The 116,948-nt window shown below is 37.8% G+C and overlaps 1 protein-coding gene and 1 long non-coding RNA gene across 3 annotated transcripts; one reads left to right on the top strand and one right to left on the bottom strand.

Annotated features, from left to right (window-relative positions):
- The first annotated feature begins 2,036 nt into the window (after positions 1 to 2,036).
- Positions 2,037 to 21,476, top strand: TRA2B (transformer 2 beta homolog). Of its 2 annotated transcripts, XM_059163226.1 has the most exons (9): positions 2,037 to 2,281; positions 14,364 to 14,497; positions 15,535 to 15,697; positions 16,956 to 17,144; positions 17,376 to 17,491; positions 18,398 to 18,481; positions 19,886 to 19,945; positions 20,499 to 20,572; positions 21,067 to 21,476. In XM_059163226.1, the coding sequence occupies exons 1-9, from the start codon at positions 2,246 to 2,248 to the stop codon at positions 21,075 to 21,077; spliced, it is 867 nt and encodes a 288-aa protein (XP_059019209.1). In that variant the 5' UTR covers positions 2,037 to 2,245; the 3' UTR covers positions 21,078 to 21,476. The 2 variants fall into 2 exon arrangements, with proteins under 2 accessions (XP_059019209.1, XP_059019210.1); XM_059163227.1 differs by lacking the exon at positions 14,364 to 14,497 and having other exon boundaries at positions 2,063 to 2,281.
- Positions 18,042 to 70,709, bottom strand: LOC131824770 (uncharacterized). Its single transcript, XR_009350978.1, has 5 exons — positions 70,460 to 70,709; positions 67,008 to 67,114; positions 32,158 to 32,318; positions 23,318 to 23,418; positions 18,042 to 18,293 (listed from the first exon to the last, which is right to left on the bottom strand). It is a non-coding gene; the product is annotated as an uncharacterized LOC131824770 (long non-coding RNA).
- Positions 70,710 to 116,948: the final 46,239 nt, after the last annotated feature.

Raw genomic sequence — 116,948 nt, forward strand, 5'->3', positions numbered from 1 at the left:
GCATACAGGTCACCAATTGAAACCATGAAAACAGTTGAGGATGGCTCTAGAGAGTATGTAAAAAAAAAAAGGACAATTGTCACCTTGAGTTATCACCAAACTTCTGGGTCTCAAGTGCCTTAAATACTGATGCTATACCAAGTAAGAATCAAATTGCCAGTTCTTACAACTCAGTAATAAAAATTTTTTAATAATAAAAAGATTGATAACCCAACTAAAAAATGGGCAAGGTATCTGAATAGACATCTCTCCAGAGAAGAGCTATACATGATTGATAAACACATGAAAAGATGCTCAACACCATTACTAGGAAAAATACAAATCAAAACCACAATGAGATACCATTTCACACTCATTAGGGTAGCTAGAATTAAATTGCAGTTCCTTAAAAAGTTAAAAATAGAGTTACCATACGACCCAGCAATTCCACCCCCCGGTATATTCCCAAAATAATTAAAAATGTATGTTCAGACAAAAATTTGTACCTGAATACTCACAGCAGCAGCTATCATTATTCCTAATAGCTAAAAAGTGGTGAAGTGCACTTTTGGGTGCAAAAGTCTATCAACTGGTGAATGAATAAATAAAATGGATATATCTCTATAATAGAATATTATTCACTAATAAAAAAGAATGAAATACTGATATATGATACAACATGGATGAACCTTTAAGACATCACATTAAGGAAGCCAATCACAACGGACTTCATATTATAGGATTCCATTTATATGAAATGTCCAAAATAAGCAAAACTATAGAGACAATGTAGATTTCAGATTCCTCAGAGCTGGGAGTGTTGTAGAAGGAGGGTGGAGAGGGTGATGTACAATGACAGGTTTCTTTTTAGGGGTGATGAAACTATTCTAAAATTGTGGTAATGCTTACACAGTTGTGCAAATACAACAAAAAACATTTGTTCACTTTAAATGGGAGCATTGCATGGTAAGTTATATATATATATACATATATATATGTATATATATATATATATATATATATTTGTTTGTTTTAATTTATTTGACAGACAGAGATCACAAGCAGGCAGAGAGGCAGGCAGAGAGAGAGGAAGGGAAGCAGGCTCCCTGCTGAACAGAGAGCCCGATGCGGGGCTCGATTCCAGGACCCTGGGATCATGACCTGAGCCAAAAGCAGAGGCTTTAACCCACTGAGCCACCCAGGCGCCCCAGTATATTTTAATAAAGCTGTTTTTAAAAAATCAAATGGCCCTTTACAGGTACCAAAGTACCTCACCACCCGGGTACTATACTTCTTTTTTAATCGGTGGGGAAATGACAAGTGCTGAGGATAAGGTCTGTACTTATCAAAGTACTGTATTTATCAAAAAACAAAACAACAAAAAATAAGTGAATCAGAACAGTTCAAACCCATGTTGTTCAAGAGCCCACTGTATACCATGTGGTTGGGTGATAAATGAATTAATCATCCACCTGTGATATCATTAGACACCTCTAGCACTTAAAATCAAATACTTGTGTTTAATGGTTCTCCCTTACAAGACCACTAACTTTTTCAGAGTAAAGATTGCGTCTAATTTCAGCACAGCAAGAGCTGACAAGAGTGCTTGGACACTTTATAGGTGCTCAAACGGTTTTTTTCAGGAAGCAAGCATCCAGAATTGAAGTTAAATAAGCGCAACGTGGAGCATGGGACCCAGTATAGGATATCCGCCCACTCCAACCAAAAAGGCACAAAAAAGACAAAAATTAATAAAGCAGAAGAAAGGAAACACGGAAGGGAGAAAAGGGCATCTCTTCCCTCCCACCGCCAGGACGGTTTCTCTGAAAAGTTCCAGAACTGATTCGCGTGTTGCCGGTGACATCACTACACCCCTTGGCGACCACCAACCACAAAGGAAGGCCGATCCAGCACGCTGACTTTCCCGCCTCACTGAGCTCCAGAGATGGTGGGTAGGGCCCAGCGAGTTGCGGGCCTTACGTCACGTCCGTTTCCGGAAGCGCCCCTGCTAGAAAGGGAAGGCCAAGCGCGGAGGGGCGGGGCCAAGAAAGCGCGCGTTCTGAAAGGGGGAGGGGCCAGGTTAAGGAGCGCCGCGTCACGTCCGGCCGACTTAGAGCCCGTGCGGAGGCGGTGCGGAGCGCTTCGGTCCTCAGCGGCTCGGGAACGTGTGCGTTCTGAGAGGCTGCGGCGGAGCCTCCCTATAGAAGGCGCAAGAGGTTGGCAGCTTCGATTGAAGCACGTCGAGCGGCGACAGCAGTTAGGAGTCATGAGCGACAGCGGCGAGCAGAACTACGGCGAGCGGGTACGTAGAGGTGGTGCAGGGGGCGGCTGTGTGGTTCCAGCTTGCATCTCTTCCCAGGCCCGTCGGCCTCAGACCAGGAGACAGGAGCGAGTTAGGCTCCGAACTCTGAATCTGGAAAGCATGGAGGGGGTTGGCTTAAAAAGCCTTCGCGGAGAGTGATTTCGGTCGTTAAGTAGGACACCGGCGGGTTTTGTGGCCCTCCACCCGAGACGTCGGTTTTTTTCCGTTAGAAGACGGGGAAAATTAAAAATGGCCGCTGCGTCCCCTTGGTGTTGGGGGAGGGGAGCGGTATCTCTTTTCGCCGTTGCTCTCCTGCGAAGCCTCGCTGCCGCCATCTTGGGCTGGCGGACCGGGCGCTCTGCCAGAGGCACAAAATGGCGGAGGAGCCGCGCGTCAAGGCGGGCCCGCGCCTCACAGGGCCGCGTGGGGGTGGAGAAAGAAAGGCAGCCTTCTCTGGGGGGTTCTGTCCGGCGTTTAGTTTAAGAAAGGATCGTTTTATAGACCCCGGAAAGGCGGAATCTGAGGTGTTCTTGGGGCCTCTTTTAGGCTGGGGGAAACTAATCCGAGGTAGACAAGTTCTGGGCGGCTAGAGGGGGTTGGCGCGGGCTTTGTTGTAGGCCTAAATGGAGTGCTTTTCTTCCATACCGACAGCGCTTTCAAAATAAAAATAGTTATCGGAGCATCCAGTGGACTAGACCCCAGGCCTCAGAGGTTTTCTTGTTTTATGGAGTGGATATTTTCCACGGGACTGTTGAAGAAACTGGCGGGCAACAGTTCATGGCGCCGATATTTCCTTTGTTTTGAGGCATTCTGATTCTGTGAACCACAGCTTGTGCCACCCAGATACGGAGTTCGGTGGGGGGTAATTAAGTTGCAGAAACAAGACAGTTTCGGACTTAAAAAGCGTAATGCAAAGCTGGTTGCAAGCCTGTGGGTATTAATGAAGATGCAAAAATACAAAGCTTGTCAGAATCTTGCACCTTTCGGAGGTTATGAAGAATTTCTTAGGAGGTTAACAAAAAGCATCATAGAACTCTTATCTTTAAACTTGATAGGTATGAGTAGGGTTCTTTTACAGTTGACCTGTTAGGTTTTCCCTTTCTCCTACTGCCCATCCTAAGATTTCAGAAGCGGTCCTCAGGTAAATCTGTTAAAATGTATTAGCAAGTAGACTCATATAAAACAGATGTGGGGCCCTTAATTAGGAAGGTATTTTTAAAAAGAAATTCTTATTTTCTGGCATGTTGTTGAACTTACTGTGTAACTGGAGCCAAATCTCACTGATAATAGATTGAAATAACCCGGCTTCTTCACCTGTTCAGAGGAATATTGGCTTTTTACACTTAAAGGAAACGCGATTGATGATACTGTCACGGGTGGATGTACCTACCATTATTTTTAAGCCCTTGGCTTTCTTACGGTAAGAAAGTTTGGACTGAGCCCACAAATTGTTAAAGATGTGATTTCTGATTCTGCCAGTAGACTATGCCGTTGAAACGAATCATTGGTGTTTGTACCAGACAGCAAAGGATAAATTAAAGTCTCCATTTTCTGAACAACTACTGAGTGCTTTTTGGACTGTTGAGAGAATGCAAAATGGCTGGTTTCTGAGTGGAAGAGCTCTGGGTTGCATATACGTGAATAAGGTACTTGTAATGGTGTGCTTGTGCAGTCAGATGCTGTACCACTGAGTATATACCCCCAGTGGTGTGCTTGTGAAGACAAAAATTGCCCAAAAATAAACTGGCATATTTTACATAAGGGAGGAAGTAATTGTTGGAAGTATTTTCCTGGCTTGAGACCATTCAAGGGACATCATCCCAATTATTTGACATTCTCGTATTGTTTGTGGGTTTTGTTTTGTTTTGTTTTTCCTAGTGAACCATGCTTCCTAGTTTTTTCCACAATCTTGTTTACATAGGTATTCACTGATGTCTTACGGAAGGAAACTCAATAAAATATTTTCAGCCTGTATGTTAAAAATTAACTTTTTTCTTGCATACGAGTCTTGAATCCTGGAAGTGTTTCTTCTTCCTTTTTTTTTTTTTTTTTTTTTAATAAGATTTTATTTATTTTATTTGACAGAGATCGCAAGTAGGCAGAGAGAGAGGGAGGAGGAAGCAGGCTCCCCGATGAGCAGAGAGCCCGATGCGGGGCTCGATCCCAGGACCCTGGGATCATGACCTGAGCTAATGGCAGAGGCTTCAGGGCCCCCCCCCCTTTTTTTTTAAGATTTTATTCATTTTATTTGACAGAGATCACAAGTAGGCAGAGAGAGAGGGAGGAGGCCTGGAAGTGTTTCTAAACTTCGAAGTAGAGGAATACTTAACAGGTTGTTTAGAAGTTTTGTTTTGTATGTGGATTGCTTTCCAATTGGTGTATTGAAGCCTGAAGAGGTTAGAAGAGACCTTTTAAAAGGGGGTGGGATTATGGACATTGGGGAGGGTATGTGATTTGGTGAGTGCTGTGAAGTGTGTAAACCTGGTGATTCACAGACCTGGGGATAAAAATATATGTATATAAAAAATATATGTTTATAAAAAATAAAAAATTAAAAAAAAAAAAAAAAAAGCATGTTGAGGTTCCTGAAGAACGTCTGGCAAAACCTTAAAGCTTAATAGAGCAGTTTAGATATAAGGCGGTTAAAAAAGACTAGGTGTGGGTGACAGGCAGGTCTGATTGGCTAAATTGCTTTTGAAAATGCCTAGAAGCAGTGAAAAAGTTACATTCGGGCTAATAATCTTGGACATGTCTGTTATGAATAGCTTCTCTGGAGCCTGAAAAATTACTGTAAATCCACTCCAGGCATTCAAACACTTCAGACTATTAATGTGAATCATTAGTAAAAGCCATATCGGTACTGGTAATGTAACCACGTGTAATACAAATATCCTCATTTTGGTTGGAATCCCAACTACTTGCAAACCTACCCCATCTCCCACTTAATATAGCTGTCCAGGATCCAGATATTCCAGTATCTGCAGCCCCAGGATAGTTCTAGAGGTATTTTTTCCTTATTTGTACTTTAGAAGTTCATTTCCTAAACAGATTGGTAGTTTGTGTGCAGTAAATTGTTCTCAGTTTGATCATCCTGATAGAGTGAATTATTGACTCTTAGAACTGTGGTTAAGTGTGTCCCGTTATCTCCTTTTGAATGCACACTTGGGGTATATTATAGAATTTTTGTCGTTCACGTAATTGAGTTACGGTAGAGTAGCTTTTACCTTTGTGGGTTTTTTCCTGTGAAAGTTGATAGATTTAAATTAAAATTTGTCTTTAGAGTCGACTTTCTTGATGTAGCCAAACCGGTGCTGCAAAGATACTTTTGATCTCCAAATTCACTTAATCTTCCAGTATTGTCCAAAAATTGCTGACAGTTTTTGGGAAAAGGTTGACCAGCGCTTTTGCAAAAAGTAGTATTAGCAGCTATGTCACAATTTGAATGGAGTAAGAATATGATAAAAGTAGCAAGTTTGGAGATCCATAGTACTGTTGAGGGGTAATAAATCTTTAAGGCCCAGTAGCAGTCATAATATTTAGAGTATGCGGTGTTTGTGTGAGTTTGGTCTCGGCACCTGTTTAATGTTCTACTTTCCTAATTGATTGTAATTTCTTTAAGATTGTGCAAATGCATCTATATTTAGAGAATCCAGAAACTAAGGAAACATTACTGTGTGAACCAGATGGTTTTAATTTCTGTCCTGTAGTTAGGATTATAATAGCAAGCAGTTAAAGAAAATTTTCTGGTAGAATATGGGCTATAGTTTTTGTAGAAATATTTGCAATATAGATATATTATCTTTAGTCTTATTCTTTATGGAGATGAATAGCATCCAGATACCATCCCATCAAACTGCTTTTCAGATTTCTGCAGTTTTTCTCTTCTGCTTAATCTTGGGTTGTCTTTCTGTATTCATTGTTTTTAGCCCTTAACTCCGGGTTCTGATTTTCAAAAACTGAAACATCTCAATCTATTTCTTTCTAAAGAATTACAGCTATTGTACCAATTCCTTTAATACAGGATTGAATTAATGTCCATTGGGAGGAAATAGTTTGCACTGTTTCACTGAGTCTGGTTAGGTACAAGTCTCTTGAAGAAACCAGGTTGAAGAATATTTTTCTTGATTTTAACTAAGAATGTTTTAATGTTGATGTTGTCTGGAACTAGAAGGTGGCATTTTCAAACTGAAATTACAAGTGATAACAAGGTAAGTACTCCGGTTTTGTCAAAAGATTAAAGAGGAATTCAGGTGGTGAGAGATGTTAATGTTGATAGCATTTACCTTTTCCCCACTTTATCTCCAATAAAGCCCAAAACCTAAGTGATAAATATTAACTTTTTCATATTTCATATTTACCCAAGAGAAGGACAGAACTACAGTTCTGTATTTTGAGCCTTAGCATTCTGTCTTACGTTGATCTGTTTTCATTCGTAATTATTTTCTGAAAAGGGATGGTGATTGAAGTTTAGGAAATTATGAGTTTTTACCCAATTTAGTTTTGGGTATGGGTTACATCAAATTTTAGGTATTGTCACTTCATCTTGTTTTTAAGAAAGGACCCCCCAAATGTTTCACTATAGCAATTGGACTTTTCAAATTCCCCAAAATCTTTTTGAATTAGGTACGTTGTGGAGGTTATTTTCACATTGCTACTTTAATCAATGCAGGATTGCCTGATAGTTCAGCATGTGTTAGGCCCCTTATCAGAGTCTGCAAGAGATGGTGTTACCACTGATTGAGGCAAGTCAGATGAAGGGGCACTGCCCCATCCCCAGACATTTTTCTTAAGTCTTTTGAAGATCTTTTCTCCACCCAGTCATCCAGTAGACTTTGACTACGGAAAAATAAAAAAGTCCGTTGATGGTAGCATTAACCTTTATATTTCTAGCAGTATCAACAGATTTTCTTTGCCCTGTTTCAGTTTTTAAGATACTACCTTGTCAGCAGCCGGTGGAGTTTGTACATGTTTTTAATGTTATTTGAATTCCAGCTGTAATCCCTAGAATCGGGTTTTGTTTTGTTTTGTTTTTAAACAGAAATTGTGTTGATGGTGGGAGAAGTTTTTTGCTTATTTCTAATAGGATCTCTTAACCAAATGGACAATAACATTAGCCCAATAGTTGGTCATCTGGTTTTATTAAAGTGGCCACTTGAGCTTAGTAGTTGAGTTGAAGTAAACCTTATATTTACATTATGTAGCAATAATGTTTTGATCTTCGAATATGAAAGGAGAAAGATGGTTGGGAATGGGTAATAAAAGAAAGGCAGGAAGGCATCCATATTGAAAAGTTCTGATACCTAGAGCTTTGGCCTCCTCCACTCAAGTATCTTCTGCATCTAAGCCCTGTATCTGTATGTTATCTTTAGGAGGCAGTAAAGAGGAAACCTGCTTGGGCATTCTGATTCCACGATTACATTTGTGCTGCCAGCAAACCTTCCCATTACATTTTAGTGATGGATATTAAAAGAAAATCAATTACTGTGACTCCCTTAAAAAACTATGTAAAATTTTTCCTGAATTAAATAAACAATTGACTTTCAAAAAAAAAAAAACTAGACTGAAAATTGTGCTTTCTTAGGAAAGACATCATAACACTTCCACGATAGCCATGGTTGTCTTTATACCCAGTTAGAGTTACAAGGACTTATTTTTTTTCCTTTTTTTAAAAACTATTTAACCCAGTCACCCCAAAAGAAAATAAAACTAATAGGAAATTGTTGACTTGACAAAATGAAAGATCATAAGGTGAAGTACAGGATAACCAGGAGAACAAGGCTGTTTTGTGAGGACTATTATGTTCAGGGTGTTTAACAGACACTATTATACTTTATTGATCTGTTAAGTGATATGAGTTTTGTTTTTTTTGTTGTTGTTTTTTAATAATTTCAGGAGGTGAGCTATAATTTTCTCCCAATATTGCCACCTTAAAAAGTCAGATTTCTCCTTTGGACTGAGGAAGATTTTAATACTTTGTTCATTGAGGGGGAATTTTAAAGATTCTTTGAAAATACCACTGTTGGATTCAGATTTGTTCTGCTTTCCTTCATAGCTACTTGGATATAGTAGTTGGTTGACCTGATTTTGTCTTTTTATTATGTTAGTGCTAAATTAGTAGTTGAACCATTCATAATTCTAAAATGTCACTAGAGCAGCTTTCTTAGGGGGTGGGTTTTGAGCACTTTAGCCCAAATTTTCTGATTTCCCTGACACTGTTTTCTCAGAGCTCTTTAAATATGCAGTACAAAAATGTGTGACATTAACTACATTTCTTCACTGTGACATTAAATATATTTCTTTACTTTATAATGTAGAAAAGTCACAAGTTGTAAGCCTCTCCAACCCTGAGCCTTGTCATCATTGTACAAATGAATTGTCCGTGCTTTCCTTTCTTGCACTTTTGTATTAATGTGTCACTTTTTGACTAGAGATGTGCTTTTGACACTTAACATTTTCTCTTGATGAATACAATAAGTAAGAAGTGTGAAATGTAATTAAAGTTTTTTAATGTTAGATGAACAGCAAATGTTCAGTTGCGCACTTCGCATTTAACTTAAGCATGATAAATCTATTTGAAGTAGACAGTTGAGGTTGATTACCTTATGTATTTTAAAACCAACAGGAAGCTAGTTTCAGTTTTTTGAGCTGCATATTGTAGGTTTTTTGTTTTTTTATGTTTTTTTTTTTTTTTTTTTAAGTCCAAAAAAAGGGATTTTTTTTTTCTAGTTTCAGTTTTGGCACTGGATATTATCCTGGAGTTTTAAAATATCTTCATCCTGTTCTTTTTCTATTAAGGTTAATGTTGAAGAAGGAAAATGCGGAAGTCGTCATTTGACAAGTTTTATAAATGAGTATTTGAAGCTCAGGAATAAGTGAAGCTGAAATTTGAAAAAATAAAAGAAAGAATGCATGCTAATTATCAGACCAGAAGTCCCACTTGTAGAATATTGAGCAATTTGTGTGAAGTGGGGAAGATGAAAGAAGTCAGAATTTGAAACGGAAGAATGAAGAAAAGAAATAAAAATGAAGTTAAGATAAGAAGTAATCTGGAATCAGAAAGCACTACGCTAAGTAATTACTAGTCTGTTTATGTGTCCCTGTATATTTTGCTAAACATGCATGCATTATTTGTTTAATAGAAGAAAATATATACAGGGCAAAGAAGTGCCTTCCAGGGGAAACGTTTAAATTAGGTAATTCTAATTTTAACTTCTTAGTCAAATGATTGAAATGCAATTTAAAAAAATAATAACCCTTTGTAGTCAAATATGAGGCAGGAATGAGCTCTCCAGCATGGGTAACAGTTGACTTAATGTTGTCCCTCTAGATTTTTTTCATCTAACTCTGCTGGTCCTGGGGTATGAGGGAGTCCTCCAGAGTTGGAATTGGTGGTTTGTGCCACCTCCGTGGACTCTTAAAATGCACTGACCCCTGTTCTTCAATACTGAAAAATGTATAATGCAATGTTTTCTGTGTTTGTCATAGTTTTCCTAAAGAATGTCTTCGGGATAGTTATAGAACCGAACCCTCAAAATTGAAGCAAACCAGTGAGCCGGATAGTTAGCTCCTTTTGGCCTTTATGAAAACACTCTTTTTTTCCAGATGGCATAGTGGAAAGCTATGACCAATTAGGCCCTACCTTTTAGGATGCAGGTTCTAAATTCACAAGTGGTACTTAATTCATTTCTGTTCAATGCCTTTTCCAGCTGAATGACTAGGATCATTGTTTTTTGTTTTTTGTTTTTTTTTTTAAATAGCAGCTTGCCTTAGAACGAGGTGGGTCATATAAGTGAACAGGATCTCTGACTCAAAGTGGCAGTAGTGGTAGATGCTTTATTCAGAAAACAGCTTTATTCCCTTTTCTCATTTTCTGCTATTAACACTTAACTGTTAGAGTGATGTGAGAGGTATAGATTATAAAGAGGCTTTATTCTGGTTCCCCACTCCCAGTACTTACTGGGGGTAAAAAAAAAAAACCCTGAAAATTGTTCTTTCCCCATCTGTGTGTTTTGTTTTAGTCGAATAAAAGAATCAGATGATCGATGTAATGTTGCTTTCAGTTGGATGGGACAAGGACACGGGTCAGAATAATAATATCCAGTGGTAGCTAACCAACAGTTGTCCTCTGGCAGGAAAGCCAAAGGTACCACTTCTTCCTGAAATGAAGACAACCTAAAAAAAACTTTTCTCTGAGAGTTGTTAGATTGTCTAGCTCTTGGAAAAAGTGGCTTAAATGACATTTCTAGAAGGATCTGTTCTCTGGGGTTTTAGGGCCAACTGTCAATGTGAGATTTGTGCTTTTTATAATTATTTCTGTGTTTCGCAAGGAGAAGAAAATTACTGCCGTTTATAGTGGTTTCCAGCTTTTGCTTTGTCCCAGTTACTGGTTTGTAAATTTTTTTGCCGTGTATAAACTAATAACATCAAGTTAATGTTAATTTTGCATTCTGAATTACTTACAGATTAGGCAGAGAGCTGAGGTAAGAGAGATGTGAATGGATATTCTATTTCTCATCAAGTCCGTGGATTCTTCTATCAGGAGACCTGAAAGGTCCTTGGGGTCCAAAAGCGGAAAGACCTGTTAAGCCTCTTAAGTGGAAGTAAAGCATTATGGAATATGATTATATGGTCTAACTGGATAGATGTGTGGTGAAACTAAACACTGATTCTGGTGGACCATCCCATCCTTCAGGGTCCGTGTCCCCCCACCCCCCCATCACCTGTTGGCCACAGTATCTTTGAGTCTGACAGTGCCTCCTCTCTCACCCCTACCCTGGCTGTTGGGGAGGTAAGAGGGAGATAGTCCTCTTGTCCTGGGGCAGGTGGAAATGAAAATGAGAGAAACAAGGTTCCAAGGAGATGCTTTTGCCAAAAAAAAAAAAAAAAGGCAGGTAGCATAAAACTCTAAAATCGAGTAAATCAGTGAGACTTAATTGGCATCATAAATATGTATGGTGCTTCTAAGAAATGTAGAAGACCAACACCAGAATTACTAATAGTAAAAAAGCTCTAGTTTGGGGACTTGTATTATGTAGGTTACTGCATACCTGTGGTTAAGAGCCACTGTTCAAAATCTAGTTGCTAAAAATAATACAGGAAAAACCTAGCAATTTAATGGTTCCAGATGATTTCCATTTCCTTTATCTGTTTCAGAAAGCTATTTTTTAAGATAGTGCCGTTCTCGGAATAGGGGGAGATGAAGGTTATTTTGTTGAAAGTCTTGAGTGTTTTTTTTTCTGACCTCCTTTTAAGATGTATATTGTTAATATTATAACTAAGCTCAATCTACAAAAACTTGATACTTTGAGCAAAAACTCAGGGAATTTCTTGGCTTTGATACTTATATTAACTTTAAGTTCATGGTTCTTTGAGGTATTGTAGGTCCAGAATAGTGTTTCTGGTAGGGTTTTAAGACATTGACACAAAATTTTTTAGTCCTGAGAGTGGACTGAGTTTTCTTTGTGTTGTGGAGGTTTTCCCAGCTCGTTTTATAGATTTGCTGGTAGATTAATGTTTAAAGTTAACTTTGTATTTAGATTTGGCTAATAATTTTAGGTCTCATTTCTTCTGGACAGGCTAAATTTCCTTGAATATGTATTTGCCAAAATACCTGCAAAAAGTTTAACTTCTTTAGAGGAAACATCCTTGACGAGTAGTGGAGACATTGTTTAGGTATTAGCCTAAGCCTGACCGAACAACCGTGTAAAAGGGAAAGTCTTTGCATTCTGGCTGGTGTTTCCTCTATTCTTGGCCTAAGAAGTGATTACTCACAAAATGTATATGCATACAGCCAGTTAGTTTTAGAGGCTGAAAGGAAAGTCATAGATAAATTTCACAGATACTATATCTTTTACCCTTAATCTGCTAGGCTAAAAAGCAGTCTCTTACCAGTGGGGAGACTGGTGAAGCAGCTTAGAAAAAGGTTTTTCTGTTCTATGAAGCAAGAGACACGTTGACTTTCTACACTTTGTTCCTTTATATTCCGATCCCTAGACTGACTGATTTGTTAACTATAATACTTTATTGCTAATCTTTTAACTCTGTTGTGAGTTGTTATTGTGAGAGTATTTAGCTCTCCTTTTCAGAGTAAATTGTTTTCTTTGGTTTTCATTAAAAGCTGTAATCATTCCATGAAGTAATCTTTTCTAGCATTGGAATAAATGAAGGCAGTTAACTTTTGGGGTTGCTTTTTCTGTTGTCTCCTTCTAGGTTAGCTTTTGCCTGTGGTAAAAAGGAAACCGTGCCCCTGTTTTTTGAGAACTTCTTTGTCCAAGGAGAGGGAAGTGGATTGTGTTTTTAAATGTCAATGTGCAGAATATTTGCCAGAGGATGCCAGGAGATTAATTGGGGTCCCCAAAACTGAAGTACATCCTTTAACCCTTCTTTGTTAAAGGTAGCTGTTCTCACTAATAAAGATGTTATCTTTTTCTTTGAACCTTTTTACAGTCAGCCCATGGGATGGAGAGGAGGCTATCATATCTCATGTCCCTTTACACCATGTTTTATAACAACTGAAATCTTAATTGGAAGTTTCTAGAGTTCTTTCAGGCTTAGAGACCAGAACTCATTTTACTGGCTGAGTAACTCTCCTTTCCTAAACTTAAAACTTGAGTTTCTTCTGTATTGCATATACATTTTTTTCCTGAGCATCATAGAAATGATCTTCCAGATTATCTCCCATTATGCTGTAGATTACAGAACATAATCTAAAAAGGCTTCCACTATAATTTAAAATCCTATTCTACCAAGAATGGCCAGAACATTCTGAAAGTGTATCACACAGGGAGGTCTCCAGTGGCAATTTTATCCAGTAGCTTTTAACTTTAGGTCTTTAGGGTAATATGTTGCTTCCTTTTGGGTCTGGCTGGTTCTCCTCTACCTTGGGTGGAAAGACTCACTAGACTTGATGCCTTTTAATTTGCCTTAAGTTGGAACCTAAAATAAGGTGGTCTTGCTTGATGATACACATTTGCTGTCGGACTGAGTGGGTTTGTTCTCTTAATCCACTGTTTCTGTTTTTGGTGTCTTGGCAGAACATTTCTTTGTTCCATTACTTTATATGTATGTCTTTTTTGCTGATGAGCTGACTGGAAGTTTTGACTCCCTGATGAGCCAGTTACCATTTCCCCATTCTTTTGCTGGTTTCTTCATAGATTTTCCTTTCTGTGTCACTTAATCAGGTAGTCTAGTTTTGATTGGGAAAGCCATGGCTATATAGTGTGTACCAAGACTTTGGCTTTTCATACAATTCTGCGTTCCCTCCTTTCACGGACCTTGGTAGGAGCGCTTGATTTAATCTCTTCTGGTTTTAATAGGTCCTTTATGTAACTTACCTGGCTTCTTATTCCTAGATCCCCATCAGTTTGCCTTGGTTCATCTCCATTTAGCCCAGGAAGCTGTAGATCTCTGGCACTCTCTCAGCTCCTCCTTCTGCATAGTTCACTGCCTTTCTGCTGTGGTTCCATCTGGTTGCTTTGAGATTCTTAGGGCCTCCCACCATGGTTAGATGGAATAGGGTTTTGTGTCCTTCAGACTGGTCCTTGCTTTCCACTAGGTTTCTGTCTTTTTCTAAGACTTGAAACAGATTGTCCTTGCCTCTTTTCCCACTCAAAAATAAATAAAACTTGAGAAGTTGAGGTCTTATGGGGGGAAAAGCATTTTAAAAGTTTTATGACTTTGATAGGGTTTTATTTTGTTGATGCAGCTTGATTGATACATAGGTATAAGATATAGGTGTCATAGTTAATAAGATTCTTTCTCACCCTAGTCTTTATGGAGTAACAGTTCCAAAACACAATCCTTGGACAGTTCCCTTAACTGCTTGGCTTTGGCACCCCTTTCTGAAGAGTGTGGGATCAGTTAACTCTTATCCCAGCTCCAGAAAAGGTGGAAGTTCAAGTTAATTGGCTTATGTCAGTTGGAGCAATGTAAATATACCAGGTATATTCAGTTCCTGCCCTTACCTATGTTTTCTTATCTTGGAAGGGGATTGCTTTCCCTCACCATTTACCTCACAGCAGCTTATTTGTTTTTAAAGTTGCCCAGAAAGTATACAAATTAAACTTTTGACATCTACGTGTAGGAATCCCGTTCTGCTTCCAGAAGTGGAAGTGCTCATGGATCTGGGAAATCTGCAAGGCATACCCCAGCAAGGTCTCGCTCCAAGGAAGATTCCAGGCGTTCCAGATCAAAGTCCAGGTCCAGATCTGAATCTAGGTAAGAAAGACTGTCTTGGGATTTTCTTCTGTACTCTTAGCCTGTACTCTTAGCTTTGAAATTGGTGTGTGCTTTGTAAATTAGGTAGATAGAGAGGGTTAGATCATTAGTTGGCTTATTTAAAATTGGTACTAGTAATGTACTTACATAAGTTCTGGGACGGAAGACTAAGTGATTAAGAGCCTGGGCTTTTGGCATTAGGGTTCAAATCTTACCTCTGTTTTTTCTGGCTTGGGCAGATTACCTAACCTTTTTCTACCTTAGCTTCCTTATCTTTAAAAGGCGGTTTAGTAATAGTACTAGTTCTTCAGAATTGTGAGGATTCGCTATGAGTTTAAGTATGACAGATAGACTGCAGAACATTGGCTTTCATAACTGCAATTCTTGATAAATAGGTGTAGCCTAATATATACATGTGTGTATAAATCATATAATACCTTAACGCAGTGCTTTTTTTTTTTTTTTTTTTTAAATGTTGGTCAGAAGTAGGGTATATGTCCTTGTATGCCCAGGACAGCCCCAGTTTATGCCTATTGTCAGGCATAATTAACTGCACCTCTTTTCTCTCTTCCAACGTGTCCTGTCTGGTTTAGATGACAACTCCTGTCACTCTAGTTAAGAGCGATTGATTGGTTTTAAAACACTGTTGGAGAAAATTATGATGATGGTGATTTTATCTTAAGTGAATGGTGGGCATAATGGGAGAGACCGAAAAATTAGAGGGTGGTACACTGGTGGGCACAAATCCAGCTAGTATGAAGTACTGCATGTTTTATATTTACCAGATTTTTGAGTGTGTTACCGATCTTGAGTACGTTAATTTTGATCTTTATTTAAAGAAATGGAAGAGAGCTGATAGTCGTTTGGAGCTCTTCTAGCAGGGTTCAGATGACTGTAGATACAGAAGAAAAATCTCAATCTCATGTTAATATATGTCTGAATTGTGTTCTGTCTTTTGGAGTTTAACTCCAGATGATTAAAAGAATTGAAAGCTGTATTCATCAGTTAGTTATAACCCCAAACCCTTTGTCTTACAGGTCTAGATCCAGAAGAAGTTCTCGAAGGCATTACACAAGATCAAGATCTCGGTCTCGCTCCCATAGACGATCCCGTAGCAGGTCTTACAGTCGAGATTATCGAAGACGGCATAGCCACAGTCATTCTCCCATGTCCACTCGCAGGCGTCATGTTGGGAATCGGGTAAGAAAAAAAAATTGTTTTAAGAATTATGTCTCTCTCTTGTTTTGAAATTAGAACTGATACATTTGACAGTAGACTTTAGCAGTATGCACATGAGTTCTTTAGAGACATTTTAGTGTTTTGAGGTAAGTCTCTTTAAGAGGTATTAATGTAATGGTCTACATTTGGGCTATCAATCACATATAAGCAAAATACTGTGACAGTGGTGTATCAGCTCATCCAAAAAAAAATCCCCATTGTACATTACCATTTATTACCATATTATTACTGAAGTTTTCTGGATTAGCTTTAATACTCTTTAGAATGCTTCTTGGCTTTTCCGTTTAATTTTAAGTGAGTTTATTTTGGGTATTAAGGCTTATCTTCCCTGAGACAGTTTTTCCCTCTGGCTTACAGAGGTAATGCTACTCTCATTATTCTTATGTATAGAATAAATTCCTAAGAGGTGAATACCTTGGGCAAACTGCTCTCCAGTATCTTCCCACCAAAATACCAGTTTTGATATTCACTAGCATGAGTCCTTATTTCCCCCCTACATACACACACAATTCTGAGGTTGAAATCCTCTTTCCAGTATTTTCTTTGGTGGGGGGTGGAGGCTGTTACAGCGGGAGAAAATTTTGGGCAGGCTGCATGATCAGTGTGGAGCTGGATGTTGGGCTTGATCTCAACCCTGACATCATGACCTGAGTCAAAATCAAGTCTGATGTTTAACTGAGTCATCTAGGTGCCCCTTCTCTGCCCATTTTTAATGCTTGCAGCTATTGCCATAACATAACGGATTTTAGGGCACCTGGGTGGCTCAGTCGTTAAGCGGCTGCCTTCAACTCAGGTCATGATCCCAGCGTCCTGGGATCAAGGCCCACATTGAGCTGTCTGCTTCTCCCTCTCCTGCTCCCCCCGCTTGTGTTCCCTCTCTCTGTCTCTATCAAATAAATAAAATCTTTTTTTTTTTTTTAAGATTTTTTATTTGTTTATTTGACAGAGATCACAAGTAGGCAGAGAGGAAGGGAAGCAGGCTCTCCGCTGAGCAGAGAGCCCCATGTGAGGTTCGATAGCAGGATCCTGGGATCATGACCCGAGCCGAAGGCAGAGGCTTTAACCCACTGAGCCACCCAGGCGCCCCAGTAAAATCTTTTTTATAAATTAGTGACATTTTGGGTGATACAAGTTTTTTGGGGTTTTTTGTTGTTGTTGTTGTTGTTTTTAAACTGATTTATGATGTTTTAAGGTTTAAAATTTATTTTTCCATTTCTAGGCAAATCCTGATCCCAACTGCTGTCTTGGAGTATTTGGATTGAGCTTGTACACTACAGAAAGAGATCTAAGAGAAGTATTCTCTAAATATGGCCCCATTGCTGATGTGTCCATTGTATATGACCAGCAGTCTAGACGTTCAAGAGGATTTGCCTTTGTATATTTTGAAAATGTAGATGATGCCAAGGAAGTAAGTAAAAGTGTACCTGTATTTTTTTTTGTAATAGTCCTATTGTTGGCTCCCGAGTACTAATGAACTTGGATAAGGAGTTTTTGTTTTATTGTACTGTAAATAGGATATATTTATAGTTAAAACTATCTTATTTGTAAATATTTATAAAAATATTTATACCTTATTTATATTGCATAGTTTGTGGCTTTGTCACAAGTGTATATAATAACACCATATTATCTTTCAAAGGCAAAAGAGCGTGCCAATGGAATGGAACTTGATGGACGTAGGATTAGAGTTGATTTCTCTATAACAAAAAGACCACATACCCCGACACCAGGGATTTACATGGGGAGACCCACCTAGTAAGTTTATCTTTTAAAGATTGGTGGCTGAATGCTTTTTCTCTAAGAACTACCATGTACAAGGGGAGAATCTTTGATATTTCACCCAGTCTTGCCACAGTGCAAATCATTCTTCTCTTGTGGGTTTTTTTTTTAAACTGGGTAAGGCTAGTCAAAAGAATATATTCAATGAAAACCATTTATTATGTGCTGCACACTGATGAAATCCCAGCATATCCTATAGAACATCTATCTGGCTTTGCTTGGTAATTAATGTTCTTAATTAGACCATTTTTATCATAATGGAATTTTAACCATTATAGGTTTAAAGGTTTAATACAAACTCTGCATTTTTTTAAATTTTTTTTTCATTAAGCAGAGTGGAAAACAGTTTTTGCATTGAACTATGATAACATGGGTACCTCTCTCCTTTGTTGTCATTCTCATCACTGTTTGTATGGATCAAAAGCTCTGCGTTCATGTCTTTTAAATTTTCCCACTCCTGAAACCACCTTCTTCCAAATATTTAATTTTCCCTTCTTCTAGGAAAATATGTGGGTTTTCTGGGAGCAGAAAAAGGGCGTTTATCCCAAATTAGTGAAATCTTAAATAATAATCCTTTTCTGGTTAACTTTTCTGTTGGAAAATAATATGGAGTTAATAATTACGGAGTTATTAGTAGATATTGTTTTTGCCCAACAGAAGAGGGTAAAGAGATGCTTGAGGCAGTTGCCTAGTCATGTTCTTAGAATTCCGTTCCCAGGATCCAAATGAGCCATGCTTCTGCTGTTGTCTGAACAGCTTTAAACAGTAACAGTTGTACCTAGGAAGATAGGAGAGGAAGGCCATGTGGTAATTAATGAAGAAACTCTGAATATATATTTCACTGGATGAAATATATTTATGAAGATGTAATACTGTTCATAGTGGCAGCTCACGCCGTCGGGATTACTATGACAGAGGATATGATCGAGGCTATGATGATCGAGACTACTACAGCAGATCGTACAGGTAAGTTAACCATTGTATGAGATAATAAGTAGCCAAAAAATGGAAGGCAGGGTATCCCCTCTTCTGAATCACTTGCAACATAATTTAAGGCAGGTGCCTTAAAAACACTAAGTTTTAGTGCTTAATAAAGTCTTTCATACTAAGAAATAAATGTAGGGCTAGAGTTTAGATTTTAAGGTTCAGTGTCTGTTTAATATGAATCTTTTTTTTTTTTTTTTTTTTTTAAACATCAAGCTGTAAACCAACTGGAATCCCTGGTTTTGAGCATGGCAGTGGAACCAAAATTACATAGACCATACTTAAGTTTTTTCACTTCTTTGTTGCTTGGGTTTTTTTTTTTTTTGTTGGTTTTTTTTTTTGTTGTTGTTGGTTTTTTTTTTTTTTTTTTTTTTTTAAGATTTTATTTATTTATTTATTTGACAGAGATCACAAGTAGGCAGAGAAGCAGGAAGAGAGAGAGAGAGAGAGGAGGAAGCCGACTCCCTGCAGAGCAGAGAGCCCGATGCGGGACTCGATCCCAGAACCCTGAGATCATGACCTGAGCCGAAGGCAGCGGCTTAACCCACTGAGCCACCCAGGCGCCCTGTTGCTTGTTTTTTAAGAAAAGTTCCATGAGCTGTATTTTTAAAGTAATTGCTTTATAAAGCATTTTTGGTGTCTCAAATGCATAATGCACTGGATATATAGGGAAGAGTCCAACGAAATAATTGCTGAAGGGTAGTAATTTGGTATCAGGATGGCTAGAGGTTTTTTTTAATACAGAAAAATCCCTTTTTTCCTTAGAGATTAGTAGTAGGGAAATAACTATCATACTGAGAAATCCTGTGAAGATAAAATGAAAATTCTTTATTTTAGCTGCAGCAGGTAATTTAGACCCTGTCTTATGAAAATGTAAATCATGTGATAATAAATATTGGCCACACAGTTATCTTTGGTGCCTTATTGAGATGTGAGTATCTATTTTTGTGTACACTGTTTGAATGTTTAAAGAAGTTTATGATTGTCAGCTATTACCTGTGGAAGTGAGTCCTTAAAGCTTGCTTCTGACACTGTGGTCCAGGATTTTATCCCCAACAAAAACCTTGTTTGAAAGAACATTTGTGTGTTAATTGCCACTTTAAAGGGATTAATCTGTGGAGGCTGGGAAGATTAAACTTACAGGTTTTATTTTAATTCAGTTGAGCATTTACTTTAGAAGTATGATTTGTTCTGTTACTCATTTTAGCCACCAGAGAGAGCTCTATGTCAGTGTGTAAAAAAAAGGGTGACAAAAGTTAGCACTTCAATTACTTTACTTTAAAAAATGACCTTAAATTTCTCTGTGGGAGTTCTGATTTTAATTAATAAATAATACGGTGTTTTTAAAACTTAAAAAATACATGTGTTGCTTTTCTGCCTTCACAGAGGAGGAGGTGGAGGAGGAGGAGGATGGAGAGCTGCTCAAGACAGGGATCAGATTTACAGGTATGGCAGGAGAGGATTTTAAAATCTGCACAGTACACAGTAGAATGACTCACCTAAAGACACTTGGTTACTAGTATTTTGTTAAGTTGCATCACACAATTGGATTGCACGAAATCCATCAAATAACAAACCAATGATAGTGTATACATCGCTTCATTTGTGTGTTTACAGAAATAAATTGGGCTTATACTAGGTAATTACTCAGTGGCCCCCTTTGTACCTTAATACGCAACAATGGTATAAGTTAAGGTTGCTGATTAAGCGTCCATAATATTTTAGTCTTTATTCCTTACAGCTATTTTTTTGTGTTACTGCATTTTTGTTAGCTTTTAATGAGGATCTAAATAAGCAAGTGAATATTCAAGTCAGTCTTATAAAACCTCCTTGAAGTACTAGTAAAATTTGTTTTGGGTGTTAGTTTATGAAGGTGTGCTTGGGATTCGTGGTTTTGTTACTCTAAAACAGACTTGAAATACCGTGACTATTGCAGTCTTTATATGTCAGTCTTGTTTCAATCTGTGGAGTCTTAGATGGTCTTGGCATTTGTTTACAGAAGGCGGTCACCTTCTCCTTACTATAGTCGCGGAGGATACAGATCACGTTCTAGATCTCGATCATACTCACCTCGTAAGTTTTTAACTTGACATGATTTTATATATTAGTATAGTTTGAAGTTAACAAACTACGGTAGTGGGATAATTCAGGTAGTTTTATATGTATTAAAATCCACCCACCCATCCTCAGTTTTTGTGTGTAGGGTTCAAGGTAGTATATGAAAACAATCCTTGGGATGTTATTCTTAATGCTAATTAAAATAGTAAATGTGTACTGCATTCTGGTCCCCATTTGTAGCCCTTTTTTTTCAGGAGGGGTTGTAATTTTTATACAGCCTGGAAACATTTGGGTGACTTTAAAACCTTAGTTATTTGGGGGTGGAGTTATACATCCTAGCTATTTCTATTCAGTGTTGGTTCTTTGATTTCTAGTGTAGCCCTTTTCAGGAGAGAATCTGGTGCATAGAATTTTCTAATGGTGGAATAGTCTATAAAAAAATCTCAACATTAAATTGTTCTTGATAAATATGCTTTAATACTGAAAGACTGATTATTATTTCTTCCTAGGTCGCTATTAAAGCATGAAGTTGAAGACTTTCTGAAGCCTACCCTAGAGTTGGGATATTGTTTGTGGACAATATTTTTTATTGTCTCCTGTTTAAAAAGTGAACAGTGCCTAGTGAAGTTAGGTGACTTTTACACCTTTTATGATGACTACTTTTGGTGGAGTTGAAATGCTGTTTTCATTCTGCATTTGTGTAGTTCGGTGCTTTGTTCAAAGTTAAGTGTTTTCAGAAAAGTATGTTTTGCATGTATTTTTTTACAGTCTAAATTTTGACTGCTGAGAAGTTTCTATTGTACAAAACTTCATTTAAAAGGTTTTTCTACTGAATCCAGGGTATTCTGAAGATCGAAGCCTGTGTGTAAAATGCTACCAAATGGTAAAAAGCAACAATAAAGTTTGGTTTTTACTTTTCTTTCTAACATCAATGCTTAGCAAAACAGTTCAGATTAGGTTGTCAGTAGTAAATTTCGAGACAAAAATACCCATTTTCCTCCAATCCATGAGACATACTATACTTAATATACCTGCAACTAAGTGTTAAAAGTTATGCTCTGTAACCCTGTACTGCTAGTATTAGAACTAAAGAACTTTCAATACAGCCAATGCTTAATGCTTATATAAATGTGGATTTGTCAGCCTTTATGTAATCTGTATCATATAAAGCAGGGAATAAGAAAAGAGGTACACAATGTATGCCTTTAAAAGGCTATTTCTTAAAGCTGTTACAAGGGGATAATGGTATTTCAACTAGTTATCAGCAAACGACAATACATTCCACCACAAATGTACTCTTGTTCTAGCTTTTTAGACTATGGAAAAAAAATGAGTGCTTCAGAGTTCGGGAAAAGAGAAGGGAACACTACACCTGTATTGTGGATGAACTGAAGACTTGCCTGTTCATTTTTTAAATATTATTTTCAGGTCCTTTGCTTACCAAAGGAAGCCCAATTTCACTCAAATGTTTTGAGAACTGTGTTTAAATAAATGCAAATGAAAAGAGTAAAAGGCTGGTACAACTCAGTTGACCTAGAAGATTTTGTTTTAACCTTGTTAACTTAAAGGGTTGTTTAAAATAGTTTTTAGTCCCTTGTATGGTAACCCTTGGGCTGAAATGTATTCTCTTTGCTTTTTTTTTTTTTTTTTTAATAGTTAAATTATACGTTCTGGAAAATACCTTTAAGAGGGGAGTTAGTTACTTGAGTGATTGTCTTCGTTAAGATGATAGTACAATACATGAGTCTAGTCTCCACACCTGTCCTGAGGGTGGCCAGTTCAAGTGGAAATGGAGTAGACAAGTAATTTATTAAAATCATTAAGTATGTCCTAGGTATTTTTAAAACACTTCATATATATTATTTCATTTAGTCTGTAGCAGCCATGAGATGCACCTTACCTGAAGTTAAATGACTATTAAATGGCAATGCCAGGATCCAGATGTGGGCATATCTCCATCCAGTCTATGGGTGATGCCATTCTGCCACTACTCTAGATAATCAGATGAATAAGAGTAATGGTGATGGGGTGCCTGGCTGGCTCAGTTGGTAGAACATGCAACTCCTGATTCAAGGTAGTGAGTTCATGCCCTATGTTGGGCATGGAGCCTACTTAAAAATACATATATATGATTTATAGGCAATATTAGCAGGCCTTAATTTGTCGCACTGGGTGGTGTCTCACATGCATACCTGACTCATATACGTAAAATTCTGCATGATTGTGTTTCTAAAAATTACCTGGAACTGTGTTTGAAATTTATTGTCAACTAGTTTGAGAGTAAGACTTTGGCACCCCGGATAGTTGTAGAATGTGGTCCAGAAGGAGTTGTAGTTCTGTAGTGGTAAGGATGTACATGAAGGAACATGGTACCACTTAGAAGCTCTCTTGCTAGGGGAAAGGACAGGCCAGCACCTAAGCAGTGAGTGAGAACTGTGGACATCAGTGTAGGTCTCACTGAATGAGTTCGCCTACCAAAGACCTACCTCTCTCTCGTATTATAGTATGTGAAGTAAGAAATAGATTTCCTAGCCCTCTAATTGACTTCAAGTCTAGCGGAACTTTAGAAGGCATCCATGTCTAATTCATGTATCCCAGGAGGTGTTGCTTGCAATTAAATCATGTAAGCTATCCATTCTGCTATGGTGGTTTTTTTAAAGCTAGTGATCCATTGAGCTTTTGGATCTGGAAGCATTTTGACTTATAAATTAATACCAGGAGTGTATTACAGGCAGCAGACCTTGAAAATTTAGAGCTTACCAGGTTTGATGGGTGGAGATTCCTTTCCTATTCTGGGATAGGAAACAAGTCATCTGTTCATGTGCTCTGATAGTCATCATCTGGTGAGTCCCTTGGGTTGACTGTTGGCATACACCAATTAAGAGACAAATAATGTCAGAACCATAGGAGAGCTATTGGATAAATAAGTCTTGAAATTCTTGCCTTAAGGCAAAAAAACCTCAGATTTTTATATGCCAGTACTAACAATACATTGTTTACTGCTGCAGGCCAGGGATGATTGAAACCAAATGCAAAGTTGATTTGGAGGACTGCTGAACTAAAATAGTTAAAATTCATAATCATGCTTGGGTTTTGTGAAAGCACACATTATTCAGGAAACGTCAGATCCCAACAATTGGTGTTAAGATTGTGGTGTTTTTTTTGTGCTTATTTTGGAGGCCCTTGAGAACCCCAAGCCCTCCAAAATGGTCTTAGTTGCTTTCCTTGCATAAGGAAAGTATGCCTCGGGATAAAACGAGCAGTGCCAACCCCTATTTCCTGTTAATCAGTATTTCAACTCTGCAGAGGGGCAAGGGGACAAATTAAGAACTAGGAAAAAATGTTTCACCCAGAAGTGAAATTTATTTACATTATCAAAACTAGGTAAATTTTACAGGGAAATTGATAGGAGTGTGCACACCAGCAGTTTTGTTTCAGACAACAGACCGAAATCTTACTTGATTATAATTATAATTATAAATTATAATTTTTAAAAACCTCTGGACCTTGTGAACATAGGCCTGGCACAATAGAGAATTCATAAGACATTGAACTCTTTGAAGAAGAGGCCAGAAACCCAAAATAAGAACCACCTGTGCATATGAACTTTACTAATTTTGGCAAAGGGTTGTGCAATCATTTGTGTACTTAACTATGTACAGGAGGAAAAAAAATATCCAAACTTAGCAGAAGTACTAGTTAATGGGAATGAGGGACACTTTTGTGATTAAAAAAAGAAAACAGTTGCTTGGAACTAGGTGAATAGGATTCTGTTGAAATTTATTTTGTGCTAAGTGTGGGGGGACTTAGAATCCTCCGGGGGAGAGGAGGTTCCCCCCGCACCCCAATCCTGTGTAGGTTTTAACTAGTATCCTCAACTTGGGAGGATCCTCTTAAGTTTGGGATAAAGGCCAATGGGATGCCATTGAGGACTTAATAAGTCATCCTGTCTCAGAATTGAGGGGTGTTGTGGTGGTGGCTTTGGCAAATAGAGAATGCAGACATTTTCCATTTCTTGTTTAGTTTTGCCAGTGTGTAGACTGGTGGACATTTTAAGTGGTGATTTTAAACTCAGATGCTAATCCAGACGAGTTTTCTGTATTGGGACAAACAGGTCACTTGGTATGTCCCTAAAATCTAAAGGTTTTTTTTTTTTTTTTCCCACTCTTCTGTTCAACGCTAGAAGCAATATGCATTTGTGTGGGAAGAAGAGCAATTTACCTTTCCCTCTTAAGAATTTCTGAATTCCCAAAGGTAGGCAAACTGCACCCCTTGTACTAACTCTGGCTGGTTTCCAGGGTTTTTTTTTCTTCCCCCAGCTATAACCATTCACTTAATGCATTATATATGGGTGCTTCCACATTACAATAGCAGCATTGAGTAGTTGTGACCTATGACCCACAAAACTGCAAATAATGGCTGACCTCTTAAGGAAAATTTCTGCTTGTTGATAATTTAGTCCATGGGTAACTGATCCACCTCCCTGTCCTACCGAGCCTGGTTTGTAGGTGGCTCTTTACCCTCTCTGCCTGTATCACCCAGAATCAGACTTAAACATCCCAAGACCCGCTCAATGGGTCCTGATTTTTTTTTTTTTTTTAATTAACATTAGTTTTCCCAGTGAGAACTAACAGTAGTGTAAACCACTACTGTCTTGGTCTAAAAGGTAACAGAGTTCATGGGCATCTCCTAGACAATGTGTTGTGACCTCACTATATGGCTATATAGTAGCTGGATCGAAGGGTTGGTAATAAAGCAAAGCAATGAACCTGTATTTGAGTATCTGTTCACCTAGGCTAAACATTACTATCATTTTGAAGAGCCTGTCTTACTAGTAATAACCAACCTTCAGCTCCAACATGCAATAAGTAATGCTTTCAAGGAATCACTGATAGGTAGTTTGAACTCCTTCCACTGTGAAAGGGACATTAGTTTTAATTCTAAGAATTCTGGAATTGGATTTCTTTGACATGGTAATATCTGCCACACAACTTAAGTGAATCAGGGTTCTTTGGAGAAAAGTGGAAAGTGGGGGTGTGTGTGTATGTATTATATAGACACTTGTAAATATTATCAGCTATGTAATTAACACATTATCTCTACTTCCATATCTTAAACATGATGCCTTTAAAATACTTTAGAAACCTCCATTTGATTTTTTTTTTAAATATACTTTTTTTTTATTATTATTTATTTGACAGATCACAAGTAGGCAGGCAGACAGAGAAGGGGAAGCAGGCTCCCTGCTGAGCAGAGCCCACTGTGGGTCTCGATCCCAGGACCCTGGGATCATGACCTGAGCCGAAGGCAAAGGCTTAACCCACTGAGTCACCCAGGTGCCCCTTAATATACATTTTTTTTAAAGATACTATTTATTTGACAGGCAGAGATCACAAGTAGGCAGAGAGAGGTGGAAGCAGGCTCCCTGCTGAGCAGAGAGCCTGATGTGGGACTCCATCCCAGAATCCTGAGGTCATGACCAGAGCCGAAGGCAGAGGCTTTAAACCACTGAGTCACCCAGGCCGCCCCCATTTGAGAGTTTCTGTTATTTAGACTCTTGTTACCAGAAACTAATGTAATCTATAAATTTCTGTTCTCCCATTCTTAAATTCTAAAATGGACTTAAGTTCTAAAGTGTATGAACCTTTTTAAGGCTCAGGAATGTTCCAATACATATCACTAAGTTATTTTCCAGAAGAATTTTAACAAATCTACCCTTACCCCAGCAAATAAAATCCCTAAACCCTTAGTTGTCTTATACAGTTAAGTATAATCATCCTGGAAGCTTTTCAAATTTGATAGGTAAAAGCACCTCTGAAGTCTTAGAAATTGGGTTACCTGGAATGAACAGTCTGCTTTTTTTGTGGTTCTTAAAGTTTAATTCTTACAGTACATCAAGACAGGCAATACTGGACACAGCACAACTGTCATCCAGTATCCATTCCATTCACTGCTGCTGCTTACTCCCCACTATAAGATGTGGTGCTAGAATTACACCATAAATATTTTCATTTCATAGGAAAATCACTGTGTTAGAATGAATTTATTAAGAGCTTTAAGCAGTAAACACAAATGCTATTTTAACCTTATGTGCAGTTTAACTTCACAGACTAGATTTCTCTTTAGTATGACATTTGAGAGAAACGAGGTGAAAGTAGCCATAGGGATACCTGGGGAAGGTATATTGGTGGACTAAGTTCCTTGGTTTAGTCAGATCTAAGGCATACCAGGGAAGTCCGTGTTGAGTAGAGATTAAGTGGGAGAGCCATATCAACTGTGATTTTTGTAGATACTAAGGAAAATTGGGCTTTTACTGGTGATGGCATGAAGAACCGTTGGGAGTGTTCAGTGGAGGAGTGAGCTGATAGCTCAATTCCAGAGTGCCAGTCAGTGAGTAATGAAAAGAATGAGGTCTTCACTGGGAAAGACAGGTACATATGGAGGTGATTTTGTTAAAGATGATCTGTTAGATATATTTGTAAAGGCTTTGACATTCCAGAAGAGAGCCACTGGCTAGACTGAAAAGAGCTGGAGTCATGGGACAGTAGTATTCCTGGGCTTATGATCATGGTTACAGAAGTGATTGTAAGCCATAAGACCAGTATATGAAAGAATTCTGAAAACCATCTATACTTACGGAGACTGAGTAGGTCTCAGAATTTAGTACAGACAGGTCTCATGACCGAATACAAACATTGTTATACTTAACTTGCCAACCTTCTCAACCTGTGGAGTCCTTCAGATACCCTCAAGGGTACCTAGTCACCTGTTGCTGCATAATAACCCATAGAAACTCAGAGGCATACACTTGAGTTTTGCTGCTAATCTCAGCCAGGTTCCCATTTGCAGGACAGCTGGTGTTCATGGAGACTTGCAGTGGCAGAGACGGGTTGGCTTAACACTGTAGGTGTGTGGGTCTGTTCCACATCTCAGCCTCCTTGGAAAAGTGGGCAAGCCGGCACATACTCCTCTCATGATCACAGAAACACAGGATCAATCACCCAAGTACATTTCAAGCTTCTGCTTGTCCGTTAACTTTCCAAGGCAAAAGCAAGTCACAGGGCCAAAGAAAAAAGCCAGGATGAGGAAATAACACTTAGTTTGGGGATTGCAGAGTTAACATGCAATGGGCACAGATAACTGAGTCAATAAGTCTACCATAGAGTTTTCCATTGTTGGGTTGGGTGTGTCAATTTTCTCAGCTTCTCTGGAGGCAGCCTGTCCAAGATACCAATAAGTTTTGCTGGGAAGCAGAGACTACCTAACACTGAAGATGCAGAAAATTCTAGGTACTTTAGCCCACCCTTTTCTGCTTATAGTGCATAAGCCTGTGACAGGCTTGGTCAATCAGATGCATCCAAACTTGACATCACTAACCAGTAACCCTAAAAAATAAGTATAGTAGAGTATCTATTCAAGTGGATGGAGTGGCTAAGAGTGCTTCAAAGATGTGGGACAGGAGCTGGGGTGGAGGGGAAAGGGTGAAGCTGTGAGTGGACAGTGCTTCAAGCTTCAGTAGCCAGATTGCTCGTCTCTTGTCAGCAGCAATGGCGCAAGCTACGGTTTGGCAGTGGCAATGACCACACTGAACTGACTGTGATGTAACTTTGCCTGTTAAACTTCCTCCCAAGCCTGGTTCCTCCCTTCTTCCTCCAGAATCTGCAGACTACCAAATGGTCTTATTTTAAAAATAACATTAAAAAACAAGCTCCTTTTCTGATTAAATCAGTTGGCATTTTCTATTTTTTACAACCAGGTATTTTCACTGATAATACTCAGTTGGGACACCTAACCAGTAGCCATCTCTGGACTCAATCCCTATCCGTTCTTCAGTCCCTTCTTCACTCAACAATGAGAGTGAATGTCTTAAAATGTAAATGGAAATCAGATCACATCACTCTGCTTTGAAACGTGCCTCCCTCAAACCTTGTCATGACCTCATCACGTTGCCTGTCTGACATGAAAAGAAAAAAGATAATGAAATCTTTTGATGGGATTCCTGTTGCCATATTTAGACATAAACTCAAACTCTTAGTAGCCTGCCAGAACATTATTCAGCCAAGCCCCTAACCCACCAGGTCTCTCCAACCTACTCTTGGAACTGTCTTTGAAATACAAGAAGCAGGAGCTTCCTGGTTTTAAGAACAAGCAGCAGAACCTCTAACAGTAAGTCACTTGGGAATAAAAGGAAAGAAAGGAGAGGAGGTAAGATGGAGACAGATCTTTCAAACTAGGTACCTCACAATGGGACTTCGGAGGCTTGGGGCCTATTTCTTATTCCTTATTTTGCTTACTGCCTGCTTGGCCTTTGTAATTAGAGGAGAGTTTGTTTTGAAATAATGCTTTAAGAAGCAAGCAGCCTAAATTTTTTAAACAATTTAATAGGATGACATATCCAAGAGCTATGAGACAACTACAAGAGGTATAACTTATACAGAATGGTAATACCAAAAAGAAGAACGGAAGGAACAGAAGAAATACTTCTGAAACAACAGTAGTTAAGAGTTTCTCCGACTGCTGTATCGGACTGCTGTAGACTGTGTTCCCCCGCCCAAGTTCATATTGAAACCTAATCTCTAATGTCATGTTACTTGGAGGTTGGGCCTTTGGGAACCAATCTGGTCATAAGGATGGGACCCTCATGAATGGGATGGCTTCTCTTATAAAAGAGAGCCCGAGAGCTCCCCTTGCTCTTTGTAGTATGTTAGCACACAGCCAAAAGACAAAATGACTATCAGGGAGTGGATTCTCACTAGATCCTGCATCTGACAGCATCTTGATCTTGGATTGCCCAGCCTCAAGAACTGTGAGAAATAACACTTCTCTAGTTTATAAGCCACCTAGTTTATTCTGATAGAGCCACCCAAACAGACTATGACACCAAGCTATGAACCCAGGAAACTCTGATCACACCAAACAGGATAAATGCCAAACAAACCCTAAACAATAACAAAACTATACCTACGCCTACCATTTTCCAACTACAGATAATCAAAGATGGAGGGAAAAAAATCTGAAGAAGCCAGAGGAAAAACCTTACTTACAGAGTAGCAAAGATAGGAATTACATCTCAGTTCTTAGAAACAATAAAAGCAAGAAGAGAAGAATGTGAGATTTAAAATATTTAAAATAAGTTATTTCTTTTATCTTAAAGAAGATAAAACAATCCTCAGTGTATGTGCCTAACAACAAAGCATCAAAATATCTGAAGCAAAAACTGCTAGAACTGCAAGGAGAAAGGGATGTCTCCAATAGTAGATAATGGAGACTTCAGCTCCCCTCTATCAGAGTGGGCAGACCAAGCAAGCAGAAAATCAGTAAGGTTGTAGTTGACTTCAACAATAACATCAATAAATGGGATCTAATGGACATCTACAGACTAATTTATACAGCAACAGCAGAAAACATTCCTCTCAAACTCACATGAAATATTCACCTAGATGGATCACATCTGGGCCATAAAATAAACCAAAACAAATTTTAAAAAAATTAGAAATCATACAATGCCTGCTCAGACCAAGTCAGAATTAAACTAGAAATCAGTAACAGAAAGACAGCTGGAAAATCCCCAGATAATTAGAGGTTAGATGACATACTCCTAAAGAACACATGTCGAAGAAGAAATTTTAAGAGAAATTTTAAAGTATTGTTAACTAAATGAAAAAACACGACTTACCCAATTTGGGTGATGCAGTGAAAGCAGTGCTTGAAGGGAAATTTGTAGCATTGACTATATGTAGTAGAAAAGAAAAAAGGCCTAAAATTAATCATCTAAGCTCTAATTTCCTTAAGAAATTAGGAAAAGATAGCAAATTAAGTATGTGGGGAAACAAAAGAAATATAAAAAATAATAAATATAGCAAAAGCCAATGAAATTGGAGATTTTAAAAGAGAAAATTGGTGAAAACAAAGCTGATTCCTTGAAAAGATTAACAAAATTGATAAACCTCTAGTGAGGCTAAGGGAAAAAGAGGACGCAAATTGCTCATATCAGAAATGAAAAAAGGGTCTTTGCCTTATATCCCATGGGCATTTAAATGATAATGAATACTATGAACAACTCTATGCCCACAAATTTGAAAAGCTAGTTGAAGTGGACCAATTTCTGTTAAAACTCCCACAAGAAGAAACAGACAATCTGAATAACCCTATATTTATTTAAGAAGAATCAATATGAATAACCTTCCAAAACTGCACCAAACCCAGATGGATTCACTGATGAATTCTACAAAGCAGTTAAGGAAGAAATTATGCCAATTTTCTGCAATCTTTTAAAAGATAGAAGCAAAGGGAATACTTTTTAACTTATTCTAGGAGGACAGCATTACCCTAAAACCAAAATCAGACAAAAACATTACAAGAAAACTATAGCTCCAGTGCCCGGGTGGCTCAGTGGGTTAAGCCACTGCCTTCGGCTCAGGTCATGATCTCAGGGTCCTGGGATCAAGTCCCACATCGGGCTCTCTGCTCAGCAGGGAGCCTGCTTCCCTCTCTCTCTCTCTCTCTGCCTGCCTCTCCATCTACTTGTGATTTCTCTCTGTCAGATAAATAAATAAAATCTTAAAAAAAAAAAAAAGAAAAGAAAAGAAAACTATAGCTCAATACCTCATGAACATACATATAAAAATATTAGCAGGGTGTCTGGGTGGCTCAGTGGGTTAAAGCCTCTGCCTTCAGCTCAGGTCATGATCCCAGGGTCCTGGGATTGAGCCCTGCATCTGGCACTATGCTCAGTATGGAGCCTGCTTCCTCCTCTCTCTCTCTGCCTGCCTCTCTGCCTGCTTGTGATCTCTCTCTCTGTCAAATAGATAAAATCTTTAAAAAAAAATAAAAATTAGCAAGTCAAATCCAACAATATACTGTATACAAAGAATTTTACACCATAACCAACTGGGGTTCATCCCAGTTGCAAGACTGTTTCAACATTTAAACATCAAATAATGTAATCCATCATATCCACACAGTAAAAAAGAAAAATCACATAATCATATCAATAGATGCAGAAAAAGCATTGGAAAACTCCACAAACTCCAGCAGCCATTCATGACAAAAACTCTCAGTAAACTGGGGGGCCTAACCGGCTTAGTCAGTGGAGCATGTCACTCTTGATCTTGGGGTTCTGAGTTTGAGACCCATCTGTAGTATGGAGTTTACTTAAAATTAAAAATTTAAAAAAAAAAAAAGCCTCTTAGTAAACTAAATGGAAGGGAATTTTCCCTGCTTGATAATCAACAAAAAAACCTACAGCTTACATCATACTTAATGGGGAGAAACTAGAAGCTTTACCACTAAGTTCAAGAACAAGACATCATTCCCTCTCAAAATCATACTGGAAATCCTAGGATGTCCTAGCCAATAACACAAGAAAAAGAGTTTAAAAAATATGCAGATTGAGAAGGAAGAAATAAGACTGTCCTTACACAGGGGACATGATTGTCTATGTAGAAAAGCAGGGGGAAAAAAACCCCTACAAAATAAAAATTAAAAACTGGAATAAGCAATTATAGCAACATTGCAAGATACAAAGTTAATATAGAAAAGTCAATTGTTTTCCTATATATCAGCAATTAACAAGTGGAATTTGAAATTAAAAACAATACCTTTGGGGCGCCTGGGTGGCTCAGTGGGTTAGGGCCTCTGCCTTCAGCTCTGGTCATGGTCCCGGGGTCCTGGGATCAAGCTCCGCTTCGGGCTCTCTGCTCAGCAAGGAGTCAGCTTCTCTTCCTCTCTCTCTGCCTCTCCGCCTACTTGTGATCTCTGTCTGTCAGATAAATAAATAAAAATCTTTAAAAATAATACCTTTACACTAACAAAAGAAATGAAATGATTAGGTATAAATCTAACAAATTATATAGAAGATGTATGAGGAACACTAAAAAAACCTGATGAATAAAATCCCAAGAATAAATAAATGAAGAGGTCTTTCCTGTTCATGGATAGAAAGACTCAATATTGTCATAACATTGATTATTTCCAACTTGATATGGATTCAATGCTGTCTATAGAAATAGAAATCTCTGCAAGTTATTTTGTGGATATTGAGAAGTTGATTCTAAAGTTGATATGAAGAGTCAAAAGAACCAAAATGATCAACAAAATACTGAAGGGAAAAAAAAGTTGGACTTCAAGACATACTAAAAGTTACAGTAATCAAGACAATGCAATACTGGAAAAAGAACAAACAGATCAACAAAACAGAACAGAGAGCCCAGAAATAGACCCATATAGTTAATTGATCTTTAACAAAGGAGCAGAGGAAATACAAAAGAGAAAATACAGTCTTCTCAATAAATGATGCTGGAACAACTGGACATCTACATACAAAAAGGGAAAAAAAAGAATGTAGATACTGACCTTATGCCTTTTACAATTAACTCAAACTGAATTAGAGACCTATATGTAAAATACAAAACTATAAAACTCCTAGAAAATAACAGAGAAGAAAACCTACATGATCTTGTATATGGTGATGATTCTTCAGATATAATACCAAAGAAGCAATCCATGAAAGAAATAATTGATAAACTAGATTTCATTACATTTAAAAACCTCTACTTTATGGATGACAATGTCAAGAGAATGAAAAGACAAGCTACAGAATGGGATAAAATATTTGTAGAAGATCTATCTGGTTAAGGATTGTTATCCAAAATATACAAAAAACTCCTTTTTTTTTTTTTTTTTAAGTAAACTCTTCATAGAACCCAATGTGGTGTTCACACTTACAATCCCAAGATCAAGAGTCATGTGCTCTGCTGACTGAGCCAGCCAGGCACCCCTACAAAAAAACTCCCATGCAGCAATACATAAATGAACAACCTGTTTAAAACATGAACCAAGGAAAAAAAAATGAGCCAAAGACTTTAGCAGACACCTTCAACAAAAAGATACACAGAAGTTAAATGGGCTTTTGAAAGAAAGCATATGAAAAGATGCTCTACATCATATGTCACCAGGATATGCAAATTGAAATGAGATACGTATTAGAATGTTCAAAATCCAGAACACTGACAATATCAAATGCTGATGAAAATGTGAAGCAACAGGAACTCTCATTCACTACTGGTGGGAATACAAAATGAGTCAGCCACTTTGGAAAACAATTCAACAGCTTCTTGGAAAACTGAACAACCTCTAAAATTGAACCACATGATCCAGCAGACTCCTTGGTCTTTTTACCCAAAGAAGTTGAAGATTTAGGGGTACCTTGTGGCCCAGTCAGTTGGGCATCTGCCTTCAGCTCAGACATGGGACCATACCCCATGTTGGGCTCCCTGCTCATGGGGAGCTTGCTTCTCCTTTCCTTCCCTATGCTCATGCACTCTCACACGCTCTCTCTCCCTCTCTCTCATATAAATAAAATCTTTAAAAAAAAAAAAGAAGTTGAAATTTATGTCCACACAAGAGCCTTCACAGATGTTTATAGCAGCTTTATTCATAATTCCCAGAAGTTAGAATCAACCAAAATGTTCCTCACTGAGTGAATGGATCAAATATGGTACAACCAGAAAATGGAATATTATTCAGCACTAAAATTGCCAAGTCATCAAGCCTTGACAAGATCAAAGAAATTGGGGCACCTGGGTGGCTCAGTCAGTTCAGTTAAGCATCTGCCTTCAGCTTAGGTAATGATCTCAGGGTCCTAGGCTTGAGCTCCTCATCGGGCTCCCTGCTCAGCAGGAAGTCTGCTTCTCCCTCTCCCTGTGCCCCTAACCCCCTACTTGTGCATGCTCTTTCTCTCTCTCTCTTAAATAAGTAATCATCTAAAATTTTTTTTAATTAGGTCTTAAAATAAAAATCCAAAGACAAGAGTTATGCACAAACCAACAATTCCACTCTTAGTTATTTACCCAAGGTAACTGAAAATATATGTTCACACAAAAACTTATACATGAATGTTCGTAGTAGCACTATTCATAATAGCCAAAAAGTAGAAACAGCTCAAGCGACCCTCAGCTCCTGAATGGATAAATGTGACATGTCTATATAATAGGATATTTAGCAGAAAAAAGAAATGGAATACTGTCACGTGCTACAACATGAATAATTCTTCTATACATTTTGATAAATGCAATAATCCAGTCAAAAAAGAACATAGGTTGTATAATTGATATAAAATGTACAGGACAGGCAATTTTATACACAGAAAAAGTAGATTAGTGGTTTTCTAGGGTTGGGAATTTGCAGAAGGAATAGGGAGTGGCTGGCTGTAGGTATGGGGTTTCCTTTAAGGATGATGAAAATATTCAAAAACTGATTGCGGTGATAGTTGCATAACTTTGTGAATACACTAAAGGTGTTGAGTTGTACTTTTTATCTTAATAAAGCCGTCAAATTCTAGTCACTGAAAGGCAGTATTAAAAGAGTGAAAAGGCAAGTCACTCTGACAGTGTTGCCACATCTAACAGAACTTCTAATCAGAATACGTAGAAAAGAGCAGACAACCTGTGGAAGCCAGCTCCTCCAAAGCACCCCCACTGGTCTTTGCTTCCTGGTAGTCACACCCCCATTTAGTTAGTCCTCTCACATACTGAACTAGACAGACTTAGGCAACCAAGAATGTTACAAACATGACACAATCTAATTTCAAATTCAGGGTCAGAAAAGACATGGAAGCTTCTACGTTACTCTCACCTGGGTCACTTGCTCTGGGCAAGGCCAGTAACAGTGTTGTGAGAAGTGTCAAGTCACCCTATGAGAGCCAATGTGGCAAGGAACTGTGTCCTCCTGCCAACAGCCAGCACCACCTTACCAGCCACGTGAGTAAGCCATCTTGGAAGTGGATCCTCCAAACCTGCTCAAGCTTGTAGAAGACTGCAGCCCTAGTTAACCTCTTGAGTGCAACTTCAAAAGAAACCCCAACCCAGAAGCACCCATCTCATCCATTCCAGAATTCCTGACTCTCAGAAACCAAGATAAGAAAGGTTCACTGGGGTTTTAGGTCAGTATGTCTTGAGGTAATTTGTTACTCAGAATAGATTATATACAACTCAATTTTCTAAAAAATGGACAAAATCTTGAACAGAAATTTCATGTTAAAAAAAGGATCTAGGGGTGCCTGGGTGGTCCAGTCAGGCACCGACCTCTTGGTTTCAGCTCAGGTCATGATCTCAGGGTTGGGGCTCCACGCACAGCACAGAGTCAGCTTGGGATTCTCTCCACTTCCCTCTACCGCTCCTGCTTGTGCATGCTTTCTCTCTCAAGTAAATAAATCTTTTAAAATTTTATTTAAAAAAAAAAAAAGGATATGCAGGGATGACTGACTGGCTCTGTCAGTGGAGTGTGTGACTCTTGATCTCAGGGTTGTGTGTCTGAGCCTTACATTTGGTGCACATAACTTAAAATACTTTTTTTTTTAAGATTTTATTTATTTGACAGAGATCACAAGTAGGCAGACAGGCAGGCAGAGAGAGAGGAGGAAGCAGGCTCCCTGCCGAGCAGAAAGCCCAATGCAGGGCTCCATCCCAGGACCTGGGATCAAGACCTGAGGCAAAGGCAGAGGCTTTAATCCACTGAGCCACCCAGATGCCCCTTAAAATACTTTTTAAGAAAGGATATGCAAATATATAATAAGCTTAGTGGGGGAAATTCATATTAAAGCTGCAGTGAAATATTGCTACATACCCACGAAAATGACTAAAATTTCAAAATTGACGACAACCAGTGTTGATGAGGATGTGAAATAACTAGAACTTTCATACATTGCAGGTGGAAGTTTCCATTGGTACAGCCACTTTGAAAAATGATTTGACAATATGTTTTAAAGCTAAATATGTATAACCTTATGACCTAGAAATTTCACTCCTGATTATATTTTCCTGAAAACTGAGTGCTTTTAACTATAATAAACATAAACAGGAATATTCTTAGATTTATCAGTAATAGACTCCAACGGGCAACAACTCAAAGGTCTTTCAATAGCAAAGTAATGAACAAACTGTGGTATATTTATACAGTGGAATACTATGCAGCAACAAAAATAATCACCAACTGCTACATTGATTACAAGGATGAATCAAACAGGCTTAATACTGTTGAAAGAAATAAACCAGAAAAAAAAAAAGTACATACTGTATGACTCCACTGATACGAAGTTGAAAACCAACAAAACAAACTGTTGTTGATAGAAATTGAAAGAGTGATTTCTCCTTAGGGGGTTGTATTGCCTAGAAAGCGTCATGTGGGAGTCTTTTGTGTCACTAGAATATTCCATATCTTGATCTGGATGTGATTACAGGAGTGTAATCAGATACAAATTCATTAAGTTGTATAACCAAGTTCTATATACATCTCACTAAGTTATACCTCAATTAAAAAATGAAACTGAAATGGGGGGATTTATATAAAAGATAAACCACACAGGAAACAGAAGAAAATATTTAAAAATTATCACTAACAATCTCTGCATAGTAAGATAAAATATTATAGCTATGGATAAGAGTACTGCACCTAAAACCAAGAACAATTCACAAGATAGAACTCTTCAAAATTAAAAACATGACGGGCAGAATAGAAGTTCAACAAAAGGCTGAAAGGTAAAGATGAAGAAAACTCCCAGAAAGTATAATACAAAAACCAAAGAAGTGGAAAGTATGAGTGAAAAGAAGAAATTAAGAGTATTTCAGGAGATGGGGAATACTAGAATTTGCCAAAAGAGAGACCAGAGGATATGGAGGGGATAAAATTATTTAAGGTAGGATACAAATAAATTTCCCAGAACTTCAGCAACAACTCTCTATATTGAAAATGCCCATTGAGTACGCAGCACACAAAACCACATCACAAAAGTTAAGGAATACTAAAGAAAACCATAAAAGCATGGAGTGGGACAGAAGGAGATAAACAGAGAGAAGCAGAGAGGGAGATGATAGAGACAGAAACAGAGAAAACACAGGTCCCATTAGAGGAACTAGATAAGGGGGCACCTGGCTGGCTCAGTCTGTGGAGCACATGACTCCTGGTCTCGGGGTCTTGAGTTTGAGGCCCACATTGGGCACAGAGGTTACTTAAAAATAATTTTTTAAAAATCCCAAAGAACCAGATAACATAATCAGAATAGCATGGAAGTTTTCAAGAGCAACACTGGATGTTAGAAAAGAGTGGAGAGATGCCTTTAATTCTGAAGAAAACTTATTTTCAACATAAAAACCTATACCCACTTAAGATTGAGGATTGAATATTTCCAAGTATGCAAAGATTCTTCTTATTTGAAAAAAATATATTTTTCATTTTTTCCCAGGAACCTGGTTGGCTCAGTTGGTGGAGCATGCAATTCTTGATCTTAGGGTTGTGAGTTTGAGCCCCACGTTGGGTTAGGATTACTTTAAAAAAAAAAAAAACTTTAAAAATATATTTTTTTCCTACATGATTTTTAAGGAATCTCCTAAAAGATGTGCTTTGGCAAAACTAGGGCATAACTTAGGAATGTAGAAGGATTAAGATCCAAGAGACTGAGCACTCCAGCCAGAAAAGCAGCCACGGTAAGCCCCATATGATGGTTGTGTGCCCAGCCTAGAGATGCCCAAGTCTACAATGGAGGGAAGTCTCTATGGGAAAATGAAATCGTGTATTTTGCATCCAGAAAAATATTGAGAGGCTTTAACAGATTTGTTGTTTTCCCAAATAGTTGGAGGAAGTTTTGTTACATGCCCATGTAAAACTCTGAAAATGAAATGATAAAATGATTTTCAACCCTAGGATAAAAAACAAAATCTGTAAGAGATAAGAAAGCCGTTCATTCCATTTATCAAGAGAATATAATAATTGCATATTTTATACACACACACACACACACACACACACACACAATCTCCAACATCAGAACACCTAAGTATATAAAGCAAATAGTAATAAAATTGAAGAGAAAAATAGACATGAATGCAATAATAGTAGGAGGGTTCAATAACCCATGTTCATCAACAGAGCGATCATCTAGACAGAAAAGCAATAGAGAAGCATTGGACTTAAACCATACTTTAGGCTAAACTAACATAAAAGAAAATTCCATGCAATAGCATATTGCATGGAATACATACTGGAATACATATGCTTCTTGACGAATTTCATTCATTCATTCGTAGATCTTACTCTCTACACCCAACACGGGGCTCAAACTTACAACCCAAGATCGAGAGTTGCATGCTCTACCAACTGAGCCAGCCAGGTGCTCCAAGTCTTGACAAATTTTAAAAGACTGAAAAGCATATTGAGTATCTTTCCAACCACAACTGGTGTGAAACTAAAAATCAATAACAGGAGGAAAAATGGGAATGTTAAATATATATAAAAATTAGATAACACAGTCCTGAAAACCCAATGGGTCAAATAAGAAATCACAAGGAAATTTTTAAAATATCTTGAGACAAACAAAAATGGAAACACAATATATCAAAACTTAAGGAATGTAACAAAATTTGTTCTAAGTTGGAACTTTATAACAAATGCCTACATTAAGAAAAAAGAATTGTATCAAGTAAATATTGTAACTCTACATCTCAAGGAATTAGAAAAAGAACAACTAAGCCCAAAGTGAGCAGAAGGAAGGAAATAACAAAGGCGAGAGCAGAAATAAATGAAATAGGCACCAGAAAAACAATAGAAAATATCAATAAAACCAAGAGGATGCCTTTTTGAAAAAAAAAAAAATGACAAAGCTTTAACTAGACTAGGAAAAAAGAGGACTCAAATAAATGAAATAGAAAATGAAAGATAAGACATTACAAGTGATACCACATAAATCCAAAGGACAAGAAACTACTATGCATAATTATATGTCCACAAATTGGATAGCCTAGAGGAAATAAATTCCTAGAAACATATAGTCTACCCAGACTGAATCATGAATAAATAGAAAATCTACACAGACCAATGGTGAGTAAGGAGACTGGATCAATAAACAAAAACCTCCATTAAAAAAGAAAAGACCAGGAGCACGTGGTTTCACTGGTGAATTCTAAGAAACATTTAAAGAATAATCATTGTCAGTCTTTCCCAAACTCTTCTAAGAAACTGAAGAGAAGGGGACACTCCCAAACTCATTTTATGAGGCCAGCATTACCTTAATACCAAAGCCAGATAAGGACACTAGAAAAGAAAACTACAGGCAATTTTCCTAATGAATATAGATGCAAAAATTCTTGACAAAATATAAGCAAACAGAATTCAACAACACACTGAAAGGATGATACAGCATGATCAAGTGAGATTTATCCCTGGGATGCAAAAATGATTCAATACATGCAAATCAATCAATACCACACATCACAGTAATACAATGAGTGATAAAGATCATATAAATATCTCAATAAATGCAGAAAAAGCATTCGGCAATACAGTATCTTTTCATAATAAAAATTCAACAAATTGGGTACGGAAGGAACATAACTCAGCATAATAAAGGCCATATACAACAAATCCACAGCTAGTATTACACTTAATAATAAAAAATTGAACGCTTTCCCCCTAAGATCAGGAAGAAAACAAAGATGCTCATTGTTACCACTCTTACTCAACACCATACTGTTAGTTCTAGCCAGAGTAGTTAGGCAAGTAAAAGAAATAAAATGTTTGTAAATAGGAAACAAAGAAGCAAAATTGTTGTTATCTGTAGATTACATGATTTTATATATAGAAATCCTAGGAGTGCCTAGCTGGCTCAGTTAGAAGAGCATGTGACTCTTTATCTTGGGGTTGTTAGTTCGAGCCTCACATTGGGTATAGAGATTACTTAAATATATAAATAAACTTAAAAAAAAAAGTCTAACCCCAAAAAACTACTAGAACTAATCAAGAAATTCAGTGAAGTTGCAGGATACAAAATGAACATACAAATGTCAGTTGTATTTCTACATAGTAACAATAACCTATCTGAAAAAGAAATATGAAAAGCTATCTCATTCACGATAACATCAAAAATAAAATACTTGGGAATAAATTTAATCAAGGGATTGAAAGACCTGTACAATAAAAACTGTAAGACCTTGATGAAAGAAACTGAAGAAGACAAATGAAAAAATATCCCATGTTCATAAGTTGGAAAAATTAATACTAAAAATTAATACAACACAATCCCCATCAAAATTACAATATTTTTCACAGAAATATAAAAAAAATCCTAACATTTGTATGCAACCATTAAAAAAAAGTCAAATAGCTAAAGCAATCATAAGAAAGAAGAACAGGGCACTTGGGTGGCTCAGGTGGCTAAGCATCTGACTCTTGGTTTTAGCTCAAGTCATGATCTCATGGATTGTGAGATTGAGCCCCGAGTCAGGCTCCAAGCCCAGTATCTGCTTGAAGATGCTCTCCATCTGTCCCTCCCCTGGCTTGTGCGCGCTCTCTCTCACTCTCTCTCAAACAAATTCATTGAAGAAGGAGGAGGAGGAGGAGGAAGAGAAGAAAGCTCGAGGCCATCATGCTTCTTGATTTCAAACTATACCACAAAGAGACAGTAATTAAAACAGTATGATACCAGCATAAAAATAGACAAACATACCGATAACAAAAGAGCTCAGAAATAAATCCCAGCATACATAGTTCACTAATATTTGACAAGAACACCCAGTGGGGAAAGAATAGCCTCTTTGACAAATGCTGCCAGTAGAACAGGATAACTACATGCCGAGAACTTGGAAAAATTGGACCCTTATCTTATACTACTCAAACAAGTTAACTCAAAATAGATAAATATAAGACCTGATAGCATGAAATTCCTAGAAAAAAACATGGGGAAGAAGCTCCTTGACAATGGTCTAGGCAATGATTTTTTTGGATATGACATCAAAAGCAGAAGCAACAAAAGCAAAAATCAACAAATGGTGCTACACCAAAGTAAAAAGCTTCTATACAGCAAAGGAAACAATTTTAAAAAATGAAAAGTCACACTGTGGAATGTGAAAAATATCTGGAAACCATGTATCTGATAAGGGGTTAACATTCAAAATATAGAAAGAACTCCTATAACTCAATAACTTACAAAAAATATAATTTTAAAATAGGCAGGGGAATTAATAAACATTTTTCCCAAGGAAGACATCTAAAAGGCCAATAGTATATGAAAGGATGTCCAACTAATCGTCAGGGAAATGCAAATCAAAACCACAATGAGAGATCATCTCACACCTGTTAGAATGGCTATCATCAAGAAGATAAGAAGTGCTGGCGAGATATGGAGAAAAGGGAACCCGCATTCACTACTGGTAGGAATGTAAATTGGTGCAGCCACTATGGAAAACAATATGGAGTTTCCTCAAAAAATTAAAAATAGAACTACCACCTGATCCAGCAGTCCTGAGTATATACCCAAAGGGGATGAAACAGGATCCTGAGAGATATATGCAAGCCCATGTTTATTTTGAAGCATTATTCACAACAGTCAGGATACAGAAACAGCCTAAGTGTCTGACAGATAAACGGATAAAGAAAATGTGGTGTAAAAATATAAAATGGAATATTATTCAGCCACGAGAAAGAAGGACATCTTGCCATATGCAACAATACGGATGAACCTTGAGGCATTATGCTGAGTGAGAGAAGTCAAAGAGAGAAACACTAGTACTGAATGGTATCATTTATATGTAGAATCTAAAAAACCTCAACTCATAAACACAGAGAGTAAACCAGTGGTTACCAGGGGGTATGGGGTGGGAGAATTGGGGATATATTGTTTAACAGTACCAACTTGAAACTGGTAGATAAAAAAGTCCTGGAGAGCTAATGCATAGCATAGTGATTATATATTAACAATACCATATCATAAAGTTCAAAGTTTCTAAGAGAGTAGATCTTAATTCTTCCCACCAGAAAGAAATGATAATTATGTGACAGAGGTATTCACTAATGCTATGGTGGTAATCACATTTCAATATATAAATTTATCAAATCAATGTATTATATATCATACAATATGTCAACTATATCACAAATTTTTAAGGCACAGGAAACCTAGCAAAAGAAATCATGATTGGGGCACCTGGGTGGCTCCGTCAGTTAAGCATCTATTGATTTTGCCTCAGATCATGATCTTATGGGTCATGGGATAGAGCCCCATATCAGGCTCCCTGCTCAGTGGGGAGTATGCTTGGGGATTAGCTCCCTCTGCCCCTTCCTCCCGCCACTGATGCTCTCTCTTCTCAAAGAAATAAATAAAATATTTTTTTTAAAAGAAAATCTTCTTTCTAAAAAAAAAAAAATTTTTTTTAAAGATTTTATTTGTTTATGTAACAGACAGAGATCACAAGTAGGCAGAGAGGCAGGCAGAGAGAGAGGACGAAGCAGGCTCCCTGCTGAGCAGAGGGCCTGATGCAGGGCTCCAACCCAGGACCCTGGGATCATGAACCGAGCCAAAGGCAAAGGCTTTAACTCACTGAGCCACCTAGGTGCCCCAGAAATAAATAAAATCTTAAAAAAAAAAAAACCTGTATGAAAAAATAAAATAATCCCATTTATAACAGCATCAAAGTCAATAAAATATTTATAAATAAATTTATCCAAGGATGTGAATGACCTGTACACTGAAAACTATAACACATTGACAAAAGAAACTGAAAAAGATACAAATGGAAAGATATCATGTGTTCATGGATCAGGAAAATTAATATTGTTAAAATGTCCATACTGTGCTCACTTTGGCAGCACATATACTAAAATGTCCATGCTACCCAAGCTACTACCAAGTGATCTACAGATTTCAAGCAACCCTTATGCCAAGATTCCAATGACATTTTCCACTGAAATAGAAAAAACAAAATCAAAGCTTCATATGGAACCACAAAAGACCCCAAAGAGTTAAAACAATCTTGAGCAAAATCAAAGCTGGAAGTATCATACTTACTGATTTCAAATTATATCACAAAACTACAGTAATCAAAACAGTATGGTACTGGCATAAAACCAGAAGTATGTGGCAATGGAACAGAAAAAAGAGCACAGAAATAAATCCACACATATACAGTCAACTAATACTGGTACCAAGAAGATAAATTACCAAGTCAATGAATAACAATGCTAAGAATATACAATGGAGAAAGAATAGTCTCCTCAAAAACTGTATATCCACATGCACAAAAATGAAATTGGACTCTTTTCTTATACCATACACTAAAATCAACTTAAAATGGATTAAAGGCTTCAACATAAGACCTGAAACCATAACAGGGGTGGGGGTGGGAACAGGAAAAGCTTTATGGCATTGGTTTTGGCAATAATTTTCTGTATGTGACACCAAAAGCACAAGCAACAAAAGCAAAAATCAACAAGTAGGACTACCTTAACCTAAAAAATTTCTGCATAGCAAAGGAAACAACAAAGCAAAAAGGCAACCTACAGAACAGAAGAAAATATTTGCAAACTATATATCCAATAAAGTGTTAATAACCAAAATATATACGTAAATCATACAACTCAAATAGCAGAAAACCAAATAACCCAATTAAGAAGGCAGAAGATTGGGGCACCTGGGTGGTTCAGTGGGTTAAGGCCTCTGCCTTTGGCTCGGGTTGGGATGGAGCCCCGAATCTGGCTCTCTGCTCAGTGGGGAGCCTGCTTCCCTTCCTCTCTCTGCCTCCTTCTCTGCCTACTTGTGATCTCTGTCTGTCAAATAAATAAATAAAATCTTAAAAAAAAAAAAAAGAAAGAATGGGCAGAAGATGTGAAAACACATTTTTCCAAAGAGGATATACAGATGGCCAACATATATATGTAACCATACTCAACCTCACTAGTCATCAGTGAAATGCTAACCAAGACCATAATATCATATCACTTCTGTCAAGATATTATCAAAAAGTCAAGAAATAACAAGTTTTGGTGAAGTTATTGAGAAAAGAGAACACCTGTGCTGTTAGGAATCTAAATTTGTGCAGCCACTATGGAAAACAGTAAACAGGTTTCTCAAAAAGTTAAAAATAGAACTACCGATCCAGCAATGTTACTATAGGCTCTATATCCAAAGGACATGAAGTCACTGTCTGAAAGAGATACTTGCACTTCCATGTTCACTGAAGCATTATTCATAGTAGCCAAGACATAAAAATAAAGTGCCCATCAACACAAAAATGATTTAAAAATGATTTTAAAAGGTGGCATATATATATATATATTTTAATGCAACATTATTCAGTCATGAGAAAAAAGGATATTATGCCATTTGTGACAACATTGATGAACATGAAGGACATTATGCTAAATGAAATAAGGTAGACACAAAAGACAAAAAGACATATACTGCATGGTATCACTCCTTTGTGGAATCTTAAAACGTTCTGCTCATAGTAATGTAGTAACACAGAGTAGAACAGTGGCTACCAGGGGCTGAGGATGGGGAAAAGGGGAGATGCTGGTCCAAGAGTACAGACATTAATTCACAAGATGAATAAGTTCTAGAGGCCTAATGCACAGCATAATGGCTATAGTCAAAACTAATGTGCTATATACTTGAAATTTGCTAAGAGGGTACATCTCTATTGTTCTCACACACACAGAAAGGTAACTACATGAGGTGATGAATATGCTTGACTGTGGCAATCATTTCACAATGAATACATATACTAAAACATCACATTGTACATCTTCAATACATGTAATTTTTATTTGTCAATTAAATCTCAGTAAAGCTAGAAAAAAACCAGGATAATAAAAAAGCCATTCAGAATATATTACAGCACGTGACTCAGAAGTGAACAATACTGGCACAGTCATAATAAGGTAAACACTGCATATTAACACACTGAGAATTGTGATATACCTATACTGAGAGGACGGGGAAGAAGAAAAGTGTGGATATGTAAGTAAAGGGTGCTAAGATCTCAATTTCCATAACAAGAAATGGATAATGTCTAAAATTGAGACAGGAAGATATAACAATATAAACGCAATATTTAGATACAGAGGTAGATACTAGAAGAAATACTAGAATAGAATGGTAAAATGAGTGTTGGTTGTTGTCTCTGAGAAAAAGAACTGAGAGAGGAAGAAAGGGATAGAATCTCTTGCATTTTTATTTATTAAATGTGATTTTTAAGTTATTTTGACAAAAATACCTTTCATAAGATAAATTAGAAACAAATTAATTCTGTTCCTCCCTTTTTAAAAAAAAAAAAAAAAAGATTTTGTTTATTTATTTGACAGATAGAGACCACAAGTAGGCAGAGAGAGAGAGGAGGAAGCAGGCTCCCTGCAAAGCAGAGAGCCTGATGTGGGCCTCGATCCCAGGACCCTGGGATCGTGCCCTGAGCTGAAGGCAGAAGCTTTAACCCACTGAGCCACCCAGGCGCCCCTGTTCCTCCCTTCTTTACTTGTTAATGGGAATTCTACACATTCCAACTGAAGAAACTGATTTCACCAAGTAATATAGAAATGTATTGTGTTTGACTTGAAGTTAAACCGAATATGCAAAAATGTGTGCACGTGTAGGTGTGGTAATGTGTGCATGGGCACTAATATAGACATGCTTGCCATCACTTTCCCTGATTAAAATTTTCCTTAACTGACAAAGAGGTTGTTTAATGCTTCCAAATTTCATGAGGTCTGGGAACTCTGAAAACAGGCTCTACTGTCTGATGTCCTTCTTGTTTCTGTTGAGAACTTTTGGCTCAGCTGTGTGGCATTTCAGGAAATTCAACCACTCTGCTAGTGATCAAAACTGACCTGTTGGGAAATCAAGAAATGGACAAAGGAGGGGCTTGTTATAGCCCAAAAGAACAATGGAAAAGAAAATGAAACTCTACTTAGATAAAGCAAAGGTTATGAGAAAATAAAACTTATTCTGGAGGACCTGGCTGTGTTTCTGAGCTGTGATCTTGTGGGCGATTGCAGTGATTGGCTTGTTCTTAAAGAGTTACGGACCCAAAAGCAAGAAATTACAGATTAAAGGAGAGAATACAAATGCAATGCTGTACAGAGTCCTTTTGTGAGCAAAGTGTTTCCGTTGTTTTAAATTTGGTAGGAAAAACTGAAACAGCATATGGATATCTGTTACAGTCAATTGTTCGTTCATTCAACAACCAGGGACTGTATTAGATCTTCCCCTAGGCACTGAGAGTGAGGGAAAGAGGCTGGGGCAAGTGCACAGATACAAAGAGAAACTTGCATAGGCAGGTCTCTGGCTGTAACAGAGGAATCAACACAGGAAGTGAAAGAAATACTGCACGTGTAGAAAGTGATTTAAAAAAAAAAAAAAAAGGCACAGATAAAACCTGAAAACAGCAGCCATCACTGTGAACTGGGGGACTCAGGCCTGGTGTGAGGAGATGCCGTTGGAGCCTGTGCCTTGGAGAATGGGTAGTGCATGTGGGCTGGACCTCATGAAAAGGAGTCACATTGGGAGGGAACTGCAGATATTTCTGGTGCTTATTAAGGGATTAATAATATTTACAGAGTTAATCGTCCAGCTTGGATCTGAGGGCTGGAATCAATTTTTCTGAGACACTCACTTCCATCCAGCAGAAAGCAGGAGGGTGTCCAGCAAGTCACTCTCTGACCGGAAACTGCTGACACCAGGCACCAGCAGGCCTGCTGACTCAGGGCGATAGGAGCAGCCAAACCCTCGTCCGCCCCGGGCACATGAGTCTTTACTACAGCTGTTGGGACATGGCCAGCCTTTGCAAATTGCCTTTCAGGTCACTTGCCAAGTGTGAGTGTTCACTGATTTTTCTTCCCCCTGGGCAGAGGAATAAATGATAGTGAGTCCCTTGGCTTTCTCTCCTGAGAGAATGGTAGTTGTTTCAAAATGTATAATCTGGTCAACTTCATGCATGTCAGGCTCAAGTATAAAAGTCAGGCCTAATGATAGAGGTTATAAAAGTATAATTATGTTTGTGGGTTTGCCTATTTATTATCACAGCATTTAAAAATAGCTGGACGGATGAAACATTTATGTCAAGTTTAAAAAACAGGTGAAACAATATCATATTTGTCAAGATACATACATATGAAGTAAGATGATACATACACATTAGCAAGGTGGTAAAAACAAGCACAAAGTTAAGTATGGTGGTTAATTCTACAAGAGACAGAGGGATACATAGGGAGCTTCTGGTTATATTTGGTTGTATTATCTTATTTTGTAATCTGAGTGATAACTGTAAAGCATTTCCCATACTATTCTTTTTTTTTAAAAGATTTTATTTATTTATTTGACAGAGAGATCACAAGTAGGCAGAGAGGCAGGCAGAGAGAGAGAGGGGGAAGCAGGCTCCCTACTGAGCAGAGAGCCCGATGTGGGGCTCGATCCTAGGAGCCCGAGATCATGACCTGAGCTGAAGGCAGAGGCTTTAACCCATTGAGCCACCCAGGCGCCCCTCCCATACTATTCTTTATGCTTATTTGTGTGCGGAAAAATCTAATAGTATTATTACTTGTTTGCAAAAGTCTTTATTTTGCCTTTTTATGAGCTTTATTGAGATTTAATTTACACATAATAAAGTTCACCAGTTTTCAGTACACTATTGTGTACTCTTAAAATGCCAAGAATATGGTCATGAAACTGCCATTAAAATAATAACTTAGAACATTTCCATCACCTCCCAAAATTAAAGATATAAAATCAGACAAGAGGCAGACTTATGGTTTTAGCCATGACAGAAATTGATATTCGGGGTGTGTGGGTGGCTCAGTGAGTTAAGCCTCTCCCTTCAGCTCAGGTCATGATCTCAGGGTCCTGGGATTGAGACCCACATTGGGCTCTCTGCTCGGCAGGGAGTCTGCTTCCCTCTCTCTCTCTGCCTCTCTGCCTACTTGTGATCTCTCTCTCTGTCAAATAAATAATTTTTTTAAAAAAAATTGATATTCAACCAGCCTTCCCACTATAACAACCATAAAAATGAATAAAATACATTAAATAACCGTTCTCAGATGTTACATAACAGGTAATGCAGTACCATGATCCCTGGGAAAAGTAAAAAAAAAAAAGATGAGCCTCATATTCCTTGACTTTCTATCTGGAGTCCATTTCTGAACTGCGGCATAAGGAGGGGTTACCTAAGCAGAGCACATCAGTCTCCTGATTTAACAAAATAGAAATCAAATACTTAGTTATCTGGAATTTGTGAGCAAAGTAACAAAGATAAAGGAGCAGCACCCAGGAGCTATACATAAGGACCTTCTTGAGTCTGGGCAAATATTAAACTGTGTATGTATAAGACAAGGCTCCAGGAGGCTGGGCAAAGACCAACTATCAGCTAGCTGTGAGTTAAATAACTACTGAATATCACAGAGGGTAGGAAATGTTCAGCTTTGAACTGGATTGAGTGAAATCACTTACAAAAATGATACCTTGATAGAGGCTTCAGAAAGATGATATCTTAGGAGAAAAACTAATCTAGCCTAATCTAAATATTTCTTTAGATCTATCCTAACAAATCCTAAAAACTTTAAGTCTCAAAAAGTTAGGCTAATCACCAAGACAGGGTAAAATCCCAATCTAGGCCCTCAATAAGGTAATATTCATGATGCTAAGCGTATAATAAAAAGTTACTATGTATGTGAAAAAGCAGGAAAGTATAATTCATAACTGGGAGAAAAACCAGTCAATAGAAATATACCCATGAATGATGGGAATGATGTTATTATCAACAAGAATTTTAAAATAGACCTTTTTCTGGGGCGCCTGGCTGGTACAGTCTGAACAACATGTGACTCTTGATCTTGGAGTTGTGACTTTAAGCCCCACATTGAATGTAGAGATTACTTAAAAACAAACAAACAAACAAACAAACAAACTCTGAGGGGTTTGAAGTGGCGGGGGTGGGGGAGGTCGGGGTACCAGGTGGTGGGTATTATGGAGGGCACAGATTGCATGGAGCACTGGGTGTGGTGAAAAAATAATGATACTGTTATGCTGAAAATAAATAAATGAAAAAAAATAGACATTTTTTTCCAAAGAAGACATACAGCTGGCCAAAGACACATGAAAAGATGCTGGATGTAAGGATGTCTGGGTGGCTCAGTTGTTCAGTTTCTGCCTTTGGCTCAGGTCATGATTGCAGGGTCCTGGGATCAAGCCCTGTATTGGGCTCCCTGCTCAGCAGGAAGTCTGCTCTTCCCCTTCCCACTCCTCCTGCTTGTGTTCCCTCTCTTGCTGTCTCCCTCTCTGTCAAATAAAGAAATAAAATCTTAAAAAAAAAAAAAAAGGTGCTGATTATAACTAACCATCATGGAAATGGAAATTAAAATCACCTTACACCTGTCACAATGGCTAAAATAAAAAAGACAAGAAATAACAAGTGTTCAACAAGGATATGGAGAAAAAGGTATCCATCCCCATGCACTGCTGGTGGAAATGTAAACTGGTGCAGCCACTGTGGAAAATACTATGGAGGTTCCTCAAAAAATTAAAAATAGAAATACCCTATGATCTAGCAATTATATTACTGGATGTTTACCGAGAGAAAACAAAAACACTAATTCAAACAAATATATGTACCCTGGTATTTATTGCAGCATTGTTTAAAACGCTCAAGATAAGAAAGCAACCTAAGGGGCGCCTGAGTGGCTCAGAGGGTTAAGCCTCTGCCTTCAGCTTGGGTCGTGATCTTGGGGTCCTGGGATCAAGCCCCACATCGGGCTCTCTGCTCAGTGAGGAGCCTGCTTCCCCCTCTATCTCTGTCTGCCTCTCTGCCTAGTTATAATCTCAGTCTGTCAAATAAATAAATAAAATCTTAAAAAAAAAAAAAAAAAGAAAGAAAGCAACCTAAGTGTCCATTGGCAGGTCAATGGATAAGGAAGTGGCATGCACATAAAATGGGATATTACACAGTCAAAAAATGATGAGATTTTGTCATTTACAAAAACATGCAGGGACCCAGCAGGTATTAAATTAGGTGAAATAAGTCGGACTGAGAAAAACAAATACCATACAATTTAACTTATATCTGGAACCTAAAAAACAAAACAAACAAACAAAAAACCAGACTTGAACTTATAGAGAAGAAAATGGTGGTTGCCAGAAGGGAGAGATAGGGAGGGGTGGACAAAAAGGGTAAAGGGAATCAAGAGGTATAGATTCCCAGTCACAGAATGAATAAGTCATGGGAATAAAAGGCACAGTGCAAGGAATATAGTCAATATACTATAATAGTGCTGTATTGTGGAAGAAGGTAACTATACTTGTGGTAAGCACAACATAATGTTTAGAGAAGCTGAATCACTATGTTGTACACCTGAAACTACTGTAACATTGTGTGGCACCTATACTGAAAAAATACTTTTTTAACAGTATTATAAACAAGTTTAACCACTTTGAGGAAAAACTGAGCAGAATGAAGAAATAAATTGGAAATCCTGATAGAAAATTTGAAAATGCAAAAAAGAATCAAATAAAAATTCTGGAATCTAAAAGTAAAATATATCAATTGAAAATTTCACTGAATAGGTTTAGCAGCAGACAGAGACACAGAAAGATTAGTGAATTTAAAGATATTATAGAAATGATTGAAACTGAAGGACACGGAGAAAAGAAGCCTTGGAAATTGTTAACAAAATCTCAGTGATCAATTATTGGACAATATCAGGCCATCAGTTATATGTGAAATTCAATGACCAGAAGAAGAGGCAAGAGAAACTAAGGCAGAAAAATATTTGTTGCAATATGGGACTTGAATAATGGTCAGGTTTTTTTTTTTTGCAATATTTCCAAAATAAAAACTCACAGATCTAATGAGTCAAAGAACACTAAGAAGGATAAAAATAAAGGAAAATGCACCAAAGAACCATGATAATCAAATTTCTGGAAATCAATGAAAAAAAGAAACTTAAAAGCAGCCAGAGGGGGGGAAATGCATTAAAAAGGTAATAATGATAAGAATTATGTCTGGCTTCTGAGCAGAAAAAAATGCAAGCCAGAGTACAATGTAGCAACCATTTAAAGTGTTGTAAAAAAAAAAAAAAATAGTAATAAACCCTGTTAAACTAGAATCTAGATTAGGCAAAAATATCCTTTAAAAATGCAGAGGAAATACAGGCATTTCCAACAAACAAAGCTCAGAAAATTCATTGTCAATAGACGTGTTCTATAAGAAATTTTAGACTTTAATTTTTTATTTTTTATAAACATATATTTTATGTGAGTGCTGTGAAGTGTGTAAACCTGGTGATTCACAGACCTGTACCCCTGGGGATAAAATATATGTTTCTATAAGAAATTTTAAATAGATTCTTCAATCTGAAAGGAAAAGATGCCAGGTGGAAACATGAATGAATAAATGTAGGAATAAAGAATAAAAAGTAGTAGAACTGGTAAATAGGAAGGTAAGTGTAAAAGACTTTCCCTCATTTCTTAATTTATTTAAAAGATAACCATTTCAAGAAACAAAATAATTTATAATTATATTTAGCAATTTCAACACTTCTCTCTCAAGAAATAATAGGATAGAGTATCAGTAAGACTACAGAAGACCTAAACAACACCATAAACTAACTTAATCTTTAATGACATTTATAGAACACTATATTGAGTGACTGAAGAATACACATTTTTTTCTAAGTGTACATTGAACATTTACCACAAATGGCCTAGAGTGCAAGACACAAAAAATTTAAAAGTTGAAATGATATGGAGTTTGTTTTCTGACTGCAATTTAACAAAAATAGAATTCAGTAACAGAAAGGTATCTGGAACATCTTCAAGTATTTGAAAATTAAATAACATTCTTTAATTAACTCATGGATCAATGAAGAACTGCAAGGGAAATTAGAAAATCTCAAACTGAATGATAATAAAGATATACCATACCAAAATTTGTGGGATTTGGCTAAAGCAGTGATTAGGAGGAAATTTATAAATTAAATGATTTCAAGTAAAAAAGGAGAAAGACTTAAAATCAATAATATAAGTTTCCATGATTAAGAAGTTAGAAAGAAAAATGAGCATATTAAACCCAAAATAAGTAGAAGGAAGAAAAAAAATAAAGAACTAAAATCAATGAAACAAAAATCATATAAGAAGTGAGGGAAATAAGTGAAACTAAAGTTTGATTTTTGTATAGCTTAACAATATTGCTACACCCTAGCTACACTGACCAAGAAAAAAATAAAAGAGGATACATTCTATTAATATCAGAAATGAATGAGGAAACATCATTACAGGGCCTACAGACAGTATTAAAAGATGAATTTGTAATTTAAAATCTTTCCATAACACAAAACAAGAGCAACAACAGCAACAAAAAACTTCCATACCCAGTGTTCACCAAGTGAATTCTATCTAGGAGAGGGACACGTGGATTGCTCAGTTGGTTAAATATTTGCCTTTGGCTCAAGTCATGATCCCTGGGTCCTGGGATTGAGTCCTGCATCAGGCTCTTTGCTCAGTGAGGAGCCTGCTTCTCCTTCAACCTGCCGCTCCCCGTGCTTGTGTAATCTCTCTGACAAATTAATCAATAAAATCTATTAAAAATATCTAGGAGAGACATAATACAATTTTAAGCAAACTTTTTTTTTGGTAAATAAAGGCTGGAACACTTCTCAGCTCCTTTTATGATAACAGCATTACCCTGATATCAAAACCAGATGAAGACATTATAATAAAATGCAGAGTAAATACTTCTCATGAACATAAGTGCAAGATCTATTCCAAAATAATGACAAATTTACTTCACCAATGTATAAAAATTTGCTGCATCACAACTAAATCAAATTTTCCGAAGCATATAAGTTTGGATCATCATTCAAAAACCAACTGATGTAATTTGCCACATAAAGAGGGAAAAGAGAAGAAAAACTTAATGACCATCTCAAAAGATGCAGCAAAGGCATTTGACAAAATTCAACACACATTCATGACAAAAAAATCAACAAACTAATAATAGAGGAAAATAATTCTTCACTCAAAGGGCATCTATGACCATGCTTAGTGATTAAAGACTGAATGTTGGGGCGCCTGGGTGGCTCAGTGGGTTAAGCCGCTGCCTTCGGCTCGGGTCATGATCTCAGGGTCCTGGGATCGAGTCCCACATCGGGCTTTCTGCTCAGCCTGCTTCCCTCTCTCTCTCTGCCTGCCTCTCTGTCTACTGTGATCTCTGTCTGTCAAATAAACAAATAAAATCTTTAAAATAAAAAAAAAAAGACTGAATGTTTTTCTCCTAATATTAAGATCAAGGCAAGTCTATCCACTCACATCATTTCTATTCAACATTATACTGGAAGTTTTAGCTAATGCAACAAGAAAAAAGAAAAGAAAAGAAAAGCATACATATTGGAAAGGAAAAGTAAAACTGTCTTTATTAAAAAATTACATGATTGTTTTAACAGAAAATCTTAAGGACTCTACAAGAAGCTATCATATTTAATAAACAAATTTAACAAATGTCAGAAAATAAGATCAGCATATGAAAGTCAATTGTATTTCTATACAGTAGCAATGAGAAAAAAGAATATTAGAATATAAAAACACCATTTACAGGGCACCTGAGTGGCTCAGTGGGTTAAGCCTCTGCCCTCAGCTCAGGTCATGATCTCAGGGTCTTGGGATAGAGCCCTGCATTGGGCTGTCTGCTCAGTGGGGAGCCTGCTTCCTCCTCTCTCTCTGCCTGCCTCTCTGCCTACTTGTGCTCTCTGTCCATCAAATACATAAATAAAATCCTTTTTTTTTTTTAATCAGAGAGAGAGGGGGAGAGAGCGAGCACAGGTAGACAGAATGGCAGGCAGAGGCAGAGGGAGAAGCAGGCTCCCTGCTGAGCAAGGAGCCCGATGTGGGACTCGATCCCAGGACGCTGGGATCATGACCTGAGCCCAAGGCAGCTGCTTAACCAACTGAGCCACCCAGGCGTCCCCATAAATAAAATCTTTAAAAATAAATACACCCAATAGCACCCATTAAAAATACTAAGGAACAAATTTTACAATGTGCAAGATCTTTGCACTAATTTCTACACAACACTGCTGAGAAAACTCAAACTTAAACTAAATAAATGGGAAGATATACTATGTTCATGGATTGAAAAAAAATCAAGGTTAAGATATCAATTCTCCACAAGATTTTTAGAAACTGAAAATTTGATGCTGAAATTTATGTGGAAATACAAATAATCTAAAATAGTCAATACAATCTTGATAAAAAAGTAGAAAAGTTGAGGACTTCTATACTTCCTTTAAAGATATACTTTGAAGCTCTAGTAATCACTGACAATATGGTATTGACATAAAAAATATGTCAGTAGGAGAGAACACAATCCAATAATAGACCTACTCTTATATGGCCAATTGGTTTTTTACCAAGGTATCAAAGAAATTTAATGGGAAAATAAACTTTTTCAACAAATGGTGCTGACCACAACAAGTGGTTCCCTATATGGAAAAAGTGAACCTTGACCTTTACCTTATTCAATACAAAAATTATTTTAAGATGAATTATGTAAATTTGAAAAGATAAAGTTATAAAACTTCTAGAAGAAACCATAAAGTTAACCATCTAGTTAAAATGGAGTAAGCACCTCTCAGCTCTCTCACTGAATGTAACTAAGAAACCTAGAGAGAATACATAGTGTGACTGGAGGCTCTTAAAAAAGCAAATAATAGCAAATAAATTGATGAAGAAAACCAAGACTGAAAGTGTTATTAATTTGGGGTACCTGGGTGGCTTGGTTGGTTGAGTGCTGGACTCCTGGTTTCAGCTCAGGTCACAGTATTTTGGGTCATAGGATTGAGCTCCATGTTGGGCTCCACACTCAGTTCCAGGGTTGGGAGTGGGGGCTCTGCTTGGAAATTCTTTCCCTCTGTCCCTCCCTCAGCTCATGCCCTCTCTCTCTCTAAAATAAGTAAATAAATCTTTTAAAAATTTATTTGTTTGATTAAGAGAGCATGCAAATGTGAGAAAAGGAAGAGGGAGAAGGAAAGCAGGCTACCCCCTGAACAGGGAGCCTAATGTGGGGAACCTGCTTGGTGGACCCTGGGACCACCCTGGGACCCATGACCTGAGCTGGAGGCAGATGCTTAACCAACTGAGCCTCCCATGTGCCCCAGCATAAACAAATCTTAAAAAAAAAAAAGTACTACTAATTCAGCAATAAGTTTCCTCATTTTTCTTCTTCTGCTATCTACTAGCCTGAATGCAAAGGCTGCAAACCCAAACCCAGAACTATGCACCAGTTGTAGATAGCAAGTTTCAAGAGAATCCCTTTCTTTCTGTATAAAGGAATGGATTTAAGACTTCTACATGTCAAAGAGAGTGGAGAAAATATTCTTTTTCCTTTTTCTCCTGTCCACACCCTCTGGCAATCCCCACTCTTGAGTTGCAATCCTGTGGTGGTGGTTAGTGTAGGCAGGCAAAGTCATATGGACACCTAAAATCTGAGATAAGGGAATACATCTGTCTGATTAGAGGAACCATGGTCTGAAGAGAGAGTGCTGATTTTTTCTCTAGATTGACTTCAATTCCTCAGTCCCAGAGCCAAATCTAACTATGGCAAGCTGGAAGAATAAAGTATCAACTTTATAGCCAGGGTATCAAAAGGATTCCCTGAGTGTGGGAGAATGTAAGGAGATTGTGGAGAAGAGGGAGTTAAACAAAAGTTCTGCATGAACTCCTTGGCTTATACTCAATCTATGGATGCATAGATCTGATCTTAAATAGAATAGCAAGGTTTTGAGACATGTACTATGGGGCAGATCACTGCTCATAAAGCAAGCTGGTCCTTACATGACAAACGTGAAGGATTAATCCCAATAGCACCACAAAAACTTTAAACTATGAACTCACACTGAAATGACAGAAGGTGAGTTATAACTTATATCCTGAACCTGCATAGGCTGATTTCCTGCTAAACAAAAACAACAGCAATAATAATAATTGAAAAATAAAAATTCTCTATAGTATTTAAACAAAACACAGTCTCATAATATATTTTTCAAAATGTCTATGATGCTATCTAAAATTATTCAGCATAGAAGAGCCAGGAAAATCTCAACAATCCACTAGGGAAATGACAAGCAACAGAAGCCAACTCTGACATGACCCAGATATAAGTATCAAACAAATGCTTTCAAGCAACTATTATAAATAACCAGAAACTCCAAGAAGCAGGGTGAACATTGTTGAAATGGATGGAAAGGTAAAAAAAAAATCTCAGCAGAGAAACAGAAGCTGTAAAAATGAACCAAATAATACAGATGGTCAACAGACACATGAAAAGATGCTCAACATCATTAATTATCAGAGAAATGAATACTGAAACGACAATGAGATATCACTTTATATCTTCCTGAATGGCTAGCATCAAAAAAGACAAGAAATAACTAGTGTTCGTGAGGATATAGAGAAAAAGGAACCCTCATGCACTGTTGGTGGGAATATAAATTGGTGCAACCACTGTGCAAAACAAAATGGAGATCCCTCAAAAAATTAAAAATAGAAATACCCAAAGAAAATAAAAACACTAATTCACACCCCTATGTTTACTGTAGCATTTCAATAGCCAAGATGTGGAAGCAACCTAAGTGCCCACTGATAGATGAATGGATAAAGAAGAAGCAGTATATACATACAATGGAATAATACCCAGCTTTACAAAGAATGAGATCTTGCCATTTGCAAAAACATGGATGGACCTAGAGGGTATTTAACTAAGTGAAATAAGTCAGATTGAGAAAGACAAATACCATATGATTTAACTTATATATGGAATCTAATAAACAAAGCAAAGCAGGAACAGACCTATAAATACAGAGAATAAACTGGTGGTTGACAGGAGGGGAGAGACATGGGGACTGGGAAAAAAGGGGTGAAGCAGACTGGTAGGTACAGGTTCCCCATCACAGAATGAATAAATCATGGGAATGAAAGGCACAATGTAGGGAATCCAGTCAATGGTATTGTAATAGTGTTATATGGTGACCAATGGTAGCTACACTTGTAGTGAGCATAACATAACATACAAAGTTGTCAAATCACTATGTCATACACCTGAAACCAACGTAACATTTTGTGTCAACTATACTTCAATATACTTCAATAAAACAAACAAATCCAACAGATTTGAGAACTAAAAAATATAATAACCAAAATTAAAAATTCATTAGATGGATCCAATAGCAAAATGGAGATAAAAGAGGAAAATGTCAATGGACTTGAAGACTGAGCAAAAGAAATTACGCAATCTGAAAAAAAGAGAAACAAAACACTGGAGAAGGGGATGAAAATGAGCAGAGTCGTAATGAACCTTTGGGACATACAAAATCATCTCATATTTGTAACACTGGATTCTCAGAAGGAGAGGAGAAAGTGTTTGCAAGAGTTAAATTGAGGAAACAATGGCTGAAAACTTCTCAAATTTAGTGATAAATGTAAGTGTACAGAATCAAGAAATCCCACCAACCCCAAAAGGCTAACCTCAAAGAAATCTATGCCAGACACATAGTCAAACTACTGAAAACCTACCAAACACAAATTTAAAATCTTGGGGTGCCTAGGTGGCTCAGTGGGTTAAGCCTCTGTCCTCGGTTTGGGTCATGATCTCAGGGTCCTGGGATCGAGCCCCGTGTCGGGCTCTCTGCCCGGCAGGGAGCCTGCTTCTCTCTCTCTCTTTCTGCCTGCCTCTCTGCCTACTTGTGATCTCTCTCTCTGTCAAATAAATAAATTACATCTTTAAAAAAAATCTTTTGAAAGTTACCAGAGGAAAACAATATATTACATATAGAAGAATAATTATTTTTTAAGATTTATTTATTTATTTTAGAACCACAGAGAACCTGAACAGTGGGGTGGGGCAGAGAGAGAGGGAGACAGACTCTGAAGCACATGCTGTGAATAACATAGAACCCAATGTGGGGTTTGATCTCACAACCCTGAGATCACAACCTGAGCTAAAACCAAGAGTCGGACACTTAACTTATTGTGCCACTCAGGCACCCCTTAGGAGAATAATTATTTTTAAAACTTCAGATATCTTATTAGAAACCTGTAGAGGTAGAGGTCAGAAGGCTTTGGAACAAAGACTTCACTGTGCTGAAAGAAAAGAACTTTCAACCCAGGATTCTGTATCCAAAGAAAATGTCCTTCAGAAAGCAAGGTGAAAAAAAAAAAGAAAGCAAGGTGAAATAAAGACATATTCATTAGTAAAAGAAAACTAAGATAATTTGTTTCCAGCAAATTTTCTCTAAAAGAAATGCTAAAGGAATTTTTTTTTTTTTAGATATAAGGAGAATGATACTAGATCGAAACGTCAAACTTCAGGAATAGGGGAAGAACATTAGAAATGGCAAATCTGGGTAAAAATAGTACATGATTTTCTCCTCTTCATTAAAGTATATGTGATAGTTGAAGGTAAAAATTACAATATTGTCTGATAGGGTTTTCAATGTATATATAAATGTATCATATGTGACAACATCACATAAAAATAGAGGGTAAGAGACTTATATGATGGTAAGGTTTTTCCATTCTGCTTGAAGTGGTAAATATTAATTCTAAGAATACTGTGAAAGTTAAGTATGTATTATAATTCCTAGGACAAGCACTAAAAAAAAACTGTACAAAGGGATGCAGCAAAACAAAAACAAAAATAATGTATTTGATTACAATGGAATCCTTTAAAAAATCAAATAATCCAAAGAAAAAGCAGGAAAGGAAAAAACAGAAGTCATAAATGGGAAGCAAGTAGACTAGACCTAAATTCAATTATATCAATAATTATACTATATATAAATGGTCAAGTACATTTATCAAAAGACAAGATTGTCAAATTTAGTAAAATAAGAAGACCTAGCTGTATGCTATCCATTAGAAATTTAATTTAAGTGAAATGATATGGGTGGGTTAAAAGTAAAAGGACGGAAAAAGTGTGCCATGTAAACAATCAAAAGAAAGCAGGAGTGGCTTATTAATATCAGACAAATAGATTTGAAAGCAAAGAAACTTGCCAGAAATAAAGAGGTATATTACAGAATGACAAAAGAGTTGATTCACCAAGAAGATATAACATTCCTAAAACCATATGTACTTAACAGGAGAGCTTCAAAATAAAAGCAAAAATGATAGAATTGAAAGAATGTATGGAAAAATGCACAACTATGGAGCCTTCAACACTCTTCTCAGTTATCAATAGAACAAGCAGACAGAAAATTGACAAGAATATATAACTTAAAAATATTATCTACTACCAGAAAAAAGAACTGAAATCATAGAGATGTTTTCTGACCATATGGAATTAAAATAAAAATAACATTAACATCACAAAACGCTCTTGAAAGAAATCAAAGACAACCTAGAAAGAAAAATATACTATGTTCATGGATTGGAAGGCTTAATACACTTAGAATGTCAATTATCTTCAAATGTCATACTCCTTTCCTACAAATAGAACCTCACCAATATCATGCACATTGAGTATGAAAAGCCCATTTGTGCACTATATTGTTTCTACTATCACTGCTCAATAAATGGCCCTACTTTGATTCTGGCTCTAGGTTTTGGGGGGGGGGGTAAATGTAAGTGGCTTCTGATCTCCTTAGGTAGACAAAATGTGAATATACAAAATACATGAGAAAATAATGGAAACTCTAAAAGGGCAACAGGCTATGGACCAATGTCAGAAGTTGGGTAAGACAAGATCTCCTACCAAAGCCAGGAATATGAAGTTAAAACAGAGGCAAACATGATTTGGAGGACCAGAACAATCTAACAATCAGCAATTCCATTTTTAGGTGTATATCTAAAGGAATTAAAAATACATGTCTACATAAAATGTGGTATATCTTTACAGTGGAATATTATTCAGCAATAAAATGGAATGAAGTCCTGATACTTGCTACAACACAAGGATGAACCCTGAAAATAGTACTCTAAATGAAAAAAGTCAGACAAAAAGTACCATATCTTATATGGTTCTAAATGACCAAAATAGACAAATCTATAAAGACAGAAGTAGATTAGTGATTGTCTATAGATGGAGGAGATGGATTAGGGTTTATGGATAAAAGCTATGGAATTTCTTCCTGGGGTGATGAAAATATTCTAAAAATGATTGTGGATATGGTTGCAAAACTTTGTGAATACACCAAAAACCACTTAATTGTACACTTTAAAAGGGTGAATTGCATAGCATTCAGTTATGCCTCAGTTAGACTATTATTTTTTTTTTTTTTAAGCAACAGAAAGGGAGAGCTATAGCCAAACTATTCTAAATATTTGCACAAGGTCACTGTGTAAATGGTGCACTGAACCACGCCATGGCTGATGTGAGGTCTCAGCAAATTCAACAGTGTATTGGCTAAGATTCTTATTGCAACTAACCAAAATCCAACTGTAGCTGGTTTAACCAAGTACATGGGGAGTTTTTATAACTCTATAGGAACATCTCACACAACTCAGGGGCATTTAGAAATAATCTACTGTTCTAATAATTTCCAGAAGTCTTATTCTCAAGTTTTTCTCTGAATTTTCTCAAAGAGGTTTTTTTTTTTATTTAACTTTTGAGGTTTTTTTTAAAAGATGTTATTTATTAGTCAGAGAGAGAGAGAGAGAGGGAACCAGCAGTGTGAGGGAGAAGCAGGCTCCCCACTGAGCAAGGAACTTGATGTTAAGACTCAATCCCAGGACCCTGGGATCATGACTTGAGCCTAAGGCAGACACCTAACTGACTGAGCCACACAGATGTCCCTACCTTTTGAGTTTTAGGAATGACCAAATCCCCTCAGTGTCCAGTCTGAGGCAAGGTAGATAATTAATGTAGGAGTTAACTTTTTGTTCAAAACAAGGTGAAGAAATGACACTGGAGCTGATTTTGGAAAGGAGTGAGAAAGAAAATCCTCTCAGCCATGATGCCTTGGGAGTGAAGATGTTGTCCTAATCTGAACATGGCCCATTTACACTGAAACAGAAAAGACTAGAAGGGCAGGGCACACTTGATTGCCTAAAAGGTATCTTCTCCCCTCTATTTCAGTTTTGCATACTCAAAGCAGTCCAAAATGATATTCTCTAGTTCTTTAAAAGGCAAAATTGATCTTCTTATAACACAAATTTTTCTCAAACTTTTCCAAAAAACTGAAGAGAAGGGAACACTACTAAACTCATTTTAAGGAACCAGCAAAACCCTAATATTAATGTCAGACAAAGACCCTATAAGACGACAGACCATTACCCCATATGAGCATTAATGCAAAAATCCTTGGCAAAATACTAGCAAAACCAAATTCAGTAGCATATTAAAAAGATTATACTCCATGTCCAACTGGGGTTTATTCTTAGAGTGCAGAGACGGTTTAATATGTGAAATCAATCAGTGTAATGCACCACATTGACAAGATGAAGGGGAAAACCCACCTGTTTATCTGAATTGATGCAAAAAAAAAAAAAAAAAAAAAAGCATTTGATAAAAAGTCAACACCCTTTTGGGGCTCCTGGGTGTCTTAGTTGGTTGAAGGTCGGCCTCTTGGTTTCTGCTCAGGTCATGATCTCAGGGTAATGGGACTGAGGCCTGCATCGGGCTTCTTGCTCAGTGCAGAATCTGCTTGAGATTCTCTCTTTTCCTCTCTCCCTCCCCCTCCCCCCACTCATGCTTCCCTCTAAAATATATCTTTTTTAAAAATTCAATACCATTTTATGATAAAAACACACAACAAACTTAGACTAGAAGAAAATCACCTTAGTATATTAAAAGCCATATATGAAAAACCCAAAGAAAACATACTATTCAATGGTGAAAATTTGAAAGCAAAATCGATTACTATAGTTTTATACCACTGCTTTGGGGTAATTGGTTATACAGTAATAGGTAACCAAAACATTAATAAATTGAAGATTCATATGGGGCTTATTATAGTAAATGATGTGAGGTAGAAATCCAAGCTAATTCTTTTCTACATAGTGACTCCAGCATCTCAATACTTGTATATTTTCTAAGACAGAAGATTATGCCTTATTTGTACTTTGTTTCAGCATAGAATATAATGATTAATACATAGTAGTTACTAAAAAATGCTTGCTAAATTGAATTTATACTGAAAATGTGTCATCCTTACTGATCCTTCTCAAGCAAGATTTCTCTTTTATACACATGCTTGCTTTTTTCAATCCCCTTAGGGTTGTGTCGTTTTCTTTAAATCTCTTTGATTCCAAGTCAAGTCAATAAAAATTTTATTACTATTGTAAACAGAAGTTATTTATACAGCATTTCTAGTTATACGAAAATATAACAGCAAAATTTTATCTGATAAAATATTTTGCTTCAATATAAATTTTAAATACCTCTAGTAATTTAAATAGCTTTGTAATATAAAAAGATACCATTAAGAAAATTTTAAAAAACAAGGCAAGGACTGGGAGAAAATATTGGCAAATCATATATCTGAGAAGGCACTTGTATCCAGAATATATAATAACTTCTACATTTCAATAATAAAAGGAAACTCAATTTGAAACATGGGTGAAAGACCTGAATAAACATTTCACTAAAAAGATAGACAAGTGGATAATAAGCCCATGAAATATGCTCAATGCCGTTTGTCATTAGGGAAATGCAAACTAAAATTACAATTTTAAAAAAAAGCTACAATGAGATACCATTTCACACCCACTAGAATAGTTGTAATTATAAAGGAAGAGAATAACAAGTGTTGGTGAGGAAGTGGGATGACTAGATCCCGCATACATCGCTGGTAGAGATATACAAGGGTACAAAAGTTTCTTAAAAAATAAACTTTCCATACAACCCAGCAATTCTACTCCTAAGAATCTACCCTAAAGAAATGAAAACACACATCCATACATAAGAACACATGTGTGTAAATTGTTCATAGTAGCCTTCTTCATCATAGCGCCAAACTGGAAATCACCTAAATGTTCAACACCAGATGAAGGGATAAACAAAATATACTATATCCCTCTATGCAAATGCTATTTAGCTATAAAAATGAATATAATTCCAGTACATGCTTCAGTGTGAATAAACCTCCAAAAAGTGCTAAATGAAAGAAGCCAGACACAGACACTGTATACAATATGATTCCATTTACATGAAATGTCCACAAGAGGCAAATTCATAGATACAGAAAGCCTGGTAGTTGGGCTGGAGGTGACAGGCCAGGATGTGGAAGGTGAGATTAACTGCAAATAGACATGAAATTATTTTTTGATGTGGAAATTGTCTAAAAAATGGAGTACAGTGATAGTTATACAATTCCATAAGTTTATTAGAAGTCACTGAATTATACCCTTTAAAATGATTAACTTTTATATAGTTGTAAATTATACCTCAATAATGCTGTTTTTAGGGAGAAAAAAATACTCAGATACTTAATTATGTTAGTGTTTTAATCAAGAAAGTATGCTAGATTGTAATCAGTGCTAGCAAGCGTGGCAGAAATCCCCATTTAGTCAAAGGATATGACTTTTTTTTTTTAAAGAGGGAAGCAATTGTCCCAGAAGAATCTATTCAGGAAATTCTGAGCCACCTTGTTAAAAAAGAATGTTCAACTATATATCATTGGTGCCAACTGTTTCTTTGGAAGCAATTTGGCTATTAACTCCATTCATCCATTCAGCAAAAGTCATAGAGTGCTTACTTATTTGCCAAGTATTATTTGTCAAACAAGAGGGGGATAATAAAAAATGAAAGGCATGGCTTGGCCTTTAACCTGCCAACATTTCAAAACTTGTGGCTCCATTAGGATTTTGGCCTTTCTTCCTTTTCTGACTGCTGTCCTCTCTCCTTGACTTCAGAGCCAAGAGGCTCACTGCTTTCATGTCCTTATCTCCCTCACTCACTGTTTTTTCCCTTTTAACAATATTTCAAACATGCAGAAAGTTAGAGAGGAAAAAATATAATAAACATCCATGTGCCTGATGAGCTCTTAATCTTTTTAGATCTCTTTTAGGTTTTAATCTTGGGCATTAAAAAAATATATATATTATAGACCCAGTTAAAGCGCACCGTGGTCACTTCTTTTTTCACAGAGGTAAATGGGATCCTGAAATCATTCACACACGTTTATATACTATTATTTTGTGCATATATTCATAAATAATGTATAGCAACGTGTACTATTATAATTTATAAACTTTATGTAAGTGATATGATCCTTTATATTTTTCCTATAGTTTGTGTTCTCCACTCAACATGTTTTTTGAGGTGGATACATATTTTAACTTCTATTTAGTATTCTAGTATATGAATAAAGCAGAATTTATTGAACCTCATATTGTTGGACATTTAGGTTATTTCCATTTTTTAAATTATAAACAATGCTATGTAAATACTCTCATGATATTTTCTAATGCAAATATGCAAGGTTTTTAATGGGCTCTACACGTAGGAAGGGAATTTCTGGACCATCAGGTATACCCTAATTTTCACCTTTGGTAGATACTTCCAAATTGCTCTTCAACAACTGTTCGATTTACAGGACCTGAGAATTCCTGTTTGTCTACATCTTTGCTAACATATGGTTTTCTCAGATTAAATTTTGTCTATATTAAAAATTTTAATATAGTGTTTCATTGTGATTTTAATTTACTTCTTCATGATTACTAGGGAGGTTGAGTACTTTTCATGTTTTTTGGCTCTTGAGATTTCTTCCTCTGTAAGTTATTGTCATTCTTTGCCCATTTTGTATTGGACTGTTGGTCTTTTTCTAATTAATCTGATGTGGTTCTTTTTTAAAAAAATATTTTTATTAGTTTACAGAACACTTAGCTAAATAATTTATTTCTTTTTTTAATATTTTAAAATTTTTAATTAACATATAATATATTATTAGCCCCAGGGGTACAGGTCTGTGAATCGCCAGGTTTACACACTTTACAGCACTCACCATAGCACATACCGTCCCCAATGTCCATAACCCCATCGCCCTCTTCCTACCCCTCCACCTGCAACCCCCTGCCCCTGCAACCCTCAGTTTGTTTTGTGAGATTAAGACTCTCTTATGGTTTGTCTCCCTCCCTGATGTGGTTCTTTAATCTTGGACTGTTATTTGTATTTATCCTTTCTCAGTCTATCTTTTCTCTTTTTTGTGGTGACCTTTGATAAATGAAATTTTAAAATTCTTAAGTGTCAATAAATGTATGAACTTTTTCTCTGCAATCTGTGTTTCTTATCTTGTTGAGAAATCCTTCCCTAAATTATTTTTAATTTTGTTAGGTGTGCTAATGGCTCCATTTTATTTAGAAAAAGGTCCTTACCAATTGGAAATGAATACTGGATTATTTACAAGTAAAACTAATGTTCATCAAAAAATGGTGGGGGTGCTTGTATGGCTCAGTCCAGTTAAGATTCCAGACTTTTGGTTTTAGATGGGCTCATGATCTCAGGGTCGAGAGATCAAGCCCCGCATGAGGCTCTGCACTTAGTGGGGACTCAGCTTGAGATTCTCCCTCTTCTCTCCCTCTACCCCTCACTCCCAGTCGCTCTCTTAAATAAATAAATAAATCTTTTTAAAAAAATGGTGGAGGTAACAACAGTGGAAACAACACTGGCAAAGCGTTAATAATTATTGAAGCTGGGTAACAGATACATGGAGGCCTGTTATTCTAACCTTTCTTTACTCTTGGTTTAAAGTTTTCCATACTTAAAAATTTAGAAAAAGGGAGAGTTAAATGCTCTTCTAATTCTAAGGCATAAGAGTATTCTGAATCATCCACTTTTTCAAGTTTTTAGTTAAATTCCAGTTAGTTAACATATAGTGTAATATTAGTTTCAAGTGTAGAATTTAATGATTCATCACTTACTTACAACACCTAGTGCTCATCACAAGTGTACTCCTTAATCCCTATCACCTATTTAACCCACCCCCTACCCGCTTCCCCTCCAGCAGCCATCCAATAGTTTCTCTTTTTCCCCTTGTTCATTTGTTTTGTTTCTTAAATACCACATGAGTGAAATCATATGGTACTTGTCTTTCTCTGACTTATTTCACTTAGCATAATGGTCTTTAGCTCCATCCACGTCTTTGCAAATGGCAACAAATCATTCACTTTGTAACCTGCTAGAAACTATCTTCTGCCCTAACCATTCCATTGAAACTGCTCTGAAAAAGCCACCAATGACCAGTATGAATGCAATCTTCTTAGTTTACACCTTATTTGATCTTCCTGTGTAATTTCATAATGTTGATAATTCCTTTTTTTCTTTTAACTTTTTATCATGGGAAAATGTAAACCTATATAAATGGAGACAAAATAATATAATGATATCCCAAGTCTTGGTTACTATCTTTAACAACAATCAACTCATCTTCTGCATAGAAAAATAAGCAACTAACAAAATGAAAAGGCAACCTACTAAATGAGAGTAAATGTTTTCAAATCATATATTGGATAAGGGGCTAATGTTCAAAACATAGAAAGAACTCATACGACTCAATAACTACCACCACAACAAATACAATTTAAAAATGGGTAGAGGAACTAAACAGACATTTTTCCAAAGAAGATATCCAAGTGGCCAACATGTACAGGAAAAGATGCTCAACATCCCTAATAATCAGAGAAATGCAAATCAAAACACACTGAGATATCGTCTCATACCTGTTAGAAAGGCTCTCATCAAGAAGACAAGAAATAACAGTTGGTGAGGATGTGGAGAGAAGGGAAGTCTTGTGCACAGTTGGCAGGAATGTAAATTGATTCAGTTGCTGTAGAAAACATATGGAGGTTCCTTAAAAATTTAAAAATAAAACTACCATATGATCCAGTAATTCCACTTCTGGGTATTACCTAAAGGAAATGAAAACAGGGCCCTGAAGAAATAAATGCACTCCCATGTTTATTGCAACATTATTCACAACAGCCAATATATGGAAACAACCTAAGTGCCCACCAAGGGATGAATGGGTAAAGAAGATATGGTGTATATATATAATGGAATATTATTCAGCCCTGAGAAAAAAGGAAATCCTGCCATTTGTGATAATATAGATGGATCTTGAGCATATTATGCTAAGTGAGATAAGTCAGACAGAGAAAGACAAGTACTGTATGATATAACTTACCTGTGGAATTTACAAAAGCCAAACTCAGAGCAACGCACCTGGCTGGCTTAGTCAGAAAAATGTGTGACTCTTGATCTCAGGGTTGTGGGTTTGAGTCCCATGTTGGTTGCAGAGATTACTAAAAAATATAAGTAAACTTAACAAAAAATGTTTAAAAAATAAAAGTAAAAAAGCCAAACCCATAAAAAAAAAAATAGGAAGCAAAATGGTGCTTACCAAGGTACGGTGGCTGAGGGGGATAGGGCAGATACTGTTTAAGGGTACAAACTTAAAATGAATAATAAAAAAGCCCTGGTGATCTAATACACGGTCTAGTGAATATAGCCAAAAATATTGTATTATAACATTCAACCTTGCTAAGAGACGAGAACTTAAAAATTCCAACTACTAAAAAAAAGGATACTTATATAATGTGATAGCAATGTAATTATTGCTACAATGGCAATCATACTATAATATATAAATGTGTCAAATTCACAAATTGGACCCCCTAAGTTTTCATAAAATTTTAAATGATGTGGGGCTCAAGCCTCGCACCTTGGGATCATGACCTGAGCTGAAGGCAGACCATAACCAACTGAGCCACCCAGGTGCTCCAAATTTTCATAATGTTATATGTCAAATGTATTTCAATATAAACAACAAAATATGTTATTAAGCACTTCTCCACATGAGAAAGAACATTTTTTAGAAGCAATATCTCAACTTTCTAAAACAAAATAATCAACTCATAACCATGTGTGTCATCTATTCTCCAGTTACTTGCTCACTTCCCATTTTTTAAAAAAACATAAATATTTTACAACTATTTAATATGCATTGCTAAATTTTAAGGCTTGCTTTAAATTTTTTGAAAAAACAATGCTATATTTTTTAAAGTAAAAAACAGTATCTAGAAAAATAAGCAATTTCTTAATATCAAATATTCAGAGTTCAGTTTATAATTAACTCAAATGTTATAAATGTATGTGTACATTTTATAATTTACTTGAATCATGATCAAGAAAAGATCTCTACATGTGATTTGTTTTTGTTTTAAGATTTTCTTTCTTTAGTTGAGAGAGAGAGAGCAAGTGAGGGAGCATAAGCAGGCGAGAGGGGTGGAGGAAGAAAGAGAAGCAGACTCCCCGCTGAGCAGGGAAGACAATCTGGGACTTGAGTCCACACCCCAGGATCATGACCTGAGCCAAAGGCAGACACTTAACTGACTTGGCTACCCAGGTGCCCTATCACTTGTTGATCTATCCCTTAATTCTTTCACTCTAGGATCCTCCTCCATTTCTCTTTTTTCCTGGAATTTTTTTTTTTTAATAAAATGACTTGTTTGTCCTGAAGAGTTTCCCACAATCTGTATTTTGCTAATTGTATTCCCCATGGTGCCATTTAACATGTTTCTCTATCTTCTGGGTTTTTTCCTCACTAATTGGTAATTGGATGTAGAAGACTGGTCACATTCAGATTCTTTTTTTTTTTTTTTTTTTTTGGCACAACTTGGTGCTCTTGTGATCTTCCATTAGTAGACATATGATGTCTTGTGGTCTCCTTTTGCGATGTTAGTAGCTATTAAACACCAATAACTAGATCCACTAATTCATTAGAACTTCTAAATGGTGATATGCAAAGTCTATCATGACTTTCTCATTTGTTAGCTGGAATACTTTTATAAAGAAATACTGTCATCTACTATTTAGTTACCCAGGTCCTTTATAGTTCATAAAGGAAAAACAGAATACATGGTAATTATTTGTCCGCATTCAGCAACTCTCAAAAAGATGAATTGTAGTTCACTTGTATCTTCTGATAGCAACCAATTTTTAGTATTACTAGGAACAGTGTTGACAAATACATTGATACACTGTACATATTACCCCATCTTGGCCAGTGGGAGGACCTTAGAGTTGTAAGTTCTTTTGATAAAACCTTAGTGGTCTTTGATAACTTTCTTACTATTTGGTAATACAGGCTGCCCCAGACATGGAATCAGTCATTTCTCCAAGGAATCCTAGTTCCTTTTAGTGGGAAATAGTATTTGAAGATCACGATCTGGCTGCCAGCATACTCATTTTTACTTATTGATATAAGGCCTTTGAAATGCACAGAATACTTTTTTCCAAGATAAATTCATCATTAGTTTATCATGATACTTCCAACTCAGAGTGTACACTTAACTTCTATCTTGTATTTCTCTTACCCATGCTGAGAGTGCCGGTTTTCAGTGGTATTGGGAACGATACTGGAGTATCACATAATTACTTATTTTCTTCACCCCACGATACACATTCAAGTCTCAGAGTAATGAAGTCAACACTAGTGCCAATAATATGACTCCCATAAACAATTTAAAATTCTTTAAGTAATTTTGTCCTTAGGGTAATCCTACTTGGATAAGCAATCAAATTACTGTTTTAAACTCACTTGAAATAGGTCCTTTTTTTTTTTTTAAGACTATTTATTTGAGAAAGAGAGAGTACAAGCAGGGAGAGGGGTAAAGGGAAAAGGATAAGCAGACTCCCTGCAGTGTGGGGAGCCCCACGGGGGTGGGGGCTCAATCCCGGGACCCTGAGGTCATGACCTGAGCTTAACACTTAACCAACTGAGCCACCAAGGCACGCCAAAATAGGTCCCTTCTGTTTGTCTTTGCCAGTAGCCTGATCTACAGTTTGGTTCATTTGTTTTATTTTGGTTGTAATTTTTATGAGACTGTTTTTAAATCTTAATTTTGTTTTATAATTATATAAAATGTTTGCACAGTTGCTAAGTAAAATCTACAAACAAGTCTAGCTTCTATTCCTCCCCTCTTTATTCCTCCCTCCTTCTACAGATAACCTTTCAAAAAATATTATGGCTTATCTTTCCATATTTCTTTAAATATAAGCAGTTCTTTTACATACATAGTTTTTACTATAAGATCCATTTTATTTGCTCTCTTTCTTTATTTCTCTCTCAAGATATTTTTTAGTATTCGAGAAGACTCCACGAACAACCCACCTTAAATCCCCTGATACAGAAAGAAAATCTGATGAAAGAATCATGCACAATTCTTGGATTTCCTGGCCAGAAGGGATGGGGAGAAAGTGGTCCCACTCAGCTCTCAGCATCTTCTGTGTGGCCAGTGGAGGTGGAAGGGTAGCTAGAGACATTCTTCTCACCAATGCCCCATCTTCTTCTGACAGACAGGTAACTGGAGGTTCCACTAGATGACTTAGTTTTGTGTTTTGTTTTGCTTTCTTCTGAAGATTTGGCTATTTACAGAAACGTAAGATCAGGTTTATGGAGAAATATGAGAAACAACAGTCTTGGTGTCCTAGTTGGTAGGATATAAGGGGTACTCAAACCACTGCTGCCCAGGACCTAGTTTGGCCTCTACTTGTTCAGTGGTCCCACCTGTCAAGGGGCTGTCTTCATGTGTGGGTGGAAGAGTCACAGCCCACTACACTATAGTATGTTTGCTTCTTGCTGGAAGCTAGAATGGACAGAAACCTAACTGTGTGCTCTCAGCTCTTGGAGGGCCTCAAAGATTATGAATGGGCCAGACACTCCAGATTACCTGAAAGACTGTGACCCTAGATTCCAGCTTTAAACTCCATGATATATAGTCACAGCAACTTTCAGATTCCTACTGATCCCCAGGTCACATCCAGTCCTATCTTCCCAGAATCCCTGCTCTGCCCAGTCCTTGAAGATACCCCTCTACTCGTACTCAGAAACCAACTCCACTGACCCTAAACAGTGAGTCTAAGTATTATATGAGTGAGGTACGAGATTCCTGGTGATACCAATTCCACCACATGGTCTCTTGTGAAGGGCAGAGGCTGGAGGACAGCCTAGGGAGCTGGACTCCTGCCCTAAGCCCTTTGCTATCTCTAGGAATTCTGAAAGGAACATTTCTGAAAGTAACAGTCTCTCCAGGGTCAACAAGGCCCTACATGTCAAAGCATCAGAAATACAAAAAATAAAAAGGCATGACTAATATATACCAGGGGCCAGGGCTCAGAATTCTTCTTAAACGTGTACTTATTTATTGACATGTCCTTTTCTTCTGATAGTCTATTAGAAAAAAATTTTTTATTATAATTAATGTGTCTTAATATCTTCACTACACAGCACAGTGCATTCTTGCTCTGTCAAATAAATAAATAAAATCTTTAAAAAAAAGATAGATGAAGTTAAGTCAAAACCCTAAGGTCCTGAATTTGAAGTTTCACTATAAACTCATGATGTGTTTTATCATTTAAAAAAAAATATTTCCTAGCTATATCCATTGAAAAGGCCTAGAAACAAGGCCCAATCAAGGACCAGTGAGCACCCTACTGAGACTGTGGTATCCAAAATCTATTTCACACTCAAAGAAACCAGAGCTCTTTGGAGATATGATTGATTCCATACCTGGGACAGGGATATGTCAATTTAGCCTGAAATATGTCAGAAAACAAGAAAGCCCCATTAAAGCTGAGTGAGGGTTTGTTAAAATGACCCAAAACCCAATTTTAAGAGACATTTACTGCCCCAAAATGGGACAATTGCTTGGTGGCCAAAAAAATGTCCATAAGAATAATAAATGGAGAGGGTGTGTGGATGGCTCAGTCAGTAGAGCATGTGACTCTTAATCTCAGGATTGTGAGTTCAAGCCCCATGTTGGCTTACTTAAAAAAATAATTAAGTGGAATTATTTGAAATACTTCAAACATGTTCATGAATTCATAATGGTCCTTAAACAAACAACAACAAAACTTGTTAGTCACTTTTGGAAGATGCTAAGGAGCCAAATCATTTTTTTGAAATCTTGTCAAAAGATTTTTCTTATACAAATTGTACCAGAGAGTAAACAAATAGTTGAAGTTTCTCTTTACATAAATATTCCAGATAATAAGTGAAGAATGATATAACATTGCCATTTTGCAAACAATAATGAAATCGTGGGTCTTGCTATTGATCACCAGTGATTGTTAGCATCACATAAAGAAAGACAACCAGGGGCACCTGGGTGGCTCAGTGGTTAAGCATCCAACTCTAGATCTCAGCTCAGGTCGTGTTTGATCTCAGGGTCGTGAGTTCAAGCCCTGCACTGGGCACCATGCTGCGCACGAAGCCTACTTAAAATAAAATAATAATAACAATAACAATAAATTAAAAAAGAAAAACAACCAGACATTATATACCTCCCAATAGAAATATACACCTGCTGTTTACATCTTGTCCTCTACCCCGGAAACTGAACCTCAATCAGATGCAGCCTCCAGATCTAACTACCAATCTAAAGGAAATAGATTGAACAGAGGAACATGGTGAGCAACTATAGGGACACAATCAGCAAACAAAATCCCAAATCCAGACTATGGGAAACTCTGTCAGATAAATGAATTACTAGAAAAAAAGAAAAGAAATAGAGGAGAGCTATCAGCTACAGTTCATTCAGGAAAGCAGAACAATTTGGGGGTGATATAAAGGATTATATGACTTAGAGCCAACATACTTGGGAGAGCTAGTTGGGTAAGCAGTCTGTGTAAGTCAGTTGCACCTGCATTGGGCACTGGGCTTGAAGTCAAGGAGGCTGACGGGGAGAGCAAGAGCAAGCTGGGTCCCTAACGATCTCTCACTGGAACACATGTTGGTCTCTCACTAACTCTGAGCCTCCAACTTTGATGATGTGGGTGAGCCACAGAAAAACTACTGCAGTGTTTTTGTTGTTGTTGTTTGTTTTGGGGTTTTGGAGTTTTGGGGGAGGGAAAGGGAGAGAAAAATCTTAAGCAGACTCCATGCCTAGTGCAGAACCCAACTCAGGGCTTTATCTCATCACCCTGAGATCATGACTGGAGCTGAAACTAAGAGTCTGACCCTTAATCCTCTGAGCCACCCAGGCACCCCAAACTAGTACAGCTCTTAATAGCACTGTGCATAAAGCTGGTCCATTAACCATATGTCTATCAGTTAAACTTGAACTTGCCTCTATTTTTCACTTCATCATTTTTTACTCTTAAATAATTTTAAAGCATTTTGTACCAGTTAAAATGTTACAATCAGTTAAAATGTTACAAATTCAAAATATGTTGCGTTAATAATGCCTTCTCTGAAAAACACAAAGTTCTTATCTAAAATCCATTATAAAGTATCAATAACTTTGCCAACAGCAAATAAAATTATTAGCTGCAATTGTAGAACATTAACCCTTCCATTATGACATTCAAATTGATCATCATATACCAGGTAACAAAAGATCAAATGACCCAGTCCTCACCAGCTCATGTATTCCTCACACTCCTCTCTCTACCACCCTTCATTGCAATTGGTGCAATATGCAGTTTTTGCTAAACACCCTCGATGAAACTCTGGTGTTTGGGGCACCTGGGTGGCTCAGTGGGTTAAAGCCTCTGCCTTCAGCTCAGGTCATGATCCCAGGGTCCTGGGATTGAGCCCCGCATCAGGCTCTCTGCTCAGCAAGGAGCCTGCTTCTTCCTCTCTCTCTGCCTGTGTCTTTGCCTACTTGTGATCTCTGTCTGTCAAACAAATAAATAAAAATCTTTAAAAAAAGAAACTCTGGTGTTTTCTATTCCATTATATTCTAGTGTGTTATATTTCATTTAAAAGTAAAAAGCTGGCTAAGAGGTACTAACTTGATTTCATGGCCTACTAATGAATTGTGCCCTAAACTGGATTATGTCTACAATATTAAAATTCTCCTTTTATTAACATTTAAATTCCCTGAGGTCTTTTGAGTCTCTGTATCTTTATTTTTATATTCCATATATGTGCTTTTTGCTTTCCAAAGTTTTTACTGTGATTTTTAAAAAAAAATTATTTTGAAGAATCATTTATTTATTTCAGAGACACACAGAGAGAGAGAGAGAGAAAACACACATGGGCAAGCATGGGGAGGGGCAGAGGGAGAGAAAAACTTTGGCAGACTCCTCACTGAGCTCCATGCGGGGCTCAATCCCATGACTCTGAGATCATGACCTGAGCCAAAACCAAGACTCAGATGCTCAAATGACTGCGCCACCCAGGCGCCCTAGTTCTTACTATGATCTTTACAGTTCAGGGATATGATGGAAATTCTGAGTGTGGGTGATTTTGTAGATCATGCCATGGTTTGTTTTGCCTTCGAAGAGAAAAGTCAACCTTGCTAAGCAAAAACTCAGTTCTGTTCAATTTCCTCTTATCCAACATCTCAGGGACTGGTCTTAAAGTCCCTCTTATCACTGGGTCTCTAAAACTTAATTCTCATCTTCTGTTTGCAACTCACACAAGTCTACCTTTGGAGGTGGCTTCACGGGTTAAGCATCTGCCTTCAGCTCAGGTCATGAACCCAGGGTCCTGGGACTGAGTCCGCTTTGGGCTCCCTGCTCAGCAGGGAGTGTGCTTCTTCCTTTCCCCCTGCTCGTGCTCTCTGTCTCTCTCAAATAAGTAAAATCCCATTTTTATTTATTTTATTTTTTATTAGCATATAATGTGTTATTTGTTTCAGGGGTACAGGTCTGTGATTCATCAGTCTTACACAATTCACAGCACTCACCATAGCACATAACCTCCCCAGTGTCCATCACTCAGCCACCCTATCCCTTCCAACCTCCTCCACTCCAGAAATCCTCAATTCATTTCCTGAGATTAAGAGTCTCTTATGGTTTGTCTCTCTCTCTGGTTTCATCTTGTTTCATTTTTCCCTCCCTTCCCTTATGATCCTCTGTCTTGTTTCTCAAACTCCTTTTATCAGTGAGATCATAATGATATTTGTCTTTCTCTGAATGACTCATTTTGCTTCACGTAATACCCTTTAGTTCCATCCACATCATTGCAAATGGCAAGATTTCATTTCTTTTGATGGCTGCATAGTATTCCATTATATGTATGTATGTGTGTGTGTGTGTATATATATATATATATATATATGTGGTATGTGTGTGTATGTGTGTGTGTGTGTGTATATATATACATACATATATATGTATATATACACACACACACACACCCCTCTTCTTTATCCAGTATTTGTTAATGGACATCTAGGTTCTTTCAATAGTTTGGCTACTGCAGACATTGCTGCTATGAATATTTGGGTGCACATGCCCCTTCAGATCACTACATTTGTATCTTTAGGGTAAATAACCAGTAGTGTGATTGCTGGGTCATAGAGTAGCTCCAGTTTCGACTTTTTGAGGAACTTCCATGCTGTTTTCCAGAGTGGCTGCCCCAGCGTGCATTCAGTGTAGGAGGGTTCCCCTTTCTCTGCATCCTCACCAGTTTCCTGACTTGTTGATTTTAGCCATCCTGACTGGTGTGAGGTGATATCTCATTGCGGTTTTGATTAGTTCAAATAAGTAAAATCTTAAAAAAAAAATAAGTCTACTTTTGTAAAATTTAAACACCGAACAAAGAGGAATCTTGAAAAGGAATGAATGGGTAGTTTTTCTGAGTATTCCAGTGCTACATGACAAATCACCCCAAACCTGATGGAGTAAAACTACAATCATTTTATTATGCTATGGATTCTGTGGGTCAGTAATTCAGGGAGAGGACAGTAGAATGGGCTTCTCTCTTCTCCACATCTCTGGTGCCTCATCAAGACCAGACTCATGTGGCTGAAAAATGGATCATCTGGAAGTTTCTTCACTCCTATGTCTGGGGCCTGGCTGGGACGACTTGAGGCTGGGCTCTGTGGTGTCTGTCAACTGGAGTATCATACTGTAGCCCCTCCATAGAGCATGGATTTGTTTTATACCTTTGTGTATAAATGCCCTGAGATTTACGTTTCTAGGTTGTTGTTTCTTGTCCATCACTTAATTGTTCAGTGATATCTATTCAGATTTTGATGACTTTTCTTGATGTCTTTGGTTCATTTATTCATCCCCAAATATTACAGACCTACTTGTTTCAGGTGTGATGCTGAGTACACAGTTACAGAGCTCAGACACAGCTCTCACTTCAGGCAGGAATGCATTTTAGTGAAGGAATAGAGACTCTGATATTAGGCAAACTGTAACTAGAATCATAGCTCTATCATTTACTAGTTGGAACCTTACCTAAAAAATTACATAGGTCCTTGTCTTCTTTTTCCTCCCAAGGATGGCAATACTACTCACTCAACTAAGATAGATCCTAGAACTTGGTGGAAACCTACTGTGTTTATTCCCTTTAAAAACAAAAACTCAGGGGCGCCTGGGTGGCTCAGTGGGTTAAGCCGCTGCCTTCGGCTCAGGTCATGATCTCAGGGTCCTGGGATCGAGTCCCGCATCGGGCTCTCTGCTTAGCAGGGAGCCTGCTTCCCTCTCTCTCTCTCTGCCTGCCTCTCCATCTACTTGTGATTTCTCTCTGTCAAATAAATAAATAAAATCTTTAAAAAAAAAAAAAAAAAAAAAAAAAAGCCAGCATTTAAAAAAAAAAAAAAAAAAAAAAAAAACTCAGTGGAAAATTAATAATTACATCAACACATTCAAAACAGTGTGAAAGGGTTAATATAAAGGTGTATATAGGGGTGCCTGAGTGGCTCAGTCAGTTAAGCAACTGCCTTCGGCTCAGGTCATGATCCCCGAGCTCTGGGATTGAGTCCCACATCGGACACCTGCTCAGTGGGGAGTCTGCTTCTCCCTCTCCCACTCCCCCTGCTTGTGCTCGCTCTCTCTGTCTCACATAAATACTAAATAAATAAACCTTTAAAACAAAATAAAGGTATATTTATAAGATTCTTTGTGAACAGAGAAGTGCCACCTAGCCTAGGCTGGCATCTTGAAAAATTTCCCATAGGACAGTAATTCCCATTTTGGGGTGGGTAGGAGGAAGGAGTATAAAAGCTGATGGGGAATCTTTGCACTGAAGGACAAAGGCTAAAAAAACAAATGTGTTCAATATTATAACATTACTTTACACATGAGGAAGTGAAAAAGTATTGTTCTGATGATGCAAACTATAGGAAAGTAAATACAGAATCACTCCAGATGGTAGAAATATTCAAATATAGAGGATATATTCTGTATATCAGCAATTCTCAAAAAGCTATAATCAGAATCTTTAGGGAAGGTTGGTATGAAATGAAGACAGACATACATCACTTTAAGGGTATGGTTTTTTTTTAAAAGATTAAGAAACTTCAGGGCTCCTCTCCCAGGTGGGTCCGTTGTTAAGTGTCTGTCTTCAGCTCAAGTCATGATCCCAGGGCCCGCTCACGCACTCTCTGTCTGAAATAAATAACTCCTAAAAAAAAAATTGAAAAGATTAAGAACTTCACTAAAAAACTCAATGACTAAGCTTAAATAATGAGTAGGAATTGGCTAGGTGGAAAAGAGAGAAAAAGAAAATTCAGCGTAGTAGGAGCAGCACTTAGAACAGCTCTGGGGTATGACAGAGCTGGGCTAGTTGAAGGACTACAGGTGGTTTTACACGGCTGTGAGGGAGGGAGGGAGGAGCATGGAAAGGTTGGCAGGGGCCAAATCTTAAATCACTTGTATGCTCTACTGAGGGAATACTGAAGGCAGCTGGGGGTTGCTGAAGGATTTGGAGGAAGAAAGTGACAAAGGCAGATTTGTTTTTCTAGTAGTACCCATAAATTTCCTTCCACTGTCATGATTTCTTCTTTAAGATTTCAGAAAGTAGTTAAGTGCGAGTTTACTGACCCTGGCTGGATTCCTAATGGGTAACTGCTTCTGCCATGGTAGATGCCCTATTTTTTGTGCTTTCTCTGTCAGACACTTTGAATCCTTATTGATTGCACCGGTGGACCCAGATAGTTGTTCTACTATTTTGAAGCAGATCTTACTCAACTGTTACCTTTGATCTGTCACTATTTGGGCTTTGGTGAGTCTATCTAGGAAGCTTCCAGGTCTGTTTACTGGGAGGTCATAGGAGGAAGTGAAAAAACACATTAGGCTGGTAGTTCAAGTACTTGATTCCATACTTTGCTCTGCATGACTTTGAGCAAGTCACAACCTCTCTGAGCTATAGTTACTTCACCTGAACCATGGAACTAATAATAATCGCCATGTAAAATTGTTGAGGGACTTGAGAAAATGTTCTTTAAGTGCCTGAATCAGAATAGGTGTTCCATGACAGTAATCTTGGCAGATGTTGTCTGGGCTCCACCTGGATGCCCTCAGCATGCCTACAGGCCTTCTCTGGCCCCAGAAGTGTGACCAATCCTTGCTTGGGGTAGACTGGAAATGCTAAGGGCTGATGCAGCCCTTTCAACCAGTGATCTTTGGAACTTGCTAGATTAAGACTCCTTCTTTCTTGTCCTCTGAGTGAGACAAACTAAAGCCCATTTTCCATATTCTCCAAGAGGTCCCCAGTGGATTGTGACTCAATAGTCTCCAGGGTACTTTCTCATTCAAGTGCCTTGTATTGGCTTCTTTCCCTTCCCAGCCTCACTTCTCCATGCCCGACCAGTGATCACCTCCCAAATAAATTATTTGCACTCAAGTCCTTGTCCCATGGTTAGCTTCTGGGGAACCCAGCTGAAGACAGTGACTACTGTTCATGCATTCAATAGTTATTTAGTACAGACAATGTAGCAGGCATTTTTTATTATTATTATTGCTCCATCTTCTATAAAACTCTACACTTGGGATTTCTGGTTTCTTGCATTTTAAATATTCTATTATTAAAAAATTAAAGGAAGAATGTAAAGAAAATCCTTTCCCATAATCTCAGCAGCTTAATACAAAAACTACTTTTCCATCTTCCTATTTCCTTCTTTTCTTTATTTACATTACACATATTTCTCAGTGGCAACAATAGGTACAAGCCAGTATTCCATGTTTTATTTTTCTCCTTAGTTTCCTACCATACTCATTTTCCCTAGCCTTTAAAATCAGCATTTAAGGGCTGTGCTATATTCTATTACCCTATTGTAGGAGACTGTGATGGTTAATTTTATGTGTCAGCCTGACTGAGCCATGGAGTTCCCAGATAATATTTGGTCAAACATTATTCTCAGTGTTAAAGTGCTTAGATGAGATTAACATTTCAGTTAGTAGACTAAGTAAAGCAGATTGCTCTTTCCAGTGTAGGTTGGCTTCATCTAATCTGTTAAGGGTCTGCATGGGTCTCCCATGTAAAGAAATTCCTTCTGTTCAGCCTGCCTTTGAAATAGGACATCAGCTTTTTATTTCCTCAGACTCAAACTGAAATATCAGCTCTTCCTGGGTCTCCAGCTTGTTAAGTCACTCTGCAGATCTTGGGGCTTGTCCACCTCCATAACTGCATGAGCCAATTCCTTATAATAAATCTTTTTATATACACATACACACTACTTGTTGTTTCTCTAGAGAATCCTAATACAGATGTGAAGGTTGGTATATATACATATATATACATATATATATATATATATATATATATATATATTTCCATTATGGCTAGCACTGCACATAAAGTCTTTATGCTTGTTTTGAATTTTATTTATTTATTTAATTTTTTTAGATAGTTGGGGGAGGGGCAGAGGGACAGAATTTTAAGCAGACTCCACGCATAGGTCAGAGCCTGACACAGAGCTCGTTCTCACAACCCTGAGATCATAACCTGAGCTGAAATCAAGAGTCAGACACTTAACCCACTGAGCCATCCAGACACCCTGATTCTATTTATTTTAAATGGACAAAACATGAGCATTATACAAACTTAAAAGAGTTTCTTTCCTCCACAACAAAGTTCACTACTACAAGTTTCTTTTTTTTTTTTTTAAGATTTTATTTATTTATTTGACACGAGAGAGAGAGATCACAAGTAGGCAGAGAGGCAGGCAGAGATAGAGAGGGAAGCAAGCTCCCTGCTGAGCAGAGAGCCTGATGCAGGGCTCGATCCAAAGACCCTGGGATCGTGACCTGAGCCGAAGGCAGAGGCTTTAACCGAGCAAGCCACCCAGGCGCCCCACTACTACAAGTTTCTTGTACCTCATTCAAGAAGTAGACTATGGGTGTATCGCACAACTGATGGCATGCTACACATACAGTTCTGTGCTTTTACCATTCATTGACATGATTTGGTCATCTTTTTTTTTTTTTTTAAGATTTATTTATTTATTTGACAGAGAGAGATTACAAGTAGGCAGAGAGGCAGGCAGAGAGAGAGAGGAGGAAGCAGGCTCCCTGCTGAGCAGAGAGCCCAATGCGGGACTCGATCCCAGGACCCTGAGATCATGACCTGAGCCAAAGGCAGCGGCTTAACCCACTGAGCCACCCAGGTGCCCTGATTTGGTCATCTTATATGCCAACCTGCACTGCCTCAGTGCTTCTGAGAGGCTTGTTCCCTCAGCAACCCTGGCTGCTATTTTTGTAACACCACCTCCCCAGCATAGTGGCTCTCTCTTAGGCAGATAAATCACTAATTCAACTCTACTAATTCTAAAATTCTCTACTAATTCATGTAGTCACTCAACAAATGTTCACTGAATATTTGCCAAGAGTTTAGCACTGTGCCAAGCAATGGCGCAGAATGGTGAGCAGAACAGGCCACAGCCTTGCCCTCATGAAGCTTGGTGTAAGGATACAGAAGCCCTGAGCCAGAGATTTCAGAGAAACCAGGAGAGTGAAGTGATGAAGGATGTTTGGGGTGCAACAGAAGACACAAGAGGGAGGACCTGGCCCAGAAGGGCTTTCTGAAGAAAGTGTCACCTTACCGAGACCTGAAGAATGAAGAGTAAGCTAGGGGATAGGACTGTGGGAAAAGTGTCCTTGGGAGGAGAGAGAGCAGAGGGAAGAAGAGACAGCATAAAATGAAGAAAGCTTAGTGGGCTGGAGAGATGAAGCCAGCAAGGTCAGCAGGGGCTGGAACATGGAAGCCTCATGCACTCTTTCCTGGAGGCACTGAAGGCTCTGCTTTTTGTTAATTCCTTCAGTTTTATGGGTTTTGTCTTTTAAATATTTTAACATTTCAATATGTATAATCTACTGACTTTTGCACTACATTCTCTGCATTACTGTTCAGTGCTTGTTCTGGGGTTTATATTGGCATCCTTCACATCCGCAGCCTAAGTTAGCATTTATATTGTATCACTTTATGTAAAAGGTAGAACCTTAAAACCATGTGGGTCCATTTGCCACCCACACCCACTCACCTTTATGAAACACATATCATATGTATTATTTCTGTGTACCTTATAAATCCCACAAGAAACTGAAATTTTGTCTTAAACAGTCTTACTTCTTAAAAATTAAAAGAACGTAATCTTCTATCTGCATGTTTACCATTCCTATGCTAATGGTCTTCATTCCTTCCTAAAGATGAGTTTCCATCTTAGTATCATTTCCATTTAGCCTGAAAACTCCATTTAGCATTTCTTATGCTATAACCCCAGTAAAAAAAAATTACCTTAATTTTAATGTGGAAAAGTCATCTTTTTGTTTGCGTTATTGAAGGATATTTTTGCTGGGAATATAATTCTGGGTTGACAACATTTTCTAGCATTTAAAAAGTGTTACTGTTACTATGAACAACAATACATCAACAAGTTGGATAACCTAGAAGAATGGATAAATTCCTCAACACATACAATACTCCAAAACTGAATCAGAAAGAAAATAGAAAATCTGAACAGACCAAATGCTAGTAATGAAACTGAGTCAGTAATCAACATATTCCCAACAAACATCCAGGACCAGTTGGATTTACAAATTAATTCTACCAAACATTTAAAGAGCCAATATCTATTCTCCTCAAAAAGTTCCAAAAAATAGAAGATGAAGGAAAGCTCTCGAATATGTTCTATAAAGCTACCAATACCCTGATACAAAACCATAAAAAGACACTACAAAAAAAGGACACTAGAGGCCAATATCCCAGATGAACATACATGTAAACATCCTCCACAAAATATCAGCAAATCAAATCCTACAGTACATTAAAAGGGTCATTCACCACAAAGAATTGGGATTTATCCCTGGGGTGCAAGGATGGTTCAACATTCACAAATATGTGATACCCCACATTAACAAAATGAAAGCTTCAAATGACATGATCACCTCAATAGATGCAGAAAAAGCATTTGACAAAATCCAACATCCATTTATTTATTTTTTTTTAAAAAAGATTTTATTTGTTTATTTGACAGAGAGAGAGATCACAAGTAGGCAGACAGGCAGGCAGAAAGAGAGAGGGGGAAGCAGGCTCCCCACTGAGCACAGAGGCCAATGCGGGGCTCAATCCCAGGACCTGGAGATCATGACCTGAGCTGAAGGCAAAGGCTTAACCCACTAAGCCACCCAGGTGCCCCTCCAACATCCATTTATGATAAAACTTCTCAACAAAGTGAGTAGAGAGGGAACATGCCTCACCAAAATGAAGGCCATATATGATAACCCCATAGCTAACCATTACACTCAATAGTGGGAAAGTGAAAGTTCTTGGGGCGCCTGGGTGGCTCAGTCATTAGGCATCTGCCTTTGGCTCAGGTCATGATTCCAGTGTCCTGGAACTGAGCTCCACACCTGGCTCCTTGCTTGTCAGGAAGTCTGCTTCTCCCTCTCCCACTCCTTGTGTTCCTTCTCTCGCTATGTCTTTCTCTGTCAAAGTTCTTTCTGTAGGATGAGGAACAAGACAGGATGCCAACTTGCACCACTTTCAATCAACATAGTACTGGAAGTCCTACCCAGAGCAATTAAGGAAGAAATTAGATAATAAAAGCCATCCAAATTGGTAAAGAAGAGGTAAAACTGTCTATATTTGCAGAACACATAATACTATATATAGAAAACCCTAAAGAAAAACAGTATGGAGTTTCCTCAAAAGGTTGAAAACAGAGCTATCCTATGACTCAGCAATTGCACTACTGGGTATTTACCCTAAAGTCACAAATGTAGTGATCCGAAGGGGCACATGCACCTGAATGTTTACAGCAGCAGTGTCCACAATAGCCAAACCATGGAAAGAACCTAGATGTCCATCAACAGATGAATGGATAAAGGAGATGTGAGATATATATAGATATAGATATAGATATATATAGATATAATGGAATACTATGTAGCCATTAAAAAAACCAAATATTGCCATTTGCAACAATGTGGATGGAACTAGAGGGTTTTATGCTAAGTGAAATAAGTCAATGAGAGAAAGACAATTATCATATGATCTCTCTGATATGAAGAATTTGAGAGGCAGTGCAGGAGGTAGTGGGGGATAGGGAGGGAAAAAATGAAACAAGATGGGATTGGGAGGGAGACAAACCATTAGAGACTCTTAATATCATGAAACAAACTGAAGGTTGCTGGGGGGTTGGGGGGGGAGGGATAGGGTGGCTGGGTTATGGACATTGGAGAGGATATGTGCTATGGTGAGTGCTGTGAATTGTGTAAGACTGATGATTCACAGACCTGTACCCCTGAAGCAAATAATACATTATATGTTAATTTTAAAAAAGAAAAGAAAACCCTAAAGAGTCCACCAAGAAACTGTGAGAACCAGTAAGTAGATTCAGCAAATCTGCAGAATATAAAATCAATACACAAAAATCTCTTGCTTTTCTATCAGAAAGAGAATTTTTAAAATACTAATTACAGTTGGAGCAAAAAGAACATACTTAGAAATAAGTGTAATGAAGGACGTGAAACACTGAATATATATATTGAAGAATTCTGAAAACTATAAGACAATGAGGAAAGAAACTGAAGAAGACACAAACGAGAATATATTACATGTTCATGGATTACAAGAATATTGTTAAAATATACATAGTATCCAAAGCAATCTACAGATTCATGTAATCCCTATCAAAATTCCAAACATATTTTTCATTAAAATAGAACAAACAATCCTAAAGCTTACACAGAACAACAAAAGGCCCAGAATAGCCAGGGCAATCTTGAGAAAGAAAAACAAAATTGGAGGCATCACATTACAATTTCAAATTATATTACAACTTTATAGTAATCAAAACAGTATGGTACTGGGATAAAAACAGACACATATATCAGTGCAACAGAACAGAGACTCAGAAATAGACCTACTCACATATGGTCAATTAATTTATCACAAAGGCACTAAAAATATACAATGGGAAAAGGATAGCCTCTTCAAAAAGTGGTACTGGAAAAACTGGACAACCACATGCAAAACAATGAAACTGAATCCCATCTTATATCGTATTCAAAAGTCAACTAAAATGAATTAAGTAATTGCACATAGGATCTGAAAACATAAAACTAGGAGAAAATACAGGGATAAGCTTCAGACAATAGTCTTGGCAATTTTTAAAACTTAATACCGAGGGCGCCTGGGTGGCTCAGTGGGTTAAGCCGCTGCCTTCGGCTCAGGTCATGATCTCAGAGTCCTGGGATCGAGTCCCGCATCGGGCTCTCTGCTCATTGGAGAGCCTGCTTCCCTCTCTCTCTCTCTGCCTGCCTCTCCATCTACTTGTGATTTCTCTCTGTCAAATAAATAAATAAAATCTTTAAAAAAACAAAACAAAACAAAACAAAACAAAAAAAAACTTAATACTGAAAGCAAAGGCCACAAAAACAAAATATAGACAAGTGGGACCATATCAAACTAAAAAGGGGAGCCTGGATGGTTTAGGCGGTTAAGCATCCAACTCTTGATTTCAGCTCCAGTCATGACCTCAGGGGCATGGAACCAAGCCCCTACCAGGCTCTGCACTCAGCAGGGAGTCCACTTATTTTCCTCCCCTTCTCCCTCTGCCGTCCCCCTGCTTGGAAACTCTCGAACACGTGCTCTCTCTTTCTAAAATAAATAAATTTTTTAAAAGCTTCTGCATAGAAGAAAAAAGAATCTGGGGTCCCTGGGTGGCTCAGGTGGTTGAACATCTGACTCTTGATCTCAGCTCAGGTCTTGATCTCAGGGTCATGAGTTCAGGCCCCATGTTGCGTTCCACACTGGGCATGGATTCTACTTAAAAAAAGAAAAAAAAAATCCATCCAACAAAATGAGAGGCAACTTACATCAGAGAAAATACTTGCAAACCATATCTTCAGTAAGGGGTCAATATCCAAAATATACTTAAAAATTCACAACTTAATAACAACTTGTGCACAAGAAATGAGGGAGAACACACAGAGAATATGCAAAAGTGATGGAGGCATGGTAATGAAGGGAATAACCCCTACCACCCCAATCATGCTACAAACTATAGGAAGAAGATATAGTACCTAGGGAACATGAGCAGATTTGTCTGTGCTGGGGTTTGGGAAAAAAACTGTAGTTTAAAAGGGCAACAGAATATAAAGGAGCCAGCCCTAGAGCCCTGCCAAATAGCAGGGAAGGTGCTGGAATTCTTTCTAGGTCAGAGGTGTGGGCAAATGCCACAGTTACCACTCCTCCCTCTCTGCCATGATAGCACAGATGGGAGCACAAACAGATGGGAGCACAGATGCCATAGTATGCCTGCTGCCTCAGTGATATCTGAGTCTACACCAGCCCTACCTGGCACAAGAAAAAAAAAAAAAAAAGCTGTGGAAAAAGAAAGGCTGGTTAATGCCACAGTTTATGTTCTTTCTATACATGGATAGTATGGACAGCAGCAGTGTCCAGGTATCCTAGTCAGCCTATCTCAGTGAGCCCTGGGCCCCTGGCCAACACTAACACCAGCCATCCCACCGGGACCACCCCAGCATGGAGCACAGTTGAAAACATCCATAAACTGAGGAAGGAAATAGTCATCCAGGTTCAGGAACCAAAGACAGTTGAAAACAAGACAAACCCAAAGAGGTTCATACCATATAATAATTAAAATATCAAAGGTTAAGGAAAAAGAGAGTATTTGGTAAACAGTGAAAGAGAGGCAAGAGGTTACATACAAGGGAAACCCCATAAGGCTGATTTCTGCTGATTTTTTCTGCAGAAATTTTACAGACTTTAAGAGAGCAGCATGATATATTCAAAGTGCTAAAAAGAAAAAAAAATCTTCAACCAAGAATACTCTACCTTGCAAAGTTATCATTCATAATTAAAGGAGAGATCAAGAATTTCTCAAACAAACAAAAGTTAAAGGAGTTTATCACCACTAAATCAACCTTATAAGAAAATTTCTTTCCGTGGAAAAGGCCATAATTAGAAAGAAAGAAATTGTGAACAAAAATATATAAAATCTCTCTCTCTATATATATATATTTTTTTAAATTTTATTTATTTATTTGACAGAGACACAGTGAGAGAGGGAACACAAGCAGGGAGAGTGGGAGAGGGTGAATCAGATTTCCTGCCAAGCAGGGAGCCCAATGTGGGGCTCAATCCCAGGACCCGGGGATCATGACCTGAGCCAAAGGCAGATGCATAACAACTGAGCCACCCAGCTGCCCCTATAAATCTTTTTTTGAAGATTTATTTATTTTTTTGAGAGAGAGTGCAAGCAGGGGGAGAGGCAGAGAAAGAGGGAAAGGGAAAGAGGCACACTGCCTGCTGAGTGATAAGCCCTATTAGGGGCTCAATCCCAGGACCTTGAGATCATGCCCTGAGCTGAAATCAAGAGTCAGTTACTTAACAGGTGAAGCCACCCAAGTGGCCCTTGACAACTTATATATTTAAAACACTGGAGGCAGGGGGAGAGTAAAAAAGCAGATTTTTTAGAATGTGTTAAAACTTAAGTGAAGGGAACCTCAGTGGTTCAGTTGATTAAGCTTCTGACTCTTGGTTTCAACTCAGGTCATGATCTCATGGGTTGTGGGATCAAGACCTGCATTGGGCTCCATGTTCAGCAGGGAGTCTGCCTGAGGATATTCTCCCTCTGTCCCTCCCCCTCTACTCTCTCTCTTTCTGATAAATAAATCTTAAAAAAAGAAAACAAAAAAACAAAATCTTGGGGCACCTGGGTGGCTCAGTTGGTAAGTGTCCAGCTCTTGACTGAGAGCCCAGCATGTTGGGCTCTGTGCTCAGCACAGAGTCTGCTTCTCTCTCTCCCTCTGCTCCTCCCCCTTCATGCTCTCTCCCTATCTCTAAAATAAGTAAGTAAATAAATAAATTAAATAAAAAAAAACTTAAATGACCACCAACTTAATATAGACTGCTACATACTTGGAGTGTTATATATGAAACTCATGGCAACCACAAACCTGAAACCTATAATAGATATACACAAAATAAAGAGAAAGAAAGTCAAGCATAACACTACAGAAAGTCATCAATCACAAAGAAGGAGAGTGAGAGAAGAAGAAAGGAACAAAGAAAAACTGCAGAAACAACCAGAAAACAATTTTTAAAAGGGCAATAAGTATATACCTACCAATAATAACTTTAAGTGTAAACTCTAAATGCTTTAATCAGAAAATGGATAAATGAATGGTGGAATGGATAAAAGAAAAGACCAACCTATATGCTGCCTCCAAGGGACTCAAATTAGATGTAAAGACAATACATACTGATACATACTGAAATTATGTATGTATGTGGAAGCTTCCATGTAAATGGAAGCAAAAAAAGAACAGAGGTAGCAATACTTACATCTGACAAAATAGATGGTAAGCAAAGACTGTTACAAGAGAAAAAGAAGGGCATTACATAATGATAATAGGATCAGTCCAACAAGAGGATATAACGATTGTAAATATCTATGCACCCAACAGGAGAGCGCCTAAATATATAAAATAGATATAAATAAACATAAAGGGAGAAATTGACAGTAATACAATAATAAGAGCAAAGTTTAACATCCCACTTACCTCAATAAATAGGTCATCCAGGCAGAAAATAAGGAAAGAGTATCTTTGAACAACACATTAGCCCAGATGGACTTTAGAGATATACACAGAATACTCTATCCAAAAATAACAGAATGCACATTCTTTTCAAGTGCACATAAAACATTCTTCAGGATAGATTGTGGTGGGCCACAAAACAAGTCTCAACAAATTTAAGAGAACTGAAATTTTATCATGCATCTTTCCAACCACAATGGTATGAAACTCGAAGTCAATCACAAGAAAAAAGCTAGAAAAAACACAAACACGTGGAGGCTAAACAACATGCTATTAAACAACCAATGGGTCAATGAAGAAATCAAAGAGGAAATAAAAAAAATACATGGAGACAAATGAAAATGAAAACACAGTGGTCCAAAATCTTTGGAAAACCATGAAATTGGTTCTAAGAGGGAAATTTACAGTGATACAGACCTATCTCAAGAAACAAGAAGAATCTTAAACAGGGGTGCCTGGGTGGCTCAGTGGGTTAAAGCCTCTGACTCCAGCTCAGGTCATGATCCCAGGATGCTGGGATCGAACTCCACATTGGGCTCTCTGCTCAGTGCAGAGCCTATTTCCCCATCTCTCTGCCTGCCTCTCTGCCTACTTGTGATCTGTCTGTCAAATAAATAAATAAAATCTTAAAAAAAAAAAAAAGAAAGTTAAAAAAAATCTTAAGTTACACCTAAAGTAACAAGAAAAAGAATAAACAAAACCCAAAGTTAATAGAAGGGAGAAAATAATAAAGATAAGAGCAGAAATAAATGAAATAGAGACTAATAAAACAACAGAGAAGATCAATGAAACCAAGAGCTGCTTCTCTGAAAAGATAAAAAAAATTGACAAACATAGCCAGATTCATCACAGACAAAAAAAGAGGGAGGATCCAAATAAAATCAGAAATGAGAGAGGAGGCATAATAACCAACACTACAGAAATACAAAGGATTGTAAGAGACTACATGAAAAATCATATGCCAACAAATTTGGCAACCCCTAAAAAAAAGGGGTATAAATTCCTAGACAGAGACAATATTCCAAAACTGATTCAGAAAGAAATAGAAAATCTGAACAGACCAATTACTAGTAATGAAATTGAATCAGTAATCAACATATTCCCAACAAACATACATCCAGGACCAGATGGATTCATAGATTAATTCTACCAAACATTTAAAGAAGAGCTAATATCTATCTTCTCAAAAGATTCCAAAAAATAGAAAACGGAAGAAATCTGAATACAATGTATGAAGCTAGCATCATCCTGATACCAAAGCCAGACAAAGACACTACATAAAAAGGAAACTAGAGGCCAATATCCCTGATGAACACACATGTAAAAATCCTCAACAAAATATTAGCAAACCATATTCAACAGTACACTGAAAGGGTCATTTACCATGATCAAGTGGGATTCATTCCAGGGATGCAAGGATGGTCCACTATTCATGAATCAGTGAATGTGATACACCACATTAACAAAATGAAAGATAAAAATCATATGATCATCTCAGAAGATGAAGAAAAAGCAGTTGACAAGATTTAACATCTGTTTATGATAAAAACTCTCAACAAAATGGATTTAGATGAAACACATCTCAACATAATAATGGTCACAAATAACATCACACAAGAAAAAGAAATAAAACACATGCAAACTGGTAAGAAAAAAGTAAAACTGTCTCTGTTTGCAGATGACATGATACTATACATAGAAAACCCTTAGACTACACACACACACACAAACCCTGTTAGAAGCCTTAAATGAATTCAGTAAAGTTGCAGGATAAAAAATTAATACCCAGAAATCAGTTTCATTTCTATACACTAATTATAAAATAGCAGAAAGAGAAATTTTAAAAACAAGCTCACTTAAAATTGCATTGAAAAGAATAAAATCTCTAGGAATAAATTTAACCAAGGAAATGAAAGACCTGTATTCTGAGAACTTTAAGATCCTGATGAAAGAAACTGAAGATGACAAAAAGAAATGGAAAGATATTCCATGTTCATGAAATGGAAGAATATTGTTAATTATAAGCTGGTAACAACAATTCCAGATTTCAAGATATACTACAAAGCTATAGTAATCAAAACAGTACACTGCTGTCACAAAAAGAGAGACATAGATCGATAGAACAAAATAATACAGAAATAAACCCATGTTTATATGATCAATTAATCTAGGACAAAGGAGCCAAGAATGAAAAGGACAGTCTCTCCAATACGTGTTACCTGGAAAACTGGTAAGCTACATTCAAAAGAATGAAATTGGATTACTTTCTTACATCATACACAAAAATGAACTCAAAATGGATTAAAGAACTAAATGTGAGATTTGAAACCATAAAACTCCTAGAAAAAATGTAGGCAGTAATTTCTTTGACATTGGCTTTAGTGACATTTTTCTAGATAATGTCTTCTCAAGCAAGGGGGAAGAAAACAAAACTAAACTTTTGGGACTACATCAAATTTTTAAAAAACATTTTATTTTTTTTCAGTAAGCCCTATGCTCAACGTGGGGCTCAAACTGCCAACCCCAAGATCAAGAGTTGCACACCCCACCAACTGAGCTAGACAAGTGCCCCAGAAACAACTTATACAACTCAGCACCAAAACCCAAATAATCCCATTTAAAAATGGGCAGAAGAGTGGTGCCTGGGTGGCTCAGTGGGTTAAAGCCTCTGCCTCTGCCTCAGGTCATGATTCCAGGGTCCTGGGATCGAGTCCCGCATCGGGTTCTCTGCTCGGCAGGGAGCCTGCTTCCTCCTCTCTCTCTCTCTCTCTCTCTCTCTCTCTCTCTCTCTGCCTGCCTCTCTGCCTACTTGTGATCTCTGTCAAATAAATAAAATCTTAAAAAAAAAAAAAGAAAGAAAAAAAAATGGGCAGAAGACACGAACAGAGATTTCTCCAAAAAAGACCTATAGATGGTCAATAGACATGTGAAAAGATGCTCGATGTTGCTAATTATCAGGGGAATGCAAATCAAAACTACAATGAGCTATCACTTCACAGCTATCAGAATGGCTCCATCAAAAATACACGAAACAAGTGTTGGTGAAGATGTGGAGAAAAAGGAATCAATGTGCACTGTTGGTGGGAATATAAATGGATGATGCTAATATGCAAAACAGCATTGAGATTCCTCAAAAAATTAAATTTTTTTAAAATGCAGTAATTCAATTATGGCTTTTTACCCAAAGAAAATGAAAACAATTAAAAAAGATACAGACACTCCTATGTTTATTGCAGCTTTATTTATAATAGCTAAGATATGGAAGCAACCCAAGTGCCCATTTGTAGATGGATGAAGATATGCTGTGTGTGTGTGTGTGTGTGTGTGTGTGTATACAATGGAATGTTACTCGGCCATAAAAAAGCATGGGGTCTTATTATTTGAAACAACATGGATGGATCTAGAGGGCATCGTGCTAAGTGAAATAAGTCAAAGAGAGACAAATACCATACGATTTCACTTACATGTGGAATCTAAAAAACAAAGAAACAAAAAGAAGAACAGAACTATAAATACAGAGAACAAATGGATGGCTGCCAGAGGGAAGGGAGTGGGGAATTGGCAAAATGGGTGAAGGGGAGTGGGATATACAGGCTTCCAGTTATGGCATGAATAAGTCATAGGATAAAAGGAAAACTATAAGGAAGAGAGTCAATAATATATATATTTTAAAGATTCTATCTATTTATTTGAAAGACAGGGATCACAAGTAGGCAGAGTAGCAGGCAGAGAGAGAGGGGGAAGCAGGCTCCTTGCTGAGCAGAGAGCCTGGTGCAGGGCTTGATCCCAGGACCCTGAGATCATGACCTGAGCTGAAGGCAGAGGCTTTAACCCACTGAGCCACCTAGGTGCCCCGAGAGTCAATAATATTGTAATAGTGTTGTATAGTGAAAGATGGTAGCTACCCCTGTGGTGAGTATAGCATAACATAAAGACTTGTAACATTGTGTGTCAATTATATTTCAATAAAAAAAGTATAAAGCTCAAAAACTAGTTAAAAAACGTGCAGAGGCCCAAATAAACAAAATCACTAATGAAAGACAAGAAATAACAACCAATACCACAGCAATACAAACGATTGTAGCAGAATATTATAAAAATGTATAGGCCAGCAAATCGGACAACTTAGAAGAAATGGATAAATTCCTAGAGACCTATAGCCTACCAAAACTAAAGCAGGAAGAAACAGAAAATGTGAATAGACCAATTACCAGCAACGAAATTGAGTCAATACTAAAAAAAAAAAAAAAAAGGCAAAAAACACCAAACTTCCAACAAACAAAAGTCCAGGACCAGACAGCTACATAGGTGAATTCTACTGAACATTTAAAGAAGAGTGAAAACCTATTCTTGTCAAACTATTCTGGAAACAGAAGAGGAAGGAAATCTGCTGAATTCATTCTATGAGACCAGTATGACCCTGATACCAAAACCAGATAAAAACACCACAAAAAGAGAGATGGGGGGGGGACCCAAAGGCCAAAATCTCTGATGAACACAAAAGCAAAAACCCTCAACAATATATTAGCAACCTGAATCCAACAATACATTTAAAAATTCATTCACTATGATCAAGTAGGACTTATTCCTGGGATGCAAAGGTGGTTCAATATTCACAAAACAATCAATGTGATACATCACATCAATAAGAGAAAGGATAAAAGTCATATGATTTCAACAGCTGCAGAAAAAGCATTCAACAGAGTACAACATCCATTCATGATAAAAAATCCCCAACAAAGTAGGTTTAGAGGGAACCTACCACAACAAAAAAAGGCCTTATAAATGAAAAACCCACAGGAAACATCATACTCAATGGTGAAAAGACAGGGATGTCTACTTTCACCACTTTCATTCAGCATAGTACTAGAAGTCCTAGCCATAGCAGTTAGACAATATAATGAAATAAAAGGCATCCAAATTGGTAGATATGAAGTAAAATTCTAATTATTTACAGATGACATGATACCATATATAGGAAACGCATCACCAAAAAACTATTAGAACTGATAAATGAATTCAGTAAAGTTGCAGGATACAAAATCTATGTACAGAAATCTGTTGCTTTCCTATACACTAATAATGATGCAGCAGAAAGTGAAATTAAGAAAATAATCCCATTTACAATTGTACCAAAACCATAAAATACCTAGGAATAAACTTAACCAAAGAAGTAAAAGACTTATGCTCTGAAAACTAAAAAACACTGATGAAAGAAATTCAAGATAATACAAGGAAATGCAAAGACATTCCATGCTCATGGGTTGGAAGAACAAATACTATTAAAATGTCTATACTACCTAGGGTGCCTGGCTGGCTCAGTCAGCAGCACATGTGACTCTTGATCTCGGGAGTTAGAAGTTTGAACCCCACGTTAGATGTAGAGATTGCTTAAAAATAAAAATCTTAAATAATAAAATGTCTATACTAACAAAATCAATCCACGGAATTAATGCAAACCCTCTCAAAATACTAATATCATTTTTCACAGAACAAAAACAAACTGTCTTAAAGTTTGTACAGAACAACAAAATACCTTGAATAGCCAAAGCAATCTTGAAAAAGAAAAACAAAACTAGAGGTATCACAATTTCAGATTTCAAGTTATATTACAAAGTAGTAGTAATTAAAACAGTATGGTACTGGTATAAAAATAGACACACAGATCAATGGAATAGAGTAGAAACCCCAAATATAAACCTATAATTATATGGTCAATTAATCTTCAACAAAGGAGGAATGAATGTACAATAGGAAAAAGAGAGTCTCTTCAACAAAAGATGTTTGGAAACCTGGACAGTTACACGCAGGAGAATGAAATGGGACCACTTTCTTTCACCATACACAAAAATAAACTCAAAATGGATTAAAGACCTAAATGTGAGACCTCAATCTATAAAAAATCCTTGAAGTGCACACAAGCAGTAATTTCTCTTGACACTGACCATAGTTAACATTTTTCTAAATATGTCTCCTGAGGCAGGGGAGTTAAAAGCAAAAATAAACTATTTGGACTATGTCAAAATAAAAAGTTTTTTTTTTTTATTTTGGGGCGCCTAGGTGGCTCAGTGGGTTAGAGTCTCTGCCTTCGACTCAGGTACTGATCCCAGGGTCCTGTGCTTGGCAAGGAGCCTGCTTCCCTTCCTCTCTCTCTGCCTGCCTTTCCTCCTACTTGTGATCTCGGTCAGTCAAATAAATAAATAAAATCTTAAAAAAAAAAAAGTCTCTAAAATGTTTCTGCACAGTGAAGGAAAGAATCCACAAAACGAAAAGACAACCTACTGAACGGGAAAATATATTTGCATATCACATCCAGTAAAGGGTTAGTATTCAAAATATAGAAAGAGTGGGGACACCTGGGTGGCTCAGTTGGTTAAGCAGCTGCCTTTGGCTCAGGTCATGATCCCAGCGTCCTGGGATTGAGTCCCACATCAGGCTCCTTGCTCAGCAGGGAGCCTGCTTCTCCCTCTGCCTCTGCTGCCACTCTGCCTGCCTGTGCTCTCTCTTTCTCTCTCTGACAAATAAATAAATAAAATCTTAAAAAATATATATAGAAAGAGTTGATACAACTCAGAATCCATACAATCCAGTTTAAATGGGCAGAAGACATGAACAGAGATTGCTCCGAAAACATACAGATGCTCAACAGACACATGAAAAGATGCTCAACATCACTTATCATCAAATGACATGTGATATCATTTGGTATCTCCTCACACCTGTCAGAATGGCTAAAATAAAAAACACAAGTAGCAACAATTGTCAGTGAGGATGTGGAGAAAAAGGAACGCTCTTACTCTGTTAGTGAGAATGCAAACTGGCGCAGTCCCTGTTGAAAAGGGTACGATGGTTCCTCAAATAATTAAAAATAGAACTACCCTATGATCCAGTGATCACACTTCTGGATATTTACCCCCAAAATACAAAAACACAAAATCAAAGTGATACAAGACCCCTTCGTTTATTTCAGGATTCCTTAAAATAGCCAAACTAAGGAAGCAGCCCAAGTGTCCATCAACATATGGATAAAGAAGATGTGGTACATATCTACAATGGACTATTTTTCAGTCATAAAACAGAATGAAACCTTGCCATTTGATACAACATGGATGGAGCTAGACAATATATTTCTAAGTGAAATAAGTCAGAGAAAGACAAATACCATATGATTTCATTCATCAGGGGAATTTAAGAAACAAAACAACCAAGCAAAGGGAAAAGAGAGAGACAAACCAAGAAACAGACTCTGAACTATAGAGAACTGATGGTTACCATATGGGAGATGGGTGGGGGTGGAGGGATGGCTGAAATAGGTGATGTGAATTAAAGACTACACTTATTGTAATGGGAAGAAAACCAGACAGAGGAACTGCATAGACATGTTGGCCGTAAGAGGTCAACATGTACGTGAAAACATGCTCAGTATCACTAATCATCAGGGAAATGCAAATCAAAACCACAATAAGATATCATATCACACCTGTTAGGATGACTATTATAAAAAAAAAAAAAAGAAATAACAAGTGTGGGCAAGGATGTGGAGAAAAGGGAACCCTTAGGTACTATTGGTGAAACTATAAATTGGTGCAGGCATTATGGAAAACAGTATGGAGGCTCTTCAAAAAATTAAAAATAGATTGACCATATGATCTAGCAATTCTGCTGTGGGTTTTTATGTGAAATAAATGAAAACACTATCTGAAAAGGCTTTCACTCCTATGTTCATTGCACTGTAGCATTTTTTACAATAGCCAAGATACAGAACCAACCTAAATGTCCACTGATGGATAAAGAAAATGTGAGATTTACTTTGTTATTATATATAGAGAGATAGATAGATATAGATATATGGATGACCAATAACCAATATATGACCAATATGATAAATAAATATATTTATATGTCTATACTTATATGTGTGTGTGTGTGTGTATAACAAAGAAGGAAATCTTGCTTTTTGCAATAACATGCATGGACCTTGAGGACATTATGCTAAGTGAAATAAGTCAGACAGAGAAAGAGAAATACTAAATGATCTTACTTTTATGTGGAATTAAAAACAAAAAAAAACCAAGCTCACAGATACAAAGAACAGATTGCTTGTTGCCAGAGGCAGAGGGTAGAGGGTGGGCAAAAGGGTGGAAGGTTAAAAAAAAAAAATTGTTTCACTGTCTCTATAGTCTTTACTAAAAGTCAGCAGTTAATTGAAGCATTGTTCCCCTGCATGTAATGTTTCTGTGATCTTCCCGTTATCTTTTTTCAGCAGTTAGACTATGGTGATTGTACACATGGCTTCTTTATAGTTGCCCTGTGTAGATTTCACTTTCTTTACTCTGTACCTGTCTGTCTTTTACCAAATACAGGAAAATTTTATCTATTATTTACTAAAGTATTTTCTTTGTCTCACTCTTTTTTTAAATAGCTTTTTAAAAAATTTATTTATTTGAGAGAGATTGAGAGCATGAGCAGAGGGAGGGGCACAGAGAGAGAGAGAGGCAGACTCCCTACTGAGCAAGGAGCCTGATGTGGTGTTGAACCCAGGACCTCAAGATCATGGCCTGAGCTGAAGGCAGACGCTTAATTGACTGAACCACCCAGGTGCCCCCCATTTTTTAAACCATTTAAAAAATCTATTTATTTATTTATTTATTTATTTATTTGCGAGAAAGAGCACAAGTTGGGGGAGGGGCAGAGGGAGAGGGATTATGTTTCTCTTGAGAATGGGTCACATTTTCCTCGATCTTCAAACTGTATTTTGGACCTTGTAAATGCTACATTTTACAAATTCCAGATTTTAGGGATGCCTGGGTGTCACAGTCGGTTAAGCATCAACTCTTGGTTTCAGTTCAGGCCGTGACCTCAGGGTCATGAGATGGAGTGCCATGTTGGCTCCTTGTTCAGTAAACAGTCTGCTTGAGATTCTCTTTTCTTTTCCCTCTGTCTCCCCCCTCCAACTCATGCTTTTTCTAATAAATAAACCTAAAATGTTTTAAAAATCCAAATTTTGCTGTATCTCTTTAAATAATGGGTTTTGCTATTGTTGCTGTTGTTGTTTTTATATAAACCAATTTTCTTGGACAAACTGTAAACTCTCTTTTAAATGGTAGCTCAAATGTCAGTTCATTTCTTTTCTTCTTAAGCTTAAAGGCTCTCGAAGGCATATATAGTTCAGGGGTCAACCGGAGATCTGGACAGTTTATACACAGAATTTAGGGGCCTCTCTCCATGATGCTCCCCTTTCTCAGATTCCACCTTCCCCTTTCCAGTACCTGGGGTTTCCCTAAACTTTGTCCTGTGGTGCTTTAGACCAGAGAGAGTTGTGTTTTAATCATAGCATATAGAGCTGTGACTTGTCTTTAGGCAAAAAGCTCCAAAAGTGGGTAATTTTTCCTGTGATATTCTTTTCCTGAGTATTTCCAAAATCTGCTTGCTTTTGATTACTCTCCAATGTCCTTAGGTTTTGTGCTTTTGTATTTTGTCCAATTTACAGTAGTCTGTGGGAGGACTGAGTCTGCTAGGAGCTACTAAGCCAAATACCCAATGGTCTATTCTTGTTTTGAATCATATGCTTAGGATAAATTTTCAGAAATGGGATTTGTGGGGGAAAAAAGGTATAAAATTGTATGTTTTATAATTTGCTTGCTCATAGATATTTCTTTTAAAATACTAATATTTAGAGAAACTCATTTAGATTTGCTTAGTCTTGTTTTATTGTTTTAATTTCAAAAAATATTTTATTTGTCAGAGACAGAGAGAGCACAGGCATGGGGAGCAACAGGCAGAGGGAGAAGAAGCAGGCTCCTCTCTAATCAGGGAGCCCCACACGGGACTCAATCCCAGGACCCTGGGATCATGCCCTGAGCCAAAGGCAGATGTCTAACCAACTGAGCCACCCATACATCCCTGATTGAAGTTTTAAGTAGGCTCCATGCCCAGCATGAAGCCCAGTGCCAGGCTTAAGATCAAAATGAGCTGAGATCAGGAGTTGGATGCTTAACTGACTGAGCTACCCAGGCACCCCTGAAATTCTTCTTAAAAGGTGAATGGGTAGCATAAATGTCGGACTCGTAGTTCGACTCAAAGGAAACAGTTCACGGACTGAATGAGAGTTCTCCAAATCTCACACGAGGTGTCCACAGTGACTTAGTTTCAGGATGTTCCAGCTTCAACCTCAAAGGTTGTTGGCCCTAGAACCTTCTACTCTTTAGATTCATGCCCTTGCTGTAGCCTCATGCTAGGCAGAATATATTTCCACGACCCCTCAAAGAAGGACTTCCTTTTAAATTCTGGAAACCAGCCTATTCTCTTTTCCCCATTGGTCATCCTTATTCTGGGCCTGGCCCACAAATGGATTTCCCATCCTAGAACCTGAGAGATTTGGGGTTTGTTCTCCTTTTTTTCTCAGAATGTCATGCAATTCTATGTGACTCTCTCCCTCCTTACTGGAGACTAGCCCTCATACCAAGTAAAGAGGCACTATGTATTAAATAAAAGGCTTGGTTATACCCTTCCCCAGACGGTGAGAACTTGCAGACCCGACATTTACATAACCAAATTTGGACTTGCATCGACATATCAAGGGATTCTGTTTTGTTACATAATACAAACATCTTTGTGTTCCCTCTCTGCCACAAATGTAACAATCCATAACTCAGTGACTTTAAACCATAATCATTTGTTTTTTACTATGTATCTTCAGACTGGCTGAGATTGAAGCTTTATGGTGTGGGCTGGGTCTGAGTTTTCTCCGTGTATTTCTCATTCCCCTTGGACCAGAGGTTGCCTGATTATTCTCATGGCAAAAAGCAAGAGTATAAGAGAAAAGGCTCCAGTGTGCCTTCCTTTTCATTATTTTCATTCTTAACCCACTGGCCAAAGCAAGTCACATGGCCAAGCCCAAAATCAAAGTCCATGGAATCCATTCCATCTATCATGAGGCCACAACAAGGGTGTGCATGTAAAATACTCCTACAGGACAGTGAATAATTGGGACAATAATTCAATCTACCACATTCAAGGTACTACATTTGTATTTCTTTTCTACGTGGTTTTTTAATATTAAGAAATATTCAACAGCTGTTAGAGCATGGAATTTATAGTCAAGTAGACTTGGGTTTCAATCTGCACTCCAGCATTTTGTTAACTACAAGAATTTGTAATAATAATAACCTCACTTCTCTGAATCATGGCTCCTCTTGAATCATCCATAATTCCATCACCATATTTAAACCCTGTAAATATTTTGGTGTGCTTACTTTTTCTAAGTACATTATAATTTTCCCCACAAATTTGTAATAATACAGTGTGTTTTTTAAAAAAATTAACTTCAAAATAGCATTTCCCCAACAGCAAAAATATTTTGAAAGAATGATTTTTTTCTGCTCCCCTCCCCATTTCTTTCTTTCTTTCTTTCTTTATTTTTTTAAAGATTTTATTTATTTATTTGACAGAGAGAGATCACAAGCAGGTAGAGAGGCAGGCAGAGAGAGAGAGGAGGAAGCAGGCTCCATACTGAGCATAGTGCCGGATGCAGGGCTCAATCCCAGGACCCTGAGATCATGACCTGAGCTGAAGGCAGAGGCTTTAACCCAATGAGCCACCCAGGCACCCCCTTCCCCATTTCTTTATAAGACTTTATTCATTCATTTAGAAAGTGCATGCACGCACACACACACACACAAGCACAAGCACACATGTGAGCAACAGAAGGGGCAGAGGGAGAAGAATCTCCAGCTGACTCCGTGCTGGGCATGAAGCCCAATGTAAGTCTTGATCTCACAACCCTGAGATCATGACCTGAGCTGAAACCAAGAGTCAGATGCTCAAGGACTGAGCCTCTCAGGTGCCCCTGCTCCCCTCCCCAATTCTTGTCAAAGTTAAGACCCTGATGGTGAGGGTATCAGGGGGGTGGTGTGTATCTCAGGTTGTACTCGTGACAGAATCACAGGGAAACCTCATTAAAAAGATGGACTCCAAAAGCCCCCAGACTTGCAAAGACAGAACTGGGGCTGGGCTTCAGTCCCCCCACTCCCACCCTCAAGATGGCCTGATTTTCACAGTCTATGAAGAAAAGAAAATAAGTTCCTAAAGGGACCCAAGCCACTCCTACTTTCCACACTGGAAATTGTGGAAACTCAGAATGGTTATCCAAATATTTTAAACCACCTGCCAGTTTCAGGGAAAAGCACAGTTTTCAACTGCCACGTAATTTTTATCATATGGTTGTAACAATTTATTTTCCTTTTGCTGGGCATTCAGGTTCCAATTTGTCCCTATCTCAAGTAAATCATGTTGCAATAAACATATTATACAGAAATCTTTGGCCACATTTCTGATTATTTCCAGTAGAAAGATTCCTAGAAGTGTGATCACTGAACCAAAGGGTATAAACATTTTGAAGGCTCTTGATAAGAACTATGTTGCCAAATTGCTTGACAGAAAGGTTATACCAATTCATTCTCACACAAGCATAATCTTTACATAGTGTTGCTAATGCTTTTAGATAGAACTCCAAAGGGATTATTTTCACTTAGGGTGAGAATGTGAAACTGTCACAGAATAGAACCGAATATGGCACATTTAAATATAAATTTCTTTTAAAAACTGAAGTTGGAAGCAATAAAATCTTTAGATATAAAAATCTGAATGACAAATGGAGGAGAGGAGTAGGAAATAAACCAGAACCTGTGTCAATACACTTCTAAGAAAAGAGGAAAAGAGACAAAACAATAAAATGAGGTCAAGTTAGAAAATAAGAACAATACAGAGGGGTTTCAGAAACGCACTAAAGGGGGAAACGCCTGTGTTCTAATCAAATGATCATACACACAAGGGATCCAAGGTCTCAGACTACCTCTTAAACTCACACGCTTGCGAGGAGGGTGAAAACACTCAAGATGAAGCTGGCAGCCTGCTGATTCCCCATCATCAGGGTAACCTAAAGGTTATCTGGGCTCTGTTCATGTCTCAGATCAGATGGGCTAGGGCCCCACTATACCCAACCAAGGTCCACAGCCCTAGCAAGCCTTCTGCTAATTTACAAGGGCATTTATTTTGGAAGGCCCCTCTGCCTCCCAGTTCTGGCTCTTCTGAAACCATCTCTGTTCCCCAACATGTCCATATGGTTCCCTGCTCTTCTTTCAACAAGCTGCCACTCACACAGAACATTAGTGTGTTCAAGTTCACCAAGATGTGGGGGCTTGGGGGATGGGTCACATTGCCCATTATGCCACAAAGAGTTTAAGATTACATTTCAGGCTTTCTGGTTCATAAACATCCTTTTGATCATTCTTCACTGGTTTCTCCCTGGCTTTTACTCCCACAATATCCTACCCCTCCCATCTCTTCACTCCCCCATCCTATAGGGAGCACCTTCTCCCCACCCCGACTCTCAAGAAAAATTAATTTCCTGCTTCTGTAAGTGCAGTCTTCTGGTCCTTGTTGGTTGCCTGAGCCCTAGCCAGCCCTTACGCTGTAGGGGCTTATCATGGTATTTCCTGAAACTAAGACAGCTACTTTCCCAAGAATTCTGCTAATAGATCTCACCCCTGAAAGACACTCCCAGAAGATGCTTAGAGCCAGCCCTCTGCCTTCAGCAGGTAACTGAGACTCAGATTCAATGAACTGTCCCAAATTCTTAAGAATGAAGTGGTGAGAACCAGACTCTAGGTTTTCTGTTTCAAAAGCTGTGCTTTTCCACATCAAATTTATATTTGTCATCGGAAGGCAGCTTTTTTGGCTTCTGAGTTAGTAAACCTACTTAGAGAGCCTTGGTCCCTCATCAAAAGCAGAATTGCTACCACCATTCTTTATGCCTTTTGATTCTGACGGGACTAATTGACAATTCAAAATTAGTTGGACAATTCAAAATTCTTTACTGCTGGATTCAAAAAGTCTGAGAAATGCTCAACTAAATACTATCACAAACCTTGTAGATGCATTGATCACCCACTGCTACCTCACTCTCTTCTCTCCAAAAAGGCAGTGAAGCCAAATGAAAAGCTTCCATGGAGTTGGTCATAATGCTAGTTTTGAAACTTAATCACACTTCCCACTGACTTCCACATCAATTTGATGATGCGTTATCAGAGAAAAAATGCTTTGTGTGAAGAGAAACAATATTCAAGCCCACAGTAAGATTTTATAAGCTAGTTTTTTTTTTTTTAAAGATAATTTCAGAGAGAGGAGAGAGAGCGCAATAGCAGAGGGATGTGGGAGAGAGAGGAGCAGAGGGACAAGCAGACTCCTTGCTCAGCATGAGCCCCACCCAGGGCTTGATCCTAGGATCCTGAGATTATGACCTCAGCTGAAGTCGAGTTAGATGCTTAACCGACTGAGCCACCCAGGTGGCCCTAGTCTTTTAAAAAATAATCAAAGGGAACCACAATGCATAGTTCTTCTACTGAACCAAAACCAAATCAATATCTTACGAAGTTACAGTAACTCTCTGACTTCTGGCTGGAACACGGCGAAAAGACGCTCACTGGTGTCCTGCCTTTTACATTTAGTCTTTCAGTCCAGCTTGAGTCCAAGATAAACTTCGGTAGAGGCAGGGGTTAGCTATTTTTTTATTTCATTGACATGGTAAGGGCTGTTAATAGGTCTATGTTAGTTGTTCTTTTTAAAACAGCAAGAACCATGAAAAACTGCCTATAGCTGGATGCTTGTGTGTTATTTAAAATGGGCCATCTGACTAATGGCAAATTTCTGATAAAAACAATTTTCATTTTGACATATTTAGCTGTTCTCTTTGACAATGGATTAGCTAAACAGATCATCTACTTCTGGAAACCATTTCTGGGGTGATTGCTAAAAATGTCTTTCATATAAAGGAGAGTGATTTTTTATAAGTTATCTAGAAGGGTATATATCCAATTTGTCTAAAATGGGAAAAAATTGGGGCACCTGGATGGTACAGTTTGTTAAGCGTCCAGCTCTTGGTTTCGGCTCAGATCATGATCTCATAGTTGTGAGGTTGAGCCCTGCATTGTGCTCTGTGCTCAGTGCAGAGTCAGCTTGAGATGTTCAATCCTTCTTCCTCTCTGAAATAAATTTTAAAAACTTAAATTCTAAAAATGGGAAAAAATTACAAAATAAATATTTAAAAATTGAGTTACCTGGGATATAAAAAGATACTTCCCATTACAACTAGAATTTATCTACCCATTCTAATAACAATGGGTATTGGTTTTTAATATTTAGAAAAGAAAATCTCAAAAACCAATGATCAGACATGGTGCCAATCTTAAAAAAACAAAGCAGTGAGGATTATTCAGTTGAATACACTAAGATGTTCAGTCATGCTTCCTCAAAAACATTGCGCAAACCAGAGATAATTTGCCTGGCTTTGAACAAAAGGAGTCACCAGTGTTATTCATCTTATACCAGGTAGATCTGTATTGTATCTTTTCTATCAACATTGCCAGAAAATGCCAACAATGCCAAACTTCTAGAAATTTTGCTTAGGTATATTTTAAAGTCATGCATTTGGTCAATACTTTATTTGGGAAAACTGTAAATTAACAACCCTGGTTTTGAGGCAACAGATCTATTTCTTCCTTGACATGTTCCCCTACCCTCAACCCCATTCCTTTTTATGTGTATGTTGAGAAAACATTAAAATTAAATCTACAATCACAAATATTACTGAATGCCTTCTTTAAACTGGCATTGAGGTTTTAGAAACACAAAAGACAAATTATAAGTGTCCGGTGAGAAGGGCCACAGCCAAGAGGGTTGTGAATAACTGTGACCTATCCTATTTCTAGGGATTACCTGCTGGCTTGTCTAGCTCAAGCTTTTGCCTTTCTAGGTCTAATGGCCATCCTTCATCCCAAATATGACTCACAAATAGCCTCATTTCACTCTGCTGAAGCTGAATCACAGTAAGAGATTTAGTTCTAAGCATCACAAGTTTGCATAGGCAAAGGTGGGTGAGCAGAGTGGTGAACAGTGGACCCAGGTTCATGGTGGGGATGCTGAGGGATGGAGCATCTGAAAGAACTGGAGACCATGATAATTGATGACACTAAAGGGCAAGGAGGACGCTGTTCTTTGTATCTCTACAATGCATTACCACCAAGAACACTGCCTTGCCTCACGTCCCTGACCCTTAGCTTCTTCATTTATATAACATAAGATGGCGGGCTGGAAGATCTTGCTCTAAATGGCTTTGAGTCTATAATTAGCAGGGAAGCTGATTTCAGCCCAACTCAAGGAGAATCTTTCTTCCAATCAACAAATCTTCTAGTAACAGGCAGCTTCAGGAGGTGGTGCTCCTGCATTGGTTTGGGGCAGAGTTGGGACAATCATCTATCAGGAAGCCTACGGCAGGATCTCATGCATCCCCTGGGAAGATGGACCAGATGACAGCTAAAACCCTTCCCAACTTTGTCTAGAAACTTTTTCTGTTTCAGACAGTTGCCAGGAGAGCAACTCCTACTATAGCAATATTAAAGGGCTCAAAGTTAAGAACCTCAGTAGGAAGAAGGAAAGGAAAAACAGTCTGCAGTAAGAAAGTAATATCCTCATCTGGGTGACAGGCCTGGTGCCAGCTACTTGACATCTTTAAGTTGTAACATCTTGGTATTTCTAAGTTACGACACTTCCATTAGGCATCGTTCTCCTTTTACAAAATGGAATTGAAGCTCAGAGAGGTTAAGCCACTTTATTAAGGCCACAGAGCTAATAAGTGAACGTTGGGAAACTTAATTCTAGGTGTACTGACTTCAAAATAGCATTTTCCACAACGCTTTTCTGTCTCAAAGGAACAGTGTGTAATGGGAGGAGGCAAAGAACATAGAGAAGTAGAATATCAAGGAAACCCAATGCAATTTAAATCAGAAACCATGAGCTAAAGACTAAAGTTCCATGGCCTGTAGGCAGGGGAGAGGCCACTATACCAATAATGAACATTCAGTCATAAAACAAGAGGCTCCTGGTGTTTCTGCTGACACGATTGTTTTAGACTGAATGTTTGTCTCCCTTCCAGAGAATCTGCCAGATTCCCTCACTGGGACTGCCCCCAATCTCTTCAGGCATTTACCACTTTTCGACCTTTATTATAATTACTTGACTCATACTCCCTTAGACCACAGATTCATTTGACTGTTACTTTATCATTTTATTATGTGCTGTACATCTACAGACTTAAATGAATGATACTTTGCTTGGATATCTTCCATGTGCCCCTCCAAATCCACTCTCCACTCTTCCCTGCCCTACTGTGTGCTGGAGGCTGCCAGTTACAAATGGCACTAATGGGCTCCTTTGGCCTCTGCCTTCTGCTTTGGTTCAGCCATTAGGGAGCATAGGCAGGAGTGGGAGAAGACTAAGAGGATACTTACTGCCTCAGCTCCCAACCTGTCATGCCGCAGTGAGCAGTGACTGTGCTCTCCCAAGTGTGAGGTTTCTAGTAGGTAGTCTGCCTGTCTTGTAGCTCTCTTGATTCCATTACGTTTTCCCTCCCTCCCATCACGCTCAAGCCAAGCTCCTTGTTGCTGCTTGTGGCAGGTTGCTTCACCAGCCCTGGTTTGTGCCACCTAACTCCACCCAGACTTCCACATGGTCCTTCATTAGATTTCCAATCACCCTGAGTGTGTCACATTTCTCACCAGGACCTGGACTGAGATACGTACTTCAAAGCCTCATTAAAAACGAAGGAAGGATGGAAGGAAGAAAAGAAGGAAAAAGGAAGGAAGGCTGCCCTCTCGTACTTGTGGTTCTTTCCTTTGGCAGTTATCTATGTATTCGTAACTAATTTGCTTATACTATTCCTCGATTTATCAATTCTGTCCATTATCTCATCATCATCCCCTCAAGGCCAATGACTTTGAACTCTTCCTCAGCTTCCTCTTTCCAACACAGAAACCAATGTCTTTTGTTAAATGAGATTGGTGAATAAAAAGGCAGCCTTTGTTCTTAGATATGATGATTCAACACCAAAAAGATGTCGATTATCCTAAGATAATTCATAATATAATGTTATCTCAATAAAATACCAACGTTTTAGGGAGCTTGACAAGCTGGTACTAAACTGCATATGGAGAAACAAACATGCAACAACAGCCAGGAAAACACTTAAAAAGAAAGAACAAATGAAAGAAAAGAAAAAAGGCACAAGGGGGACTATACATACTGGACATGAAAACATACTATAAAGTCTTTCTAACTAAACAGTGGGCTATGGGCAAATGAATAGACCAATAGAAAAAGAAGTCCACACATAGAACCAAGTACTTATGAAACTTTAGTATGTGATAAAGTTGGCGTCTCAAAATACCTGGCTAAAAGGATTTTTAAATAAATAGTACTGGAACAACCAGTTAGCTGCTTGGAAAAAAAGGTAAAATTAGATCCATACCTCATACCACACACAAGAACAAATTCTAAACGGATCTAAATATAAAAGCCACACAAATTTTATTTTAAAAAACGAGCAAATTCCTCTTTAACCTGGGTATAAAGGAAAGCTAACTCAGAATCAAATGGAATGCAAGAAAAGACTAATAAACTTTACTAGGTAAAAGCAAAAATTTCTGCATGGGAAATAAACACTATAAACAAAGTCAAAGATAATTAAAATTGGGAAGAAAATATTTGCAACATGTATCACAGATAAAGGGCTTCTATTTCTTTCATTTAAGTAACTCATAATAAAAATTGAGGAAAAACAGGGGAGCCTGGGTGGCTCAGTGGGTTAAGCCTTTGCCTTCAGCTCAGGTCATGGTCTCAGGGTCCTGGGATCGAGCTCCATATCAGGCTCTGTGCCCAGCAGGGAGCCTGCTTCCCCCCCCTTTCTCTGCCTGCCTCTCTGCCTATTTGTGATCTCTGTCAGACAGATAAATAAATAAAATCTTTTTAAAAATGTGAGGAGAAACATAGATCAAAACCCAAAGAACAGGTAAAAGACATGAACTGAAAACACACCCCCAAAAAGGAAATAAAGGTGGTTCATTTTTTTTTTTTTAAGAAAATAAAGGTGGTTCTTAAACATATGAAAAGAAGTTTCTTCTCACTCATAATAAGAGAGATACCATTTCTCACCTATCAGACTGGGGAAAAATAAAAAGTAGAATCATATACCTTGTTGGCAGGGTGTAGGGAAACAGGCACGCTTATATATTGCTGGTGAGAAGGCAAATTGGTATAACCTTCATGGAGAAAGATTTCATAATGTTTATTTAAAACACACACATGTGCACACATATATAATCTTTTGACCTAGCAATTCCACCAAGAATTTACCCTGAAGATAAACCCCAACAACACAAAAATACATATGTATAGGTTATTTATAGCATCACTGTTTGCAAAACTAAAAACTCCTGGAAACCACTGACAGACACATATATATGGCATATGAGGAGTAGGCAGTTGTTAAATAAAAAAGAATGAGAAAGACCTCTGTGAACTGGTGTGGAGTGATTTCCACAATATATTAAGAGAAGAAATCAAAGTGCAAAAGAGTATCTGCAGTATGTCTTTCTGTTGGAAAAAGGAGGAATAAGAAAACATACATGTATATGTTCATGTGTGCAAAAGGAAACACAGGAAAGATAACCAGAAGTTATTAAGACTGGTTACTCTGGGGAAACAGACTATTTTTTAAAAATATTTTATTTAGTTATTTGAGAGGGGGAGGGTGAGAGAGAGAGAGAGCACAGGAGCATGGACGGGGGTGGGGCAGAAGGAGAAGCAGACTCCCTGCTGAGCAGGGAGCCAGATACAGGGCTCAATCCCAGGACCCTGGGATCATGACCTGAGCTGAAGGTATATGCTTAACTGACAAAGCCACCCAGGCTCCCCAAGAAACAGACTCTTAACTATAGAAAATAATTTAATGGTTACCAGAGGAGAGGTTGGGAGGGGGGTGGGTTAAATAGGTGATGGCTATTAAGGAACACACTTGTGATGAGCACCGGGTAACATATGGAATGTTGAATCACTATATTGTACACCTAAAACTAATATAACTCTGTACGTTAACTGGAATTTAAAAAAAAAAAAACACTTAAAAAAAGAAAAGACTGGTTACTTCAAGGGGTTGGGTGGGAATGAGTTGGATATAATAGAAGGAATGGAAAAGGGGTGAAAATCATCTGACTATATCTTCTGTGTTTTGGAATCATGTTAATTTTTTAAATAATCAAAACAGGGGCACCTGGGTGGCTCAGTGGGTTAAACCTCTGCCTTCGGCTCAAATCATGGTCTTGGGATCCTGGGATCAAGCCCCACATGGGACTCTGCTCAGCGGGGAGCCTGCTTCCCCCTCTTTCTGTCTGCCTCTCTACCTACTTGTGATCTCTCTGTCTCTCTCTGTTAAATAAATAAAAAAAAAAACATTAAAAAAATAAATTCTCAAAACAACAACAAAGAGAAAAAAATTAACAAGTATGGGGGAGACTAAAATGTACAAAACAAATGAACCAATCGAATTTCAAATAAATAAAATAACTAACACTGAAGGGGGAAATAAAACACAAGTAACTTTTGAACACTGTAATTGGGCCCTATACTCTCAGGCTTAACACAAAAAAACCTCTAAACTAATATTAGGTAACAGGAGCCCAGTTAACAGCCACCTCTTTTTTCCCACAGAAGCATGGATTAGCAATTCTGTGTATTCTGGGTCTGAGCAAATAAGTAAATATATTGTGGACAATGGGAACTGGGTTTCTCACTGTTGAGTTACAAATAGGAAAAGTGGGAGGGAAGAGAAAATGACTCCTATAGTGTTTCACTGGAATCAGAAGTATTGGTATGAACTTGTGATTTTTTAAGAAGATTTTTATTTATTTATTTGAGAGAAAGAGATAGCACATGAGACAGGGTGGGACAGAGGGAGAAGCAGACTCCCTGCTGAACAGGAAACCCAACATGGGGCAACCATCCCAGGACCCCAAGATCATGGCCTGAGCTGAAGGCAGATGCTTAACCAATGGAGCCACCCAGGCACCCCTGCTGACTTTTTTTTAAAGATTTTATTTACTTATTTGACAGAGATCACAAGTAGGCAGAGAGGCAGGTGGGGTGGGTGGGGGGGAAGCAGGCTCCCTGCTGACCAGAGAGCCTGATGTGGGGCTTGATCCCAGGACTCTGGGATCATGACCTGAGCTGAAGGCAGAGGCTTAATCCACTGAGCCACCCAGGTGCCTCTTCCCAACCCCCCAGTGATTTTTAATGTAGTAATACCCTGGCAAATATAGACAGGAATAGATCGGAATGTGTATCCACGTAATCTATCTCCTAGCCTTTTTGGTTGAGAGGGCCTAGAATCAACAATATCCCCGCAGCAATGAGCATATCTAGCATGCAGATGTTTGTTTCTAAATACTGTTCTCTACTAAAGAAGCACCAGGGCACCCTAGGTAAATGACTGATTAAAGGACTGAGGCAGAGAAAGTGCAAACCAGGAACAATGCCAGAAGTTCACATTAGCTCTTACTGGCTAAAAGTGGGACAATCTGAGCAGAAAAACACTTAATGGTAGTAAAAGTTTATAACAGTTTGAATAACATATGCATCCACACTGATAGATTTAATGGGGGAAAGGGGAAAGCTCTTCCTTTCAGTAGAAAGCCAACTAATACAAAAGGAATGATGAAATTAGGATCACCATTTGGTAACCATTAGTCTAGGCAAGAATCAACAATTGATACTAAAGCTAGTGGTTGAACTTTTGAGGAATAATTGAGTATCTACCATTTCAAAGTATCTCCCTAAGAGATACTTAGTAACTTTATAACAGAGAAACCTGGCATACACACCACTTTCAGTAAATGAGCAAAATTTGTATCACCAAAGTTAGTAATGGGACAAATCAGCATCATATGCCTATTGACACCAGGTACAGTATCACTACTACGGTGTTCCTGCAAGAAAATCTATAACTAATCATCTAATCACAAGGAGACATCAAACAAACCCAAATTGAAGGGCATTCCAAATAAGCTGTTTTTATTTTTAAATCAATAATGTCAATGTCATGAAAAACAAAAGACTAAGGAAATGTCTAGAATAAAAGAAATAGACAAAACAGTGAAATGCAACAAATGATTTGGGATTTTCTCTTGCTCTAAAACACATTTGGTGAAATCTGATTAAGGTTTATAGATAGTTGTGTTGTTTATTTCCTGGTTTTGACAATTACAGTGGGGTTATATAAACACTACTCTTTTCTTTTTAAAGGGCAGTTTTAAATTTTTTTTTTAAAGCTTTTATTTATTTGAGAGAGAGAGACAGACAGACAGCATGAGCAGAGGGATGGCCAGAGGGAGAAGGAGACCGACTCGGGGCTTGATCCCAAGACCCTGAGATCATGACCTGAGCCAAAGGCAGATGCTTAACAGACTGAGCCACCCCAAGTGCCCAAGACTGCTGTTTTTTAAAAGTAGATGTAAACTGATGTTTTTAGGCATAAGGGGACATCCTGCCCACAGTTTATGCTACTCTTCAAATAGAGAAAAGGTTAAAACAAATGTGATAAGATGTTAACATTTGGGGATCTGGGTAAATGGTATATAGGACTTCTTTGTACTATTCATACAACCCTCTTAGAAGTCCAACATTACATATATATGTTATATATGCTATATACATGTTATATACATTTATAAATTTACATGTATATATATAAACATACAAATATAATTTTCCATATGTATAAAACAATTTTTAGTTTTTAAAACATGTAGATTCCTGGGCTCAGCTCTGCAATTTTTGGTTTAGGATTTTTAGTAATGGGTCTTGGGAATCTGTATTTTTAACATTTTTCTGGTGGTTATGATGCTTAATCTGGTTTGAGAATCATTCCCTACCAGATAAAGGAATAAAAAATTTACTACTAAAGAGGTAAAAAAGAACAAACCATTTACCTACCATCCAGCTTTAAAAACAAAACCAAAACCAGTTATAACAGAAAATGTGTGCCTCTCCATCTCCTATTCTGTTTTCCCCTTGCAGAGGTAATCATCCCAAATTTGAAGTTTGTCTTTCCAATGCATGCTTTTATACATTTATACCATATAAATATGTTCATATCAGCAATGGATTTTCCACATTTTCAAACTTTATAAGCAGCTTATAATAAATACTCCTACCTACAATGTAACTTTTCATTCAGCATGATATAGTTTGATCTTTAACATTGATACAAGTAGCCAATCATTGATTTCATTGAGAAGACAGGAAAAAATTGATTCCAGAAGAAATGAATAACATGCATATTCTTTGACCTGATGTATAATATTCAATTTTTGACTATACCACAATTTTAAAAATCTTTTTTTTTTTTTTTAGATTTTATTTATTAGAGAGGGCACATGTGCTTGAGAGGGGGAGGGATGGGGGGAGGGAAACGGTAAGGGGGAGGGAGAGGGAGAGGATCTCAAGCAGACTCCTCTCTGAGCACAAAGCCTGATGCAGGGCTGGATCCCACACCCCTGATATCATGACCTGAGCCAAAACTAAGAGTCAGACACTTAACCCACTAAGTCACACAGGTGCCCCTAAAAATCCATTTTCTTGATGATGGAGCTGGGTTCCAGTTTTTCACTATCCTAGTGTGATAATGAACCTTGGATATGCTTATACACATGCAGAATTTCACTAGAGGAGAAACTGATAGGCCACAGGGTGTGCATGTTTATTCATTTTCTCTGGATTCATCAGTTTTCCCCTCTTTTTTTGAATCATGCATGGTCATCATAAGAATAGAAGAGAAAGCAGGGTCTATGGGCATAGATGCAGATATGAGGGTTTGATAGAATTTGTTGAAGTATTCTTCTCATTGTTTCTATTTTCTCAGTGAAACAGAAAGCAAGGTGATTGAGAGCTCGGGTGGGTGAGGAGCCACTGGAGATTAGAGGATGTGAAGAGAGGTGAGATGATAGGTAAAGGCCATCTAGGAGAATAGGAGACACTGCCAGGGAGTGCGAAGACCCTAGATCGCCAGTTTCACTAGATACTGACAAATTGTTCTTTAGAGGAATTGTACCAGTGTACACTCTTGCTGGCAATGGATATCTGTTTCTGATGCTATACACCTTCACCAATCCCTGTACTCAGAATTTTATAATTTTTGCCAAGTTAATGTTTGTGAATGGCTTTAATTTCTCAATTACTCATGAATTGAGCTTACTGTCCATTTGTTTCATCTTCTGTGAATTAGTCCATTCGTATTCCTTCCGATTTTTCTAACAGCTGTCTTTCTCTAATTTGTAAGTTCTCTTTATAAAGTTTGGATAATATATCAATGTTTACATTATGGCTATACAAATATTTTCACTGTTGAGCCTATGACCACTGCTTCTTTCTTGTATGACCATGTATTTTTCCTAGAGTTAATGATTTCATTTTCCATCACCTAGTTTTCCACATACATATGTTTTTTTCCAAATGCTCCAACATGCCTGGCATCTGATCAGAAATAATTACTATGCATTCATATAGAAGTTCCATTTTTTTTCCCCATAAAGTCTTCTCTTTCTTAGCCATCTATCTTCTTGTTCCAATCTGTGCTGGTTGCTCTTTGGAAACCTGCACTGGTGGCATTTTCTATTCACAATCTCCTGGGTTGGATTCCACGTTCCCAAATCTCCTATTTTCCTCTTCCACGGTTTTGCTGGTCCTTATCCTCCAGCTTCCCCCCAATGGGGACATAGCTGAATCTATGCATCTGAATCTATGCATTTTTCCCCCCAAGTCAACTCTATGCCCAATGTGGTACTCAAACTCAGGACTTCAAGATCAAGAACTGCATGCTCTACTGACTGAGCCAGACAGGGGACCCCTGCTCTTGACTTTTCATGCTGTGCCTTCAATAAACTCTTCAATCTGAAGATCCGTATCTTTGATTCTGCAAAACTTTTTCTTGTTATTTTTTGGTAGGGGACATTATTTTCTCTGTTCTCTTTTTCTCAAACTTAGTTCTGAATCAACATTTGAATTTGAATTTAGGTGTGGAGCAGATGCTTTCTTACGTTTCTGTGCCTTTGCAATTGTTACTTCTTCTGCCTAGCATGCATTTCCTTTCACTCCTTCTCCTATCCTAGCATATCCCTGCTTATCTTTCAAAACCCATTCCTGATATCAGCTCTTCCATGATGATCCTCTCCCTGACCCTAGCTGAATGAGATGGTCTTTCCTCTATGCCTCCAAAGTCTATTATGGCACCTCTAAAGGCATACCATAATGCGTTTATACATCGGTCTCCCCTACTGGTCATAAACTCTTTGAGAGCAGGACAATGTTTATACATTTCTGTATCCTCAGTGCCTAACATTTCCTCCTCCCACCTGTCAAGGACCATGCAAGACAGGTACCATCTCATACATCTTCATTTAATCCATAGAGCAAATCTTAGGTAGTAATTGCTTATGCAACAATTATTACCTGAGCTTCTACTACAGGCAAGGTTTGCTACTTGGCCAAAGAATGAAAAAAACAAAATCTCATTTCTCCTGAAAGTCACCATAGAGAAGCCTTTTTTTTTTCCCTTGTGTAATTTTTGAAAATTGACATTTAATTCACATAACAAAAATTCACCTGTTTAAAATGCACACTTCAGAGGTGCCTGGGTGGCTCAATGGGTTAAGCCGCTGCCTTCCACTCAGGTCCTGATCTCAGGGTCCTGGGATCAAGTCCCGCATCGGGCTCTCTGCTTAGCAGGGAGCCTGCTTCCCTCTCTATCTCTGCCTGGCTCTCTGCCTACTTGTGATCTCTGTCAAATAAATAAGTAAAATTAAAAAAAAAATGCACACTTCAATGGTTTTTAGGCTATTCACAAAATCATGGAAATCACCACTAGAAAAAATACTTTATATCTGTATGAAGCTCTGTGTGTATACTGGGGTCAAGTTAGAGGAGGAGGCAATTTACCAGGGGAAAATTTTCCAGGAAAAGGAGAGTATGTGCAAAGAAGTAGAGCTCTGAGAGCCTAGTATTTGGAAAAATATGAAAAATACAGAGAAGCCGGAGTTTATGTTGAGGTAGGAAGTGAGATTATTTTACAAATGAGGAATCTGAAGTTCAGAGAGGTGAATTAATTCAACTAAGGTCAGACAAATTTTCTCCTGCTAACTCAAGAAAAGGTATCTAAAGGTTTACTCTACGACCACCAAATCATCCCCATTGAGTAAGCTGACACCACAAACACTGATTTGGCTCCAACTACATTTTTTCCCCCAGCCTTCCAGCAAACAGGCCTCATTTTCCCTCCCAAATCCTTGTATTATCTAGCACCACTGGCCATACAGACCACCTTCACTAGTTGAGCAGAAACATTTTCACCATGGTTTTATAAATTCAAACAGTTAAGGCAGCCAAAGTGATGCTATCAGAAGGTGTTCTGTCCCTGGACAAAAATATTTTGGTCATGGAAGTCCAAGGAGCACCAGGTTGGCTTGGTTGGAAAAGCCTCTGACTCTTGATCTTGGAGTTGTTAAGTTTGAGCCCCAGGTTGGGTATAGAGATTACTTAAAAAAGAAGGAAAGAAAGAAAGACAGTCCAAATTGAAGCCCTAACACTTCTTCATAGGCTCTTTGTTTAGCGAGACTATATGTTGCCAGTCATGTTTCAAGCTCTGCATGACCAGGAAGAAATTCTACTTTCCTGGGCCTCAGTTTTCCTATCTGCAAAGTAACCTTAAGAAAACTTGTCCCAGCTACCCTACTGTGGATCCTGCCCAAAGCAATCACTGAGAAACCATGAGGATCTGTACTGCCTTCAATGTTCTTAAGGAAAAGGTTAATATGCCTAATAGAAAAATGTCTCCAAATTTCTTACCTCAGTTAAACATTCATAAAATCTTAGCTTAGTAGGCTTAAGTTCAGTCCATATCTATTTCCATTTCAAACCTCTGGGAGGGGATGAGTTAGGTGAACTCAGGAGAAAGCAGGCAGAAAAGTCTGGATTTCTGGTTTTGCATTTGGAGGCTGTCCCCTTCTGTCTCATGTGAGAGAGCAACTCTGCATTCAAAGGTAAGGAACTGTGGGGGCTACAAATCAGAGGAATGGTGGTAACTGTCCTCCACCACACTATTTAAAGACTTCTGCAGCACCATGGTTTATAGACCCGTGGCAGAATAGAAGACACAACTGCAGCAACGAGCAGTTATTTCTCAGAAAAAAAATTTGAAAGTGACCAGGTAAGACATGGCAAAAGAGTTCACTAGAAGCCACCTTGGCCAAGAATCTTTAGATGCTTGCTGCCCACTAAAGAAGCCATGCTAAAATGTTTGTGGTTTTGCAGTAGGACCAAGGAATTGATATGCCTGAAAATATCACAGAACAAAAAACAGCTTTACTTTTTACTTTCAGAGAAGAATGAGACCAATACCCCTGCCACTCTCATTTCTCTTTCAGAAGGTGCAAATTTGGATTATTGGAAATAAAATGAGCAAACACTGTCCTATAATACAAAGGTGACTATATTAACTAGGGGTATTTGTGTGAACAATCTGAAGATCACTACCTCTGGATCTGCTGAGGTTTATACACACACACTAGTTTTCATTTGTGGTTCTCCAGTACATTTTGGTAGGGAAACATCCATACCTAGTTTGCCTATTAGTTTGGGAAATAATGGCAAAGTCCATTCCCAACTCCAGAAGCAGTGCAATCCAATCGTTTTTTAGAGAGAGGAACTATGTTAATATTTGAGACTACAGTCAGAATTCAAATAACTGCAATATCTAGTTATACATTATTTTTCCTGCGGAAAACTAATTATTTAAGAACTCCCTCTACCAAAGTATTTTGAAGTTTTTTTTTTTAAGATTTTACCCATTTATTTGACACAGAGAGAGAGAGATCACAAGTAGGCAGAGAGGCAGGCAGAGAGCCTGGCGGCTGCGGCGGGGAGGGGGAGCTTGATCCCAGGACCCTGAGATTATGACCTGAGCTGAAGGCAGAGGCTCAACCCACTGAGCCACCCAGGTGCCCCCAAAGAAAGTATTTTAAAGCTCATTAGTTCCTAAGAAGAGCATTATGTGTGTGAGCACTGGGTCTCTACAAACTACTCAGTCCCCCTTCATAGAGACTTCACAACAGCCCTGCAAGGATTGATTGTTTTATTCCAAGCCACACAGCTAGGGAAAGAAAGGAAGGTTTGAGTCCTATGCCTATGGGGCCTTCCACCTGCCAGTGCGTCCCAAACAAGAATCACCTGGGAGCACTTAAGGAAAATAAAAAAATCCAGGCTCTCAGACTCAGTCTGCAAAGGGGCCTGGAAACAAGTATATTTATTTATTTATTTTTAAACAAGCCGCGCTCCCTCCACCCTCTTTGTCAACAGGAACGACAGTACTTCACGACCCAGCCAGGAGATCTGAACCTGTTTCATCTTCACCGAGAGATCCCCAATGTCCTCAAGAACTGTTTGTTATTCCTCAAGTCAAACCATCACCACCGCTAAGGTCCCCCAGAAGTCCAGATCTTGGAATCTTCTGCCCCTTGTTCACCTCTGAATCCTGCCATTTTTTTTTTTTTTTTTTTTTTTTTTCCCCTGCCCTGTGTAATTTCATTTCCTGGCTGGGCTCTAACCACCAGACTTCCAGCCGGGCCCCGGAACTCCCAACAGCCTCCAGCCCTTCTGGCTCCTTCCCTAGCCCCTCGGCTCGGGCTGCTATCATCCCAACCCTGCCTCTTCCGTCGGTCACGTTGTTTCCTCCGCTTGGAAGGACCTCTTTCCTCCCCGGGCCCTTCCCAATGCTCGGGGAACTCCTACACAGCCCGAGCGCCTCCGCTTCCAACTACCCTCGCCTCCCACCAAGCCAGCTCTGGGATCAAACCCGGCCTCGGAGCCCGGCACCGAGCGTCGGTCCTCCCGGCCGCAGCCCCTGCCCCCTCCCCGCT

This window comes from Mustela lutreola, chromosome 2 (assembly GCF_030435805.1).
Source record: "Mustela lutreola isolate mMusLut2 chromosome 2, mMusLut2.pri, whole genome shotgun sequence".
NCBI lineage: Eukaryota > Metazoa > Chordata > Mammalia > Carnivora > Mustelidae > Mustela > Mustela lutreola.

Bases quoted from the DNA above. Each gene is read 5' to 3' on its own strand.
- TRA2B (XM_059163226.1), top strand. From the start codon at position 2,246: ATGAGCGACAGCGGCGAGCAGAACTACGGCGAGCGG. The intron at 18,482-19,885 runs GTAAGTTAACCA...CTGCCTTCACAG, and splicing joins TACTACAGCAGATCGTACAG to AGGAGGAGGTGGAGGAGGAG. The intron at 19,946-20,498 runs GTATGGCAGGAG...ATTTGTTTACAG, and splicing joins GACAGGGATCAGATTTACAG to AAGGCGGTCACCTTCTCCTT.